The sequence below is a fragment of the Malus sylvestris genome, chromosome 4 (genome assembly GCF_916048215.2).
Source record: "Malus sylvestris chromosome 4, drMalSylv7.2, whole genome shotgun sequence".
Lineage (NCBI taxonomy): Eukaryota > Viridiplantae > Streptophyta > Magnoliopsida > Rosales > Rosaceae > Malus > Malus sylvestris.
Window position 1 is genome coordinate 18,789,029 of NC_062263.1, and position 143,456 is coordinate 18,932,484.

General features: G+C 39.5%; 8 protein-coding genes, 3 long non-coding RNA genes and 2 pseudogenes across 18 annotated transcripts; 5 read left to right on the plus strand and 8 right to left on the minus strand.

Annotated features, from left to right (window-relative positions):
• Nucleotides 1-5,850: 5,850 nt before the first annotated feature.
• LOC126617722 (uncharacterized) lies at nucleotides 5,851-7,836 on the minus strand. 3 transcript variants are annotated; one of them, XM_050285761.1, is made up of 4 exons: nucleotides 7,344-7,836; nucleotides 7,138-7,258; nucleotides 6,564-6,973; nucleotides 5,851-6,220 (listed from the first exon to the last, which is right to left on the minus strand). In XM_050285761.1, exons 1-4 carry the CDS (start codon nucleotides 7,379-7,381, stop codon nucleotides 6,031-6,033), a joined length of 759 nt encoding a protein of 252 aa, XP_050141718.1. In that variant the 5' UTR covers nucleotides 7,382-7,836; the 3' UTR covers nucleotides 5,851-6,030. The 3 variants fall into 3 exon arrangements, with proteins under 3 accessions (XP_050141718.1, XP_050141720.1, XP_050141719.1); XM_050285763.1 differs by lacking the exon at nucleotides 5,851-6,220 and adding an exon at nucleotides 6,227-6,311 and having other exon boundaries at nucleotides 7,344-7,812; XM_050285762.1 differs by lacking the exon at nucleotides 5,851-6,220 and having other exon boundaries at nucleotides 6,300-6,973; nucleotides 7,344-7,801.
• Nucleotides 7,837-12,310: 4,474 nt separating this feature from the next.
• On the plus strand, nucleotides 12,311-15,957 carry LOC126619819 (uncharacterized). Its single transcript, XR_007622163.1, has 3 exons — nucleotides 12,311-12,464; nucleotides 14,392-14,710; nucleotides 15,448-15,957. It is a non-coding gene; the product is annotated as an uncharacterized LOC126619819 (long non-coding RNA).
• A 1,590-nt stretch (nucleotides 15,958-17,547) lies between these two features.
• On the minus strand, nucleotides 17,548-18,753 carry LOC126619818 (E3 ubiquitin-protein ligase SGR9, amyloplastic-like). The gene has a single exon (XM_050288235.1). The coding sequence runs from the start codon at nucleotides 18,714-18,716 to the stop codon at nucleotides 17,892-17,894; it is 825 nt and encodes a 274-aa protein (XP_050144192.1). The 5' UTR covers nucleotides 18,717-18,753; the 3' UTR covers nucleotides 17,548-17,891.
• Nucleotides 18,754-20,080: 1,327 nt separating this feature from the next.
• On the minus strand, nucleotides 20,081-22,488 carry LOC126619817 (pentatricopeptide repeat-containing protein At2g37310-like; annotated as a pseudogene).
• A 27,579-nt stretch (nucleotides 22,489-50,067) lies between these two features.
• Nucleotides 50,068-52,793, minus strand: LOC126619468 (uncharacterized). The gene is made up of 2 exons (XR_007622059.1): nucleotides 50,355-52,793; nucleotides 50,068-50,244 (listed from the first exon to the last, which is right to left on the minus strand). It is a non-coding gene; the product is annotated as an uncharacterized LOC126619468 (long non-coding RNA).
• A 1,954-nt stretch (nucleotides 52,794-54,747) lies between these two features.
• On the plus strand, nucleotides 54,748-63,108 carry LOC126619465 (probable LRR receptor-like serine/threonine-protein kinase At3g47570). Of its 2 annotated transcripts, none has more exons than XM_050287863.1 (5): nucleotides 54,748-55,125; nucleotides 56,140-56,235; nucleotides 59,355-60,346; nucleotides 60,494-62,329; nucleotides 62,419-63,108. In XM_050287863.1, the coding sequence occupies exons 3-5, from the start codon at nucleotides 59,524-59,526 to the stop codon at nucleotides 62,934-62,936; spliced, it is 3,177 nt and encodes a 1,058-aa protein (XP_050143820.1). In that variant the 5' UTR covers nucleotides 54,748-55,125; nucleotides 56,140-56,235; nucleotides 59,355-59,523; the 3' UTR covers nucleotides 62,937-63,108. The 2 variants fall into 2 exon arrangements, with proteins under 2 accessions (XP_050143820.1, XP_050143819.1); XM_050287862.1 differs by adding an exon at nucleotides 55,341-55,410 and having other exon boundaries at nucleotides 54,748-54,984; nucleotides 59,355-62,329.
• A 534-nt stretch (nucleotides 63,109-63,642) lies between these two features.
• On the minus strand, nucleotides 63,643-65,829 carry LOC126619467 (uncharacterized). The gene is made up of 6 exons (XM_050287864.1): nucleotides 65,475-65,829; nucleotides 65,198-65,333; nucleotides 64,981-65,065; nucleotides 64,844-64,891; nucleotides 64,146-64,246; nucleotides 63,643-64,044 (listed from the first exon to the last, which is right to left on the minus strand). Exons 1-6 carry the CDS (start codon nucleotides 65,683-65,685, stop codon nucleotides 63,915-63,917), a joined length of 711 nt encoding a protein of 236 aa, XP_050143821.1. The 5' UTR covers nucleotides 65,686-65,829; the 3' UTR covers nucleotides 63,643-63,914.
• A 1,988-nt stretch (nucleotides 65,830-67,817) lies between these two features.
• On the minus strand, nucleotides 67,818-70,610 carry LOC126620273 (uncharacterized). Its single transcript, XR_007622321.1, has 2 exons — nucleotides 70,564-70,610; nucleotides 67,818-69,652 (listed from the first exon to the last, which is right to left on the minus strand). It is a non-coding gene; the product is annotated as an uncharacterized LOC126620273 (long non-coding RNA).
• A 788-nt stretch (nucleotides 70,611-71,398) lies between these two features.
• On the minus strand, nucleotides 71,399-72,863 carry LOC126620272 (uncharacterized). Its single transcript, XM_050288785.1, has one exon. The coding sequence runs from the start codon at nucleotides 72,818-72,820 to the stop codon at nucleotides 72,164-72,166; it is 657 nt and encodes a 218-aa protein (XP_050144742.1). The 5' UTR covers nucleotides 72,821-72,863; the 3' UTR covers nucleotides 71,399-72,163.
• Nucleotides 72,864-80,221: 7,358 nt separating this feature from the next.
• Nucleotides 80,222-82,329, plus strand: LOC126617727 (protein ALUMINUM SENSITIVE 3-like). Its single transcript, XM_050285769.1, has 3 exons — nucleotides 80,222-80,721; nucleotides 81,198-81,443; nucleotides 81,892-82,329. Exons 1-3 carry the CDS (start codon nucleotides 80,371-80,373, stop codon nucleotides 82,204-82,206), a joined length of 912 nt encoding a protein of 303 aa, XP_050141726.1. The 5' UTR covers nucleotides 80,222-80,370; the 3' UTR covers nucleotides 82,207-82,329.
• A 40-nt stretch (nucleotides 82,330-82,369) lies between these two features.
• On the minus strand, nucleotides 82,370-85,423 carry LOC126617726 (uncharacterized; annotated as a pseudogene).
• A 22,327-nt stretch (nucleotides 85,424-107,750) lies between these two features.
• Nucleotides 107,751-109,629, plus strand: LOC126620081 (uncharacterized). Its single transcript, XM_050288553.1, has 4 exons — nucleotides 107,751-108,218; nucleotides 108,314-108,492; nucleotides 108,728-108,926; nucleotides 109,287-109,629. Exons 1-4 carry the CDS (start codon nucleotides 108,140-108,142, stop codon nucleotides 109,514-109,516), a joined length of 687 nt encoding a protein of 228 aa, XP_050144510.1. The 5' UTR covers nucleotides 107,751-108,139; the 3' UTR covers nucleotides 109,517-109,629.
• Nucleotides 109,630-123,688: 14,059 nt separating this feature from the next.
• LOC126620164 (uncharacterized) lies at nucleotides 123,689-133,294 on the plus strand. Of its 5 annotated transcripts, XM_050288655.1 has the most exons (8): nucleotides 123,689-123,763; nucleotides 123,948-124,089; nucleotides 124,173-124,294; nucleotides 124,836-124,902; nucleotides 125,733-125,801; nucleotides 126,123-127,561; nucleotides 132,152-132,218; nucleotides 133,049-133,294. In XM_050288655.1, exons 6-8 carry the CDS (start codon nucleotides 126,127-126,129, stop codon nucleotides 133,053-133,055), a joined length of 1,509 nt encoding a protein of 502 aa, XP_050144612.1. In that variant the 5' UTR covers nucleotides 123,689-123,763; nucleotides 123,948-124,089; nucleotides 124,173-124,294; nucleotides 124,836-124,902; nucleotides 125,733-125,801; nucleotides 126,123-126,126; the 3' UTR covers nucleotides 133,056-133,294. The 5 variants fall into 5 exon arrangements, 3 of the variants coding, with proteins under 3 accessions (XP_050144612.1, XP_050144611.1, XP_050144613.1); XM_050288654.1 differs by lacking the exon at nucleotides 123,689-123,763 and having other exon boundaries at nucleotides 123,787-124,089; XR_007622255.1 differs by lacking the exons at nucleotides 123,689-123,763; nucleotides 125,733-125,801; nucleotides 126,123-127,561; nucleotides 132,152-132,218 and having other exon boundaries at nucleotides 123,787-124,089.
• The last annotated feature ends 10,162 nt before the right edge of the window (nucleotides 133,295-143,456 follow it).

Here is a 143,456-nt window from a genome sequence, read left to right on the forward strand (position 1 = left end):
CTTCATTCACAAGAGCTCTAGCTTCAAAAGCTTCATTCACAAGAGCTCTAGCTTCAAAAGCTTCATTCACAAGAGCTCTAGCTTCAAAAAGCTTCATTTACAAAAGCTCTAGCTTTAAAAGCTTCATTTACAGAGCTCTAGCTTCAAAGCTTCACTTGCAAAGCTTCACCTACAAAGCTTCACATACAGAGCTTCAGTGCAAGGTATACAAAGACCGCCTCCGAACAACCGCCACTTCGGCCCATACATGGATTCAATTTGAAGTCTCCAGCCAACAGACTCTATTGACCGAAGACTTGGGGGACTACATTATGTACCATATATTGGGCCTCAACTGGGCCTCATGAAAAATACTTGGGGGACTCTAGCCCATGATTTATGTATTAAGGAGCGAACCCTTATTCTATAAAAGGGACTCCCTCACTTTCATTGAAAGATCACCCATGATTTATGTATTGAGGAGCGAGCCCTTATTCTATAAAATGGACTCCCTCACCACCATTAGAGAGCATCGCCGCCTACTGAGCAACTGTCTCACTGCGAGCATCAACTCTAACTCATCACTTATGTATTGAGGAGAGAGCCCTTATTCTATAAAAGGGACTCCATCACCTTCAAACGCCACAAGCCGAGCCAACCAAGGCAACACAAGCTACAAGCAGAGCGGCCTCGCAACATGTGCTACTTCTAGTTAAGCATCATTTCAGATTGGGCACCGCCTCATATCAAGCATTAGTTCTAGACGACATCTAGTTACTTCGGCCCACACATGGACTGAATTTCAAGTCTCCAGCCAAAAGACTCTCTTGACTGAAGACTTAGGGGACTACTGTTTATACCATATTTAGGGCCTCGTATTTAGATCTCGTACAAATACTCAGGGGACTTAAATGTAATTATGGGATAAAGGAATGGGCAAATATGTAATAAGTGAGGAGTCCTTATTCTATAAAAGGACCCCTCACCCTCACAATTAGGAGGAGGCCGGACTCTCACTCTCAGAGGCCATTTCAGAAGCCTCTCACCCCCTCTCAAAGCTTCCTCACACCCCCTAAGCTCTAAGCTCTCTCTCTCCCTCTTCAACAGAGAAATACAACATAATCAGTGTGGACGTAGCCCAAACCTTGGGGTGAACCACGATAAAATCCTTGTGTTCTTTGTGTTCTTTGTGTTCTTCGTGTTCTTGAGCGTTTGTGCAGATTCACGGTCGGATTTACGTTGTTCCAAGACCACCCCGGTTTTGTGCATCAACACATGAAAAAGCTTCAGGTTTTCATGGGTGGTGTTTTTAAGGAAAACTTTAGGTTTTCAAATAAGGCATGTTTCTAGAAATTTCAGGTTTCAAAATAATTATGAACTTCATGTTCATATGCTCTTCCAGACAAACACAAATATATATATATACATAAATGTGCAACAAAAAAATATGCAAATAGAACTTCAGGTCCATAATTATAATGAATTTAATTATTTAGATTTTAGGCCAAATTTAAAGCGTGGGTGAAAAATTATAAAACCCAAAAGTACCTAAAACATAGGCGATTAACACTCGGGGCCCAAAAATTTTGACCAAAGCCCACAGGTGGGTAGGTGAATTGGTGCCATGAGTTTCAGGCCTAAAACTGGGCTGGGGTAGGCACAGGCCTAGCATGTAGGTAGGCCCAACATCATAGAAAACGGATTGCAGGTGCAAGCCCAAAAACAAAGGCCAAAAAGGGCCAGTGTTGGGTCAAGAAAAACTCCAAAGCCCAAAAGGCTGGTGCTTACCGAGAACAGGCTAAGCCCAAGTGGGCTTGGGGTTTGAACCAGACACCCTAGCGCTAGCTGGGTGAACTCGTTGGAGAATAGGTTAAGCCCAAGTGGGCTTGGGGTTTGAACCATACACCCTAGCGCTAACTGGGTGAACTCGCTGGAGAATGAGACTGGTACCACCGTTTCAGGCGGTTGTGTCGTGGTGCAACAATCAAAACAAAAAACCATGGGTTCGACGGCGACCCATAGAGGTAGATGAAGAGTAGAGACTCTCAACGTGTTTAAAAAACCTAGAAAATTTAACTTAGAATTTCGAAGAAAAACCGGTGAGATTTAAACGAATCTCGGTCAAAACCCATCGGAGGATGATCTTCAGGTCATTATGATGAGGACCGAAGGTCAAGATTAGGCTGCAGGCTTACCTGTGATGGAGCAGACGCCATAGAAGGCATCATGGGTTTTTTTTTTTTCTGGGTTTCAAACTAGGAGCCCATAGCTCCGGCTTTGTGGTCTTGTAGCTCGGCTCAACCACACAAGCTGCAGGCTTGGGCCTAGTGGCTCGATCGCTTGGCGGCTCACTAGCCACGACTCACACGGTGAAGGGGTTTAGAACGAAACCCTAATCCATATTTTAATAAAAAATTTCAATTTCAGATTAATTCAAATAATTTAATGCATGGACATATATTTGATGCAATTCATGGCAATATCAAATTCACATAATTCAACAATTAGGGATATGATGCATACACAATTTATGTAGAATCTAAAATTTGAAAAACGTAAAGTTGGATCATGTATTATGGTGAATGTTCTGCTATTATGGATGCAAAAATATCGAGATAAAAACCGTTGTTTTGAAAGAACCTGATTGCGTGATGGTATTGGTGAATTGGTTTGATGCAGAAAGCTTCCACGTTAGATTCCTAAGCGCAGTGGTAGGGGCGTGCTGATAACGTGTTGTGGCCTATATTTAACTGGCAGGGGAAGGGGGTCGGCTGCACAGAGAGAGAATAGAGAGAGATGTGTTTGTAGGGTTGTGTAGAGAATGTTATTCCCCTTACCCAGTCTTTTATTTATAGTAATAAGAGGGAGAAGAAATCTTTCTCCTCCAAGGAATACAAGTCCTAATAGGGAAGAATAACTAGAATCAAATCTAATATAGGATTTACACAATCACACTTAAACAACAAGTTTATAACAACGTGAGCATTTTCGGCTATGAAATTTTGAAGAATATCGGATGAGAGATTAATGGATAAATGATAACAAGATTATTTTTATAAAGAGAGATATTTGATGGTATTAGTAATGAAGTTTTCATGCAACGTTGTCAAAACATGAAAATGTGTCGACGGATATTGTTATATGTTGTATGAAAAATTTTATGGATAAATATATAAGTATTTTGTTTACTAAATTCTTGAACTCTTTAATTTGTAACTTTATTGTTTGAGAATGCCCCAATCCATATAGAACTCTGACTTTGTTTTTGGTGAACCCCACACATTCTTGATTCCTCCATGTGTTAATAATCACAAAAATAATCTTAATCGAATCAAACTCCTTATTTTTATTTTAATTACTGGTGCGAAAACACGCTTGGTGGCAATACAAAACAAAAACTAGAAAAGAAAACTTGCTGCAATTTGTTTTCAGTTTTTAAGTGTCCCTTTTTCAACTCTTCCATGTACATTGGTCCACTTTCCAGTTTCCACCACCCTCAACCTTTGCCATCCCTTTTTTTCTCCTTTGTATTTCCTTTTTTATTTTTAACAAAAAGAAAAAATTATAAATTTGTTGATGCACAAAATCAGTGAGGACTTTGGTACAACATAAAATGTTAAATTTGTGACCTTCACTAGATTGCTCCGATCACTAGTATGGATGAGTATGTAAATGGATAGGGACATGAAAGCAAACACAAGATGTACGTGGTTCACCCAGATTGGCTACGTCCACGGAGTAGAGGAGTTCTCATTAATTGTGAAGGGTTTACACAAGTACATAGGTTCAAGCTCTCCTTTAGTGAGTACTAGTGAACGATTTAGTACAAATGACATTAGGAAATATTGTGAGAGAATGATCTCTATTTATAGAAGAGAGTTTCTAGTTTCATTCTGATATTGACACGTGTCGTGTTGTGATTGGCTTCTGATGTTGACACGTGTCGCGCTATGATTGGCTTCTGATGTCGACACGTGTCGCGTTGTGATTGGCCTTCTGGTTGGAGGGAAACTCTTCTGGGTCCTTGACGGTATAACGTTGACCGGTGTTTAGTAGTTTCGGAATTGATCAAGTATAGTACAAACAAAATTAAACATGAAAAATAAGTGGTGAATTGTTTTGATATATAGGGTATTTCTCTTCAATCAGTTGCGTCTTGGATACAAATATTTCCTCCCTCTTTAATCTAACTTTAAATAATATATCGCTTATAAATTAAACACAAAATAAGCTCTAATATTTTTATTACCAGGTCTCTGTCAGAAGTTCAAATTAGGACTAGGACTAGCTTTGAGCACGTTTGTGCGTTTTTTATTTTTATTTTTTTTATTGTGCAATAGTCCCAATTGTTGGACTGAATATATTATTTTCTGAAAAAATAAAAAAACTTGTACATCTATAATATAAAATTTCAATCACTTAATATTACGGTCTAGTGATATTCTTCTTCACTTGTAAGTGGGAGATTTCAGGTTTAATTCTCATCAAAGATGAATTTGAACCATATTATTGCTAGCCTATTATGAGATTTAACACACTGCCCCACTCCTTTAGTATAAATAATACCGTTTGTTAAAAAAAAAAAAATTCCAATGTATTGCATTGCATGTGTGCATTCTTTGATCATGTGATGGGCTGCATGTCAATCCAAAGCACTGACTCAACGGCAAGCCACACTGAAGAGAGGATCCATGTCTGGGGTTTAACAACCCTTTGTTCTTTTATCGCCATTTTTCACATCCATGGACAAATCTTAGCACAGGGCCCAAGCTTAATTGCCAATAAAACACTTTTGCTCTCCTAGATATTAAAAGACAAATAAAGAACGGTAGAGATTTAATTTATTCGTGAAAAATAATGTGCGAGAAAGAATCATGTTGTAGCGTAGAAGGAAAGAAAATGATTTCGCACCCTCTTTCTTTTTAACTGTCTTTTATTTTTTGTGGCTATTGAATTGAATAAAAAGAACACACACAGATAGAAGCGTAGAAGGAAAGAATGGGAGTGGAAATCATTTTTCATTATCTATTAAGTTTCGTTGAATGGCTTAGAAAAGTGAAAGTTTAAGATCAATGATAAGTTTTGAGTACGAATATCGCATTTACAAATAATTCATTAGTTAATAAGTAGATATACGTGATATGAGATGAGTAAATAAGAAACACCACGAAACAGACATTCACTCCAAAAAATTACTCTTTACTCAAACTTTGAGAACTTTTTGTTTTAACTTTTGACCCCAAAAAAAAAAAAAAAAAAAGATTTTTGCTCTTTCTTGTGCAACTATATCCAAATACATGCTCTTGTGAGACCAAGCCAACAAATGTAAAGATAGTTTGGCCAGATCTCAACAAGAAAATATTTAATATACAGGTCACAAGAATCAAGCTGCCATGGCCAACCACCTCCTAAAATTCAGTTCCACTCAAGAGATTGCCACAAAATAAAGTAGAGAAAACCAAAAGAAGGATGTGGCCAAGAAGTTGGGGTCCAAGTCAGAGCATCAATATTGCAACAAACCCCACAATTCACATGCCCTCTATGAGTGAATGTACCACATGAAACAACTTTATTACCCACATCCACAGATATTAATCCATCCAAATACACTACACAATGCATGAAACTAGTAGATTTTCTTCAATACACTTAAATACTTTGTGCTCCGATATTTAGAGCTGTTAGATCCAATTCAAACGATAACTATAACTAGTACTAATTATTTCATCTACATAGTATGCCCACAAGTATTAATGATTACTATTTGCATGTTTGAGATTGGTGATCAAATGGACCATATCTAATCATAATTCTTTAATCCATTGATTTTTGAAGATTTTCTATGATATCCCTTCATAATTGTTCTGGTAATTAGGTAATAGGCAATTATTGCCTTAGTAAATAGTAATTTTCCATTTCATATATCGATGATGATAATTTTGCGATGTGCAGGCAAGCAAGAAGACGATGGTATCAAATGTGAGTAAGAATAAAGTGGCGCAGAAGGATTGCCTACATCTCCATAGTTGAACATTCTACGTCAGCATGACATCAGATCCAACTCGAGCACAGGGTCGGACAAGGATTGCTCTGGTTACCTAGTCCGGCACACTTGGGTACATCCAATTGCCTGACTTTTGGACATGGACTGGAGATGTTTTGGACATCTTTTGGGCAATAATTGCCCATTGCCGGCCTTTGGGCCTGGAGTGGACTTGCTCTTAGAGTATCAAGAACTTGCCTAAAATTTTCACCAACTGGCTTCAATTCAGTGCTGGTGTCACAGGTGGCAGGCATATTCACAGGTACTAATGCAAATGTATTCAGAACAACTGAAAAGTTTTTGCAAATTTTATTCTAATTAGCTTAATTAAGCAGATCCCAACATGGAATGTCAAAGATTATTTCTAAACACCAGTGATTTTAACGCTCCTATTTTAGCTGTATGCACTTCTTCTGAGCACATAAAGATTATTAATATTTAACTTGGAGTACGTATGGTTAAAAGCCGAGTGCCAAAATATCTACCCTAAGTACGGACACTAAACCTGATAGAACCGGTCAGGTTAATCGGACTTACATACCTATTACTATCTTCAATCCCTGGATCTTCAGATTTATGAGTTGGGTTGTGGCAGAACCCTTTTGGTGAAGAACATTCTAAGCTGGAACTAGAACTGGAACCAGAAGTGCTTTGAGAAGAAGTGTTTTCTTCAGTGAAAGTACTTTCATGGCTTTGCTCAGATGTGGTGGAGTCTGCTGCATTTTGTCTTGATTCTTCTGGGATTTCTGACTCTGCAACTTTGGATTTGGCTTCATGGGTTTCTGGATGATTGGATCCTGATGAAGTAGTAGTGGATTGTGTACAAGATTTTTCACTATTTTTGGAGGAAATATTAAAAGATTCAAGCTTTTTCTTCAAATATTTGAGCTTCTTTTCTGCTTTTTCCTTCAGTTTGATCTCTTCTTTGAGCTGCTTCTGTAGTTCTACTAACTGTTGACAATTGAAACATTATAATGTGAATGACAGACAACATATAGATATATATAACTGGTTACCTCTTTTGCGTTCCTAATATAGATATACTGGAGATTTAACTAACCAATTAGTGTAATTGAATGTTTACTAATCCGTAATCGAAAATTCAAAAAATTTACCTTCTTGCCAATGAGTTCTGCATCCTCTTTTGCAACCCTAGAAGCTTGCCTCTCTGCCAGCAGTCTCCCTCTGAGGCACTCCAAAGTCCTCAAACCACCATCTCCTTCCATCTTCCCGTCACTGAGAGAAAACCCACATCCCACATTGTCAATTTTGATGAGAGAGAGAGAGAGAGAGAGAGAGAGAGAGAGAGAGAGAAACCCACCTCCATGTTCCATCTTCCATGCCAGTAGTAGCTGTCATTGTTATTTTTATGTGGGGAATATACACTTGGGCAAGAACACAGATGCTTGATTGTCAGCGTTTAGAAAACCAAGGACTGAGAGCTTTGGAGTCTCTTTTGCTCATACCAGGTGGACGATGATACATTTGAAGGAGAGACAATGGCTCTTGTACTTAAAAAGTATGTTGGTAACTGTGATCATCTTCCCAAAGTGTCTACATCTGTTATTTATTTCTCTCACCACCCAAGGTTTTATGTTGTAGTGTTATCTCTTGATTTTCATTATTTTGTTGTCTTGGTATTAAGCAATTGACCACTTTTGTAATGAAAGTTTCTTGGTCCTCACTCCATACATTTCAGTAGGCCATGTTTTCCCCTTATGAATGAAGGCTCTTTCATCACTGATAAAATACCACTTTCCCTATAGTTCTAAACACAAAAAAAACTTATAGACTGATGACATGTTTACTTAACTATAACGAGAGAAGTTGAGAAGAATTGGGCACGAGATTTCGTTAGTCGTTGGTTGTTCAGGTATTGGATTACAGGAAGTAATGTGAAATTCACATGCTTTTTATCTAGTATGTTTTAAAAAACGCAAAAGAAGTCAAAAAATCGAAATAAGTTTAAGAGTGGAGTGGAGCAATGGTCCTTGAGCTTTCGTCTAATTCGAGCATTGGTCCCTAAACTAAAAATCGTGATATTGGTCCCTACACTTATTACAATGTATAACAATGGTCCTTCATGGTGTTATTCAAAATGACCAATGTTCCACATTGTGATAAGTCCAAGAATAAATACTCATCGACTTTTACTTCAAGGACCATAGCTCCAATTAAGCCAAAGTCCAAGACCAATGCTTCATTTTTTCTAGTTCTAATATCCATGTAATGATAAGGAGACTAAATTTGTAAACTAAATGATGTGTCATCAATTGGAATAAGCACGTTTATCAATGTTTAAGTAATAAACCAACTATTAACTTATATGTCTTTTAGTTTCCAAGACTTTGTCTATAAATTTAGTCTCCCTAGCATTACTCTATCCATGTGTTAGTAACGCACGAAAAAGTCAGAAATCAAAATAATTCGAATTCTTTATATAATTAAATCATAACCAAAAGTGGTTGGAATCTTCTTTATATAGTTTTGGTTCCAGCAATATTACGATACATGAATATAGGCAGTGCATTTGAAATACATGAAATAGGAATCATAGATCTAAAATTTGAAATTTGAAATTTGAAATACATCGCTATCATAGATTTAATTTTTCAACAGAGATCTGGCTGTTATGTCACGTGATCTTATCTCACTGTATTGTCTTCCTCCTCCTCCTCCACCTTGCTCATGACTTTGTTCTCATCATCTGTCATATATAGTTTGGAATTGGACTCTAGTTAAACATATCAAAGAATACAATCGCAGATCAATCTTGTTAATTTCTCTTGTTTGTTGTTTCTCTCACTCCTCCCCAGTGAGCTTCGGAGAGTGATTTAAATAGAACGAGTTTATTATTGTCAAACGTTTCATTTTGAAGTGTGTTATCCTACACCCCTTGTTAAATTCTATCACCCCTTGTTAAATTCTATCATTTGATCTTCTTTAATTCATCTAATCTGATAGTCAAAAATTAAAAAAATATAAGAGAAGTAAAAAAATATATGTGGATATCACATCCCTTCATTTTAATACAACTTCATGACGTGTAGTCACATGCTAAGATGGACCAGCATCTTTGATAAATATTAAATACACCCACCTCTTTTTTTAATTTTTCTTCTGTCAAATTCCTAGTTTGATTTTCTAAACGTAGAAATCCTTATAAAGTTGACAACACCTTCTGCTAATTAGTATTCATAATTATCTAGATTTTTGGCAAAATGATTTTTTTTTTGTTTTTTCATTACCAACTATGTGCTATTTGGTAGAGTTAAATTCAAAACCTATTCGAACGAAATAGAGGCGTAGATGTAAGTTAAAACTAAACGAAGTAAAGATTTACAGTGTATGTTACCGAAACAATTTCGAAAACATAAAGTGGCCAAGTCACCACTATAATCATCATTAATTGTGTTTGCCTTCGTGTGATTTTTTTATACAAAAATATATTACACTAAGAAGTGAATGAATAAATTGGTTTCGATTTTTGCGATTTAGGAGATTCAAACTTAGGACCGTGTAGTACTAAATTATGCTTTAGTGTGAAAATTAAAATCATTGCGTTTCATATACATTCATAGCAAAGGACATTGGTACTAATTAGCTTGGTTTGCACTCAAAGAAATGACTAAGCAATTCTGCAAGTATTTGATCATATTAGGAATGCAAGAGCTTTAAGCACACTCATTATCATTAGCTGGACCGGTCAAATTATTTTGAGTAGGACCTGGGTTTAGCAGGGTGGATGAAAATATTCCCATAGCTAAACATCCTTTATGTCCCTTAAACTTGTTTATATTTTCAATTTTAGAGTAAGAGATAAGTCATATTTGTCGATTTACCCCTTGTATGGAGTTGCTAATTTCCCTCTAAACTTTAATTTTAGCCAATTACCCACTTGAACTTTTATAATTAGTCAATTTTCCCCTTAAACTTTAATTTTAGCTGATTACCCCCTGAACTTTTATAAATAGCCAATTTCCCCCTGACGTTAGATTTTAAAAATTTTCATCCAATTTTCCATCCATCTTGATAATGGAAACAACACATGACAGCTGTATGAGGGAAAAAAATATGAAAATTTGAATGAAAGTTTTTAAAATCTAACGCTAAGGGAGAAATTGGCTATTTATAAAAGTTTAGAGTGGTAATTGGTTAAAATTCAAGTTCAAGGGGGAAATTGGCTAATTTAAAAAGTTTAAGGGGATAATCGGCAAAAATTAAAGTTTAGGGGAAATTGATAGCTGAACACAAGTTCAGGAAGCAAATCAACAAACACCTTAAGAGATAATGATTTAGAGAAGGATAACAGTTCATCTCAAATTAAAATGACAACTATATACTCAGGCAAAAGCGATGTAGCTAGGATTAGATGAGGTGGCCTACACATAAGAGCTCAGTTGTCTAACTACTATTATAGCATATTGGAGGGAATTGAGAGTTTGAGACCCCCTGATAGGAAACAAAGCACCAACAATGAAAATCTAGAGGTTCTCTAAACTATGCGCAATAACTGTTAATATGTAACCAAAAGCGCACAAGGCAATGAGCAACTTTGTTAACTCTTGGTGACAAACATGAATAGAATTATCTCCAATGATTCGAAGCAACTGTAATTTCATGTTCTCATTGATGCATTTATCGAAAATGAATATAAACTCTAATGATGTAAAAGATTAAACAATATAAGCAAGAAAACGAGTAACACAAACTTCCACAAATTTTGACATGTCAATTGTTTTGAGTAATTGATGGACTGAAATTCATAATTAATTTATCTAAAGAATTAGACAAAACTAAGCTTTTGTTCCTAAATTGTAAACTAAGAGGAATTGAGTTGCAACCATGGTCTAAAATATCCATAATATCCCGATATTTCCATCGAAATTTCCGTGTTTTTGGACTACCGATATTTCCGATATCATCGATATTTTAGACCTTACTAAGACACTCATGTATCTTACCATGCAATGTATAAAGTGTAAAGGAAAAATTAGTATCCGGTCCCTAGTTTTTACTGTTCATTGACTAAAACCTTATTAGTTCTCAAATTTTGATTTAAGTCCCTAGCATTAATGTGATAATGAATTTACTTGTTTATATAATTTTTTAATATAAAAATTAGTAATTAATTTAGGGTTTAATACTCACACCTCTATTAAACTTCTAATTAATTTTCAATTCAAACATTTCCAAAATAATAAAAAATTAAATTAAATTAAGTTTGTACCTATTAGTTTTTTTTTATATATAAAAAGATTCTCAATTTTTTAATCTTAAATGTACCCATTCATATAATTTTTCAATTTTTTTAATCTTAAATGTACCCATTCTCAAATATATCAATTTGTTATATGTAAAATGTATCCTTTTTTTAATATAAAATCCATTCAAATTTTTTAATCCATGTTTAAACTTATATGGGTACATTTTTTTTTCGTTGATTTGAGAATGTATCCATGTTTTGGTACAATAACTTTTTTTGTTAATTTTGGTTAATGTACCCATACATATATGTATATATATATATACACACACACACAATATAATAGAGAGTATAATTTATATTTTATTATTTTTAATCCCATAAATTATGGGTTTTATTTAAAATCTCATTAATATAAACAATTACAAATTTCAATTTTTAATTTTTAATTAAAAAAATATAGTAACTTACATTATTACATTAATATCAGGGACCTCAATCAAAAACTAAAAATTAACAAGGTTTCAATCAAAAAATATTGATAGCTAGGGACCGCATCCCAAGTGTCCCAAGTGTAAAATATTGTATTAATTCATTATATATAAATGATTATGGTATGTTTAAACTTCTTTCATTAATTACTACATATTTTCTACACTCACAATGTTTGCCAGGTCGTTATATAATCAATTTAAATCAGTTATATCTATCATGCAATACATTTCCTTCCAATTTTTTATGATAAACTAATAGATAATTGACTAAATAAATATCATGCAAAGTTTCAATAAAAATTTCCAAGTTTTTCTTACAATTTCCATAGTTTTTATTCAATTTTTATCGATATCGATAATATCCCGATATTTCCATCAAAATTTTTGTGTTTTTGGACTACCGATATTTCTGATATCATCTATATTTTATACCTTGGTCTCAACATTTGAAACTATAAACACCAAAGTAGAACTTCACGTAATCTACAGGCACTAAAATAATTATTTGGTCTCATTTAATGATTTAAATGCGCAGGCACGTGATACAAACCGGCTTTATTTAGAATTCAGCAAACGACAGGCACGTGACTTATAGGAACCGACTTTATTTTGAATTCGTACCGCGCGGGTGGCGTAAACTCGGCGCGCAGAGCAACGACAAAGTGGAGCGTCGTGGTTTTCCTGTCGCGTAAATTGTCGCCGAAATCATATGCTTCTCCTTCTCACTATTCTACCTCGTGAGGTAAACAAATCGGTTCATTCTTCTAGGGCTTTGATTTTTTGGAAAATTTAGGGTTTTCTAGTGTTGTGCATTTCAATTGTTTCCATATGGAAGAAACGCCCTTCGTATTTAACTTTGACCTAATTTTCACAGGCTGAGTAGCGAGTTGTGTATTCCCAGTTTCTTTTATTTTTCGTATCCAATTTACAGGTGTGGAATTTGGATTGATACATGCTTGCTTTGATTTTGGTTGGCCCAGTTCATGGTTGACTCAATTATTTTCATGCCTTCGTTCATGGTTTGCCTTAATTCATGATAGCTCAGTGCTATTTTGTTGCTCAGTTATCCTGATAACTGGATTTAGTGTTGTCTCAGTATATTATTTCCACAATTCATGGTTTGCTTAGGTTTAATTTGATACCTTGATTCATAGTTGCCGCGGTCTATTTTTGTCCAAGTTCTAGTTGCCTGAGTTATCTTGATGCCTCGATCTATGGTTGCCTTGGTTATATAAATACCTTGATTACTGGTTGCCTGGGTTTATTGTTGGCTGAATACATTAATTGTTGCCTCATGATGGTTACCTTGGTTGTATCGGTGCCTCATCATGATTGCTTCGGTTATTGGTTACCTCAGTTTATTCTTGAAAAACGTTGTTTTCTTGATTTATGGTAGCCATAGTTGACTCCTCGATTAATGGATGCCTCAGTTTAATGTGGGCTTAATACATTGTTTCCTTGGTTTATTGCTGCCTCAGTTTTTTCAGCGTGTTGTTTCCTTAGTTCATGATCGCGTTGCAGTTATCTTTATGACCTAAGTCTGCTTGGGTTGTTTGGATGACCTGAATCTATTGTCATAACTATTTTTACTCATCGTTGCCCATAGTTGACTCGATATATTTTTCCCTCAGTTGGTGGCTGTCTATGATATTTGATGCCTATTCACGGTTGTCTTGAACTCTTGGTTGTATTGATGTATGGATGTATCGATTAATGGTTGCCTCAGTATATTCTTATTGTCACCACTCATACTTCCTTCAATTATCTATCTCTCTATTCATGGTTTTTATTGATGCCTTGAATAATAGTTTCCCTCAATTTATTCCGGTCTACATTTTTCCTTCACGTTTTTTTCTCGTATATTGTTGCTTTGATCACACGGTTGCCTCGGTTATCTCTACGCCTTAGTTCATGAATGGCTAGTTAACTTGATTTCTTCGTTCTTGGATGCTTCAATTATTTTGATGCCCAATTCATGGTTGCCTCTTGTTTTTTGCTGCCTCAATTCATGGTTGCCTTACTTCATGGTTTTCTTGGTGTATTGTTGTCAAATTCTTAGTTGTGTTGGCATTTTGATTCCTTGATTAACTGATTTCTCAGTTTTCGATTCTTGGTTGTCTTGTATGTTATAACAACTCATAATTGCCTCGGTTCTGAAGCCTTGATAATCGATTAGTGGTTGCCTTGGCAATGTTGGGAAATTTTTGTGGTACAGGGAAGAAATTGTTTCAACGTATCCCCTGCTATTGGTATCAGTGTCTTGATAAAAAAGATGTATCGGCATCGGTTCAATTTAATGAGCTATGAGATGACTAAATCCTGGGATGTTTATTGTGACATTTGTTTTGCCTTCTGTGAGATTTCTTATTTTATTGGACTGCCTTTTATGTTTTCTTAGCCCTTAGTTAATCAGACAATATCTTGTTTAAAAGTATTCTCATTCAAGTGTGGGTGTGCATAATGTAACTTAGTATCCTGTACGTCGAAATTAAGATAAACTTCCCCTAAGTTCATGATATTGCAGAAACTATTTTATACAAACTATGACAAATGAGGATGGCCATTTTTCCTTGTCTTGCAGTCGGAATTTTATGATTTATCTGAGGGAATATCGATAGTAGAGTAGTGATTTGGCCATCTAATTTATTTTCATGATGATGCATGTGTAGGATTTTCTAAAGATATATAGAAACCAAAAATGTGATGCTATCTTTTAAAGAAGTACGAAAGGCAAGCAAAAGATCCCACATACTAGTCTATGTTTACATGCCCATGTTTCGTGGGCTGGCTCAGACTGATTAAATTGGATTGGAACATTGGAGTCATAGCCGTTGTTTGATGAGCCTAATTGCACTTCGAACTGAGTCGGACTGGGGTAGGACACAAGTCCCAGAAAGGAGGGAATCAGGACCCATGTGGAGACAGGTTTTGAGTGAGCCTCTTCTCTTCTCCGCATCTTGTTTTTCCTCTTCTCTCCACGGTTTCAAGGTACCACCCCTTTCCTTATTTTCTCAATCCTTCAAACACTGCGCACCCATTGTTTGAGTTATACTTTATCTTAGTTCAAATTTAACTTTAGTTTTAGTCGGTTCCCCTCTGAATCTGACTCTCTGGTCACTGCCGATCTCATAAATTGTGAGCTAGGTTTCTGATTGATCGTAAGCTACTAGTCTCATCTGTTATCTGCTGGCTTAGACAGGACTCCTTTTGCCTCTGTCTCCTTTGTTTTCATAAGTTCATTGTCCCTTTCCTTTGGAAACTTGTGGATTGGGCAAATAAATGCAGTGGCAAAACAGTTTGTTACAGGACTTAAAACCAAATGATGTTACCCCGATGCTCTTATGAGAGGAATACTTTTCCATCTGCCCATCTGTGCGAACTGTTTAGTATTAATAGAAAAGGGCACTTTAAGAAAGCAACAAAGTTAGGATAAAACTATATAATTTCAACAAAGTCCGTTTCTGGAGAAACATATCCACATCTGATATCTATGTGATATGTATAGCATCAGTAGCAAAAACACTTTCAGAAGAAACATTTTGTGGAAACTATCATAGCAAAAGAACTCAGTATACGCTGCAGATCCAATCCAAATGACTTGGCTACACCCGATATTGTAGCATTGTAATACACAATGTGACTAATGTAGCACAGTTTGTGACTTGTGTAATTGAATATTAGGGAATTGACTGGTCTGACTAGTTTTCATGATTATGAATGTGTAGGATTTGCTTAAGGTATATAAAGAGACCAGAAATGGAGTTCTACCCTTCACAGAGGTTCAAAAGAAAGGCAAGCTAATGATCCCACGTTACTGGTCCGAGATTACAAGCTCTTAGGGTAATGGAATGTTTTACGTATACCTGTTTATATTCTGCTGCAACATTTCTCACACCCGCTCTCATGGCATTATCGATACCAATTTGTACCCGATGAGTCTTGGAATGCTATTTTTATAAAGGTACGAAAAGAAAGGCGAGCAAATGATCCCACATTACCGGTCTGAGTTTACAATCTCTTAAGGTAATGGGACGTTTTACTTATACCTGTTTATATTTACTGCTGCGATGTTTTTACACCTGCTCTCATGGCATTTTAAGTACTAATTTGCACTTGATGACGCTTAAATCTCTTATGATCTTTGTAACAGTGTTAACAAGCTATAATTCTTAGAATTCTGCGACAATCTCAGCTGCTAGAATAAGATAGCCACCCTTTTTTGTGGGCTCGTTTAATTGTCCTTGTCGAGTGAGAATTTGGACTAGCTAACGCCTAGAGTTTTCTAGTAATTGCCAACCTGAAAATCCGAACCCCTTCACATTTACTGAGTTTAGGGTGATTGGGTTTTTTTACTTGATACGGTTGTTTCAGTGTGTCCAAAATGTCCATGTTTCTTATTGCTATGTTAAAAATGCATTACTCAAGCACTAAAAAGTTACTATTAAAGCACTACATATGCACTACACAGACACTAAACGAGGGACGTTTCATATAGGACCTAGAAAGGTATGGCATTTAGGCACTTTCGACTTTATAATCGAAACACACCATTAGTCTAGTGACTTTCACTTTGAGTCTGATCTTTAGTCGAACTGTTTCGTGCCAACCCTTAAAGCCCTATTTACTAATTCTGATAATATTATAGTTTAATTTGTTGGAAAATGATAATATTTAGGTTTATTTTATTCTTTGGGTATTGTGCCTAATCTATTAAAATTAGGGTTTCATTTCCTTGCCTATTAGGGATTATAGTTAGTTCTCTATATATAGGATGTTATGTTACAGAGTTAAAATAGTCTATCTCAATGTAGTATTCTGATATGTAGCTATTATGGTTATTTTACATTTCAGTTAATAAATCGATCTTCGTATTTTGTAATGTTGTTTGTTCGTTCTATGCACTTTGATCTTCAACTTGGTTTATTAACTAAAAAGTAAATAGGTTTTATCGGAGTGTAACATTATGATTTATTAACTGAAAAATAAATTAGCTATGACAGCTACGTATGAGAAAATTACATGGTGACAGACTATTCTTAAATAAATTACATAACATCCTAGGACGGGCACCCTGACTAAGGCACATGACGCCTCTAGGCTGCCACTTAGGTAGTCTAAGGCGGTTCATGTATTTTATTTTATTTTTTTAGGTTAAAGGGTTTAAAGATATTTTTTTTGTAAAATAACTTAAGGCTTTCTTTCTTGTAAAATAACTCGGAATACATATTTCGTTTTATGCATTCAATCAATTGTAGTACTTTATAATTTATATATTCTTCTATTTTGCATTTATTTTTCCAAATACAAGTATAAATATATAATTTATTATAAATATATATATATATATATATATATTTAAATATAGATGTATAAGTATTCACTTATTTATATAGATATATATATATATATATATATTTTTAATTTTTATACGATAAATTTAATTAAAATAATAAAAAAAATCTGGCTAGGCCCCTAAGCGCTAGGCTTCTGTCCGTTGTCCACTAGCGCCTAGTGCTGCCTATAATCAATGTCTAAGGAGATAAATATACGAGTAATGATATAGTTACCACTTTTTTAATACTTGCACATTTGTATCATCTCTTTAATAGAGATTGGGCTTATCAACACATGTGGATTCCATATCTATTAGATAGCTTGTACAAATATGTGATAAAAAAGTGTGGTAAAGTAGTATTTTTGTAAGTATATTAATTGACGTGGCACATACACATCGTTTGCCACATCAAATGTTACACCAACGTGATACAAAAATATCAACTCTAGTACTTTTAAAAAAATAAAATAAAAAAAATAGTGGAATGATGTTAATCAATTGGATCTCAGGTTGGGTCAGTTTATTGAAGTGTAAAATTACCAATCCATAAAAATGGACTCGATTTCATGAAATGTGAAATCAATTACAGAAGATTGCAGATCAATACCCCAAGTGAATTAATCGCATAAACTCTCTCTCTCTCTCTCTCGGTGTCTTATTTATTTAGCTACATGCTAATCCACAAATGCCTATAACCTAAACCACATGCGTCCATATCAAGTATTATGTGCGATCCTCTGCAATTTCATCCATCACACACAATCCCTTCACAGCCAAGAAATTTCCCATCCACTCTGATGGTGACACGTGTGCACATTGTTGATCACCATCACTCTAAGCTAATTCCTTCTCGCCTATCTTAACTAAAATCTCCCACAGCCGTTGGATCTCCCCGAACACATCGTCCGTGGGAAGCGTAAACCGGCAGCATGGACAAGTGTTCCTCTTCCTCAGCCACCGCAAAATACACATCCAATGAAACAAATGCCGGCACGGCAGCTCACACACATCTCTGTGTTCTCTCATCTCCTCTTTACATATCACGCACTCGCTCCCGCCACCGCTTACCACCACTGACGGCAGCGACACCACGACTGCTGGCGATGCCGCCACTTCTCTCCCTGCCTTCCCGCCACAGCAAAAACCCATCACGCTGACGAATCTCAAGCACCTTGTCAGCACCTCAATATAAGACACCAAAGCCGACCCGTTGTAGACCCCAATGCCGGAAACTGTTAACATGTTGTCGGAGTACAAATCGCTTAGAATTTCGCGCCATTTTACATTTGGTGCTTCGAGGGCTTGAGGGTTGTGCTGGTGTACTTCGCAGAGTAAGAGGAGGAGCAGGACGGCGTCGAGGTCTCTTTGTCTGGCCTGCCGCGGCGGTAGATTGGTGTAGGGTTGGAAGTGGAGTGTAAGGTGGTGGAGGGAGGAGAGGAGGTGGTTGGCGATGAGGAGAGTCTTGTGGGCGAGAGGGAGGCAGTTGAGGCGGTGGAGGGTGAGAGAGAAGAGGATGGGGGAGGATAGGAGGGAGGAGAGACGGCGGTGGTGGTGATGGGTGTGGGAGAGGATGGTGCGGGTGAGATCTGAGAGTTGGGGTGGGGTGAGGGTGGCCAGAGCAGCCATGATGGTTGCGGTTGCTGCTGTTGTTTCTTCCATAATGGGATCGTGTGCTCTGTGGACTTTCGCTTTTAACACTTTTATGGAGCGTGGAAAAAGGTTTTGAGGAATGTTGTGGCTTTTTATGTGAATTTTTGTTTGGACTAATTTGGCCATGCTGGTCTCTTGTAATGACCATTGTAACCCCTTTGATTTTTGTTCCACTCTCGTAAATTCCATAGGGAAATGATTTTGGCACACATTTACCTCCTCTCTCTCCCTAGGTTGAGATAAGTAAATCAAAGAAAAAAAAAAAATAAGGGAACCAAAAAAAGGTAAAGGTGTACAAAAGAAGAAAAAGAAATAGAAAATTATTGTTCATAGTATATTGTTGTGGCCATGAGATTTGTAATGAGTCAAAATCTTACATTAATCATGTCTTTACGTCCACAAAATCACATTTATGTGAAATATATGGTAATTACATTTTCGGTTATCCGAAATCTTAAATCATCATTAATTTTGTTAGTGTCAAGTCATAATGTGTTATATTTCTTTACATGTAAGAAAAAAACGAGAGTCGAACTCTTAATCTAGTCAAATGACAACAAAAACAATGCATAAAGCTAAGTTGGTATAAGAGGGGTTGGTTAGCACTTTAGCAATGGAGATGTGCATGTGGGGTATTAGATTAGATGAATTGAATCAAGTGGTTGGTTATGTAGGTTGGTTTGTCTACAAGTTGTGTGTCGAGTTCAAACCTCATTTGTCCTTCCTATATAATTATGTAAAGAAAAACAAGTAGAAGAGTAGAAAAACCGATTGGCCCATCCCATCCATGGCTCGCTCTCCTTGTCCCCTTCACTCTTAATAATGCAAATGCAAATGGTAAGATGATCCAACTTGACCGCCATGCTAATATATATCATTTCGCTTCTCAAGGAATCGTGTCACCTTTCACACTTGCATTTACCACCAACAGCTCCGGTTCATCTTCATTGGAAGTTGAGTAAAATGTTTGCTAGATCTGGTAAATTAGCCTAATGACCATTTTGTCCCCTGTTTTCACAAGAACTTTTGGTATTATTTGGGTTTGCTTGACAACCAAAAGCGCATTCTGAGTTTGTGTAGAAAAAACTTAAAAGCACTTTCGGACTCAGAGAAGAGCTTTAGGTGCTTTTTCGGAAAGCACCTTGAAATGGCCTAAACTACATCCCAACCAATGGGTTGGGTATGTATCTGATTCCACAAGGGGCATCCTCGTCACTACAATCAAGGCCTAGTAAGAGTGAAAATCCCTTGTAGAGGAGACACAATGATAACCTTTGTAGGCAACCAAACCATGATCACGATTCAGGGCCGAGGAAATGCCGGAAAAAAATCATGCACATTGGATTCTTTAACAGCAAGAAAAGATTTGCAGCTAGCTTTGTTAGAAGTATGGAATAAAGTATGGGCAGGTCCCCTTAAAAAGTAGGGGCAGGTCCCTTAAAAAGTATGGGCAGGTCCAAAAGCTATTAACAACTTCACTACTTGTAAATAGAAAAGTAAAAGATGAGTGTCAATACTAAACACCCAATCAGCAAACTGAATTGGAAGTTCTTTCATGCTTTTAAGCACTTAAAAACACTTGAATTCTATGCCACTTTGGAAAAAGACGGCGTTTCTTGGATCCTAAGCATACCCATATGAACCGGAGCAGTGATCTTGGCTCAACAATTAACACTCTCCTCATCTAATTCATCCTGCAAAACGTATCCTTTTGCTTTCATCGACCCCAGCAATCCATCCAGTGTTTCCTAAATCTCTTCGGTTTTTTCATTCGATACATCCTTTGCTGTAAAGCTTTGTACCCATCACGTGTTTCAATCCAGCCACTGCCAGGAGTCTTTCTCGGCCCAACTTCTTTCATTTTCTCCCTGACCTGATCAGCTTCTTCCCATCTCAACTGGCATTTTGTGGATAAAGTCTGCAGCTTCGCTGAGTTTCCCAGCTCGGCTAAGAACACTTACCATGCAAGCATAATGCTCAACCGACGGAAAAATGGCATATTTCGGAAACATGGCATCAAAGATCTTCCAAGCCTCATCAACCACTCCAGAATGAGAACAAGCTGTTAATACCGTTGTAAATGTCACTTGGTCTGGTTGAATCCCGTTATTCAACATCTTATACAAGATGCTAAGAGGCGTATCAGCATCTCCATGGGATGTGTAAGCTGAGATTATTGACTTCCAAATGATTAAGCTCATACATTTTGCTTGATCAAAAGCCCGTTGTGCCCCGTTCAGAAACCCCGACTTCGCATAAGTATCAATAATAGCAGTTGCAACATAAATATTCCCATCAAAATTGTTTTTAACAGCATAAGCATGTACTTCCTTCCCAACTTTCAGATTTGAGAAATACAATATTGTAGGAAAAATACTTGACAATGTCACGGTATTTGGTTTGCAACCACATGACTGCATTTCACGAGTTAAATCCAAGGCATCTTCATGCCGGTTATTCTGAACCAGACTTGAAATCACAGCATTCCCAGTACTTAACTTTGGCTTCTTACTATCTTGAAATACATCCAATGGCTTTGTCAACAAACCTGTGAAACATGTACCCCGAAGCTAATGAGCCATAAGTGACCTCATCCTTTTCACTCATCTCATCGAATAATTCTTGAGCATAATCCAAGCTACCACATCTTGCGTATAGCCCTATAAGAGCATTACAATGCAAAACATCCATCTTGATCTGATTCTCATTCACAAACTGATGAACTTCCATACCGAGCATAAGATCATTCGACTGTAAACATGCCTGCAAGACACTAACCGCTGTCAACCCAACAGGCCTAAACTTTCCTAAGCTTATCATCTCCCTGTACAACTCTTTACACTCCTGATAATATCATAATACCCAGCCTGAGAATACCCCGCAATCACTGAATTCCACGACACAATATCTCTTTCTGGCATCCTATCAAACAAAGCTCTCGCCAAACCAACCTCATTACATCTCGAGTAGTAAGTAATCAAAGAATTAACAACAAAAACATCCGAATCAAACCCACAACGCAGAACAAACAATGTACCTCCTTAGCCAATTTTGAACCTGAAAGCAAAGCGCCCAGAGCCTTCAACACACAAGTCACGGTAAAATTGTCGGGCTCCGAACACGAAGACACTATAGCCGAAAACAGCTTCAGGGTGTCGACGTGCACGTTGTTAAGGGAATACCCAACGAGCATGGCGTTCCAAGAGAAGGCGTTTGGATGGGGAATTTGATCGAACAGCTTGCGGGCATAGTTGAGGTTATTGGTTTTAGAGTAAAAATTGATGAGCTTTGAAGCCGGAAGTTGGCGGGGGTGACGGAGAAGAGGACGAGGCGGGCGTGGAGCTGCTTCGCCGGACCGACCAGGCGGCGCACCGTGCAGTGCTGGATGAGGTGGCCGTAAGCTCCGCAGTCGAGGGCGTCGAGTCCATGGAGGTTTTGAAGGGCTCGTTGGACGTAGCCGTTGTTGGTGGCCGAGATTTGAATGTGGAAGGGCTTTGTTAACAACATACATTTGTTGTTCTCGCAACAGCTTTCGCGTGTTACATTTGATTTTCTTAAGCCTTTCTTCTCCTTTACAAGAAAAAGAAAAGGACAACAAAAATAATGCTTCGAATTCGCTGCTGGGCTGAATTACGGTGGCTTAAAGCTCAATAAGTGTTTTTATTTGGATTAAGACTATAAAATTTCCCAACCTTTTAATGTTATTTCAATTTGATCTCAACCTTTTTAAACATTCAAACAGGTAGCCAATTTATTGAAATCTGTTAAATTAACTAACACTTACTTTGTCTCCAAAATCAATAGAAAGTTATGAAAGCATAGCCTCCAAACTAACAGTTACCAACACTCCCATCAGGCCATTACCTCCAAATCCAACGCAAAAGCACCAACTCCACCCTACAACTCAAGTTGCCAATGCCAAGAAGAAGGTCATTGAGGTTATCACTGCCTACAAAGAAGAATTGAAAGCTTTACGAGCCAATAATTGGGGAACGAGGAAATCACATGAGCATAAATAAGCTCATTGAATCCCTATCTGAATCATAACCCTCTTCTTTGTTCCGAGATTGCCCTCAAAATGTAATTTCAATTTTGGTCTATTTTGATTCAATATCCGTTTGATCATGAGGTTCAATATTATGTAATTTATATATGTTTGAAATTTAGATTTACCATGATATACCCAATTGGTAGGTTTTGAATATAATCTATGTTCGAAAAATTAATTGGGACTTAATGTATGTGAAATTTGGAAAATGTTGGCTACTTGTTTGGAATGTTTAAAAAAGTTAAGAGTAATTTGGAATGATACTAAAAGGGTGATGGGTTTTTGATACTTAATTATTTTTATTTTGCCCTTACCTTTCTTTTTAATTTATTAATAAAACAAAAATAATTTTTACCCAACAAGGGCAAATGACAAGGAAAAAAGTCTTAAGGTATAATCGGGAAAATAATGTCCTTTCAACAGTGTGAGTGCACTGCATTAGACAAGTTAGCTAAACTTGCATCTGTGTTAAACGTATAATATTTCAAACAACAAAAAGAAGAAGAAAATTTTGTATTTTCTCTAGCCCTTTTTTTAATAAAAAATAAAATAAAATAAATTAAAACAATAAAAAAATTGAATTGCTCTGGTGGTAAGCAAACTTAGTAATTGGATATCAACTTAAATAAAGCAGATTCACCTCTATAATGACATTCTATTTAACAATTCAATGTCATGTATTGTGTATATTGTGAGTAGAGAATTGTTATATGAAAGTCATTCTTTAGTAGTAACTAGTCAGTGAGAGTAGCTAGGGGGAAAATACGAATTAACTTTGCACACCATTTTTTTGATACCTCACCAATTTTTTTTATCCTGCATGTCTCAATCAGTCCATCATTTTTCTTTCATTTTATGCAATCTACATGTCATAAGCAAAAACGTGTGCAGGAGAGACAAATAGTGTGTCAAAAGTATTGTGTGATGTTAAATTCACTCCATTGTCAAAAAGATAAAAATGTTAATGACATATTTATTTATTTTAAAAGGTTTTTTTAGTCAAAATGGTTTCTGAGATTTGCATAACACATAACTTTGGTTCCTGAGATTTAAAATCAATAGAAGTGGTCATTGAGATTGTTCACCATCCATTAGTTTGGTCATTCTGTTAAAAAACTCCGTTAAGTTGAGGGTATAAGACATAACTTTGGTCCCTGAGATTTGCATAACACATAACTTTGGTTCCTGAGATTGTCCACCATCCATCATTTTGGTTATTCCGTTAAAAAGCTCAGTGACGATTTAATGGAATTTTTTAAAGGAAAACTAATGAAAAGGGCTTGAAAACTTTGAGTTTTAATGATAAGAACAAAATAAATGGTAAAGTGAATAGTATCAAGATTGACTTTTTAGTGTAAAAATATGTTTTTTCGTTAAAGTGAATAGTAGCGGGAGCTTTTGGTTAAAGCTCCCATTTTTTAATGGAATGACCAAAATAATGGATGGTGGACAATTTCAGGAACCATTTCTATTGATTTTAAATCTCAATGACCAAAGTTATGTGTTATGAAAATCTCAGGAACCATTTTGGCTAAAAAGCCTTTTTAAAAAGATTTTCATGTTGTAGACCTAATTTAATTAACTGTATTTAGGATTAGAGAGGGAGAGGGCCGGCGGCAAGAGAGGGAGAAGAGAAAGATGTAATTTTGAGGTGTGTGTTGTATTACCCCATTGTGCATTTATTTATAGTAGTAGGGAAGATTAAATCCTTACCCTAATAGGATTACAACTCTAATAGGATATTAATTACTAAAGTGAATATTCAAAGATATCCTTAGATACACTAGGATTTACACAATTACATTCCCAATCTAATAGGACTGCAACATACCCCCTTGAGTGTGTAAATACTCAAACAAAACATCGCATCAGATCTTCAGCAGATGAGGTAGAACAGTTGATGAAGTCGTCAACATAACGGGTGAATGCGAGCCTCAAATTTAAAAGAAAGTATGCATAGGTAGTAAAACTCACAAAACCTCATTATGGTAAAACCTAAGGTAGGTAAAAATCAATAGACTAAGGAGAAAAGTGAGAAATGCATAATGTCTAAAAATAAACATCAAACATGACGAAAATAATGAAATCAATGGAGTATGATCATTCCAGGATGGGTACCTCATTAAAACCTTGTTAGATAGCAAAAACCCAGTGAAAAAATGCTCCTAATTGTAGGAAAAAGAGTACATTAAGATTAAGTGAGTATGCTTCTGGATATCCCTTCTAAGTTGGACATAACTTCCAAATAAGAGAACTACAAGCAATTCAACTAGGATAATTTACGCATACCGATTCCTTGGACGAACTTCTGAAAAGTAGACTTGGGCAATGACTTGGTGAAAAGATCGGCCAGGTTGTCCTAGGAAGGGATTTGGTTGACTTCAATGTTATGATGCCGTTGTTGCTGGTGATAATAAAAGAACTTCAGCGCTATGTGCTTGGTGTTGTCTCCCTTGATGTATCCCTTCTTTAATTGCTAGATACATGCTACATTGTCTTCAAAGATCGTCGTAGGAAGGCCAACGATAGAAGTAAGACCACTAATGCTTCAAATATGTTCCATGACTGCTCCTAACCAAAAGCACTCACGAGATGCTTCATGCAGGGTGAGAATCTCAGCATTGTTCGAAGAAGTTGCAACGAGCGTTTGCTTGGTAGACCTCCAAGATATAGTAGTGTCTTCAACGGTAAAGACATAACCCGTTTGAGAACGTGCCCTATGTGGGTAAGACAAATAACCAGCATCTACTTAACCAACAAGACGAGAATCAACCCGAAGACCGAAGGGGGCGGCGACTCCTCTCGAGGATTAATGTGTATAAAACAAGCCCAAATCCGTCGTACACTTAAGATAGGGGAAAATGTCTTTAACACCATTCTAGTGTCTATGTGTAGGCGCGTTGTTGTATCTATCTAAAGATTAACAACGAAGGAGATGTCGGGTTTAGTGCATTAAGCCAAGTACAATAAAGCACCAATTGCACTTAGGTATGGAACTTTAGGTTCCAAAATCTCTTCCTCATCCTCAGTTGGACATAAGGGATCTCGTTTAGCATCTAGAGTTCGAACGACCATAGGAGTACTCGAAGGCTTTGCTTTACCTTCATTAAAACGTCACAACATCTTTTGGGTGTAGTTCGATTGATGTACTAGGATTCCATTCAAACAATGCTAGATCTCCAGGCCAAGACAATATCGAGTTTTTCCAAGATCCTTCATCTCAAATTCCGATTTCAAGTGAAGGAAAATTTTCTCAAGCTCTGTGGGAGTTCCGATGAGGTTCATGTCATCGACATAAATTGCAACGATCGCAAATCCAGAATATGACTTCTTGATGAACACGCATAAGCATAGTTCGTTGTTAACATAACCTTGACTTGTCAATATTCACTCAGGCAGTTATACCACATCTGCTCGGATTGTTTCAAACCGTAGAGCGATCTCCTCAATCTAATTGAGAGAGTGTTCCGTGGTCTAGAACTATTTGAATCAATCAATGGAAGTCATATGGAACTTTCATGTAGATTTCTATATCTAGATCCCCATAGAGATACGCGATTACCACGTCCATAAGCTGCATATTCAGTTTTTCGAAAACTACCAAACTGATAAGGTAACAGAACGTTATAACGTCCATTTCTTGGGATTATGTCTCTTTGTAATTAATCCCAGGGTGTTGAGAGAAGCCTTGAGCTATGAGGTGTGCTTTGTATCACACTATTTCATTCTTCTCATTACATTTCCTCATGAAAACCCACTTGTAACCCACGGGCTTCATATATGGTGGAGTTGGAGCTACATGCCCAAACACTTTACATTTCGCAAGCGAGTCGAGTTCAACCTGGATTGCTTGTTTCTAGTTTAACTAATCCGTTATACGTCGACATTCATCAACAGAACGTGATTCAATGTCATCACTAAGCATGATGTCGGAAGCAATTGTATACGTGAATGCATCATCGACAATCATCTCATTCTGATTCCAAACCTCATCCAATACTACATAATGGACTGAAATCTCACGATTCTCGGGAGGTCGATATGTCTCATATAAGACATCAACGTAATTTAGAATAACTTCATGCGTTGGAACAGATAAGTAAGCAATGGTTAAATTCAGACTAGGGTTATTAGTTTATGCCGTTTTCCTCTTCTGGGGTTATGAATCCTTTGAACTAGAGGGTCTGCCATGCTTCAGGGTAAGAGCAGATGATTGGCTAGCCATAAGTGTACCGAGCTGCGTAGGAGGTGCGGTTGCCTCACCCTAGGGTATGGTCCGGCCTTCTAAGGCAGTGATATGGCATACGTTGAGTACATCCATCATTGCAGGTGCGTTTATAGCGGGCATATGTGATCTTATCACCTTTGCTAGATTAGTAAAAGCATCTAGCATGCTTTGAGTGATGCTCTAACGATCCAGAATACGTCGCACTTCAGTTTTAGATTGAGGGGTGCGAGGTTCTAAATGAGACATAAAAGGAGTAATGTATGACAATTTGCAGCGTTGTACAGGAACGTTAGTGATCTTATCTCCCTTTAACGACATGAAGACTATCTCATCGAAGTGACAATCCGTAAAACATGAGGGTAAAAAGATCTCCTGTTAAGGGCTCTAAGTAGCGAATAATTGATGGCTAATCATAACTGACATATATTCCCATTTTTCTCTGAGTACCCATTTTGGTACATAGTTGCGGTGCTATTGGCATAGACCATGCACGCAAACACACGTAAATGCGAGACGTCAGGCTCGTATCCAATAACCAACTGTAACGGTGAAAGAGGTTGGGTAGCGGTGGGTTTCAGGTGGACCAACATAGTTGCGTGCAATATTCCATGGCCCCAAGCAGATACCGACAAGTTGGTTCACATAACCAACGTCCGAGCTATCGTTTAAAGGCACTTTATGAAAGCTTCTGCCAGGCTGTTTTGGGTGTGAACATGGGGTACATGATGTTCAACTTCAATCCCAACAGATATGCAATAATTGTAAAAAGTCCCAGTCGAATCGACTTGATCGGATAATCAGGGTGGTGAGAGTTAAGCTTAATAATTTGTGTTAGGAGTTTCACAAATGCAGCATTGATTGTGGACAATAAACAGACATGTGACCATTGCGTCGATGCATTAACCAACACCATGAAGTATCTAAATGGTCTGCATGTTGGTTGGATAAGTCCATAAATATCCCCTTGAATCCTCTGAAGAAACTTAGGGGGTCATGAATAATCTTTGTAAGTAAGGGTTGAATGTTTAACTTCCATAGGGAGCATGCTTTGCAGAGCGGATGTCCGGGATAAGATTTTAAGTGGTGCCAATGTGATACTTTGAGGATACGGCGCATCATATCTCGTCTAAGGTGTCCCATTTGATCATACTAAAGTAGGAGAGTACTCTGGAACCCAGCCATAGGGCTGGCCACGTGATGGGTCTCCACGGATCAAATGGTTGTTATGTACAACCCACTCGGGAGATGTTAATACGCTTCTGGCCATATTCGTAAGAAGTGATATAAAGAAATTAAGAACCATTTTCTTTAGTAGTTTCAACATGATACTGATTATCTCGAATATCTCTAAAACTCAGCAACGTTCTACTAGAACGTGGAGAATATAGTGCCTCTTTAATGGTTAATTCAGTACCATTGGACAACATAATATGGGTCTTTCTGTATCCTTCTATCAGACTGGATAGGCTTGAGAGGGTTGTAAGAGGTGCATTTCTAGGTACAAAGTTAGTAAAATAGTGTTTCTCACGCAATATGGTATGCGTGGTGGCACTATCAGCTAGACAACTAACTTTCCCACTAGTCATACCTAGAAATAAATTAATTGAATCGGTCACATGCATAAATATAATTCCATTCATTCAATTAATCAATTCAAGAAATAATATCCATAAAATAATTAATAATTCAAAACAAACCAATCCAAACAAATAAATCCAAAGACTTAGAAAAGTTGTCCAAAAATTAAACCATAAATCTAAAATTTAGGGGAGGGGTTCGGCCACTCCTAGTGGGTTCGACCACTAGGGGTGTAAAAATGCCATAACATGTCTTAGAAAAATAAAACTTTATTCTTCCATGGGAGCAGATGCCTCCTAAAAATATGAAACCTCCAGAGTTGTAGTAGTATTTTTGGGATATTCTACATGCACAAAGTCAGTCTCACGACGGGAATGATACTTGGCAATAGCCTCGGGAGTAGCTCGACATACGCGTGATGAATGATCCTTTGATCCACAGCGATAACACATGTCTAATTTAGTGGAAGTTGATTGAACCCGCTTCTGGGTCAAATTTTCTCCCTTAGGTGGGCCTCTGTTTTGTTGACCTTGGGCCCATGGTAGGGCATGCCTCCCATTTCCATGGCCATGATGGGGTTTCCGTCGGTTGTGGCTGCTAGAATTAGTCGCATGTGCTTTAGGCGGAGCGTTTGAGCCAGTGGGTCGAGTCTGATTGTTCTTCATCGAAAACTGGTTTTGCTTTTCAGTGAAAAGTAAAACAGATATCAAATTCGAAAATTTGGTGAACTTCTGTGGCCTAGTTGTTGCTGCAGAACAATACTGGTGGCATTGAAGGTCTAATAGGTCTTCTCCAAGAGATCTTGTTCGGTTAAGTCTTCTTTACAGAACTTAAGCAGTGATCGGATTCTACAAACTTCAGAGTTATATTCATTCACAGACTTAAAGTCTTGGAAGCGTAAATACTGCCAGTCGTGTCTTACTTCAGGCAAGTAAATGTCTTTTTGGTGATCGAAACGATCTGCCAGAGTGAGGCAGAGGGTACGTGGATCCTCTTCTGCGAGGTATTAGGTCTGCAGTGCATTATGGATGTGTCTATGGATGAAGATCATAGTATTAGCTTTCTGAGCTTCGTCGACGGGTTCATCGTTGGTAGGTTTCTTGATAGTAGCTCTAAGACTCTTTGCAGTAAGATGAAGTTTCATGTCTTGAACCCATTTTAGGTAGTTTCTTCTACAGACTTCCAAAGTGATGAAATCAAGCTTTTTCAAGTTCGACATGTTCCTAAAACAGAGGGTACAACAAAACATAGCTAGTCGTATGGAAAAACATAGACATATATCATAGAACATGCAGGTTTTATAGACATGTATTGGTTTAATTTAAACATGAAAGCTACGGGTTTCATGTAGTAAGTTTTGAATGAAAACTGTGGGTTTCAAAGGCACTAAATTCGAAACTACATGTTTGATTTAGTTATGAACGTTCGGTTTATATATAAGGGTACCTACAAGAACACAGAAGACAATATACAATAAAGTATAGTGAATTTGTGGATTGATTCAGGAACCCAAGTGTGAGTGTATCGGGACTACGAAAGAGAGTCAACGATTCAAAGAAATGAAATAATTTATTGAATCATTAATTGCCAAAAAATGAACTTCAGGTCAATAATTTTGGATTAATTATCAGATTAATGGATTATAGTCACTTTAATTAATTCAATAGATCGTAACCCATTCAGGTTTAATTGTAGAAGCAAAAATAATAATAACATTCGAGTTAAAACTATAGCCCAATCTCGGTAGGCTTGGGTGCTGTGTGTGGGGTAAGGCCCCAAAAATGGTTTAATGGGCCACGACTTGGCTGCAAAACAGCCTAATCATGGCTGCAGACCATGGGCCGTGTGTCTGGGACATGCCCAGCAGCAAAGTTGCTGGTTTGTGGGCCACAAAAGGCACTGGTGCACAGGCCTAGCACAAAACTGGCCTGAGATGGGTGCGCGCGAAGCCAAGCGAATGCTAGCTTCATTGTGGGCCAATTCTAGGCAAGCCCAACCACATGGGCTGGCTTTGCTGATCACAGGTCGAGAGCGATGGCGAGGCCAGCAAGCAAAGCTTGCTGTAGGCGGGCCAGGTAGCATGCAGACAAAGCCTAGCAAACAAAGCTTGCTGGCTTAATGGGCCGAGACAAGGACAAAGCCCAGCAAAGGCTTGCTGGCTTGCTAGAGTGGACTCAGGGCTTCGGGCCAATGCATAAACCAACCCAGGCCCCAGGCCTGGTTGCAGTATAGTGGCGCAAGCCCACAAAACTGCTACGATAGGTCCATGGTGTTGAAACGATGCCGTCCTAGCTGTGGCGTGGCTCGACAGTGTAGCATAGAGTTGCGACTCAACAATAAAAAATCCTTTTTTTTTTTTCAAATTCTGGGGTTAAAAATCCTAATTGCTTCTAAATTAATTTTGATGCTTTGACTCACAAATTCCACATAGCATAATTATGTATTGCATGAACAAATATATATATTGACAAAATATATTAACACATATGCAATATATATAATTGAAAGGAAAATATAAATATAGGGGGTTCATGCATCATGTGGAATGTTTTCATGCTTCAAGGTCGTTTTAAATACCTTAATTTATTTTAAACAAACATGATTGGCAGAACATAATTGAAAGCCTTTGATATTGTAGAAGAAAGCCTCTTCCACGATCATTCAGTTCCTTAGCTTCTGGCAAGAGCATGTTGATAACGTGTTGTAGGCCTAATTTACTAAACTGTATTTCGGACTAGAGAGGGAGAAGGCCGACGACAAGAGAGATAAGAAAGAGATGTAATTCTGAGGTGTGTGTTGTATCACCCCATTGTGCCTTTATTTATAGTAGTAGGGAAGGTTAAATCCTTACCCTAATAGGATTACAACTCTAATAAGATATTAACTACTAAAGGAAATACTCAAAGATATCCCTAAATACAGTAGGATTTACACAATCACATTCCTAATTTAATAGGACTGCAACACTTTACACCGCTATTTATAATTTCATTACAATGTTCTTATAACTCAAAAAAAAAAAAAAAAACCTAGTTCTCTTGTCCCTACCCACGTCGTTTCTCTCTTCCCATCGTCTCTCTCTTCCTCACTCTGAAAGTTGAAGGAAGCAAAAAAAACTAAAAAATGCCCAGCTCTCCTCGTCCCTGATCGGATCATATTTATATATATTTTTACTTCGAATTCACTCGTATTTTCTTAGTTAGTTCCTTATATTTTTGAGCTATTTACGTTATTTTTGTGTTTATAGGATCTGTTATGCAAAGAAAATAAAAATAGCACAAATGAGTTTTAAATAATAAACAGAAAGAAGGAATAAAAAATTAAAAGGAGCTGCCTTTGCAGCTGGAGGAAAGCAGGTCAGCAAGGGACAAACAAAAGGGGGAATAATAGCATAGACGAGGAAAGAAGACAGTGGGAAGGTAGTGCAACAAAAAGAATGGCAGAAAATAAGATGAAGTGGACAGAGTTAGGTGAGATAGAAGAAGAATAATAAGGGGGAGAAAGCGTGCAGGAAGTAGGGGAGCTGCCTGTGGGCAGCGTGAGCTGGAAGACAGAGGGGAGAGAGAGCAGAAAGCTGCCTTAGGCAGCACACGGAAAGAAGAATAAGGGGCGTGAGGAAGAACGGACCAGAAAGAAAAGAAAAAGAAAATAAAAAGGAGGACTGACAGAGGAGCACAGCGCCAGGCGCGGGACATGAGGTCAGACGGGAGTGAGAGAAGCAGCAAAACTGCAAGCTGCACAGAAAAATATAAGAGACGGACATCGCAGGGAGAGACTGGCGGGGAAGCACAGCAATACAAAAGAAAAGCTCCAGAGAGCAAGGCAGCAAGAAAATTAGAGGCTTCACTCCATTTCTCTCGGTTTAATCTTTCCAAACTTATGTTTTACTTTTGGTTTAATTTGATAATAATGTGTAACTAAATTTATTTTGGCTAGAGGTTAATTCGAAACCATGAATATATTTGTAATATGAATTGATTACCTTCAGTTGTGATTTATGAGTTGTGATTTAATTTGCTTAACTGCTTGATTGATAACTTATTTTTGTATGTCGATTAAGGATGCATACTTAATTTACATGCATGAATTTGATGCTAGAATATAAGGGAGTTTCACCTAATCGTTATGAACTTATATTCACAAGTAGTGAAGGTTGCTAGTCACAATCACGTTAAGTAAATTCTTGGCATAAGTTTCATGCAAATCATAGTAACGAGTGCCTCGTCAATGCTTATGTTTTTCATAGAACTTAATGATTCTTGCTTGTATCTCTATTATGCAATTCATGTAGGGAACTTGTAGGGAATGTTTTGGGTTGTCGTATGCAATCATCCAACCCAATAACTTGTGGAAAAACTGAGGGTTAATTAGTGCAATTCACAGTTAATTTGGGGCGTTGAGATTTACAATTTATTGAAAGAACAACTGAAAATCAATTTAGGTTGCATATGTGTCATGTGTGGAGAAGAACCCTCTAGCTAGTCAGTCACCTATCCTTTCACCTTAATTTCATGTTTTTGTCAATTCTGTAATTTATTTAAGTTTAATTTACGTCTCGTCAAAACCAAACCCCCCTCATTATTAAATTATATTATTTAGTTAGTTTTCATTGTTTTTAGTCTTTTAATTCAATTTCCGTCCATTTCAATTCCTAGTGTCTAATTTGATTGTTTTCATTATTTTGAGTCTTTCTAAGTGTGTTTCGAGGTATTAGAGTTTTTAGCCTAGTTTTGTGTCCTTGAGTCTTGTTTAATATTTTTAAATTAATTTAGAATAGATTAGCAATCCCTCTTAATCCCCGGCCTAGAACGATACCCTACTTACATCTATACTACAATTGTCAAAAAGAGGGTTTAATTTGTGTGTCAAGTAATTTTCGCATCAGTCCCCCGTTCCCCACCCCCACCTTGTCTAGTGCTTATCTCTTCCTCAATCACTACTCACCTTACAGGGAAAGAATAACTAGTAACTAAATCTATCTAAGATTTACAACAATCACAATTCAAGAATATCTATAACACTCCCCTTGAGTGTGTAAATACTCAAGTAGATTTGTTATCAGGTAAAGTTGCAAAAGTCGACTTGTCGGCACTAATTTAGGAAGATGCTAGTCTCAAAGAGAAGGAACTTGCATATGGAAATAAGTCTCACAAAACCCGACTATGGTGAACCCAATATGATACAAAAACCAGTAATCAAAGGAAAACGGTAAGCTAATGCAAAGCTAATTTAAACGTCTACAAGATGTACACAAGGTACGAGAAGCCCATGATGGGTGCCTCGTTACAACCTCATCAGGTAGCAAAAACCCAAAGGAAAAAATGCTCCTAATCATAGGAAAAAAGAGTACATTAAGATCAAGCGAGTATACTTCAGGATACTACTCCTGAGTTTGACATAATTCCAAAGAGAAGTAACAATGTTACAACTTAGCAAGTTTACGCATACCAATACCTTGAACAAGCTTATGAAATGTCGTCTTTGGTAAAAATTTGGTGAAAAGGTCGACCAGGTTGTCTTGGGAACAGATTTGCTTGACTTCAATCTTCTGATGCTCTTGTTGTTGATGAGAGAAAAAAAACTTTGGCACAATGTGCTTGGTGTTGTCTTTTTTGATGAATATCTTCTTAAGTTGTTCATACATGATTTGTTGTCTCAAAAGATCATTGTAAGGACATCAACAACATGAAGAAAGTCCACAGGTGTTTCGAATGTGTTCCACAACCGCTTTCAAGTAGGAGCATTCCCGAGTAACTTCATGTATAGTGAGAATCTTAGCATGATTCAAAGAAATGGCAACTAAAGTCTACTTGGTTGACCTCCAAGATATTGTGGTGCTTCTAATGGTAAAGACGTCACCCATTTGAGAACGCGTTTTTTGCGGGTCGGATAAGTACAATGCGTCAGCATAACAAACAAGGTAGGAATCAACTTGAGAACCGAGGGGGGCTGTGGCACCTCTTGAGCATTCATGGGGATAAAACAAACCCAAATTCGTCATACACTTGAGGTAGCAAAAAATGACTTTAATATCTATCCAGTGTCTGCATGTGGAAGTGTGGTTGTATCTTGCCAAAAGATTGATAGTGAAGAAAATGTAAAGTTTAGTACACTGAGCTAAGTACAATAAAGCGAAAATCGCACTGAGATATGGAATTTCGAGTTCCAAAATATCTTCATTCTTCTTAGTATGAAAGAGATCCCGTTAAGCATATAGCGATCAAACGACCATATGAGTACTCAAAGGCTTTGCTTCATCCTCCTTAGATGTAATGCCTAACTGAATCGTAAGAATATGAGAATCTCCTTCATAAATTATTGGAAAGCAACCTGTCAAATTCACATTTTACTTGATCTTCAGTTTCGTTCAGATCATGGGCTAGGACAAAAGAAAGAAAACAATTGATCCTGTATCAACGATCAATATAAGTGAATAAACTAGAATGGAAGAACTCTATTCAATATCTAAAAGTAAAAAAATATATCCTTCTATTGTGGTATCAAATGTATGGTTTCCATTGGCTTTATATGCTTTGGTGAGTCTCCGAGATTCTTTCGATGACCTATGTTGTGTTTAAGTGACATCTATATGATCTGATCGATTGCATAAAGCATACCCTTTTGTTGAAGGTCGTTCGAGCTTTTCCTGGGAGTATGACATGGGTTACTTCAGTGTCGTGGCACTTGGTACTCGAACATTGGCTCGAGGCAGTTTCTCTACCCCTTCTTACCCTGAAAAATCAAGGGCACCCCGCGTCTTTGAACTGATAACCATCTTTCAGCTAACCTGGCCTCCTCCGTTTCTCAGGACCAACAAGGGGTAGTCAGGAATATTCACTTGTTGTCCATTATTATCTAAAAATAATCAAGTTCTCAATGACTGGACGGAACCAAGAAATAACCCCTCACATGCGAAATTATAGAAGATCCCCTTTAAGATCAAACAATTCCATCAAATTGAGTATGATTGTATTTGTGATATCATCTACTATACCAGGAATATGAATGATCTTGATTATCGAAATTGCTTAGGGTACCCTTTTTTAGCTTCTAAAATCTATTTTTTAGTTCAAGATCCCTTTTCCTAACTGGAATCAAAGAATTATAAGATCTGTTCGGCCCAAAATGGGAATGGGCTAGGGTTATGAACGTGGTTATGAACCACAGTGTCGGGGGTTCGAATCCTTCCTCGCCCATAACCGGCCAAAAAGGGAAGGACCATTCCCTTTGGGGATAGGAAAATCATGATCCTTAGCCTAGCTCTCTCTCTCAAGCTCTATTTCCCTCTTCAACGCGCCAATCTGTCCTCAACTACCCGCCTCCCTTTCTCTCCGACAACAAGATACCTAGTCAAGAAAAAACAATTTAAAGGTATAAGGTGATTGGGTCACAGTCACAACGCAACTTTAATCCACCTTAAATCCAATCATCACCCCAGCTCACTCTTTTTGCTTCTCTATCCCTCTTGAACGTGAGAACTTTTAGCCTCTCTTTCTCTCTTGAAGGCATGAACTCTCAACTCCTCTTTCTCTCCAAATAAAAGATACCCAATGAATTAAAAAAATTAAAAATATTTTAATTCCATTGAGTCACACAAACTTGATTCTACCGTGAGCTCAGCAAATCAGGACCATCCGATTTTCGTTCGTATGCAAGGTTCGTTTCTAAGCTCTACACCTTAGAAATGCCCTTCCCTTTTAATCTAATGGGCTTCAAGTTCTCTTTTATTAAAAATCCTTCATATTTTATTAAAGTTCTCTTGGAAACTCAAAATTCTCTTTCCAGCTGATTTGTCCCTTCTCTTTTAACCTAATTGGCTTAAAGTCCCCTTTTATTAAAAAGCCTTCATATATTAATTTGTCAAGGTTGATACCCAGTGGTAGGAAGATTTTCAGAAGGAATTCAACGAATTGCGTTTGGAATCCTGAGCAACAACTGAGTTGATCATACAACAACTACAATCCTAATCAACAAAGGGGAGCGGGGCGATTGGGGAATCCTCTTCAGCCCTAATTTCACATCTAATTTCAATCGCACGGATACAAATTCGCAATTTTTTCCTTCATGCCCGCCATTCATTAAGATGGATTTTCCTCGTTTTGGTGATGATGATGAACCCTTATCTTGGATCTATAAGGCTGAACATTATTTCGATTTCTTCAATATTGACGATTATAAGAAAGTCAAGATGGCTTTTTTTTCATTTGGAGGGAGAACTCTTCAATGGTTTCAATGGGCGAATTGCGTAGTCAATTACCCCAAATGGGAGGATTTCACAGCAGCTTTATATCAGGAGTTCGGACCATCAGAATTTGAAGATTCGGCCGAGAGCTTGGTCAAATTGAGACAATCTGGGACATTGCGGGACTACATTTTTGAATTTAGGCATTTGGCAAATCGCACATTGGATATCAATCATTCCTTGTTGAAATCTTGCTTCATTGGCGGTCTCAAAGCAGAATTGCGCGATAATGTCAAAATCTTGAAGCCCAGAAATGTTCTTGAAGCCAATGCCTATGCATAATAGATTGATGCCAAGCTAGCAGATGTAGCCTTTTACTCGTTCTTTTGGTAATTCTTCCTTTCATGCACCTTTGCAGACTGTAGGTGATGTACCTACAGGAGATAGCAAGATTAAAACCGAGGTTGTTAGGAGATTAACCCTTGAGGAAGTTGAATATTATAGGAAAAATGGGTTGTGTTTTCATTGTAAGGAAAAATATTCCAAAGGGCATTCTTGTGAGAAGAAACATTTATGCCTCATTGATATTCAACCTGTGTGTGACACTGATAGTTCTGAGGATGAGAACTTAGAACCTGAAATGACATCTTGTGCTCTTTTTAGTACTCCTGCACCTAAATCCATCAAGACTATGAAAGTGTTGGGTTGCATAAAAAATTGTCCTGTAGTAATCCTCATTGATTATGGTAGCTCTCACAACTTCATTGACTCGTCCTTGGTGAAAAAAATTAAAGGGCATCTGGACACATCTCACGTTTTTAGTGTTAAGATTGCTGATGGTGGGAAAGTGAACACAATTGGATCATTATGAGCAGTTTCTCTGAAAAGTCAAGATTATCTCTGTGTAACTGACTTGTATGTTATGGCGATTGGTGGTTGTGACATTGTTTTGGGTGTTCAATGGTTACGAATGCTTGGACTAGTTCTTTGGGATTTTGATAAAATGTATATGAAGTTCAAGAAGGGTAACTCCACTTATTGTCTCTCTAGCCTTGAAACTCCTAATGAGCACATTCAAGATATCTCTGTTTTTCAAATGGAGAAACTTATGTAACACGAGTCTTCTATTGGAGCTTTTTTGTTTCAACTTCAAACTGAAGATATTGTGCAGCATCAACACTCACTTACTGATCAACAGTCTCAGGAATTGCACCAGCTATTGCAAGAATTTAAGGTGGTTTTCTTACCTCAAACCACTTTACCTCCTCATAGGTCCCATGATCATCGAATACCATTATTAAAAGGTAGTAGACCACCAAGTATGAGGCCTTATAGGTATGGGCCTTTACAGAAGACAGAAATAGAGAAATGTGTGCATGAATACAGAAGACAGAAATAGAGAAATGTGTGCATGAATTGTTAAACGCCGGGTTTATCTGAGTGAGCAATAGTCCATATTCGTCCCCATTTATCTTAGTCAAGAAGAATGAGGGAATATGGTGAATGTGTGTGGACTATAAGGGGCTTTACTTGATTACAATAAAAGATAAGTTTCCTATTCCTTTAATTGATGAGTTACTTGATGAATTTTTTGGGGCTTGGTTCTTGTCCAAATTAGACTTGCGATTTGGTTATCACCAAATCAGAATGCATCCAAATGACATCGAGAAAACGGCTTTCCGAACACAAGATGGGCATTATGAGTTTTTGGTTATGCATTTTGGCTTAACCAATGCTCTAGCAACATTTCAGTGTCTCATGAATGAGATTTTCAGGCCCTATCTTCGAAGGTTTATTATGGTTTTCTTCAATGATATTCTTGTTTATAGCAGTTCTTGGGAATCTCACTTGACTCATCTTCGAGTGGTTTTTCAGTTGTTAAAAGAACACACCTTGTTTGTGAAGAAATCCAAGTGTGCTTTTGGACAATCTACAATGGAATATCTTGGTCACATTGTCTCTAAGGATGGGGTTGCAGCTGATCCGTGTAAACTGGAAGCCATTGCAAATTGGGCCATACCTACATCAGTAAAGGCACTTCGAGGATTTTTAGGATTGACAGGGTATTATAGGAAGTTTATTCCTAGTTTTGGAAAGATCATCAGTCCCTTAACATTTTTAACTAAGAAAGATAATTTCCATTGGACTCTAGAGGTAACCATTGAATTTAATCAGTTGAAGATAGCTATGCTTTCTCCACATGTGTTGGCACTTCCTGATTTTACATAGCCATTTATTATTGAGAGTGATGCATCTGGATTTGGGATTAGCGCTGTGTTACAACAAAATGGGATACCTATTGCCTTTACCAGTAAAGCTCTTAGTCTACGAAATCAGTCACTATCTGCATATGAGAGAGATGATGGCCATTATTCATGCAGTGAAGAAATGGCAATCTTACTTGATGGGGAGACACTTTATAATCAGAATTGATCGTCACATCTTTAAATTTTTCTTGCAATATCGAGCTCACACTCCATTTCAACAAAAATGGGTCTCAAAGTTATTGGGTTTCGATTATAAGATTCAGTATAAACAAGGTTGTGATAATTAAGTGGCTGATGCTTTTTCAAGATTACCTATTGATATGAAAGCTCAGAATTGTAATATGGAATTGGTTGCTATTTCCTACCCTTATCTCAGTTGGATGGACGACTTGAGGAGGGATCTTGAGCAAGATACTTGGATTGTGACAAAAATCCAAGAAGTATTACAGATCACTGATTCAACTGTGCTCAGTAACTTGAAATATAAGGTAGATAATGGGTTTTTAAGATATAAAGGTAGAATAATATTAAGTTCTACTAGTTCTTGGAGACACAAGATCTTTGCATAACATTATTGTAGTGCTATTGCTGGCCATGCTGGGTTCCTTAAAACCTATAAAAGACTATCTCAGTCCTTTTATTGGGTTGGCATGAAAAAAGACATCAATGAGTTGGTAGCCAATTGTACAACTTGTCAGCAACAAAAATATGAGACATTGGCTCTTGCAGGATTACTCCAACTAATGCCTATCCTTTCTAGGGTATGGGCGGACATTTCTATGGATTTCATCATTGGGTTACCACCTTGCAAAGGTAAATCGGTGATTTGGGTGGTTGTAGACAACTATCAAAATATGCTCACTTCCTTGCTCTTTCCCATCCTTATATTGCGACTCAGTGGCCAATCTGTCTGTTAAGTATATTTTAAAACTTCATGGCATGCCTACTTCGATAGTATTAGATCGAGACCCAATCTTTATGAGTATATTTTGGAAGGAGTTCTTTGCCCTGCAAGGTTCATCTCTGTGTTTTAGCTCGGGTTTCCATCCTTAGACATATGGTCAAACCGAGGTGGTTAACAGGTGTTTGGAAATATATTTGAGGTGATTTTGTAGCCTACAACCCAAGAAGTGGTCTACTTGGTTACCTTGGGCAGAGTATAGTTATAGCACTGCTTTCCACATAACTAAGCTTTGTTCTTATGAAGTGGTTTATGGACAACCATAACCTGAGATTCCAATATATGAGGCAGTACTACAAAGCTTGATATGGTTGATAGATGCTTGCAAGAGTGAAACAAGATCTTATCTCTGTTAAAGGCAAACTTACTGGCTACTCAAAATCGGATGACTGTTCAGGCTAATAAGCACATAACTAAAAGGGTCTTTCAAATAGGTGATTTAGTGTATTTGAGGTTGGTTCCGTATCATCATTTATCTTTGGCTTCACATCCATTTCATAAGCTCCAGTCTAGATTCTATGGGCCATTTGAGGTGCTGGCTAAGATAGGACCGGTTACATATAGACTTAAATTGCTAGAGAATTCGAAATTACACCTAGTTTTTCGTGTTTCTTGTCTCAAGAAGCATCTAGGACCTAACATTCAGCAAACAGTCTAGTTACCAACCATCACGGATGCAGGAATACTACAAGACATTTCAGTAGCAATTTTGGAGATGAGGTTAATAAAAAAAAAAAGCTACTGTAGCAACTGAAGTCTTGGTCCAGTGGCAGAATCATGCTCCAAAAGCGGCAACTTGGGAGAACTACTCTAAATTGAAGTGTAGATTTCTTATGGTGTCCCAATTATGATGTGTCAATTCTCTGTTACTTTGTAATCCTTTTGTGTTTTTTAAGTCTTGTGTTACAAGCCTTATTTTGAGGGGGGTATTGATAGGATGCTATGTATGATGACAAATCAGCACGGTTGTATTGGTGAGCTGGCAGTGCTGATTAAGATAAACAAAAATTAGTTGCGATTGTTGGTTGTTATGGGGTTGTTAAAGAGTGACTTAGTGGGAAAGCTACCCAGTCACTATATAAGGAAAGACTGTAAGAAGAAGGTGGTTGTCGAAAATGTTATTACAGTAATAAGAAGTACATCATTCACTGTACATTGAGTAGAAGCAGAGCGTGGGGTTGTATCAGTTACAGCCTACAAAACATTAAAAGAACGTAAAACCTAAATAAAAGAGTAAAACAAAGGTGTAAACAAGGAGAATTAATATGGATACAAATGATGAATTTATGAGTACAACGGTTTGGTATGAGATTTGTTGATTAAGATATGAACAATATCTTAATTCCTAAGCATGTAGGCATTAAAAGGGTGATTTTAGTGCCGGACTCAGTATCTCATATTTTATCATCTCGAGATGTTTCATTGATTAAATCTATTCCCCCGTACAACCTAGAGGAACCTGACTCCCTTTTTATGCCCTAGAATACTAAGGGTGATTTTAGTGTAAAGAGTGGGTATCACTGGGTCTTTGGACAAAGAAAGAGGGCCCTAAACCCATCGCTTCCTCCTCTCATACTATTGATAGGGAGGTTTGGAAATTTTCATAGGGAATCAAAGCCATATCGAAGGTTCTAAATTTTATTGGTTGTTGGGAAATATGGAAAGAACGATGCTCGGCTATTTTCAACGAGAGGGCGCCGATTCCCACTATTGTCCTGTACTACATCACCAAGCTTGTATCAACGCCTCCTACCTCACTGGTTATGGCACTTTCTCATGACGGGCTGCCATGCTAACTCGTAGTTCTCTAATTGAGGTCTACTAGTCTCTCTAATCTATCAGCCTCACTTATCTGTTGGTCCCCAATATGATGCTAGTTGCAATTTGTCTGATTTCTAGGATGACTTTTCAGATGTTTAGAGTGTATTGACTTTCCTCTGTCTTCAACCTTTTCATTTGGACATGTTTTGGCCTTTCTTGTACTTGCTTCCCCTGTTGGGTTTTTCTAGTTTTTTAGATTAGATATTAATATTAGAAAGCTGAGGGTTTGAACTCATGCCGGGTGCAATGGTCACACTCTTCTCCATCACTGTGGTAGAGGGCCACAAAAAAGGCATAAAGGTATTACTAATTAAGCAATTAGTGTTCTAATCTTTGAAAGATGGTCAATGTATAGTTTGAACTAATAAATACATTTATTTAAGAGAATTATTATTGACAGTTCAAAAATTTCTTTGTGACATCCACACAAGTGTATTCTTCTTTCTAAATAAAGAAAGTTTGGGATGCACAATGAGAATTTAGAAAGCTAATAACAATTCTGTTATTTAATTGTTTTTCTAAAGTTTGCAGAAAATTGTGGATTTCTACGTGAAAAATCTTAAATTACACTCCAGCAATTTGGCAAAGGAAGAAAACTGTGACATGTTGTTAATGTATGAATTGAAATTATTAAATGGTAGGCCCTGCAAGAATAGAAAATAAATATGGTTCTAAATCAACAAAACAGCTTGAATGTGAGGACCAGGTGCGATCGAGAGTTGGACTGATGACATGTTTGGAACTATTTTTGAAAGGTCTAACAACGGTTTTGACTGCATTTGACATAAAAACTTTAAAATGCGATTGGATCACTAAAGCGTTTTTCGAAAATGCATTTGGTAGATGCTTCTTTAGGTTGTTGGGGGTTATTCGGTTCATGGGCCGCATAGCCAAGGCCGCATGTGTCCTATTAGAAGGTGGAATACTCCAGATAAAGAGGAAGTGGGTGAGTCTCATTACGAGATGAACAGATAGGGTAGTTGAATCCTGATACAAGAATGAGTCTCGGCAGGATGAGGATGCTGAAACTTAGGAATGAATGCGGCCTGATAAGGGGTGGAGTTCAAAGTCCTAATAGGAGTAGGACTGGCCTAGATAAGATTGGATCAGGGTAAGGAGTCCTAATCCAAATATATGAATAACTATGAGCAGTTTTGTCGATGACAAGTCTCAAACCAAAGAAGTGCTTCATTTGGAGGTAAGCGTGGCAGGTCACAATCACATGACTGCATTCTTTATCGTCGACTCCAAGACTAAGTACAATGCATTGATCGGTCGAGATTGGGTCCATCAAACAAATTGCATTCCCTCTTCATTATATCAGGTTCTCATTTTTTGGGATGGTAAATCCGTTGTGGTGCATCTGGCAGATAATCAACCTTTTGAAGCCAAATGATTCAAGCACGGTATTACGATAATCACGTCAGCTACATTACCCTACAAGGTTTGAACGAGAAAGAATGACCGACTTGAATTTCGGTACAGAAAGCAATTGAGGTAGGCGCCGAGACTGTCCATTAGGATTCGACGAGGCTTGGATTGGCCGATCTGATCGCAGATACTAATGTCTGAAGACCGCCAGGGTAAACGACAGGCCATAATTTCATCTACCATGGAACAACTGCTGGCCCACTGGTATGTTATCTCTAAACAACCAAATTCAGGTGTTAACTTAGTCGAATTTTTGGCCGAAAGAGACGACGGCCCAGTACTTTCACTCGATAAAGTTCAGGCTGCACCAACCGAGCTTGAGGATAGTCAACCTCAAGTCAAAGATCCTTTGGAGGAAATCAACGTTGGAATGGCCGAAGACCCACGACATTTGTTCATTAGTGCATTATTACCCTAACATGTAAAAATCAAGCTTTGTAACTTGCTCAAAGAATTTAAGGATTGCTTTGCTTGGAGTTACCATGAGATGCCTGGTTTAGATTGCACACTAGTCAAACATGAATTGCACATCAAACCTGGGTGTAAACCATTCCACCAACCACCTCGACGATTCTCAACCGAAGTACAACTTGGCATAAAAGACGAACTCGTTCGACTTTTAAAAGCTGGGTTTATTCGGACAACTTGATATGTTGAATGGCTGGCAAACATCATCCCTGTTTTAAAGAAAAGTGGTGCCCTACGCATCTGTATTGATTTTCGAAATTTAAACTTGGCAACTCCTAAAGACGAGTATCCAATGCCAATTTCAGATTTGTTAATCGACACAGTGACAAACCACGAGATCTTATCTTTTATAGATGGACATGCTGGTTATAACCAGATTTTCATCGTCGAGGCTGATGTTCATAAAACCGCGTTTCGTTGCTCGGGGGCACTGGACACATACGAATGGGTCGTCATGCCATTCGGCCTCAAGAATGAACGAGCCATCAATACTATTTTCCATGATTTGATTGGTACCATCATTGAAGTCTACATCGATGATGTTGTAATCAAATCAGAATATTGGTGGACACATCTAGATGACTTCCATCAAGCTTTCCTGCATATGCGCCAGCACAACCTTAAGATGAATCCCGCCAAATGTGCTTTCAGCGTATCAACCGATAAATTTTTAGGATTCCTTGTACATCATCGTGGTATTGAGGTAGATGAAAATAAGGCTCGAGCAATCATCAACGCTCCACCCCTGACGACTAAGAAACATTTACAGTCATTACTTGGCAAGATTAACTTTCTTCGACGATTGCCAATTCGGTAAGGAAAATGAAAACCTTCTCCATGTTCTTTAAACTTAAGGATTCTGACACCTTCGAATGGCATGCAGAACACCATGAGGCATTCACGCAGATCAAGGTCTCCCTTACAACTCCACCCGTCCTGATTCCGCCACGACGTGGTAGACCTCTTAAGCTGTACATCTTGGCGGTCGAAGAATCTATCGGATGCCTTCTCGTACAAGACAATGATGTTGGGCGAGAACAAGCCATTTTTTATCTTAGCCGAAATCTCAACCCACCAAAAATTAATTATTCCACCGTTGAGAAGCCTTGCCTCGCCTTATTTTTTGCTGCATCAAAACTCAGACATTACATGCTCCCATCGGTCACTCAGGTCATCACCCAGACCGATGTCATTCGTTACATGCTCACTCGTGGACAATGGCACGGTCTGAATTTATTTTGCAATATGTGCTTCCAAAAAGCTATCAAAGGCCAAACGTTGGCTGACTTTTGGCCCAACATCCCTCGTTGTACGAGTTTAGGGGTAATGACGTTGAAATCGACATGGTGGACACACGTGATAATTACTGGACAATGTATTTTGATGGCTCTAGTACTTTAGTCTCGACTAGCGCTGGGATCGTTATTCAATCCCCAAATCACAACCGCTGGTATTTTTCTCTCAAGCTCGATTTTGATTGTACGAATAATCAGGCTGAATATGAAGCCTTTGTCATCGGTCTCGGTGTCTTACACGATTTGCAGGCCACTCGTGTCCTTATTCTCAATGATTCCGAACTTGTGATTAATCAACTTAATGGGACTTTTTGTTGCATGAGTTGTACTTTAGCACCTTATCACATGGTTGCTAGCTATTTGGCCGAATCTTTCGACGACGTTATGTGATCTGTGGGGGGCAAACTAGGCCGAGAAATACTTGTGTCACGACGAGTATACTCGGCCTTGGTTAATCAGCAAGTTCTCCAACGCGATTGTGTGATCCGTACACGAGTCATGTCTTTACCATCGGTGTTAGAGCGGAATGATCCTATAGAGGTTTGCCCTGTTTTCTTTTTATTGACCGTGTTTCAATGGTTATGAACTTCGTAACTTTAACAATGGATCCCACCGGGCGTGCCAAAATGTTGACTCTAAAAACTACCAAGCCTACGTGGCGCGCAGGCTGAGTAACTAATGAGCTAACTACGTCTTTCAGTTGATGCGGGGGCGTGCCAACTCGTTGGTTGAGCTCGGTCGAGGAATAAAATGTGTTGTTGTTGCATTGAGCGCGCGGCTGACTTCTCGATCTTGCGATTGCGGCTGAGGAAGGCTTTTGGGTTCTAGAGCCTGAAGACAAGGCTGCTAATTTTATCTAGTTCACAAACTGTCGGCGCCTGATTCGGTCACAGTGATTATATTTGTGATAAGAGCATATTTATGCGACTTAGTTAGCTTTTTTCTTGCATTTTCATAGTTAGTTTGTGTTTATTATAGTGATTTAAGCTATTTTCGTGTGTTTGTAGGTCTAATTGGCAAAGTTGTCAAGAAAGTGTATTTTGGAGCATTTTAGAGCAATTTTGGGCTGGATTGGATTGCATGCATGTGGAGCACAAGGAATGGATGTTTTTGAAGATCAAATGAAGCTAAGAGTTTGCCAAAGAGATGGAGAAATTAATTCAAGACTTGGAAGATGAGCAATCAGCTAGAAGGAATGAGTATTATTCAAAACCTTGTTTGAGAGCATCCCTTCTAGAAGGCCTATACATATGCCACACCACCATTTCTAGAATCCTTAGAAATGTGGCGCCTCTCCCTCTTTTAGAAGCTTAGGAATCAGCCACAACACACTCTTTCTAGAAGCCCTAAAAGAGTGTCGCACCTCTTCCTTTCTAAAAGCCCTAAAATCTGAAAAACCCTAGTTTTTGTCCCTCTTGGATTGGGCCAAGCCCTATCCTTGTCCTCCAAGAAATTGGTGCCGCAAACCTTAAGCCTTTTCCTTTCAGAAATTGTGAAAACCCTAGCCTATAAGTACATATTCTCTACCACAATTTCGCACCACCCCCCCCATATATTTCTACACCACAATTCACACCAATAACACAGAAACTCACCAAGTGCCGTAACAAGGAAGGGAAGGAGAAGAGGAGACTTGTGCTATGCCACCATCCAAGGGTTGTGTTGCAAGCCACCTGCAACCATTGGAGATTTTCAGAGTTCTTTTTTCCCTCGTTTCGTTTCCATGTTTATTTTATTTTGCTTTTCAATTATTATGAACATGAGGAACTAATTCCTTTTTAGTTAAAGGTGAATTCGAATCCATGGACATATGTTTTATATGAATTGATTACCTTCAGTTATTGTTTCGTAAAACATGAAAGTGATTTACTTATCTGCGTTATTGAGAACTTATTCTTGTGTGTTTATTAAGGATGCATACTTAGTTTGCATGCAGGGATTTGATGCTAAATTATAAGGGAATTTCACCTAATCGTTATGAACTTATAATTAAAAGTAGTGGAGATTGCTAGTCACAATCATGTTAAGTAAATTCTTGGCAAGAGTATCATGCAGTTCATAGTTACGAATGCCTTGTCAATGCTTATGATTTGCATGGAACTTAATGATCTTTGATATGTATCTCTATCATGCTGTTCATATAGGGAACTTGAGAAGAATAATTTGGTTGCAATGCGCTGTCCATTCAATTCAATGAACTTAGGAAAATCTGAAAGTTAATTAGTGCATTCACAATTAATTTGGGTCATTGTCATTCATGGTTTAAAGAAACAATACTGGAAATCGATTTATGTTGCATATGGTTCATGTGTGGAGAAGGATCCTCTTGCTAAGTTTTCACCATTCAAATCACCTAATTTACTTTGTTTTGCAATCTGTTTAGTTTAGTTAAATTTCGTCCAAATCAATCCCCATTTTAATTAAGTGTGTTAGATTAGTTAGAAACGTGTTCAAATCTGTCCAATTTAGTGTTTTGAATCTTACTAGTCTTAAATTCGTCCAAATAGCTCCCTAGAGTCTGTTTTGAGTTAGTTAGTTTGTTTTGTGCTGTTTTGAGTAGTATGAGTAAGTTTTAAGTCATAAGAGTCTAGTTTTGTGTTTTTGAGTCTAGTTTAGTGTTTTACAGTTTTATTTGTGTAGATTAGCATCCCTTCTAATCCCCGGCCTAAAACGATCCCTACTTTCATATACTACAATCATAGGGTTTTAATTTGAGTGTTAGAATATTTTATATCAATTTGTAAGGGTATAAGCACGCTGAATCGACACCAAAGTATAGGGGCACAGATACTCAAAATAGATATATGTCTTGATGGTAAATGTGGTTCGGCCGTCAAAATGCCGAACTCTAATGCTTACTTGTGAGTATCCAATCATAAAACAACTCGGCATTCAATGTGTCGAGCCCTAGTAAACTGTAACACCTCACCTCGCCGAAAAGGCTAATGAGATGACATCTAACAATAAAGACCCGAAAGTCTTTCTCGATCGAGACTTGGATAAATAACCAGTCGGCCTTGACGCAGTGCTGTTTATCCAAACTGAAGGTGTTCCGCGACCGGCTGGTTCTACGGCGATAGTGTTGTTTATCCAAACTGAAGGTATCACCAGTTGCCTTCACAGTGTTGTTTATCCAAACTGAAGGTACCACCAGCTGCCTTCATAGTGCTGTTTATCAAAACTGAATATGTGTTGGTGGAAAAAGAAAATAAAAATCTCAAGGTTGTTGCGAGAGTTTGAGCAGGGCAATTTGTGTGTTGAATTGAAGAGAGCTTGAATGATGCACTCCTCCCTCTATTTATAGTAACAAACCTGCTTCTAATCGAATCAAAACTATATTTGGATTAGGACTCCTTACCCCGATCCAATCTTATCTCGGCCAGTCCTACTCCTATTAGAACTTTGAACTCCACCCCTTATCAGGCCGCATTCATTCCCAAGTTTTAGCATCCTCATCCTACCGAGACTCCTTCTTGTATCAGGATTCAACTACCCCATATGCCTGTCTTGCAATGAGACTTACCCACTTCCTCTTTATCTGGAGTATTCCACCTCCTGATAGGACACAGGAGGCCTTGGCTATGCAGCCCATGAACCGAATGACCCCCAACGACCCCTGAGTAAGGCTTCCGAGCCAAGAACAATTCTAAACTCGGCCCAAACCAATATTTTGGGCCCCAACATCTCCAAAGAACAAAACAAGGTCGCTCATATATACAGAAAATACTCGACAAAATGTTTCATTTAAAAAATAGAGAAAAATCTTGTACATGTTGCACACTATTTCCATCTACAAAATCCTTGAATATTTTATACTGGGACCACCCAAGGTTGAAATTCTGGATCTATCACTGGTTGGAGGAATGCTCAGTTTCGGTGATGCAAATTGGACTCTCATGCTCTGTGATATCAGCGTCAGAGCGGATGCTTATGGATGTTGTTGTCAACAAACTAAAGAAAATAAGAGATTCCTATCTCATTCTAAGAGGTAGAGCCTTGAAATATAAATGTGTGAGTTCCGTTCTCCCTGACCCTATGGTCTAAGAAAAGTATGGTAGTTCGATCTTTATCTAATGGTGGAGGACTTGATTGAATGGTGGGCAACCACAATTTTCTTGGACCAGGTACAAGATAACGGGACTGATAAATGTCAGGTTAAGTTTGTTACATATTTAGTCTCATCTCGTCTGTGTGCAAGAAATCATTTGAATAAAGATAGTATGCGTCAAATTTGTGTGACATAATGTAAGGTTGAAGTCAGCATTTTATATAGTAGAATAAGGAAAGAATGTGTAATCCTTTTTATTCCCGCACTAGTTTGTTTTGGCTGAATCAGATGTAACTTAATTTGCTTTCTAGCTTAATTGGTCTTATGAGTCTCAATCATATTGTTTATGGTTAATTTTCAATGGCAGTCTATGACTCCTTTATCTTTATTCCCAGTTCACTGATGCAATTCTCTCATCTATCATTTGAATGTCTCACAGGTAACACAAAAATCTGTACTATTACCCGTGAAACTTTCTCCAAGAACCGAAGATAGTGTTAGTGCCAAACACATAAGTTAAAACATGAATGAATTGATAACACCGTGAAACTTTCTCCATATTATGGCTTGTGATCGCAAATATTCTTCTGCACATCGTAACGTTAAGAAATTGAAATTCTGTATGCTTGTAATTATAAAACAAAGGTTAAAAGAGATTATTGGCAATAGGACTTGGGATTAAAAGAAAGAATGGGATACCCATAGACCTGGCATTTTGGACCCGACCCGTTAACCCGACCCGATCCGACCCGTTAATATTAGTATTTGGGTGGATGCTTAACGGGTCGGGTCGTTAACGGGTGAACCTGTTAACAACCCGTTAAATAACGGATCACTTTGGGTCAACCCGTTAGACCCGTTACAACCCGTTAGCACCCGTTATAAATTATATTGGAAATGCTCCCACGAGCCGCTTTGGGTCACTCTGGATTCTCCGCTCCCTCCACAGGTCAACCTCATCTGTGACAAAACACCATGTAACGGAACCTCAAGCCGCCTGCAATTGGCAGCGCCTAGCTGCAGCTTTCTCAAGTGCCTTCAATCTATTAGCTTCCATTCGCGCTTTCTGTTCATCTGTCATCTAATTTTCAGTGGATTCCCTAGCTTCATTGTTTTCGACTTGATTGGTTATTTCTTTCTGGAAACTATCTGCTGCAGATATACAAGCACTAGCAGCAACCATCTCACCATGGAACGTCTCATACGGTTCCTACAATTAGCAAAGCAAAGGACATCAAGCTCTAGTAATTAACAAATGGAGCTTTAATCCAAACACGAAGAAAACTTCAAATAAACTAGATTGAACAAAATTGCACATACTTGAGTAGCTTTCTCATAGATTTCATGAATCGTCTCTTCCTGCATATCATCCACATCATGGACCAGTTCCTCCTGTGCCGCACAGGTCAACCCTCATCTCCATCCTCTTCGAAGACATCATCTGCAGCTCCACCGCCGTCTTCTCCCACTCCGCCATCCTCTGCTTCCAGGAGCTCTGCATCATGCTCCAGAGGATCCAGACCCTTCTCGAAGACTCCTCCAACGGCAGCCGGATGTGGCTCCTCCTCCAGACCGAGTCTCTAGCGAACAGCTTCCACGCAATTAGGGATTCGCGACGCTTCAAATTGCAGAGAAGAGCTCGAGAGCCTCCGGGAATAGTTCCAGAAGAAATCCAAGTCGCAGCTCCTTGTATTGGAATGTAAAAAAGAATAAAAGAAAAAAAAGAAAGAAAAAAGGGTTAACGGGTGACCCGTTAGCTTAACGGGTTGGGTTCGGGTGATCCGTTAACTTAACGGGTTGGGTTCGGGTGACCCGTTAAATTAACGGGTCGGGTGAAACCCGACCCAAACCCAATAAATCCGACCCGTTTACAGGTCTAGATACCCATTCCTGCAAAAGGACATCGTATACCATGCAAATTCCTAAAGTTCCGCCCAACGGCATGATAATACATAATCCTATATTCTCATTTTATCATGTCTCAAAGCAATTCTACTGATAAATGTGAGGTTAGTTTGTTACATAATTAGCCTCCTCTTAATCACAGAGGAACACAGAGAAGATGGTCACCATGGCTCTGCTGTTCTTGGACGTTGATTCTAACGAAGAAGAAAGACTCTCCATTTTCCACGTGACCAACTTTCAATTTTTCCTTTTCTTTTTTCTTTTTAATTGTTGTATAATCAGGTGTCTCCTAGCATTTAATTAATAAAGGGATGGTGTATTAATTCAACTAATACTTTTTATACCATATGTTTGACACCGTTATTTTTTTTAAATTCACTATAAATTCATACGACCTCTAAAAGATATTTCATTAAGTATTCCGAATTTACTTACATCTACTTAGTCGACCTAGGCCCCATCTGGGCGCTAAACCCCCGTCCACTGCCCTACTGATGCCTAGTGTATCTTTGATTAAGACCACTGATGGTGATTTTTACCACTTGTAAAACAAGGGTTAAACCATAGAAAATTCTTGCAAGAGAACAAGTGTTTGTAGTATAGAATGGCTCAAGCAAGGTCGATCTCCTCAGGGACTGATATAAACAATTTACGAGTTTTTGTGTATTTAACTTATTTAACTCTAAGAACTACACTAATTTAACGAAACTAAATACTACTGGATGTGACTTAAACAAATATCTAAAATGGGAATTGGCTTATAGGAATAGTGATTCAACTAAACAAAACAAGTAAATGAGGAAATTCAAGATAAAATAAAGGATTGAAGAAAAATAAATTGACAATATGCTAGAGTTCAACCTTTACCAACAACACTCATACGTAGCTCTTCCAATTGCTTAAATAATTGAAAACACACATACTTTGAAGGTTGGATTTTCCTTGTGTATGTTTTACTTGTGACATTCAAGCTAAAACGCATACCACTACATGCAACTTATCCATGACATTTGGATTAAATATAAACATGAGTGATTCATTAATCTTGGTGAAAATCCTTTTGTTAAACCATGTAATCCCTAAGAGCATGATATTTACCTTAGGAGAGTACAATCCTCAATCATAAGAAGCACAACCAATTTTAACGTGACATTCGTTCAAAATTGCATCCGATAACTTTTCTAAGCATCCTAATGGTGATCAAGCATCAAGGTACATAGATAGTTTAATTCAGTGATTGAAAATATCAAAGCAAGCATGTAACAACACTTAAGCAATTGAAAAATAAATCTACGTATTCATGTTGCGGCTCATGGCCTCACTCTAGCAAAAGGAAATTAGTTACACATAATTATTTGAATATATAAGAAATTATCCATGAAGAATCAAAGAAAGAGACAACCCTTTTTTACAAGACTAGCTCTCCATTCCTTTGCTCTCCTCTGCTCCTGATTTCCTCTCTGCCGTGCTCTCATCTGCTTCTTTTTGCTCTCTGCCCTTTTCTCCTTCTATCTTCCGTGCTCCCCTTCTCCTCCTCTTTTTTTTTTATCCCTTTCTTTTCTGCCGTGCTACTCCCTCTGTGCTTCCCATCATTTTCTCTCTGCCCTCTACTCCCGTGCTACTCTTCTCCTCCTTTCTTTGTCTTTCCTCCCATGCCTTAAACAATAAGGCAATCATATGATCAAGCACCAGGGCTACAAGTGGAAGGCCAACTCATCCCACTTCCTAGTGCTCCACTTAATCCTCACTCTTTTCTACCATCTTTTCTTTCCCACATCCGTGTGTTTTTCTTGCCTTTAACCAAAAGCTTCTGTTTTTCCAATGCTACAAAGGCCAAATGAGTGGGATTGAAAACCCCATTGTCTGCCAAGTGATGATGACAAAGTAAAGCACAAAACAAGTGCTATTACTTTCTTATTTTTATTAGCTACATGGAGTGGGCAGATTTGGCCATAACGTTTAGTAGACCAAAAGTCCTTAGATTTCAATGAATGAGATGTCCTTAGAAAGCTTGAAAGGTCAGCTTCAAAAGCTAAGAAGGAAGTTTCCTCAATTTAGGCCTTAATTATGTACTTATGTCTTGTGCAACCTTCAGAGGTCCAAACTGCCTTGTCAGCACGGTGACCTGTCTTCATTCTTAAGCTGGGAACAATTGGCTTGGAATTTTGAGCTGAAAATTTGATATGATCATCTTTGATCTCTTGTGAATCAGCTCCAACTGGAATCACTAAAAAATTCCAACGTTTGCATACTTTTCCACCAAACTCAATCTTGCTGCTCCTAGAAACACAAAATGGCAAAACTCATAAATACTCAAAACTTCCAACAAAACTAGACAAGAAAAGAAATAGAAAAAGGGGAAAATATATAGTATAAATATTGGTTCATCAAAATACCCTCAAACTTACATTTTTGCTAGTCCTCTAGCAAAACAAAACACAAAACAAAACCACTCAACTAAAACTAGACTCAACAACTTAGTAGCTAACTTCTCAAATTTGATTTCAGAGATAAGTGCTAACCATGAAACAAACAGCCAAGAACTAAGCAACAAGAGCTCAAAACATCATCCAATAGTTAACCAAATTTCCTTCAAACAAAACGTTGAAATGTCATGTGTGAGCTAGCCATGTCAATGCAATTCCAAGCTCCTTTAAATTATCATATGCAAACATGTGAGTTTCTCACAAGACATACGCTCATTCACTCATAAGTTTTGGTTAATGTGTTTCACTCAAGTGATCTCATTGTACATGCCGCCATATGCTTGCTTGTCCACCTAACTCGCTATCAATATTTAAGTAATACCTTGGATCAATAGGACTTTATTACGGTTGTAATGGGGCTAAAGGTGATAGGCACATGAAATATGGAAATAAAAAATTTTGAGAAAGTACACTTTAGTAGTTTTCCAACACCTCAATATCACACTACCTCAAATTGAAAGCAAAATAATAAAACTTCGAGCACCTATTACTCCCCAAATTCAACTTCAAAAGGAAATTTATACTCTGCATACACATTTTCAACAAATCAACACTCTCCAATTTTCTTTTTCTTTTTTTTTTCTTTTTTTTTTTTAAGAAACAAATCTGCAAAGCTATGCATAAATATGCAAAAGCTACATCACCCATCAAATTCACATTTCATTGTAATGCACATGCTCCATCCATCTTTCTACATTAATCGCCACTGCCCAAGACCACCTGGCAGGGTCCATGAAATGGATCCAGCCTCTTTGAACAATACCTTAATTCCTAAGCATGCATGCATTACTAATTAAGTAATTAGTGATAATTTTTTTTGTCAGAAGTAATTAGTGTTCTAATCTCTGAAAATGTATAGTTTGAACTAATAAATGCATTGGTTTAATTGTTTTTCTAAAGTTAGCATAAAATTGTGGATTTCTACGGAAAGAGTCACACTCTAAACTGTGACATGTTGTAAATGTATGAATTGATAGGTAGGCCCTATAGGTGTAGAAAAATAAGTATGATTCTAAATCAACAAAACAGCCTGAACGAGGACAGGGTGCGATTGAGAGTTGGATACGACATGTTCGGAACCGTTTATGAAAGGTCTAACAACGTGTTTTGATAATTAATGGATCATACTTGGGCACAGACTATTAAGTACCACAAGTATACCGACTCTGACGTGGCCCACTAACAAACATACACGAATATGTTTGTAAAATTCAATCTATACAAAAGCTGAAAACAAACTGTTTTACTGTTCATAAGAACAGCGTAATTTCGAAAATGTCCCTGCCTTAATTGTGTAATTAATATATTACTCCGATGTAAATCTAATTGAATTTGGACCGTCCATTTATTTGTGGCACTGTGATAAGAAATTAGTCCGTCCATTTTTATCTTCTTTTTCCTCTTAAGTGAACGTCATTCTTTCTCTCGCTCTCTCTTAACATCACGATTCAAACCCCCACCCCAGCCAGCACCCACGAACCCAGAAATACCGAAAACCATCACCATTCTCATCCTTCAGTTCTCAATTGGATTCCACAGTGTAAACCCAGAAACTAAAGGTAAGAAAATTCAATTTTTTTTCCGATTTCTTATTTACTTTCAGTGTTAATTTCTTATTAGATTATTATTTTTGATAAACCCACTTAGAATCTGATCTGGTGTTTCCTTGGATTCTAAAGTAAAAACCTTGAAACTTAAAGGTAGGAAAATTTTAATTTTTTTTATATATTTACTGTGTTGATATCTGATTAGTACTATTTTCATAAACCCACTTAGAATCTAATATGGGTTTTGCTTAAATTCATCTTGGGGTTTTTTAATTTTGAGTTTTATAATTTTCTGGTGCACCTGTGATTAAATATTTAGATAAATTTAACGTGATGGGTTTTTATTTTTATTTTTTTAATTGTTGTAGTTTATGCAAAGAGCAACTTACAAAGAGGTGAAGAAAAAAAAGTATGTCAAATCATTGCTCATCACTTCAGGTACCTTTTGACCTTTTGCATGTCAAGATATGCTTCAATTTTGTTAGGTAGTAAATTTTCATGATTTTGTAGAATTACATTTAAAGGTCTGAGTTTTGGAGAATTCTTCATTAAATTGGTGGGCTCTTTTTTTATGTCATTTTATTTCCTTGATGCTTCTATATTTTGAGTATATTTGTCATGTGTTTGCCTCTTTTCATTGTGTTGCAAATGTAGTATTCTCTCCACTGAGTTTCTACATGCATGAAAACATGTGTTTTTCTTACTAATTTGATTAGATTATAAATTGATGCAATGATGGCAGTAGCATACACTCTCATAGAACGGTTAATAGTTGAAGTAACAGTTGCTTCACCGTGACAGTTAAGGGTGATAGAGATTTACATAATTCAGTAGGGTCTGCAACATGCTCAATTACCTCGAGTAAAATCATTAATTTACAACCAAATTAGAATAAACTAGAGCAGTTTGTAAACACTGAAGTGAGAGAATCATATAGGTAGTTTGTAAACTCTTAAGACCATACCTCCAAACTGAACACATCACCAAAATTCTTCTTTTCCTCAACTAGCTCCTCTTTTCTTCTTCTTCTTCTTTTCCTCATCGACATCCTCAACCGAATGCCTCCTCCTTTTTCTTCGTTTGTTAGGGTTGCAATAATCTTCCCATACATAGTGTTGCCATACCCCAATGAGCTTGCCAAAGGTACTGACTGGTTACTGATTTTAGGTTGAAGTACAAATGTTATTGGCGGGTCAAATTCCATAAGGAGGTGGAAGCAGAAGAAGAATTAGCGTCATGCTTCAGTTTTTCAACCAAAAGGAGGTAACCTTTATAAATGATGCATACAAGATTCTCTATTTTTTCTCTGAAATTTGAGTTCTTTGACCAAAACTATGAATAGTGAGTGGTAAGGGCCTGTTTGGTATTTGATTTGGATCAATGTTTTTAACTCAAAAACAAATTTTGAGTCATAAATTTAAAATCTTTGTTTGGTAGTGGATTTGAATACAATTCTCAAAACCATAACTCAAAAAATATCTAAAAACAAGGGCTATTGGTTGAAGACACAAAAAATGTGTTTTTAGACTTTTTATTTTATGGATTATCACTCCCGTGTCTCTCTCTCTCTCTCTCTCTCCCTTTCTCCTCTCTCCCATTCGATGTACTCCCTTCCCTCTTGCCTCTTCAACCCTCCTTTCTCTATTGCCTTTCCAATCCCTTCCCACTTGTATCCACCATAGCCACCACCTTTATCCTTCTTCCTCTGGCCAAGACAAATCAATCTCTCCCGCCTCTTCAATCCTCTCTTCTATGTTGCCTTTTCAATTTTATCTCTTCTCACTTGCATCCACCATAGCCACCACCATAGCACCATAGCCACCACATCTTCCCTATGGTCGTTGGATCTCAGGTTTGAGAACGCCAACATGATTAGCCTCTATCAGTGCGAGTTTGGAGTAAGGAGTTGGTAAATAACCAAAGGAGTTGCCGCTAGGGAAGTGAGGGATGCAGTGGTCGAGAAATTGGTCTCTCGCTACTGGGGATGGGAGGGATGTGATTGTCAGGTATTTGCCAAAGTAGTCACCGCTAGGGAAGTGAGGGACCCAGTGGTTGGGAAATTGGTCTCTCACCGCTGAGGATGGGAGGGAATTTAAAATTTTTAAATCAAACATGTGTTTTTAGAAAAAAATTAAAATTTTGAGTTTCGTTCTCAAGTTAGATACCAAACATGCCCTGAATATTTTGCATTTTTTTTTCTATGGTTCATTTTGTTCTATTGGGGTTGTATTTTGCTAGAACATTATTAAATAATTAAATTACATAAATGGACACAATAGATTATTAATCACATCCCCAATTTTTTACTAAACTTGAAGCTAAAAATTGAAGAAATACAACAGACTTTGAGTCATGTAATTTAAATTGCAAACAAAGGGCTAAAGAAGATAAATTCAGTATACAAGCTCTCACAAATTCACAATAGATTAAAATTTTCATCTTGAAACGTCACAATCCCAAAATGAAACCCTAAAAGTTGCCCCGCCGCATATGGTTCTCAAAACCCAGAACAAACCCAAATTGGCGGTGAATGGAGTAGCACTACCCGTAATCCCGAGGTCCCCATCTACTCGAATAATGAAGATTGAAGGTGGTTTAGTGGGGTAGGTCTGCAGTAGACCTGTAAACGGGTCGGGTTTATTGGGTTTGGATCAGGTTCAACCCGACCCGTTAAGTTAACGGGTCACCCGAACCCAACCCGTTAAGCTAACGGGTCAACCGAGCCCGACCCGTTAAGCTAACGGGTCACCTGTTTCACCCGTTAACAATTATTATTATTATTTTTTTTGCATAAAGTTTATTTTTTGTTATTAAGATTTTACTAAAATTACTAAAATATCCTCAACTAACGGGTGTTAACGGGTCCTAACAGGTCTAACGGGTTGACCCAAAGTGATCCGTTATTTAACGGGCTGTTAACGGGTTCATTCGTTAGCGACCCGACCCGTTAAGCATCCACCCAAATACAAATATTAACGGGTTAGGTCGGGTCGGGTTAACAGGTTAGGTCCAAAATGCCAGGCCTAGTCTGCGGTGAGCAATGGCTTTGGTGTGTATGAGAGATGTGGAGATCCTGGAATGAGGGGATGAAAGATGGGAGGGGGCAATCATGTTTTATTTTATTTTTTGTTTCTTTTGTAGAATATTTATAATAAAAATGTAACTTATATACCTAATTTTTTATTCCTTTCGGCACCCATTTAACATGATGTGGGTCCCATTGTACTGCCATACAAGCACATTAACAATAAACATAATGGAAGGACCATGCTTCATGATTTGACAAGTTGAAGAACTATATTTAATGAATTTTTAGTTGAAAGACCATTTACTAAAAAATAATCCTAAAATGAAGAGCTTACAAGGGATGTAGTAAAGGGGACATTGATGCCATCATCCCCGGCCACAATATGGAAAGATATATACTTACACGTAACACTATATCATAAACAACAAACGCCAAGGTGCATATGCAACTTGTGAGTCCTTCCCACCAAAAGGTCCCGAATTTGGTTCTCCTTAAGTCTTTTGCTTGATGGGAGCTCACTATTTGTCTCACATTGACTAGCTAGCTGTCTCGTACTGCTTGGAGTTCTACTTTTCCCTCTACTTTATTCTTTCGGGTCATTTGAACAAGGACAAAACTGAGGCTCAATGAACACGTAAACTTTACTTCAGTCTTCATCAATTAAAAAACCATTTGAACCCTTCAAACACGTAAATCTAAGTTAAGTCTATCAATCACTTTAACACACCGCTTTAGTAATTTTATTGTCTGTCACCGACATGTATGGTTGTTTACTTGTTTCATATTGAAGTAAGTTCAAAAGGTCAAAAGGTCAAATAACCATAATTATGTATTTGCAACTACAATTAAGAAAGAACATGGTAAATGGAAGCCTAGATATGTGGCTGTATCCGAGAAATGATGAGAACAGTAAGAGATTGAGCCTTGTTTAAAGACTCAATATTGCAATTGACCATGTATGGATCCGCCTCTGTGAACAATATCTTAATTCCTAAACGTGATGCACTACTGATTAATTAATCTTTGAAGTATGGCTAATGTATAGTTTGAACTAATAAATGCATTTGTTTAATTGTTTTTCGAAAATTAGCAGAAAATTGTGGATTTCGACGTAAAAATCACTCTAAACTGTGACATGTTAATGTCTGAATTGAAAGGTAGGCCCTACAGGTATAGTTATTTACTCGTTTCATATTGAAGGAAGATCAAAAGGTCAAATGACCTTAATTTTGTATTTGTAATTACAATTAAGAAAGAATAACAATAAAACCCATGTTAAACTTTGTTTTTTCTAACATTCTCTGTTTCCTCTTCCTTAATTTGTTCAATGAAGAATCATTGGTTGATTACACAGTGGTAGGGCCTGCAATCACGATGAACTTGACTGTGAGGACAAAGACCTATCGGGATCCGCAGACTAATATGGTCTTCCTATTCCTTGCTTGACACGGTAGGAGCTGTGGTCTACTTTCAATCAAGATTATGTTCCACTTGATAAGACATATCATGTCTTCGTGTTTCATATGCATTCCTGTAAGCGAAACTTGGTTACTAATTTCACAGCCAAAAGAGAGAGAAAAACAGAGAGTTTCTTATTTGCAGTCCGTATTTTGGTAAGGATGGAGCATTCACGTCGAATTCATGGCAGGCTGATTTTGTTTAAACTCTTTCATGGCTTCATTCTTTTATGCATGACCACACGTCTGGGATTTGCAGCACTGTCCAGCACTAGTCTTGGAAATGAAACTGATCGCCTGGCGCTGCTCGACTTCAAGAAACACATCACTCAAGATGCTCTCCATGTCATGAGCGCATGGAATGATTCCATCCATTTCTGCAGTTGGGCTGGCGTTACATGCAGCCATTCCACCAAAAGAGTCTTGATTTTGAACCTGCCAGATCAAAACTTGGCAGGCTCTTTACCTCCTTCTATAGGAAATCTTTCCTATCTTACTAGTATCAACCTAGGAAGCAACAGCTTTCGTGGTGAAATTCCTCAGGAAATTGGTCGTCTGCAAAGCCTACACGTTCTCAACTTGTCTCACAATTCCTTCAGCGGTAAAATTCCAACCAATTTATCCCAGTGTACCCAACTAAAGACGCTTGAGTTTCGTTACAATGAACTTATTGGCTCGATTCCAAAACAACTTAGTTCATTGTTGAAATTAAGGCGTCTGTTGCTTTCTACTAACAATCTGACTGGAACCATCCCAAGTTGGATGGGAAACTTTTCTTCTCTGCATGTGTTTGATCTTAGCGGAAACAATTTTCAAGGAAGCATACCCAATGATCTCGGGCGGCTAACAAGATTGCAATTTGTCGGACTTCAAGCAATCAATCTCTCTGGTATAATCCCTGCTTCAATCTATAATATTTCTTCCATACACACGTTTGGTGTTGGTTTCAACCAACTGCATGGAGAGCTACCACCAAATGTCGGCCTTACTCTTCCTAATCTCCAAGAATTTGCATGTGGCGGGAACAAATTCACAGGAAATATTCCTATATCATTGTCAAATGCTTCTGGACTACAACTTATTGACTTCGCTGAAAATGGTCTTACTGGAACAATCCCAGGTGAAAATCTTGGAACCTTGCGAAGCTTAGTTGTTCTAAACCTTTATCACAATAGACTGGGAAGTGGGAAAGCTGGCGACCTGAATTTTCTCAAATTCTTGGCTAATTGTACTAGTCTGGAGGTTTTGGATATTGTTGATAATCAATTTGGAGGAGAATTGCCCGTATCCATGTCCAATCTTTCTACCACACTAAGAAGTCTTTATCTGGGGACAAATTCCATACATGGAAGCGTCCCTTTAGGTATTGGAAATCTTCTAAACTTGGCCGCTATTGGAATGGAAAATAACTATTTCAGTGGTAGTCTCCCTGAAGAAATTGGGAGGCTTAAGAAGTTAGAGGGGTTGAGTTTGGGCGGCAACAATTTTTCGGGGCCGATCCCGTCGTCCCTAGGTAACATGACTTCGCTGACACAGCTCTACATGGATGACAATGGATTTGAGGGAAGAATACATCCGAGTCTAGGAAACTGCCAACGTCTACTATTCCTTGACCTTTCTAGTAACAATCTAACAGGCACCATACCTAAAGAGCTTTTCCGGATTTCTTCCATCTCAATTTACATGCCTAACAATCAGTTGACCGGTCCACTACCATCCGAAGTTGGAAATTTGGTAAATCTAGTGGAGCTATATGTATCAGGAAACAAGTTATCAGGTGAAATCCCCACAAGCCTTGGCAGTTGTATTATGTTGGTGCTCTTGCATTTGAAAGGTAATGAGTTTCAAGGAATAATTCCTATATCTCTCAAAAGTTTAAGAAGCCTGGAAGAAATTGATCTTTCGAGTAATAACTTATCTGGGCAGATTCCTGAATTTCTAGGCAAATTTAGATTTCTTAGTCATCTCAACCTTTCATATAACAATTTTGAGGGTAAAATGCCTGAAGAAGGAATCTTTTCAAATGCAACTAGTCTCTCAATTCTTGGAAATCCTAAGCTCTGTGGTGGCAGCTCGAAATTACATTTACCTGCATGCCCCAACACAAAGCCTCCCTCATCTCGAGGATTGCTTGCTCGAAAAGTAGTCATCTCTGTAGCTTGTGCGCTTGCCTTCATAATTGGTATGTCATGCTTTCATGTTGCTCGTTCAATGCTTAAGAGGCCAAGGAGTATACCAGTAAGCTCACGTTCTTATAAAGATTGGAAATCAGGTGTCTCTTACTCAGAACTTGTTCAATCTACTGACGGGTTCTCTAGAGAAAATCTGATTGGTTCTGGAAGTTTTGGTTCTGTTTACAAAGGAGTAGTCCCCGGTGATGGAACACTAGTTGCAGTTAAGGTATTAAACCTTCAACAACAAGGAGCATCCAAGAGTTTTATGGATGAATGCAAAGCTTTGAGAAGCATAAGGCACCGTAATCTTCTGAAGATCATAACTGCATGCTCAAGCATTGACAACCAGGGTCAAGATTTCAAAAGTCTAGTTTTTGAGTACATAGTAAATGGAAGCTTAGAAATGTGGCTGCATCTGAAAAATGATGAGCACACTCACAGTAAGAGATTGAGCCTTGTCCAAAGACTCAATATTGCAATTGATGTTGCTTCCGCATTGGATTATATCCACCACCATTGTGAAACTTCAATTGTTCATTGTGATATGAAGCCAAATAATGTTCTTCTTGACGAAGATATGGTAGCTCATGTTGGTGACTTTGGTTTAGCAAGGTTCCTCTTGGAGGCCTCTAATGATCTTGCTCAAAGTCAAACCATATCAACCGGGTTAAAGGGTTCAATAGGCTACATTCCTCCAGGTATGAGTTTCTATCACTTTCAATGCCTTCTCTTCCTAATAACTTATCACTAAGCTAAATTAAGTTCTAACGTATGTATTGAATGGCAGAGTATGGCATGGGAGGCCAAGTTTCCATCCTTGGAGATGTTTATAGTTTTGGAATACTATTGCTAGAAATGTTCACAGGAAGACGACCTACCGATGACATGTTTAAAGATGGTTTGAGCATTCACCAATTCACTGCCATGGCGATGCCTGACCATGCCATGGACATTGTTGACCCATTGCTGCTCGTCGAATGTGAAGATGCAAATGTTGATGGAAGCCCAATTCAAGCAAGAAGGTTGGTGGAATGCTCAGTTTCAGTGATGCAAATTGGACTCTCATGCTCTGCCACATCACCATCAAAGCGAATGCTTATGGATGCTGTTGTGAACAAATTAAAGACAATTAGAGATTCATATCTCAATTTAAGAGGTAAAGGTAAGAAATATAAATGTGAGAGTTCCATTCTCCTAGAACCTGTGGTCCAAGAAAATTATGGTCATTCACCGTTCAATCTTCATCCTACAGTGGAGGACATAAAATCGAATGGTGAGAGACCACACTTGAACCTTGTGGTCTAGGATAACGGGACTGATAAATGTGAGGTAAAGTATGTTAAATAATTAGCCTCGTCTCGTCTGTGTGCAAGAAATCATTTGAATAAGGATATTATATGTACGAAATTTGTGTGAGATTATGTAAGGTTGAACTTAGCCTTTTATATAATAGAATAAGGAAAGAATGTTTAAATCCTGTTTCTTCGCGCACATGTTTGTTAAGGAATAAATACTGTTTCTTCGCGCACATGTTTGTTAAGGAAAGAATGTACCTTAATTAATTGGTAGCTTTCTAGCTTAATTGGTCTTATTAGTCTCAAATCTCAATCATATTGTTAACGGTTAATTTTCAATGGCAGTCTATGACTCTCTTATCTTTATTCCAGTTCACCGCTGCAATTCTCCCACCATATCATTTGAATGTCTCACAGGTAACACACAAATCTGTACTGTTATTCGTTTCCATTTGACCCTCAATCAGTCACGTTACTAATCCGCATGCTAATATAGGTAGACAAACAAATGTTTTCACCTTCATGAACCGAAGATGGATAATGAAAAACGCAAAGTTTTCCTCCTATTATGGCCTGTGATCCCAAAATTGTGTGATACCGTTAAAAGGTTTCCCTTTTAAGATGCTTTGAATCAAAATCTTAAAGTAGCATATCATTTCAAAGATATATTTGTAATAAAGATCTGATTGCAAAATATTCTTCTACACATCGTAACGTTAAGAAATTAAAATTATGTATGCTTGTAATTATTAGCAATAAGACTTGGGATTAAAAGAAAGAAAGGAATACCCATTCCTGCATAAGGAATGAACACATTTCTACTCCTGAGTTGAATCCAGTAAATAAAAACACGGCCTCATAAAAAGATATATCGTATACCATGCAAATTCCTAAAGTGCCGCATAACGACATGATACTACATAATCCTATTCTCATTTTATCATGCCTCATAGCAATTCTTCTGACAAAGGGAACCAACAAACCAGGATTACTGGAGAACGCGCATCAAAATTTGACCATTCTGACAGTAGCCTTTGTTCTTCGCAAGGAATGCATTCATTGCCTCGGTTTGAGACGGAAAGCGAACAGTTGCAAATTTGGAGGGTTCTGGGAAAGACCTGCAACATAGTTTCAAAAAAATAAAATAAAAATCAAGTAGAGTAAAAGTATTTCAATATATATATATATATATGTTTCATTCGCAAGCCATTCAGCTTACCTGAAAATTATCTGGAGGGAAGATGAATCGTATTCACAACCAGATAAAAACCGTTCTACATCTTCTGGAGCCGCAGTTTGAGGAATTCCTTGCAATAAAACCTGATAATACCAAATGTCCATTTCCAATGCTTTCAGAAAGATTTTCATCATGTGATAGCAAATTAATTGTAAGATAAAGTGTATAGATTACATTCAAATAATTATGGCATATACTTGACATATGGGAAACAGTAACTCCAAATTATGAAGACTCAGTCTACATATGACCCGATGGAGCCTGTTTCTCTTCTGTCAATAAAATCAATACATATGGCAACCTTACCAACTTTCTTGTGAAGGTGCATGCAAACATACTAAACAAAAATTCACTAGGTTGCCACATGGTAGTTCCAGCGATTCCAAATTCAAGAAGAAGCAACTCTATCCAGGTAATATTTATGCGTTATCCAGATAAAAAAACCTACTTCAACTGTTTAGAGCATCAAACTGCCTATGGCATATATTGCCTTGCAGAAAAATTTGAATCCATTAGGTTCATCCTCGAAAGCCAAATATTCATCAATCCTGTCTTACTACTCAGTCCATTCTACATAGCAAGCGAATTTGTTGCATGAAGAGTAACTCAAAACACGACCAACTTGGTCAAACATTTCATTGAAAACAATAATAAGCATGCAATAGAAAACCTTGACTTACAGTTTTTGCATCATGGGGAGTAAGATTGTCCCACTGCGATCGGTTAGCCTGTCATTCACAAACCTACCATCAGCACACTACGACACAAAATACGTGGGCAACAATTATATCCTATCAAGCATCCATGACATCATTACCCTCTCCAATTTAAACAGGCGGCCCTTCCTGGAAATCACCCTAGCTGCATTATCAAAAGCTTTCCATGACCGGAATTGCACGACCCTAACAACCAAAATGCATACCCAAATCATCAACCAAACATTTTTGGGGCACCTAAACAAATTTATCTATTGCATGGCATAACAAATTATCAATCTACTGGCAAATAAACAAAATAGAGAATACGCAATTTACATTCCCATCGGCGTGAAGGCCCGATTGTAATCAACTTTGACATCCTCCAGGCTCAAATTACAGCCCTCCAGCATATTCACCACATCGGTCTTCAGCGTATACCTCGAGATTCCAAGCAGCTTCCCATACACCAAACCTTAAAAATATCATATGCAACACATTGCCATTGACACATATCATCATTGAATTTAAATCCCCAAAACCCTGAACCCTAAATTGAAAATGGAAATGAAATCACAGCCATGCCCACGGCAGCCGATAGGTCAGTTTATAATACCTGTGGTTGGGGTTTGGAGAAATGGTTCGATCGGTGAAGCATCCTGCGGCTGATCAGACGGCCGGGAGTTCTGAGGCGGGTTTTCGGCTTCTGTCGAGAACCGTCTCGCCGGTTCGCCGAGGAGCATAGGGAGGCCGCGGTTCTGCGGCACGGCCGTACGTACGGCGATGCTTGACGTGATTGCGGCGCGGAGAAGACCGAGCTTCGACATTTTTGCTCTCTCTTTTGCTTTTTCCGGAGCTTTTGGAGATTCACGGCGGCGGCGCGGCTTTAGTGTCTCTGCTCTACTGAGTACTAAGGGGTGAGGACGGTGATTGTCGTTTCGAGAAAGTAGAATTCGAGAAATGCCCCGGAGCTGTAGCGAAATTATAGATTCTGCCCCTGACCCATTTATGTAGTGCTGTTGCTTTTCTTTCATTAGATTGGGCTTGACGAAAGCCAGGTTCTAAATGTCTGAAGCTCAGCCCAAATTAATGAATAGTCTTCTGTGAGAATATGATGTTGGGATTTTTTTTTGAAGTGAAACGATTATATTGAAGCAAACTCAAAGAGAGTTACATATGTCTTGGAGGAGGACCTCCTAGATAAGAGAAGGAGGCTCCTTCGTCTAAACTAGTTCACTGCTAATAGACAAAGCAAATTTAGCTAAACAATGGGTAACCCCATTATACAAACGGGAACCAAAATTAAACTTAAAATACCAAATCCGACGAACTAGGAGTAATATGATGTTGGGATTGACTACAATACTTATATGTATTTAATACAATTATTATTTGACGATCTTATAAAAAAAATGTGAATATATGTGTGACGACCCGTTCCACTTTTCATTATAATTTTCTCCCCGAGTATGTAAGATAACGATTATTCCCTCGGTGGCTTAGTGACGTGGATGTGCATATGCAATTTTAAATTATCTTCCTCGCTATCGTAATTAAATCGTACTCGACGTCATGAGTGCGTTGACGCTAGTTAGACTCGAATCAGAGTCGTAACGAGAATGTTACGATTATTAAAGTGCATAAACAAGTAATTATGAACCAATTATATGAGCTCCTATTCCCTTGGGCCCAATCAAATTTTATTATTTTCTTCTTCTGCCAATCGCACACACATGCACACGTACACCCTCACCTTTTCTCTCCTTCTTTCTCGACTCTTCTCTCTGTCCATACACCCGAGACACCCCAGCTCGCAAGCTTAATCAAATCGACACGGATCGAGCTTATAAGGACCACCATCCTCCTCCTCTCGACTTCACGATCATCACCATACCCTTAGTTTTCAATTTTGGTGAACGTTGACCCGTCGACTCTCGAGCTCCGTCACTGTGGAACTTTGGACGACATGATCGTGGACGATTCATAAAGTTTTGAGGCTTGAGGAAGCTTCCAATCAACTTCCCTAGCATTTTGGAGTAGTTTTGGAGTGGAGTGGACGTCGGAATAGGGAAGTTCGAGAGAGTACACAGTTGACCAGAACTTTCAAAGGTTTTTCCAACCGTTTTTCGTTGGATTTTGGACCTTTAATAGGTACGAACTTGTTCTACTCTTCAAGACCTTCAAATCCATTTAAATTTCATGGATTTTGGTTGGGAGTTGAAGAAGATATACAACAACAACAACAACAACAAAGCCTTTTCCCACTAAGTGGGGTCGGCTATATGAATCCTAGAACGCCATTGCGCTCGGGTTTGTGTCATGTCCTCCGTTAGATCCAAGTACTCTAAGTCTTTTCTTAGAGTCTCTTCCAAAGTTTTCCTAGGTCTTCCTCTACCCCTTCGGCCCTGAACCTCTGTCCCGTAGTCACATCTTCGAACCGGAGCGTCAGTCGGCCTTCTTTGCACATGTCCAAATCACCGGAGCCGATTTTCTCTCATCTTTCCTACAATTTCGGCTACTCCTACTTTACCTCGGATATCCTCATTCCCAATCTTATCCTTTCTCGTGTGCCCACACATCCCACAAAGCATCCTCATCTCCGCTACACTCATTTTGTGTACGTGTTGATGCTTCACCGCCTAACATTCTGTGCCATACAACATCGCTGGCCTTATTGCCGTCCTATAAAATTTTCCCTTGAGCTTCAGTGGCCTACGACGGTCACACAACACGCCGGATGCACTCTTACACTTCATCCATCCAGCTCGTATTCTATGGTTGAGATCTCCATCTAATTCTTCGTTCTCTTGCAAGATAGATCCTAGGTAGCGAAAACGGTCGCTTTTTGTGATCTTCGCTAGATTGCTCCGGTCATTAGTGTGGATAAGTATATAAATGGATAGAGATAGGAAAGCAAACACAAGATGTACGTGGTTCACCCAGATTGGCTACGTCCACGGAATAGAAGAGTTCTCATTAATTGTGAAGGGTTTACACAAGTACATAGGTTCAAGCTCTCCTTTAGTGAGTACAAGTGAATGATTTAGTACAAATGACATTAGGAAATATTGTGGGAGAATGATCTCGTAATCACGAAACTTCTAAGTATCGGAGTGTGGTGTCGTCTTGACTTGCCTTATCTGTCTCATAGGTAGATGTGGCATCTTCTCTGGAAGTACTCTTCCTCCATCCAGGGGTGGTATCTTTAACTGGTGGAGATGCACAAGGTAATGTATCAATTTCACTTGAAGCTTACTTGTAGTTTCAAGCTTGGTCAAGCGCGATACAAATCATGTAGTAGGAGTCCCCCAAGTCGCCGAGCTAGGGGGTCTGCTGAAAGAGGTGACAGACAAGGTAAGCAATCAGAGCTCCGACTGATTGTTCACCTTCTCCCCATCTTGCAGCAGCATGAAGGATAAAGAGAAGAAAAATGAGAAGAGATGATATGAGATACTTTTGCTTTTGAAGAAGTAACTTTCCACAGGCTTATTCTTGAACTGAGCTTGAGGGTTTTCTGGTTTCCTCCAGAGTATAAGGCCGACTGAAGAATTTGAGGGTCAAAACAAGTCCATCAAATCTAGAGTACGTTCCACCCTGTTGATATGGGATACTTTTGCTTTTGACAGAGTAATGGATGTATCGGCACGTGTGCTGTTACGCTTGTCTCCACATGCTTCCTTGTATCCTTCGCACTTGCCCTATCTGTTCCTCAAGCAGATGCGGAATCTTCCCTGGAAACATAAGATGTTGAAGATGAGTACTCGAGAGCAATGCCAGGTAAGTAATCAGGTAAGGGGTTCCAAGCAGTCAGTTCCTGGCTGGGAGCTTGATTCCAAGTGCTGACTGATTGCTCTCTTTCTCCTTGTCTTGCAGGTAAAAACAAGGCCAAAGGAAAAGACAGGGAAAAAGCATGATATGGGATACTCTTGCTTTTAACCCTGATGATATGAGATATTCTTGCTCTAGTATAGCTTGTTTGCAGAGGTATTATCGGGGGGAAAGAAAGCTGAATATTTCGAAAGGCTTCGTTGGGAGTGCCCTCTCAGATATGATGAAGGGTTGAGCATTTTTGCAGGTCTGCCTGTCCGTTGGGGATGGAGGTCGACATATATAGGAGTCTCCCTAACAACAAGTAGTAATGCTATTCATTTACCCTGCTTGGTCATAGCACGGTAGTGGGAGCTGCCAGTTTCACATGTTTTAACTCTGTCAGAGCACTTTGAAAAAGTGGTCTGTGTTATCTGGCTCTCGAGATTCGGAGAACGATGCCTCTTCGATTTTTGAGAAAGCAATCATGCTGGGGGTCTGGCTCTCGAGATTCGGAGAGCAGTGTCTCTTCGATTTTTGAGGAAGTAATCATGTTGGGAGTCTGGCTCTCGAGATTCGGAGGGCGGTGCCTCTTCGATTTTGGAGCAAGCAATCCTGTTGGGAGTGTTGTCTCGAATGTGAGTAAAGGTTGGGCATGTTTGCTAGTCTACCTTGCCCCGAAGCACAAAGGTTGACACACAGGGACTTTCCAATTATCTAGCAATGGTACTGTTCCTTTACCCTCTCTTCGCTTTTGAGAAAGTAGTCATGTTGGGAGTCTGGCTCTCGAGATTCGGAGGACGGTGCCTCTTCGATTTTGGAGCAAGCAATCTTGTTGGCAGTGTTTTCTCGAATGTGAGTAAAGGTTGGGCATGTTTGCTAGTCTACCTTGCCACGAAGCACAGAGGTTGACACACAGCAACTTTCCAATTATTCAGCAGTGGTACTGTTCCTTTACCCTTGTGGGTAATAATATGGTAGCTAGACCTTCAAAATGTATGTGTCTAAACTTTGTTAGTGCTGTTTCTTTGCTATTCTTTTACCTTTCTTGGTCAGAGCGATGTAGTGGGAGCTGCAAGCTTCACGTGCTCAACTTTGGCAGAGAACTTTGGCAAAGTTATCTGTGGTACCCATGAGCTATTGTTGCGTGTGGGAAGTGGGTGATTGAACAGTAAGATTCATGTGCTTTCTACTTCACCAGAAGTCTTCGACAGAATGCCCATAATTTCTGCAAAGCTGAGTGTGCGTGTGACAGGTGCTGACAAGGCTAGAATAGTAGGTGCCTCTTCGATTTCTGAGATCGGCCCTCGTGGTCTCTGAGCAGCCCAGCTTTTGAGAAAGCGAGCGCCTCTTCGATTGATTCGGAGAACGATGCCTCATCGATTTTTGAGAAAGCAATCATGCTGGGGGTCTGGCTCTCGAAGATTCGGGGAGCAGTGTCTCTTCGATTTTTGAGAAAGAATGTTGGGAGTCTGGCTCTCGAGATTCGGAGGGCGGTGCCTCTTCGATTTTGGAGCAAGCAATCTTGTTGGGAGTGTTTTCTCGAATGTGAGTAAAGGTTGGGCATGTTTGCTAGTCTACCTTGCCACGAAGCACAGAGGTTGACACACAGGGACTTTCCAATTATCCAGCAATGGTACTGTTCCTTTACCCTCTCTTCGATTTTTAAGAAAGTAGTCATGTTGGGAGTCTGGCTCTCGAGATTTGGAGGACGGTGCCTCTTCGATTTTGGAGCAAGCAATCTTATTGGGAGTGTTTTCTCGAATGTGAGTAAAGGTTGGGCATGTTTGCTAGTCTACCTTGCCACGAAGCACAGAGGTTGACACACAGGGACTTTCCAATTATCTAGCAGTGGTACTGTTCCTTTACCCTTGTGGGTAATAATATGGTAGCTAGACCTTCAAAATTTATGGGTCTAAACTTTGTTAGTGCTGTTTCTTTGCTATTATTTTACCCTTCTTGGTCAGAGCGATGTAGTGGGAGCTGCAAGCTTCACGTGCTCAACTTTGGCAGAGAACTTTGGCAAAGTTATCTGTGGTACCCATGAGCTATTGTTGCGTGTGGGAAGTGGGTGATTGAACAGTAAGATTCATGTGTTTTCTACTTCCCCAGAAGTCTTCGACAGAATGCCCATAATTTCCGCAAAGCTAAGTGTGCGTGTGACAGGTGCTGACAAGGCTGGAAAAGTAGGTGCCTCTTCGATTTCTGAGATCGGCCCTCGTGATCTCTGGGGAGCCCAGCTTTTGAGAAAGCGAGCGCCTCTTCGATTTCTGAGATCGGCCTTCGTGGTCTTTGAGCAGCCCAACTTTTGAGAAAGCAAACGCCTCTTCGATTTCTGAGATCAACCCTCGTGATCTCTAAGCAGCCCAGCTTTTGAGAAAGCAAACGCCTCTTCGATTTCTGAGCAGGTGCCTCTTCGATTTCTGAAGCTCCGTCGAGTGCAGATTTTTATAGGGGCTGGCATTAAGTTCCAAAGCACACTTGAATCTTCACCAGTAGAAGCTTCATTCTTGCACTTCTAAGATCTTGATTTGTCCGACCTCTTCTCTCTTCAACACCTTTGAAAATGTCTGGCCCCTCCGACCGTCGTTTTGACTTGAACCTTGTTGAAGAGGCAGCCCCGCCTTCTCCAGACAACATATGGCGCCCATCCTTCGTCTCCCCTACTGGTCCTCTTACCGTTGGGGATTCCGTGATGAAGAATGATATGACCGCTGCGGTGGTGGCCAGGAACCTTCTCACTCCCAAAGATAACAGACTACTTTCCAAACGGTCTGATGAGTTAGCTGTTAAGGATTCGCTGGCTCTCAGTGTTCAGTGTGCAGGTTCTGTGTCTAATATGGCCCAACGCCTATTTGCTCGAACTCGCCAAGTTGAATCATTGGCGGCTGAAGTGATGAGTCTCAAACAGGAGATTAGAGGGCTCAAGCATGAGAATAAACAGTTGCACCGGCTCGCACATGACTATACTACAAACATGAAGAGGAAGCTTGACCAGATGAAGGAAACTGATGGTCAGGTTTTACTTGATCATCAGAGATTTGTGGGTTTGTTCCAAAGGCATTTATTGCCTTCGTCTTCTGGGGCTGTACCGCGTAATGAAGCTCCGAATGATCAACCTCTGATGCCTCCTTCTAGGGTTCTGTCCAGTACTGAGGCTCCAAATGATCCCCCTCCGGTGACTTCTCTTTCTGGGGCTCTACCGACTGCTGAGACTTCTCCTAAGCAACCTTTGTGAAGGCTCCCTCTTGTGTGTTTATTTTGACTCATGTATATGTACATATTTGTAGCTTATCGGGGATATCAATAAATAAGTTTTCCTTCATTTCAACGTATTGTGTTAAATACACCAAAGCCTTCTTCGCTAAGTTCTTTGAATTTTCTTTTGTTGAAGCTTGTATGTTGAAGCTTTCTGAGTGGAGCATGTAGGTTGGGGTAGTGTTCCCTTAATTTCCCGAGTGAGGAAAACTTCTCGGTTGGAGACTTGGAAAATCCAAGTCACTGAGTGGGATCGGCTATATGAATCTTAGAACGCCATTGTGCTCGATCCTGAGTCATGTCCTTCGTTAGATCCAAGTACTCTAAGTCTTTTCTTAGAGTCTCTTCCAAAGTTTTCCTAGGTCTTCCTCTACCCCATCGGCCCTGAACCTTTGTCCCATAGTCGCATCTTCTAATCGGAGCGTCAGTAGGCCTTCTTTGCACATGTCCAAACCACCGTAACCGATTTTCTCTCATCTTTCCTTCAATTTCGGCTACTCCTACTTTACCCCGGATATCCTCATTCCTAATCTTATCCTTTCTCGTGTGCCCACACATCCAACGAAGCATCCTCATCTCCGCTACACCCATTTTGTGTACGTGTTGATGTTTCACCGCCCAACATTCTGTGCCATACAGCATCGCCGGCCTTATTGCCGTCCTATAAAATTTTCCCTTGAGCTTCAGTGGCATACGGCGGTCACACAACACGCCGGATGCACTCTTCCACTTCATCCATCCAGCTTGTATTCTGTGGTTGAGATCTCCATCTAATTCTTCGTTCTTTTGCAAGATAGATCCTAGGTAACGAAAACGGTCGCTCTTTGGTATTTCTTGATCTCCGATCCTCACCCCTAACTCGTTTTGGCCTCCATTTGCACTGAACTTGCACTCCATATATTCTGTCTTTGATCGGCTTAGGCGAAGACCTTTAGATTCCAACACCGTTGAAGAAGATATAGAACTTTGAAAATTTTCTAGAAACCGACGAACCAGACGGCGGCCTCCAGCGAGTCACCAAAGAAGAAGGAGCATATTTCGTTAACTTTAACCGAATATTCCTAACGGCATCAAGTACCATTAGTTTTCTTTAACGGAATATCCCGTCCAGTTGATGGAATATTCCTAACGGTGTTAAGATTTCCGTTAGTGTGCCAAGCACGTGCCTGCGCATGGCCCGTGCATGTGGTCATGTCTTGGCTGATGCGTGGTGGTGCGTCGGACGTCCAAAAAAAAAATTCTTAAAATATGGGACAAGAAAGCCCTAAGGACAAGAAAGATCTAGCAAAATTTCATAATCAAGCAGGACGAGCTTCCGCAGTCAGCGAGCGATATCACACCATTGGATTAAAAGATGATTGCCCCATTGAAGTTGAAGCATCCGCAACAAAATTAACCTCATGGAACACATGAAAACGAAAAAAGTTACTCACCATGTTGCTGAACCACCGAAAATTTGAAATGAATTTTATTATTCAGCCTGTTGCTCTTAAAAAATGTATTTTATATTTACCAATTTTTTATTCTAAGCAATATTCTACACTAATCACACTAAGAGGAAAAAGAACGTTTAAACTTAAGACACGAAGACCTGAATAGAAAAGCTCTAAGCATCAGGACAATCTATCAGTTGCTACTAAAAACCAAGTAATATATCAATTTGAGTTCAAATTTGTAAGGCAAGAATAGAGGTTATCTGATTTGTTTTAAGTAATATTTTGTCTGTTTGTTTACTAATTTCCTGACAAATATAAAATGAGAATTGTGTAAGTGGCAAATAGAGTTTTCCTTTTCAACCTATTGTGTTCTGATTTTAAATCATCTCCCTAATATAGCTTAGTGGAATAATATCTCTTATAATAAAAATACAAAAAAATTAACACTACTAGCCTTCCTGCACTCGCAGAAGACCGTGCAAAAGGCTTTTTTTTTAATCACGGGCGCTACACGCCCCTATAGATCTTGTAGGTATACATTTTTTGTATTCAACAGGGTTTGATAATAGGCAAGGCGACGGGTTGAACCTTGTAGTCGCTGCGATTCATTTATCAATTGTTGCTTTTGTCTCTGACTGGCACTACACGCCAGTATAGATCTTGTACATATACATTTTTCGTGTTCAACTGGGTTTGATAATAGGCAAGGCCACGAGGTTGAACCTTATAGTCATTGTGATTCGTTTATTAATTGTCGCTTTTGTCTTTGTTGATTACTCGTACAACACTTTTTTTTTTCTTCTCAAGAATGCAAAATGTTTGTTTGTCCCAATGGAGATAAAGCAAAAGGAAACTAACATGAAATGGGTTTTCCTGCAAAAGAAAACTAAGGTGAAGAGGACTTTCCTTCTTTTTCCTTTGTTCCTGCATTTTGAATATCTGAAAAATCAATCATAATTGTGTGGATATTAATAGAAAGAGAGAATACTGCATAAACCAAAAATGTAAACGGCGCACATGAAAAATGGCTCCGATGTTGATTTCGGCGAAGATCATGAGGGAATCCAGAGGATCGAGGCCGGTTGACCTAAGGTTTGTACTACTCTGTCCCTTTCTATCTCTCTTCTGTGAATTTCTTGAAAACGGTGTACGTAAAATATGGATTCGAATTTCTGCAGGAGGAGACTAAACCGTAGGAAAATGATCAAACAAACTTACTCAGAAGAAAATTGATGAATCAAAACTTTCCCTCTTCCTTCTTGTTTATTCTGCATTTATATTAAGAAGCAACAACGAAATTTTTTTTTGTTGGGAATTGACTATCTGACAACGAAATGGCAATCAACCCATTTTCTTCAAATTTATTACAATGAACCAATTTCTTCAAACCTATATGCAATTTTTTCCTTTTGGAATATATTCCATGCATACAATTAAATAAGCACAACAGGTCAAATTCATTGGAGCAAACCATTAGGGAAAAATGTGACTCACATATTGTAGTAAAAAACAGCGGTCTCGCAAATCTTGGAGATTTCCTCTTCCTTTCTCTGAATGGAAGACATGATGCGCCAAGAAGGCCGTCGAGCACCTGTGGCATTTTTGTATCCCACAGAAAGAAGATTCCTCTCCTCTACAGTCAGCTCAAGGTCAAGTTTCGCAGCTTGCTTCATACACTCAACAATTTCTGCATCATCGAGTAAACATAACAACTCACACTCAGAGAGCAACTCAACTTGACATACAGCTAGTGACTCATTTTCACTCATTTCAGCATTATGCATTAAAGTGTATACATTTGATTCTCCCTATATTCTGAAAAAAATGGATAGTCGGAAAATCGAAAAGGGACGAAGATATGTAACCCAAAACAGAAAAGGATGACTCAGCAGTATTTGTGAAACCAACTTCTTTCGTATTTTCCCTGTGAAACCAACTTCAAAACTAACTATACAAATAAAGCTTCAAACTTTTAATTACCCAAAAACCAAAAATGAAAATTTGTACTAAATTAATTAAAATAAACTCATGGGTAGGAGGAACATAGACAACCTTTTGAATTAATCTAAAGATATAGAAACCAAAAATATTAGTATGACAGGAGGAAAAAGATTGAGATTGAGAATAAAAGATGTGGATTGAGGGTTAAGAAGTTGTACCGACGAAGTCTATCTGTCTTTCTGTTTTATCTGCCGCCCCGCCTTCGTTCTCTTCTCCTTGTTTTGCTCTTTGTAAACCCAAAACAGTGAGATTGAGAAATAAAAGATTAAGATGGATAGGAAGATGATAAAAGCTCATTAATGGAAGGCATTTTGATAGACGTCCGTCTTTTTTTCCCTTGATTTGCTCCTCATGACCTTTTCGTTTCCGGCTAGATTGCAGAAAGATTAGACCGAGGAAAAAGCTTTAGATTGAGAATTGAGAATAAAAGATTAAAATTGAAAGTTGAGAAGTTGTACGGTGGAAGACTCTTTGGCGATTTGTTTATCCCTCCGCCTCGCCCTCATTCTCCTTCTCATTGATTTTTGCACAACTACAAACAAACTGCCGGTGTGCAGTTAATGACTCTGAGAAACTGGCGTGTGGGCAGTTGACGGTGAAAAAAGGTCCTTGGTTTTTTCGGTTTTTTCGGTTTTTTCTTATTTTTTCCTATCTATTCCTGTTTTTTTACTGTTTTGTTTACAAATATAAATGGTGTTGGAGGTGAGATTTGTGACCTGCCAAAGCAGAACGTGGATGAAGGAGAAGGACGATCATGGTGAAGCACGATCTCGTTATGGTCGCAGGGCGTTGGGTGTTGGAGTGTTCTGTGTTAACTGCCAAAGCACGATGGGGAATGAATATCTCCTCAGTCCAGCACGCCTTTCTTTTTTCTGTTCTTTTTTAATCAAACGAATTTTAAATTTGACATTTTTACAAAATTGCCCTTGGATATCTAAAGGAGGACATGACACAGGACCGAGCACAATGGCGTTCTAAGATTCATATAGCCGACCCCACTCAGTGAAGAAGGCTTTGGTGTATTTAACACAATACGTTGAAATGAAGCAAAACTTATTTATTGATATCTCCGATAAGTTACAAATATGTACATATACATGCGTCAAAATAAACAAACAAGAGGGAATCTTCACAAAGGTTGCTTAGGAGAAGTCTCAGCAGTCGGTAGAGCCCCAGAAAGAGAAGGCACCGGAGAGGGATCATTCGGAGCCTCAGTACTGGACAGAACCCTAGAAGGAGGAGGCATCGAAGGTTGATCACTTGGAGCTTCAGTACGCGGTACAGCCCCAGAAGACGAAGGCAATAAATGCCTTTGGAACAAACCCACAAACCGCTGATGATCAAGTAAAACCTGACCATCATATTCCTTCATCTGGTCAAGCTTCCTCTTCATGTTTGTAGCATAGTCATGTGCGAGCCGATGCAACTGTTTATTCTCATGCTTGAGCCCTCTAATCTCTTGTTTGAGACTCATCACTTCAGCCGCTAATGATTCAACTTGGCGGGTTCGAACAAATAGGCGCTGGGCCATATTAGACACAGAACCTGCACACTGAACACTTAGAGCTAGAGAATCTTTAACAGCCAACTCATCAGACCGTTTGGAAAGTAGTCTGTTATCTTTGGGAGTGAGAAGGTTCCTGGCCACCACCGCAACAGTCATATCATTCTTCATCACGGAATCTCCAACAGTAAGCGGACCAGTAGGGGATAAGAAGGATGGGCGCCATATGTTGTCTGGAGAAGGCGTGGCTGCCTCTTCAACGAGGTTCAAGTCAAAACGACGGTCGGAGGGGCCAGACATTTTCAAAGGTGTTGAAGAGAGAAGAGGTCGGACAAATCAAGATCTTAGAAGTGCAAGAAGGGAGCTTCTACTGGTGAAGATTCAAGTGTGCTTTGGAACTTAATGCCAGCCTCTATAAAAATCTGCACTCGACGGAGCTTCAGAAATCGAAGAGGGGTTTGCTTTCTCAAAAGATGGGCTGCTCAGAGACCACGAGGGTCGATCTCAAAAATTGAAGAGGCGTTTGCTTTCTCAAAAGCTGGGCTGCTCAAAAACCACGAAGGTCGATCTCAGAAATCGAAGAGGCGCTTGCTTTCTCAAAAGTTGGGCTGCTCAGAGACCACGAAGGCCGATCTCAGAAATCGAAGAGGCACCTGCTTTTTTCAGCCTTGTCAGCACCTGTCACATGCACACTCAGCTTTGCTGAAATTACGGGCATTCTGTTGAAGATTTCTGGTGAAGTAGAAAGCACGTGAATCTTACTGTTCAATCATCCACTTTCCACACGCACCATCAGCTCATGGGTACCATAGATAACTTGGCCAAAGATCTCTGACAAAGTTTAGACACGTGAAGCTTGCAGCTCCCACTACATCGCTATGACCAAGAAGGGTAAAAGAATAGCAAAGAAACAGCACTAACAAAGTTTAGATACATAAATTTTGAAGGTCTAGCTACCATATTATTACCTACAAGGGTAAAGGAACAGCACCGCTGCTGGATAATTGGAAAGTCCTTGTGTTCAACCTCTGTGCTCTGTGGCAAGGTAGAATAGCAAACATGCCCAACCTTTACTTACATTCGAGAAAACACTCCCAACAAGATTGCTTGCTCCAAAATCGAAGAGGCACCGTCCTCCGAATCTCGAAAGCCAGACTCCCAACATGATTACTTTCTCAAAAATCGAAGAGACACCGCTCTCCGAATCTCGAGAGCTAAACTCCCAGCAGGATTGCTCTCTCAAAAATCGAAGAGGCACCGTTTTCTGAATCTCGAGAGTCAGATCTTCGACAGGATTGCTTGTACGAAAACCGAGGAGGCACCGCTTTCTCAACTTCGAGAGCCAGATCTCCTTGGATAAAGCTTGTCTGTAATCTTCACACGCAACATCAGCTTTCCAGATACCACATACCACTTTTTCAAAGTGCTCTGACACACGTGAAGCTGGCAGCTCCCACTACCGTGCTATGACCAAGCAGGGTAAAAGAATAGCATTACTACTTGTTGTTAGGGAAACTCCTATATATGTCGACCTCCATCCTCAACGGACAGGCAGACCTGCAAAAATGCTCAACCCTTCCTCATATCTGAGAGGGCACTCCCAACGAAGCCTCTCGAAATACTCAGCTTTCTTTCTCCCCGATAATACCTCTACAAACAAGCTACACCAGAGCAAGAATATCTCATATCATCAGGGTTAAAAGTAAGAGTATCCCATATCATGCTTTTTCCCTATCTTTTCCTTTGGCCTTGTTCTTACCTGCAAGACAAGGAGAAAGAGAGCAATCAGTCAGCACTTGGAATCAAGCTTCTAGTCAGGAACTGACTGCCTGGAACCCCTTACCTGATTACTTACCTGGCATTGCTCTCGAGTACCCATCTTCAACATCTTATGCTTCCAGATAAGATACCACATCTGCCTGAGGAACAGATAGGGAAAGTGAGAAGGATACAAGGAAGCATGTGGAGACAAGCGTAACAGAACACGTGCCGATACATCCACTACTTTGTCAACAGCAAAAGTATCCCATATCAGCAGGGTCGAACGTACTCTAGATTTGATAGACGTGTTTTGACCCTCAAATTCTTCAGTCGGCCTTATACTCTGGAGGAAACCAGAAAATCCTCCAGCCCAGTTCAAGAATAAGCCTGTGGAAAGTTACTTCTTCAAAAGCAAAAACATCTCATATCATCTATTCTCCTTTTCTTCTCTTTATCTTTCATGCTGCCTGCAAGATAGGGAGAATGAGAACAATCAGTCGGAACTCGAAATCAAACTTCTGATCTCGGACTGATTGCTTGGAGCTCTGATTGTTTACCTTGTCTGTCACCTCTTTCAGCAGATCCCCTAGCTCGGCGACTTGGGGGACTCTTACTACATGGTTTGTATCGCGCTTGACCAAGCCTGAAACTACAAGTAAGCTTCAAGTGAAATTGATACATTACCTTGGCATCTCCACCAGTTAAAGATACCACCCCTGGATGGAGGAAGCGTACTTCCAGAGAAGACGCCACATCTACCTATGAGACAGTTAAGGCAAGTGATACGAGAGCCTGCACCTATATCATTTGTACTAAATCATTCACTTGTACTCACTAAAGGAGAGCTTGAACCTATGTACTTGCGTAAACCCTTCACAATTAATGAGAACTCCTCTACTCCGTGGACGTAGCCAATCTGGGTGAACCACGTACATCTTGTGTTTGCTTTCCTGTCTCTATCCATTTACATACTTATCCACACTAATGATCAGAGCAATCTAGCGAAGATCACAAACTTAATACTCTCTGTTGTACCAAAGTCCTCACTGATTTTGTGCATCAACAATCCTTAAGTCCTTACCTTTTTGCGTTGGTAATGGATGAGTTAACAGGACATATTCAAGATGATATTCCTTGGTGTATGCTTTTCGTAGACGATATAGTGTTGATAGATGAAACTCAGGAGGGGTAAATGCGAAGCTTAACTTTTGGAGAGAAGTGTTGGAATCTAAAAGTCTTCGCCTAAGCCGATCAAAGACAGAATATATGGAGTGCAAGTTCATTGCAAATGGAGGCCAAAATGAGTTAGGGGTGAGGATCGGAGATCAAGAAATACCAAAGAGCGACCGTTTTCGCTACCTATGATCTATCTTGCAAAAGAACGGTTTTAAAAAAACTGACCGCAATGTTAATACACCGTCTAATACATATTTGCCCTACTCTTATATTTTATATTTTTAAACTGTGATTAGTTGTGTGTCAGAAAAAACTTTTGTAAACATGTGACAGATAACCGTCATACCAAAAGGTACGGGCAAAAGTACTTAAAAATCTTGGAGTTGTCAACTCCACCATATCATTCGAACTTCAGGGGAAGGTCGTTTCTCCTCTCTCATCCATATATTTCGAACTTCAGGGGAACGTCGTTCTCTCTCTCTCTCTCTCTCTCTCTCTCTCTCTCTTTCTCACCACATATTACTAATTTCTTTCGTCGCAGTCAGAATTTCGTTATCAGTTCCTAGCAAATGGCATCGCTCCTCTCCACCACCGCACAAAACCACACAGACATTGCACCGTCCAATTTCATACAAGGCCTATTTGCTGCCCAAGTTGTTCTTCCCTTACCTGAGTTTGTGGGCAACATGGACTTGTCATGGATGGTGGACTTTCTCAAGGGCATGGTGAAGCCGCTGGCGGCGACGGTGGTGGTGCTCATGGCGGTGGCCTTGTCGTACATGCAGAAACTGGGATTGGGTAGAGAAATGATTTACTCCATTGCTAGGGCCTTCATTCAGCTCTCGATTATCGGGTTTGTTCTTCAGTTCATCTTCACTCGGGACAATGCCGTTTGGATCGTTCTGGCTTACCTTTTCATGGTTTGTGATTCTCTCTATTGTGCTAACTTTCTTGCCATGTGTTTGGTTTCCGAGAAAAATTGAACTGTTTGGTCATTACCTTTTCTTGGATGAAGCTTTTGAAACGTGTTGATGGGTTGGTTTGATTTTTTAGAAGTAGAGACCTCTGATTTTACTCTGCTTACTTAAGGAGTTTCGTTATCTTAGTCACCTACTAACCAAGAATTTATTGCTTATTTTTTAATTTGATATCGTGGATAGAGAATAAAAGAAATGATCATGCATTCCTAAAAAAGATATCAAACACTAATCAGACCATAAACCGTATATAACACGGTTTAGTGTCCTTTTATTGTTTGTTTTGTGTCGCTCCAATTCAGTTTGTAATTAAAAGGTTATAACCGGTTCTATTTGTTTCATATCTCTTTTTATTCTTACTGCTTCAATAGTAAAAGTTCCAACATTATTTGAGGATCTTTGTGATTGTTGGCCTGCAGGTGACTGTTGCTGGTTATACAGCAGGGCAAAGGGCTAAGCATGTTCCTAGAGGGAAGTATGTTGCTGGGGCTTCTATATTGGCTGGAACTTCAGTCACAATGTTGCTACTTGTGCTGCTGAGCGTGTTCCCCTTCACTCCAAGATATATTATCCCTGTTGCGGGAATGATGGTCGGAAATTCAATGACGGTAACTGGGGTTACGATGAAAAGACTTCGAGATGATATTCGAAGTCAAATGAACCTGGTAGGTTAATTTCTTACCCGAAGAAAACCATATTGGTACCAAATCCCTCTGTTCTTTTACCTATAGTTTTCCACAGGAAGACTAACTGCCTGTTTCCAATAGCGATTTCATATATTCAAAAGCTCTTGTGACATTTTTTTTTTTGACAGAAATAACTAAAAGTGATTTTCAGAAAGTACTTCTAAGTATTTTTCTGACAAACATAAGTGCTGCCTACAAAAAAATTCACAAACGGACACTGGAGTCCACAACTTGTGTTCAAGATATAGTCTTGCATTGTTATATTGTTCAATATTCATGATTTGGCAATTGCAAATGGATCATGAATGTCACATTTAGTTCAATACGATCATAATTTAGCTAATTTGTGTCATTTTCCAGTTGGGATTTTGAAGATTGAGAACAATGTCAAAAACCTCATACGGATTACCAATATTTGCTTATGCAGGTAGAGACAGCGTTGGCTCTCGGTGCAACACCGCGCCAAGCAACAATGCAGCAGGTGAAGAGAGCTCTGGTGATTTCTCTGTCTCCAGTTCTGGACAATGCGAAAACCGTCGGCCTCATCTCACTTCCTGGCGCAATGACTGGTCTCATAATGGGAGGAGCTTCTCCTTTGGAGGCCATTCATCTGCAGATTGTTGTGATGAACTTTCTGATTGGTGCATCTACAGTTAGCAGCATTTTTTCAACATATCTGTGTTGGCCTGCTTTCTTTACCAATGCTTATCAGTTAGAGACCAAGGTTTTCCATTCAGAATAGGGATTTTGAATTGTTAGATTGTACAATGTGTATCAATCGGTCACTTTGCTTTTCTCTTAGGACTCGTTTGGTACACATACAAGATTGGATTGAAATGAATAAAAAAAATAAATTAAAAGTGAATAGGTAATTATAAAATTAGGATTACCTAAAAGATAGAAGATGAATTACTCATGAAAAATAAATTTATTCACTCTGATCCTCCACAAAATTGGAGGATTAAAAAGGATGAATATCCTTCATAGCTAATCGTCTTCCAATCCCCTCCAAATGAAAACTATTCATTTCAACTTCCAATATATCTTGAAATTTGAGATTTCTCCATTTCAACCCAATCATGTGACACAAACGAGCCCTGAGTGGAAAATATATATGCATCCATCATGCTATTTAATTATTTGGGCTACAAACACATGGAAAATGTTGTAATTCCCAAAAACACATTGGAAATTTTTTCATCCTTTACCTGTACATAAGTTGGTGTTGTTCTGATAATAAGCATGGTTGAAAAAAGAATAACACCATTGATGTAATAAAGTAGGAGAGGTGATTTCAACACTCTTCCTTTAGCCTACTGCACTCTACTCCTCCTACGAGTTCAGATACAATTGCAAAATGTTCAGCTTTGGGTCCAAGTGACCAAAGAGGAGTGCCAAAATCGCTCCATAAAATTAACGTCTCAGCTGCTCGTATGAAAAGGTATGCCACTACAACATCTAGAACGTGAAGCTTGAGACGATCAGAGTGGAGGTGGTGGCGGTCGTGTGTTTTGGCTAACCCTAGTGTTATATCCGGTCGGATTTTGCGACTAGTGGTGGGGTTTGCGGTTGAGGTTGATGGTGGTGACCACCACGACGAGGCACTTGACCTTGCCCGTGATTAATTGGGTCTTGATTACCTTGACGTGGCACGTGATGACCTTGTGGGGATTGCGTTTGAGGTTGAGGTTGACGACGGTGACCACGACGACGAGTCCCTTGACCTTGGCCGTGATGACGCGTCCGCCGATCACCGCGACGCGTCCCGTGATGACCTTGTGAGAAATGTGATTGAAGTTGACGATGGTGACCACCATGATGAGGCCCGTGACCCTGCCCGTGATTACCCTGAGGTGGCACGTGATGACCTTGACTTTGTCCATTTTGTCCACGTGGAACATGATGACCCGCACCTTTATTACCCTAGAGAGTAAAATAGCAACAAGTTATAAGAAGAATTATAATTCTGGTGTCTTAGATTCTTATATTTTCGGACAATTTAAATAAAATCATTTCCTTACTATTGAAGTTAGATTCTCATTCTCCTTTCAACGATGTTAGCATGCTTAAGTCTAAAACCAAGTAATTAAAATTATAGAAAATTGGATTTTAATTCCTAAATAAGATGAAGTTTATAAAAATATCATATACAAGATTAAAAATTGATTTTAGTTTCTAAACTCTATTTAATGCCTGCATATGTATTAATGTCTCTTTTTTATTTATAATTTTATGAATTTAAATTTTATGAAAATTTTATAAATTTTAATTTTCATTATGATAAGCATCTTATATAAGAAAATATTTTCGTAGAGATTTTTTGGTACACTTATGTTTTTGCATATTTTGTTATATGCCACTAATTCGTTACAATATATTTAAGTACGACCATTTCGGTACACTGAATTAGTATAATATGTTTATGTAGGGACATTTTGGTACACTAGTTTAGTATAATATATTTAGGTACCGATATTTTGGTACACTAGTTTAGTATTATATAGTTAGGTACGAAATTTTTGGTACGTTTATGTTTTTACATATTTTCTTATGTGTCACTAATTTACTACAATATATTTAGGTATGGGCATTTCGTTGCACTAATTTAGTAAAATATATTATGATATGGACTTTTAGGTACACTAATTAGAGAAAGTTAAATAAAATTAATGAATTAAAGTGTGTATAATAATAAATTTAAAATTTAATGTAATAATATAAAAACAAAAATATAATATGAATTTGAATTTGAATTAAGTACACATTAAGGGACTAAAATTAATATTCAATATAACACTAGATTTTTATTAAATTTTAATCTTCTTAAAGGATTAAAGTTCAAAAACACCTTAAAATTACCTTTCGTTTCAGAAAAGTGTTGCTACTTGAAGCCGAAACCTCACCAAAAGGAGGAGGCAATGGTGGCGGGGATGATGATGATGGCGACAACGGTGGAGAAGTATGTGAATCTGAAGATGGTGGTGATGGTGGCAACTTTGTCGACAGGTTATAATGAGCTAACTGGGATAAAGGGATTGGGTTATAGGGGTCCATACCAACCCAATTTCCGGGTGGGTAATATTCACAAACAACGAGCAAACTTCCACTGGAGCATTTTTATCGGGCGCATCCTACTTGTTCAGTGTCTTTCCATATGATCTGCGTGTAGTGGTCACATGCTTTGTCTGGCTCGCACTCGCGGTTTTCTTTGTTGTAGTACTGCTTCTCATGTGCCCAATCATACACTGCCTCCCTCGGCAGCCAATGCGCTTTGTAACCCCAGAACAAGTTCTCCCCCATACCTTGATACGACGAGTGCCGCATTCCGCAGTCGTGATCCTGCTTCTTGGCCCAGTCCTCCGCCAACTGGGCCATCGTGTCGTTCCACACCAACGGCTTCATGTTCTCTGCCCTTCGGATCTCGTTATGGGCCATGATGAACTCTTGGACCAGCGCCGCCCGAGTATACTCGGTGAAGTTGTCCTTGTTTGGTTTCAACGCGCTGGCGAGGTTATTGACAAGGCTGTTGGGGCTGTTGGCGTCGTTGGCAATGCCGCCGACGATCTTGCCAATGTGGTCGACGGCATTAGCTATGTCGTGTGATTCATAATTGGGATTAGCATCAGCGTTCGTCGTGTCAACATGATTGACATGAAGAATGTGATTTCTCAAGTTGGCTGAGACCGCGAGAATCAAGAGAGAGGTGGTGAGTATTACGGTGGAGAATGTTTGACCTCGCGGCATTGGGTGGTTGTATGTGGAGGTTCTGAAGGTGGTGGTTAGAATCTAGGCAGTTTATATCATCGATAGGGGTGACATGATGATGTAGGGTTTATTTCGGTGTAGTTCGGTTTTGATTTGTTAGCTCTCAGCCTTCGAGAGCAGCGGCAAGTGAGAGCGACCATGAGAGGATTCCATCAACATTACCATCATCCTGTGCCTATTCTTGCTAGCTCTCAGCCTCCAAAATAGTTATGCTATTGTAAGGAGGCTTCTGATGGAGAGCCGCAGTTTATGGGAATCTTCAGGTCAAATGGTCAAATTGTTGTTTTCCATGCAAATGATTGTTCCCTTGTCCTTCAATATCAGCACTTGAAAGAAAATGGTATTTTACATTAAGTAATGTTATACTTATATTATATTTGTGTCACTTCTCTAATAAGGTTATGACTCATCAACATATGTGGGTCCCAACTATATTAGAAAAATCGTACAAATGTGGTATGAAAAGTATGATAAGATTAGTAGCATTTTTATTTTACATTAATTGGAATTTTGTAAATTGGTTTAGTTTTTTAACTTTTTTTATACAACGATATTAAGAGAATGTGAATTTACATAGCTCTATATGAATAAGTTATAATTTGATATGGAACTTAACATCCACAAAGTTTGAATCTTTCTAAAACCTATTTACAAATAGGGGATATTTTTACTCACCAATCTCAAGTAATGATGATGTTCATCATCCTATTTATCAGTTAAATGAGTTTAAATTTTGAAATATGTGTAGTGTATAAAAACAAATCTCAAAATTTAAACACATCTAACTATTATAAACAGAGTAGTAAGCATTATTACCACTTGAAGGTGGTGAACAAAAGTGCACACTTACAAATAAAACAAGATACCACCATTTTATAAATTAAAATTAAAGTATGAAGTCTGTTATTTTAGATATTGGATAGCATTGAAAGTATTTCGTTCCCAAGATATGAGAAAAGTAAGTTATACTATAAAGGCAAATATCAGGAAGACCATCATTTTAGACCATATGAAGCATAACTGGGGATAAAATTGGCAAACTGGGGACCATGCGGTTGATGTGAAAATGAAAGGCTTCAAAACAGGTTGGCTACCAATGAAGCATAACTGGGGATAAAATTGGCAAACTGGAGAGATCTTCTAGGTCAAGGTTTGTGGTTCCAATTTTTAGCTACCGCCCTTAAAACTTGATTTTAATCCCACTTTATTCTGTGTAACTTAAAAATCACCATGTAACTCCTTGAAACTCAAAATTTGTTACACTTTGACTTGTGGACTCTCTCTTCTCCCTAAAACTCAACAGTCGCCATTGGAATATATGTAGGACCCATCACCCAATAAGATAATACCACATGTGCTAATGGATTTGATTATAAATCTCCACTATGTGTTCAACAATCAGAAAATATTAAGTTTAAAAGAAGAAATTAAGATTCGGTTCATTTTTTTTTGTTTTTTTTTTCAAAAAATGGAAAAAATTGAAATCTAAAATTTTAACATCTCCAACACAATCATAACATAAGTTAAACTTGACAAATGCATAAAGATGGAGCTACTCTCCTTAACATCACCAATTTTAACATTTGACTGTTGGATGTGCTTCAACCAGTAAAACAACGAATATTGTGGTGAACTGAGAAATGTAGGTGGTGTCCTAGGTTTTATAGCGTTCACGCTTGTGCTATGAGGATCCAAATTGTTATAAAATCTTGTGTGTTCCACTGGATATTCCATTGGAAGTAAAATAAGATCACACAGAACAATGAATACATTTAAGGGAAAGTTCAAAGCAACTGGTGCATGAGAATATAATTTCTTGAATATTGGCAAAATCATTTGAATCAACTAAGGTGAAAGAAAAGAAGGGGGATAAATAATAGGTTAAGGTTTAGAGTTTCTAAAGGTTTTTTTTTTTAATATTTTGGGCTTAAAGTTTGGCAACACATTGAGCTTAGCACAATTGGGCTTACAAATTGGGTTTAGAAAATAATACCCAAAACAGATAATTAAATAAAAATATTAATTTAATTAATTCAATTCGGTTCGGTTCAGTTCGGTTTTCGATTTTTTGAACCCACCCTTACTAACTAGAGCTCTTTCTCTTCTTCTTCTTCTTTTTTATTTTTTTTAAATTTTTTTTCCTAGTTTTCGGGCAAGAATGAATTGCCCATTTGTAGGACAAATTTGTGTGGGTTGGACTTGCTCTAATTGGACTACATACACTTTGTATATATGTATATGTATTTTACCATATGATGGTGTTGACCCTAAAAACTACCAAGCCTACGTTGCGCGTATGCTGAGTAACTAATGAGCTAACTACATCCTTCGGTTATATACGGGCGTGCCAACTCGTCGGCCAAGCTTGGCCGAGGAGTAAATATGTTTATGTAGCGCCGGATGTACTGCTGACTTCTTGATCTCGCGCCTGCAGCCAAGGAAGGAACACGTCTCGTCCTTTCGGTTTTAAAGCCTAAAGACAAGGCCGCTAGTTCTGCGAAGTTCACAAATCGTCGGCGCCGAATTCGGTCATGGTGATTATATTCGTAAAAGTATAAGCATGCAGAATTGACACTAGACTATATGTACACAAGTATTCAAGGAAAATGTATGTCTTAATCGTAAATGTGGTTCGGCCGTCAGAATGCCGAACTCTAAATCCAACTTGTGAGTATCTAATCATAAAATAACTCGGCATTCAATGCGTCAAATCTAGTGATTCGTAACACCTCACTTTGCCAGGAAGGCTCGTGAGATAACCCCTGCCAATAAGGATTTGAAAATCCTTCTCGACCAAGACTTGGATAGATAATCAGTTGGCTTCGTCGTAGTGTTGTTTATCTAAACTGAAAGTGCTTCGCGGTCGGCTGATTCTACGGTAACAATGCTATTTATCCAAACTAAAGATGTTCGTCGATTGCCTTCACAGTGCTGTTTATCCAAACTGAAGATGTGTTGGCGAAAAAGAAAATAAAAATCTCAAGGTTGTTGAGAGGTTTTGCGTAGAGCGAGAGTTTGCGCAGGGCAGTTTGTGTGTTGAATTGGGGAGGACTTGAATGATGCACCCCTCCCTCTATTTATAGTAGCCAACCTGCTTATGATCGAATCAAACCTATACTTGGATTAAGACTCTTTACTCCGATCCAATCTTATCTTGGTCAGTCCTACTCCTATTAGGAGTTTGAACTCAACCCCTTATCCGGCCGTATTCATTCCTAAATTTCAGCATCCTCATCCTGTTGAGACTCCTTATTGTATCAAGATTCAATTACCCTATCCTGATAGGACACGGCAGGCCCCTGAGCAACGCTTTTGGGCCGAGAACAATTCTAAACTCGACCCAAACCAATATTTTGGGCCCAAACATTGCCCCCTTGCTTCTAAGGTCGTCGACCTACACTCCTTGGTTCGAGCCTCGGCCTTGAAGAAGCGAAACTAACCTAAAACAATCATTGAACCTTCTAGAGAAATACCACCATGCGTATTTATAAGACATGATCCCATGATCTTGATTCTCCCAACCGTCCTGCCACGTGTTAGTTCTTTGGTTAACCTAGCAGCCCTTAATCATGACCCTCGAAAATGCGCAACTGTCAAAACGTCTCTTTTACACTAAACCTGTCGCAACACGCAATTGTGCATCTTCAAACCGTGAACCTTGGTCTTTTTTCCTGGATTCTCTAAATAACTACAATGATTAGCAACTTTCCCGCTCGATTCTATCCCCAATTTTGAAAATCGAACGTTTAACCTTCCTTCCAAAATGCCTATAAATACTTGAATCATTTCCCTTCGTACTTTATGCTTTTTAAAACCCTTGAAACCTTCTTGCCATTTCGCTTTCAAAAACCCAGAAAACCCCAAACTCTTAACCCATAAATACTCAAGTCTTCATCAATGGCCTCTGTTATCTCCAAGCTCTTTGACGAATGCAACAAGTGCAAGGACTTCATTGACCGGAGAGTCGTCAAGACTCTACGCTTCGAGAGCGATTTAAGCGCCACTCATCAAATCTTGGGACCGCTTTTCAAGGTTGCAGTGCCATCATCCATCATCAACCTTTTCAAAGACCATTGCCTGACACCCTTGTTGCAAGGGTTTGATTGGTTGAAGTGGTGCCTAACAAAGCCCCAATGAGCCTGGCCTTTGACTAACGCGACCTGGGTGGCTTGGGTCAAATGGATGGAAAAGTTATTTGGCAAAAAATGGGAGGCTTTCGGCATCCAAGACACCATTAAGCTTTTGACCATGGAGATTGCCATGGATAAAGAACTCTTTATGGCAGCTCTGAGCTTCTGGTGCTCGGCCACCAACACCATGATTCTTCCCTTCAGCCCATCACCCCCACCATTCTTGACATCTTAACCATCCTTGGGACCTCTCCCTCGAGCATCCCAGTAGATGCCGCCCTTTTTAGGTGCTAGTCGAATCTCGTCCTTAAAATATTATTCGACAAACGGGCCATCAAGACGCTAAGCCAAGAAGGTCAAGAGCCTTCAAAAAACAAAGTTCAGAAGTTGCACAAGAACTTCTTCAACTACAACACCCTCATCCTCCATTTTGCCGGTAGAGGGAAGCATGAAGCCTTCCTATTTTACTGGTACAACAAGTTTATCTGTTGTACCAAGTCAAACAAATGCTTGGTCAAAAATATGTTTGTGGCTGAAGCCCTGGCTAGTGGTCACTCCCTGGTGCTCAGTCCAGCTATTATCGCCAACCTCTTGCGTTGTTTGGCCGAAACGACCATTAACAAGATTGACCCGTACCAAAGCAAACATTTTTGGGTATTCCAACTTTGGTTGCAGGTATATTTTTCCACGCTTCAGCCAAAGATCCCTAATTTTCAATCCACTGCAGCGCTCAGCCTTTAGTTGACCTCTCAACCGGCACCTCATCACCGGGCTGAGGAAGTCTTTAAATACTTTTTCGGCCTAGATGTCCTTTCAGAAGATGAGTTTTTGATATGTCGTCATCAAGAATACCTTCTTTCCCTCAGGTTTCCATCATGAACATGGAGTGAAAATGAGGATGCTGATCTTCGTCAAAATTGGGGGTCGTTCGTGATAACACGCGACCTTTCCCTTGGCTACGACACTTGCCGAGCGAGCTGGGAGGTCTACCACCCCTACTTTGCTGCCCGACAGCTCGGCTACCTCCAAGGTTTCTTGGTACTTTTACTTACTTTCCGCTCCCTCCTAAGCTGATGACGCCTTTCTAGTTCTTCAAAGAGGGAGTGTAGAGATACTGGGAAAGAGTTCTAGGAACGGTGCAAAAAATTTCATCTCTGACCGGCTGTTTCTGAATCTTTCGGCACTGACACCTTCGGCGACTAGTGGGAAGGGTACACTGATGACTGTTTTGGCGCTTCAATCAAAGATGTGGTAAACAAAATTTTTGGCGACCGACACCAAAAAATTCTCGCACCTCAATCCAAAGAGACGACCCAAGGTATATGGCTATCTTTACCTTTATTCTTCAAACACTTAACTATATTTTACTAACTTGACTTCGCTTTCTTAGGCGATCGAGTATTGAAGCGAGTGGATGTGATCGTCGTGGCTGTGGCGAATAAAAAATTGCCCCTTCCTCCAAGATAACTAAAACTGTTGCGCAAACCCTGCCGAGCAAACGGCCTTGCTAGGAAACTGAGACGACAGACGAAGCTCTTCATCCCACAAAACTCGTCAAGAAATTGGCGAAGAAGGGAGAACGGGAAATTCATATTATCTTTAGCTAGACCACGGGAGCGACCACTTATAGTGCCTCTTCTCCTACTCTCGTTGTCCAAGCCTCGACGAAGAAGCGGCCAACTCTCACTAGCCCAGCACCCCGAATTCAACCCGTCCCTAATGTCCTTGAAGCCGTGGTTGAACGAGTTATTGCACCGCTGGTCGAAAAGCCTACAGTTTCGAAGCCGACCATTGCACCCGTCTTGGAGGAGGTATCCCCTTCGGTTGGGAAAAGTCTCCCCAAAAATCCAAAACAATCAGCGATCATCTTGGAAGAGGTATGATTATGTTGTTGATAAATCCATTTTCTCATTAAATTCTAATAGCTTTGTATTTCAGGATGACTTGAACGACGAGACTCCGCTGGCGAGTCGCCCTCGACTAACTAAACCTTATTCTGTTGAGCCTCCCCCTGTGGTTGAGGCGACTGACCAAGTTGATCCTCCTGCAACTGATCGTGGAAAAAGGCCTCAAGTTGAGCCTGAAGCGACGGCAAAAACACCAATTCGCCTGCAAGATCAAGACCTCGATATTCCCCCTCAAGAAGCGACTTCGGCTTTTGTAAGACTCGATCACTTTCTCTTGTTAACTTTAATATAACGAGTCTGAACTAAAAAAATATTACATTTCAGGTGCCTAATTATTAATTTCACTGAAAATTTTATGCGCTGAAGGGCGTTATCTATATTTCTTGGCCACCTTAGTGGCCGTCGAATGTAGATAACCTTCATCGGCCACGTGAATTGAGAAGCGGTCTAAAACACTGGGCTTAGCCATTAAGCTCTCTAGGTTCGAGCAATAAACTAGAACACATGGCCGAAGTCTTTTCTTGGCAGGTCTAAAAATAAATTATCTCTGCTATATTCTTTTATGTTTTCCTTTTGCCTAAATTCTTTTCATATACAGCCTTCATGGGAAGTCGAGTTCGATGCTCTTCTTTTGAATACTTCGGGAATGGCTGGCCCCTCGGCAGCTACAACTGGGTCCTTCGTACCGACAGCTGAATCAAATGTTTTTGTTACGCTGCAGGAGCTCTTGTCTCTATCGGCTTTATAGGTTTTCGAATGCCAGGGCCTCGACTCCTTGGGTGCGTGTCTGAACGATCTTGCAGCTGACGATCAATTGAACACTGAATCTATCACTCAAGTGTCTTCTACCCTGGAATGAACTCGAGAATACTTCGGTATTTTCAATAAAGCTCTTCGAGCCAAAGATGACTTGAAAGCTGCAATGGCCGTTCGAGAAGCTCTTTGTCCAGATGTTGAAGTTTTGAAGGTGAAGAAAGAAACGTTGGTCGACCTTGATCGTCAAATTACCGAACTCCAAACTCGACGGTCGGCAGTTGCTTCCGAGCTTGCAAATAACTTTGAGTTAAGTGGTAAATCTTGCTTAACTGAATACACGACTAGCGTGAAGCAGGTCGAACAACTGAAGATGGATAAGAGGAATCGGCAAGCTAAGGTCACCATGGGCGAGTTGAGGTGGTTGGAGTTGAAAGCCATTCTTGAATTTCTCATTCCTTCATCACCTTAGAATTACTTATTTGTAAACCGATCGACCAAGTTTATTTGTACATCATTTGAAAATTTAATGAAATGAACTTTTATTCTCTCATTTCCCATGTGACTGGGTAGTATTTCTTTAAAAATTTCCCATTGATTGGTAACTTGTGAATTACACTAGTTTTATCCTTAAGACGGTATGTCCTCTTACCGAGAACTTTATGAATAACGAATGGCCCTTCCTAATTCGGCGACCACTTGCCGAACATGGGGTCTTTAATTCATTCGGGTAGTACAGTTTGCCAAACCAATTCCCCTTCACCAAACATTTTTTGTTTGACCCGTTGATTATAAGCTCGTTCGGCGATCTTCTTTTGTGCCACTAATAAGTTATAAGTATTAAGCCGAGCTTCTTCTAAATCTTCTAACTTTTGTCTCATGGCCCGACTGTACTCGGCACTGAACAAACTACTTTGTTCAATTACTCGTAACGATTTTATACTTAAATCGACCGACAATATTGCGTCGTGTCCATAAGTCAATGCATATGGAGTCGTTCCAGTGGCTGACCGGAGAGAAGTTTGATAGGCCCATAACGCTTCATTTGGCTTTAGATTCCTCTCATCATTTTTTCAAGAATGCCAATCAAAACTTTATTACTTGCGCCGGCCTGCCCGTTTGCCTGCGAGTAATATGGTGTAGACTGCTCAAGTTGAATTTTCAAATTCGCCGTATACTCTTTAAACCTGTCGGATGTGAAGATCGTACTGTTATCTGTTATGATTGTTTCCGGTACACCGAATCTAGTCACGATGTTTTCTTCTACGAAATTACAAACCTTTTTAAACGTTAACTCGACATATGACTTTGCTTCGACCCATTTGGTGAAGTAGTCTATCGCAATAAGTATCCATGCATGCTTTGCAAACCCGGAAGACGACATGATTTTGCAGATTACATCCATGGTCCATCCTCTGAACGGCCATGGTTTAGTGACCGAATGTAGTGATTCGGTCGGGACCCTCTGTATAAAACCATGAATTTGGCACTGTACACAACCTCGTGCGAACTCAATGCAATCATTTAGTATACTTGGCCAGAAATAACCGTGTCGGCGAAACAACCATCGTATCTTTCTGCCGGATTGATGAGCCCTGCAAATCCCTTCATGAACTTCTGCGATCGCTTGGGCAGCCTCTTGCGGTTTGAGGCATAACAGTAATAAACCGTCATCACCTTTTCGGTATAATTTATTTTGGTATAATACGTAGTTTGTGGCATGAACCCTTGTCCGTCAGTCATGTTTTTCGTTGGGGTTATCAATGTATCGCATAATCGCCCTTCTTCAATCGTCTGGTAATGCCTCAATAGCACAAACCTCAATGATGTCATTCTGTTCCAACAACAAAGGTAAAGACATGACCCGTGTATGGATCATGCAATCGCATTGGAGAACTTGCTGATTAATCAAGGCCGAGTGTACTTGTAATGACATAGGTATTTCTCGACCTAATTTGCCCCCCATGAGTTGTGCTCCGAAGGCTACTTGAGCTAATTCGTCGGCATCAGTATTATGAACTCGTGAAATGTGTTTGAAAGTAACTCCGTCAAAAGACTTGGCCAAATAGCTGGCAACCATATGGTAAGGCGGTAGAGTACAACTCATGCAATGAAAAGTCCCATTGAGTTGATTAATGACAAGTTCAGAGTCACGAAGAACAAGGACACGAGTTGCTCGTAAATCGTGTAGTACATTGAGGCCGATGACAAGGGCTTCGTATTCGGCCTAATTATTCGAACAATCGAAATCGAGCTTGAGAGAAAAATAAAAACGATTATGAATGGGGGATTGAATACCAATCCCAATGCCAGCCGAGACTAAAATACTAGAACCATCAAAGTACATCGTCCAGTAATTATCACGTGTTTCTACCATGCCGATGTCAATGTCATTGCCCCTAAACTCATATATGGGGAAGGGTGTTGGGCCAAAAAATCGGCATACGCTTGACATTTGATAGCTTTCTAGGGTACATATTGAAAGCTGAACTCAGAGAGGGTCATCGTCCACTTGCCGATTTGGCCCTTTACGATCGGCCGAGTGAGCATGTAATGAATGACACCGGTCTGGGTGATAACCTGAGTGACTAACGAGATCATGTAATGTTTGAGTTTTGACGCATCGAAAAATAGGGCGAGACAAATCTTTTCAACAGCGGAATAATTAATCTCTGGTGGGTAAAGATTTCGGCTAAGGTAAAAAATGCCTGTTCTCGCCCAACGTCATTGTCTTGTGCAAGGTATCCGATGGATTCTTCAGCCGTCGAGATACATAGCTTAAGAGGTCTGCCACGTCGTGGTGGGACGAGGACAAGTGGAGTTGTTAAGGAGACATTGATCTGCATAAATGCCTCTTGGTGTTCTACACGCCATTTGAAGGTGTCGAAGTCTTTAAGTTTCAAAAGTGTGGAGAAGGCTTTAATTTTTCCAGCTGAATTAGCAATAAATTGACAGAGAAAGTTAATCTTCCCGAGCAACGATTGTAGTTGTTTCTTAGTCATTGGGGATGGAGTATTGATGATTGTGTGAGCCTTGTTGTTGTCCACTTCAATACCACGATGATGTACGAGGAATCCTAAAAAAAATTTGGCTGATATGCTGAAAGCACATTTGGTGGGATTCATCTTAAGATTATGTCGACGCATGCGCAGAAACGCCTGACGGAGGTAATCCAAATGTGTCTATCGACATGCTGATTTGATTACCATATCGTTGATGGTACCAATTAAATCATGGAAAAAAGTGTTCATAGCTCGTTGGTATGTGGCATCGACGTTCTTGAGGTCGAAAGGCATGACGACCAATTCGTATGTGCCGAGTGCCCCGGGGCAAAGAAAAATGGTTTTATGGACATCAGCTTCAGCGATGAAAATCTGGTTATAACCATCATGTCCATCCATAAAGGATAAGATCTCATGGTGTGCTGTGGCGTCAATTAACAAATCGAAGATCGGCATCGGATATTCATCTTTGGGAGTTGCCAGATTCAAATTACGAAAATCGATACAAATACATAGGGTGCCATTTGCCATTTTTCTTTAGCATCGGGACGATATTGGCCAGCCACTCGACGTATCGAGGGGTTCGAATAAACTCAGCTTTTAAAAGTCGAACTAGTTCGTCTTTTATACCGAGCTATACTTCGGTCGAGAATCGACAAGGGGGCTGGCGGAAAGGCTTACAACTAGCTTTGATGCGTAATTCATATTCAACAAGGGTCCGATCAAGGCTCGGCATTTCATGATAACTCCAAGCAAAACAATCTTTAAACTCGTTGAGTAATTTACAGAGTTCGATTTTCATGGAGTAGGGTAACAATGCACTAATAAATAATGGTCGAGGGTCATCGGTCGTTCCAACATTTATTTTTTCTAATGCGTCATTAACTTGGGGCCGACTGTCTTCGAGTTCGGCCGGTGCGGCCTGAACTTTATCGAACGATAATATTGGGCCGTTATCTTCCTCGGCCAAAAATTTGATTAAGTTTATGCCTGAATGTGGATACTTGGAAATAACATACCAATGAGCCAGTAGACATTCCATAGTGGGTGAAACCGCGGCTCGACGCTTTTCTCTTTTAGTGTCAGTCATCAATGTTGGTAATTAAGTCAGCTAAGCCGAGTCTTGCCGAATCCTGGTGTACAGTCTCAGCGCCTACCTCGATAGCTTTCTGGACTAAGATCCGAGTCGGCCATCCATCTTCATTAAAACCTTGTACGGTAATGTAGCCGAAGTGATAGTCATAATAGCGGGCCTGAATCATGTTGGTTTCGAATGGCTGATTATCAACTGGTGGACCACAACCGATTTGCTGTCCCATAAAATAAGAACTTGGTATAAAGAAGAGGGAATGTAATTCTTTTGATGAATCCAATCTCGACCGAGCAAAGCATTATATTCGATCTTGGAGTCGACGATAAAAAATACGATCATGTGATTGCGACTTGCAATGTTTACCTCTAAAGGGAGCACTCTTTTGGTTTGAGATTTGTCACCGACGAAGCTGCTCATGGTTATTCCTAATGGGATGAGTTTGTCGTTGGATCGTCGTAATGCTTTCATGACGGATATGGGCATGATATTGACTGTCGCCCCACAATCGACGAAAATTTTGGACATTGGATAACCTTCAATCTGGGCCGTGACATATGACGGCTTTAAATGTTGAAGATTAGCCGAATATGAGCAGGGAAACAATATGGCCACGACTATTTTAAGTTTGTTGTTATTTGCTTGCCCATCTTCAGCAGTGGCAACGAAATCAAATTGTGTTGCTTCCTCGGCCACCACATAACCATCTAAGAAATTTGGTTGGTGTGTAGTTGGCTGGAATTCAGCAAGTAAAACATGAACCATGCTGATTTCCATGTTCTTAAGGATTGAAGGGCCTATTGGATCCTGGTCGTCATCTTCTGGGTTATCGAGGACTACGGCATCATGCGTTAGAACATCCTCAGCCTGATTATCGTATGCCTTAACAAGTACTTGCTCTTATGCCATGTAACCCGACCTTGCTTCCTTCTGACTGTTGTCTTCGAGCCCGTTCGTTTCTGGTGTCTGACTTTTCCCCTGCAGTGCTTTATGAGCTCGTTCTTCATAGGCGATCCGGGCATCCCTTGTGTCTAGGTAGGCGTCCAGACGTGCCACCCAATCTTTTTCATCGGCCGTAAGATCGAAAAGAGATACGGTCGAAAAGACTTCAAAGTGGTGTCGTAAATATTGAAGGTCTTTAAGAGAAAAATGAAGCTCGGCCATATCAAGTCCATGTATGGGTCGACCTCGAAGCCAATGACCCTAGCTTCTCGTATGTGCTGGAACCTGGCTTTCATTATTGGATCGGTGGTTTTCTGGATAATCTGTTCAGCATCAGGGCAAGTTAGTGCCACGTCGAGGGCTTCTTGACATGCCTTAAGCAAGCCATACAAGTCGTTGGCAGAATGTTCCTTGTGAAATTCGCTCATGTACTCTAAGGATTCGTCCAGGAATAAAGGGTGTAGGTTCCGCCAGACCTTTATTAATGGCTTTTGCGGGGGCAATGTGGGAAGCTTGTTTTCAGCTTCTTTTTTGAAATGCTCGAAACGAGCTTTCATCTCTCCGTGCCGAAGAAGGAGTTTGATGCATTTCTCAGACTCTTCAATGGTGGTTTCAAAGTCATGATCAACTGCCTTTTTCTCTTGAAGTAATTTGGCCATGATGGTCGGGGTTCATCGATCATCTTCTCTTCTTGTTGCCTTTTTCGGCTGCCATTTAGTAGTTGATAAGAGCATATTTATGCGACTTAGTTAGCTTGTTCTTGTGCATTTATGTTGTTATTTCTTAGTTGATTTAGTATTTCAAGCCATTTTCGTGTGGTTGTAGGTACAAAGGGTTAAAGAGGCAAAGAAGTGCATTTTGGTGCCTTTTGGAGTAGTTTTGGGCATGGAATTGATATCACATGCATGGAGCAAAGTGGTTGGACGAAATTAAAGATCTAAAGAAGCTAGGAATGTGCCAATGAAAGGAAGAAAATAAATTGAGGACCAAGGAAGACAAGGAAACCATTAAGAACGAGGAAAGACTAGTCAAACTTGCCTTATCTTGTCGTTACCTTTCCTAATCCTAAATTACCAAAGATTTAGTCACACGAAGGGTTCCTAAATACTTAGGGACATTTCATTACATATTCTACAAGTCTTAAACCTGCCCTAATAGTCCAAGCCATACCATCCTTCACCATATCTCTTCCTTGCCGTGCAAGGGAGCCGTTCTTTTCCTATTTTCTGCCATAAATCACTCCATTTTACCACCCATGCCGTGCATATTCATCCATGTTCCCTCCTTGCACTAATTTGCTGCACCATTCCACTTCATTTCCTTTGTCTACCATGTGCACAATATCCTTTCACCTCCTTGCACTCATTGATTCACCACTTACTCACCTTTCCACCCATGCCATGCATAATCACCCTTGTCCCTTTAATGCACCAGATTTCTTGCACTCATTTCATGCACCATTACACTCAATATCCCTCCTTGCCATGCACCATCCTTGTCTCCTTCATTATTTCTGATTTCATGCACTAAAACATTGAATCATTAAACTCAATTGTTGCACATTCCTTGTCCCCTTCACCCATCAGATTTCATACAACTTTTACCTCCACTACATGCACTCATTGATGCACCATCCACCACCTTTGGAATCTCATGCCGTGCATCGTGACTCAACCTGCACCTTTGACTCATTTCTGCACCATTCCACCTCCCTTTCCTTTCTCTACCATGTGCACAATCATTCATGTTCCCCACTTGCATTCATAGCTGCAACACCACTCCATTTTACCCCCCATGCTTTGCATCATCACTTCACTTTCACCTTTGAATCATTTTAACACCACTTCATGCTCTCATTGCTGCAACACCACTCCATTTTACCCCCTATGCTTTGCATCATTACTTCATTTTCACCCTTGAATCATTACACACACCACCAATTTCCCTCCATTGTCGTGCACTTCCTTTATAAAAGGAAGTGTGTGTGGCAGCCATGGAGTTCAGTTTTTGCTTGATCATTCATCCCCATTTCAATACAACCTTCATTTAAACACATCCATTCATCTTTACATCCATTCCTCCATACAAACAAACCTTCAAACACTCACCAACACCTTATGCCATAGCAAAGGAAGGGAAGGAAAGTGCTTGGACGTGCTTGCTATCCAACTTGGATCGTTAGAGCGTTTAGGTGTTTTCTTTCTTTTGTTTCCAATGTTTAAATTCATTTTCTTTCATTTTGTTGTGAATATAAGTGGCTAAACCCCTCTTAGCTAGGGGTGATTTCAAAGCCATGATTATGTGTGTAATATGATTTGATAAGTTCCAGTTATGAACTCTTGAATCGTGAATGCAATTGGCTTAACTATTTGATTGATAACTTATTTGTATTTGTTGATTAAGGGTCGACACTTAATTGGCATGCATAAATCTGATGCTAGAATATAAGAAAGTTTCACATAATCGTTACAAACTTATATTCATAAGTAGTGGAGGTCGTTTATAAACAATCGCGTTAAGTTTAATTCTAGCATGAGTGACATGATGTCATAGTTGCAAGTGCTTTGTCAATGCTTATGATTTTCATTAAACGTAATGATCTTTGATTGTATCTCTATTATGATGTCATGTAGGGAACTTTTGAAGAATGTTTTGGGTTGTCGAATGATGTCATCCAATCCAATAAAACAAGGAAAATCTGAGGGTTAACTAGTGATGTCACAGTTAATTTGGGGCATTGTCGTTCATAATTCAATGAAGTAGTAACTGGAAATCGAATTATTTGCATACATGTCATGTGTGGAGAAAAAGCCTCTAGCTATCCCATCCATCATCTTATTTCTCACATTCGTTTTACAATCTGTCTAGTTTTTCATACTTGTTTGTTTGTTACAACTTCATCCAAATCAAAACCCCCATTTTAGTTTCTTGTTTCAAAGTGTTTCAAATCTGTTTTAGTTTGTGTTTTTAAGTGTTTTGATTCAAGTAAAAGTCAATTTTCGTCCAAAGTCATTCCTAGTGTCTAGTTTAAGTTTATTTAGTTGTTTTAAGCTGTTTGAGTATTTTAAGTTTGCTTTGAGTCTTGTGAGTCTTGTTAAGTGTTTTTAAGTTTAGTTTTATGTTTTTGAGTCAGTTTAGAGGTTATTAGCAAGCCCTCATAATCCCCCGTCCAGAACGATCCATACTTATACTTATACTACAATTGTCAAAATAGGGTTAAATTTGTGTGTTAAGTTAATTTTCGCATCAGTAGTCGAAATAGCTTGTGCTGCCTATCGTCGAGCCATGCAATCTATCCGTTAACGTCGACATTTTTGAGATTTGGATAGTGCAATATACATACCAGTGGTAAAGTTGTAACTGAACCAACATTGTCTAGCCGCTGGAATTACGTGAGTTATAATCCTCGTTATAAAACAGTCCGTCGAAATCAAGACGTTGTCTAGGCAAGGTAGGACCGTCTGTCCGTTTCTGAGGACCGAGCCTATCGAACATTTTCTGGTGTTGGCCTTCGCCAAGTTTCTTCGGAGGTATCGTTGCAAACTTGGATGATTACCGTGGTGTTGGTATCTCATTTGGTTCAGTTAATATAATGAGTGCCCTACAATTGCTGCATAAAACCATCGGCCCATCAATTTCTTCTACACTGGAATTTGACATAGATTCAACTACGCCCGGTCCTGAAAACTCGGTGGGTGGTTCATTGGAAAATAGGTCAATCTTGAGTCTCAGCCGAGAGTTTTTCTTTGGAACGTGTTGTATTGGGACAAACTCGGCCTTCCCTTTCCCTTTGTTCTTGGGCAAATAGGTGTTTACCATGCCAACTGTTGCCGAAGGGAATGGATCAACGTCAACTGCCATTCGTTTTTTGGGAAACTTTAGCTTGCCCTTGTCAATGCAGCTTTGAATATCATTACGGAATACGACACAGTTGTTCGTGGTATGCTTAGTCGAGTTATTGTACTTGCAATATGTCTTCCTTTTAAGCTCTTTGGCCTTGGGAATGTTATGTCATGGCTGAAGTTTTATAATCTTTGCTAACAACAATTGGTCGAAAATTGCATTGGCCTGTGTGATATCAAAAGTGTAAACTTTCGATGTTTTCACCATCTCTTCAGTGGCCGAGCAGGTTTTGGCATCCTTGGAATTAATTTGAGTCAATGCCTTGCAGACATATGGTTTATCTATTACTATCTCGGCCGCGTCCACACTGATGTATTAGGAATCTTCGCATTCGGCCGATGGGTAGCTGACCGTGGGATTTTTGTAAATCGTTCCTTGGGATGGAGACTTTGAGATCTTTTCCTCTCAAAGAAAATAATCATATTGCTTGACATGTTGGGCTAATTCATACATATCTCGGAAGTTTGCCCTCAAGAATTTCTTTTTGTACTCCACGTCTAGCCCATTCAGAGCAAGCTTAAGAAATTCGACTTCGGGAAGAGGTACTCGGCACCAATTCCTAGCCGATTTAAACTTGGTAAGATAGTCCATTGGTGATTCATCCGATGCTTGAGCCATCCTAGCCAATGAACAAAATGAGATTTCCATCCTCGGCCGATAAAATTATTCATGAAATTTCTTGACTAGCTCCTCCCAACTTTGGATTAAATTAGGTAGAAGGTTGATATACCATGCGAATGCTGAGCCCGTCAACGAAAAGTTGAACAGTCACAATTTATGAAAATCACTATTGACATCTCCGCATTGCGCAGTGAACAGGGCCACATGTTCTAACGAGGACAAGGACGATTCTCCAGCAAAAAGGTTGAAATCTGGGATCTTGAAGCCTTTAGGATATTCGATTTTTTCCACATAAGCTGGATATGGATGGATGAATTTTAGGAACTTCGGCCCCTTTTTCATGGCCGAATCGATCATCATTTGGACCTCGATCATATTGACGGATGCTACTTCCACTATCTGGTCGGATCCATCTGACCTACTACTTGATCCTCCTTTTTTTCCAAGTCAATTGTTTTAGGCCAATAGATCTTACTTCGGCCTGTAGCGGATTTTTTAGTGGAAATTATTGAGACTGATCAGCAGGTCCCCTTATGAAAACCCTGCTAACTAATAATTCGAGCAATTGGGTGTGTGTCTTACCATTACTTCATATTACCTCGAGCAAATTGTTCATTTTTTGGATAACTGTTTGTTCAACCTATCGAGATTGCTCGTCAAGTCGTCTTCAAAGAAATTACCTAGTTGGAAGGTTAGAGCCTTCTCCACCATCTTCATTGCAGTCATCCATTATTCCTTCAATGAAAACGCATGCAGTTTGCTTGGGTACTTCTGTGTTTCGGGGCTGGGTACCGAGATAAACTTCATTTTCTCGATGTGTCACACTTGCAGTTAGGGGTGGGTGTGGTTTGGTTTGGTGCGGTTTCGAGGCTAAAACCGGAATGAAACCAAACCATTTGGTTCGGTTCGGTTTGGTTTTAAACGGTTTTGGTTTGGTTTCATTGTTTGAAAAAGCTATTATGGTTACCTAATTGTATCTTATTTCATTTTCCTTTGATATACACTTCTATTACTGCATTGTGCAAGCATGCATACAATATTAAAATTCAATCAAGCATGGCTTCAATATAGCATTCATCCAATTCAATAAAAAAGTTTTGGTGTTTCAACTTATTTTGCATCATTCAAGTTTCAAACATTTGTCTTTCCCTTTCCTTTTACACACTTACTAGCCGAATGTTTAGAAAGTCTTTGAACTTGTGAACGGACTTGAGAAGCTGATACTTGAGGAAGACCTTGCATGTTGTAAATTTAAAACCAATGGATGAGAAATCATTGATCCTTGTAAACTAGAACCTTTTGTATAATTGTTTCTCAAGCTATCATTTTATCGTTTTGTATAGTTGCTCCTCATGCTACCATTTTCCAAAGCACATAAACAAAAAGCATGCACATGAAGCCCAAAGCTGTCAGCCAATTTGAACACAACAAGAGCAAAAACATTAACATCATCACTGACCCAAAATAAAAGAGAGAGTTTGGGGAGAGAGCCTTGGGAGACCGAGAGCAGCAAATGAGAAGGAAAGAGTACAGAGTCTACAGATTACGACTAGAAGAAAGAAAAGAAAGAGATTATATGGTCATGTTATGATGTGGTTGAGTCCATACTAAATGTATGGACTCAATGAAATAACCAATTAGAATTTAACATTTAATAAAGCTATGCGGTTTCGGTTTCGGTTCGGTTTTAGATGGCCAGAACTGCAACCAAACCGTTTTTCCTTCATTCGGTTCGGTTTCAAACCGAAACCATTTTGAAACCGCAAAACCAAACCATTCGGTGCGGTTCGATTTGGTTCGTGTTTTGGTTTTGGTTTTCGGATTCAAGTGCCCACCCCTACTTGCAGTTTCAAGGGTCACAGCAACGAGTGGATTTTGCGCATGTGACACTTCTTGTCCAGGACTTTGAACTGGCAAATCGGTTATTGACTTTCCCATGATTGTTTTCAACAGATCGTGTCTCGATGGTCATGAACTTCATAGTTTTAGCACTTGGTCCCACTGAGCGTGCCAAAATGTTGACCCTAAAAACTACCAAGCCTACATGACGCGCAGGCTGAGTAACTAATGAACTAACTACGTCATTCGGCAGTATACGGGCATGCCAACTCATTGGCCGAGGAGTAAAATATGTTGATAGCGTCAGATGTGCTGCTGAATTCTCGATCTCGTGATTATGGTCGAGGAAGGAACATGTCTCGACCTTCAGGTTCTAGAGCCCGAAGACAAGGCCACTAGTTCTGCAAAGTTCACAAATCGTCGACGTCGGATTCGGTTATGGTGATTATATTCGTAAGAGTATAAGCACGTCGAATCGACACCAGACTATATGGACACAAGTATTCAAAGAAAATGTACGTCTTAATCATAAATGTGGTTTGGCCGTTAGAATGCCGAACTCTAAATCTTATCTTGGTCAGTCTTACACCTATTACAACTTTGAACTCAACCCCTGATCAGGTCGTATTCATTCCCAAATTTCAGCATCCTCATCCTGCCGAGACTCATTATTGTATTAGGATTCAATTACCCCATCTTGATAAGACACGGCCGGCCCTTGAGCAATGCTTTCGGGTCGAGAACAATTCTAAACTCGGCCCAAACCAATATTTTGGGCCCAAACAGATAGGCGTATATAATTTACAAATAATGCTTCTAGGCTTGGGAACATCTTTTTGAAGAATGGAGAATTGGCGAGAATATTGAGTGATTCTAAAGGGAATGAAACTCAACCATTTTCTTGCAACTCGCTGCCTCGAGAGATACCACAACATGTTGATACATGGCTCATGGCATATAGTATATACTATATGATGGAGAGTAGAGGCACTACTACTAAACGACACGTAGTTTTGCTAATCTTGAGACATATTTACTTAATTCATAATCTGCATTTAGTATTGGGAGTAGAGTACTATATCAGTATCGTATTTCATTGTTCCCAGAAATAGTTCAAGCTTTGTTGTGCACACGAGATTGGCTATTTGGAAAATGAGGTAATATATTTTTGGGTAAATATCAGTTTACTACCCTCATGTTTCGTGGTTTTCAACATTTAGTACATCAAGTTTTTTTCGTCTCAGAGTCATACCTAAAGTGTAAATTTTGGGACAGTCTTATACATCCGTTAGTCAAACTATTAAGTCTTCCGTTAACTAATGACGTGGCGCCCACATGGACAATGACTGGGCACCATGTGTATTTACAAAATTACAAAAAAAAAAAAGTTGTTCTTCCTCAACCAAGACCATCCATCTCTTCTCCCTCCCTTTTCGGCCTGCAAATCCAACCCTCTCCTCCCTCAGCTCTCGAGCAACCCAACCATCCTAAAAATGTTCTTCATCCCATAAGCCTTGCTCTCTTATGCAACCCAACCATCCCAAAAATGTTCTTCATTCCATAAGCCTCGCTCTCTTACTCTCCGCCTCTCTGCACCACGCTCTCCTTCTCCCTGTAATCTTTGTCCATTCTACTCGAATCTTTACTTGTTTTTCATTTCCCTGAATCTAGTTTCAATTATTTTTTCGGATTTTCTCAGGCGCCTAATATCTTCTCTCTCTGTGTGGCTTCAATTCCCAGAAAATCCATTCCTTAAAAATCAAAGGGAAATGAAATCGAAAGCCGAGAAAATGCAAGAAAACTAGCAGAACTTCGAGAGGTAAAATTGAATTTCTCCTTAATCAAAATCGAAAATCTTCAAATCCGAAATGATTGATAAGTTTTTGGGAAAAAAATTGGGTTTTTAAAGTTAAGTCATCATCATCCGGGCGAAATCTCCATCACGGCCTCAGATTTCCCTTCAGAAATGGCCTTCGCAACCTCCTTGAGCAACTGCTTGGAATCGTGGAGGTAGCAGGATATTCTACGGAGGACGATGATAACGATGACGATGAAAGGGACTTCTGGCTCTTACTCGGAGCCGCTGGAGAAACAAATTTGGAAGGTTGGAGAGAGAAGAAGATGAGAGAGAGAGAGAGGGGGAAGAAGAAGGAGGAGGAACTTACACGGGGAGATGAAGATGGATCGGCTAGAAGAGGTCAGGTGGTCAAATGAGAATCATACGGTGTGGACGGAAAAGGCTACGGTGGCGACGTTAAGGCGCTAGGGGGAGGGGGGGAAGTGGCACAGTTGAAGAAGGTGGATGAGCGGGAGTAGAAGTTGGAAGTGGAGGAGGTGAGGGCGCGTGGGATCTGGGTTGGGTGGTTTTGCTTTGATTTTAGATGTTGGGTCAGTTGGGATTTAGTAAAGATTCAAACTTTACGATTTTTGTGATGGATGATTTTGTAATTTGTTGAAGTTGATTTCAGGGTTGTTTCAATAGAGGATGCACAAGAAGGTGTGCAGAAAAGGTGATTTTTGAAGGAGAAGAAGAGGGTTCGAGAAGGGAGAGAGAAGAAGAAGATGTTCGAAGGAGAAGAATAACTTTGGTTTTTTTTTTTTTTTTTGTGTGTAATTTTTAATTTTTTAAATATCCCCGTGGGATCCATATTGACACATGGCGCTTAGTCATTATCCACGTGGGCACCACATCATCAGTTAACGGAAGACTTAACAGTTTGACTAACGGATGTATGAGACTGTCCCAAAATTTACACTTTAGGTATGACATTGGGATAAAAAAACTTGATGTACTAAATGTTGAAAACCACAAAACATGAGAGTAGTAAACTGATATTTACCCTATATTTTTATATGGTATAATACTACTGTTTTATTTCTTTTTATAATTATTTTGGTAAACTTCTCATAATTTGAATGGTTTTTAATATTTGGTTTTTCTATACTTAGTTTATGTTGAAGAGAGTTCTGACGTGGAAAACCTTACCGAAAACATCATCAACATAACTTTTGAAGGCAATAGATCAAGGCAAAGTTCCATTACAATTTACTCATGATGATCGATGAAAATTGAGGATTTTGTAAAAGGAATAACATGCAAGCTTTGAGTTCCATTAGCATGGTTTAAACTGTTGAGAAAGGCTTCACAACCTTGAAAACAAAAGCTCTTTCATTTTAAATATCCTTGCACTTTTAATATTTTGTAATAAACTAGTGGTGTATGAATGTTTTTTTAAGGAGGCTCATATTTCGAGTGTAGATGTAGTACTTAAACAACAAGGCTGTGTTTGTTTGACTTCATTAGCTCTCATTGGACTAGACTAGATTAAGGATTAGAGAAGTCTGGTGTTTGTTTCTGACAGGGACTAGTTTTAGTGGGATTAAGGTTCACTCGCCTCGACTAAGGGGTTCACTAAAGGGGCTTAGCGAGACCCACCAAATACCATGGAACTGCTAAGACCATCTCCCTCGCATCCTCCATCTCCAACTCCTCGTCATCTCCGACTGCATCGTCTCTGGATTTTCTGAAACAGAGAGTTCTGGGTTTTTTGGACTGGATCGGTGTAATTGAGGAAGAGGGAAGAGAGAGAGAGAGTTCGATGAAGAAGGGTCTTTTTCATCTGGGGTCGGTGAAATTGACAAACAAACGAGGTTTGTTTTGCAAATGGAAATTCCATGAAAGAGGATTGAGTTTTCCGAATTGAGGTTGGGTTTTTTTCTGGGTTGGATTTGAAGAGGAAAGAAAACAAATGAAAAGAAAGATTATGGGTTAGATTAGAAGAGAAAGGAAAGGAAAAGAAGAGAAAATACAGGTTTGATTTTTACTGGGCTTGAACTGGGAGGAATTCTGGGGTGCGAAGAACAGAAAGCAAGAACAAAAGTGAGAAATGGAAGAGAGAGAGTAAAAAAAAAAGGGGGTAATATTAATAACAGTAAAATATTAGTCCGGTGTAATATTAATAATAGTAAAATGTTGATTATTTTTAAGATCTGAGTTATCTGAAACAAGTGTGATGTGGATTTTCTGAAATAAGTATGATTGTTAGCTTGGAAGTTCATGAGTTCAATTAGAAGTTATCATAACTAGTAATTAAAAATAAAAATTTAGTCTTAGCTAGTCCGATAGTGCATCAAACGTTTCCAATTCTAGTATTGCTTAGTCCATGCCAAGCCAATCCAACTTAGTCCCCAAAGCTAATACAGTTCGAGATAGTCTGATGCAACAAACGCACCCTAAATGTGTTTTAATATTTTGAAGTAATATGAATGTGTTAAAAGATCGATTAAGATAACATGTAGAACGCGATATGACCCGTTAAAATATTAGATGTTACACGAAAACAAGAACACGATAAACACGATCTGTTTGCCAGGGAGCCTAGCTCCAAGCCTCCCAGAATTAAACGCCGTGTAATATCCGAAACGGTATCCATAGCGCGAAGCGCGAACAGGTCACCGTCAAACCCTGGTTTTTCGTTTCTCTCTTCCCTCTTCAACTTCGAGCTCACGAAAACAAAAGATTCGAACAAACACGCCGTTAAACCACCGCCACAACCACCACCACCGCACTTTTAATTTGACGAAATTGCCCCTCGCGGCGGTGGTCTCAGGGAGGAAAGGAGAGAGGAGCTGCGTCGCGCGCACTCCCCCGCCGTTTCTTCCGATCATCGTTTCGTCCAAAATTTTGAATTTTAAAAATAAATTAATCGCGATTAAACTCGCTATGTCGATAAGGGAGCTGCGGAGCTCTAGTGTTTCCGTCAATTTGTTCACCTTCTGCGTTTTCCTCAGCTGCTTTCCAGGTAAATTTTCGTTATTTTCTCGGGAAACAAACAGGAGTCGAGGATTCGAATGCGACGCCGTTTCGTGCGAAATTGATTTGCTTTAGTGTATGCAGGATTTATATTATCGGCGATCGTGACGCTGGATTCGATCGTGATATACAACACGCATGAATTGATAAAGGCGGTGAAACCGAAGGTGTATTTCGAATGCAAGGAGGAGAACAAGACGAATCTTCCAGATGTGAAGGAGAAGAACGTCAGGTATAATTTCAACGGCCAAGAGTCTTGGCAGGTGAGAAAGATTTTCGCAATTTCGATTTCATTTCAGTAATTCCATTTGCTCTGTGATCATTGAATATGTAAAATAAAGCGCTGATTGACAGTTTGACAACTTAACATAGACGATATCTTTCAAGAGAATATTTGGATGTTTGTATGCGGAAGCTTTTTTCTTAGCTGAGTAGCTGTTGTTGAGCTAAATTTGGCTAGATGTCTAATGGGATTACAATTGGTTTTCGTGCTTTCAGCCTCTGACAGAGTTTTCGGGTAAGAAGTGCAAGCGATGTGGATTGTATGAGGCGGATACCCTTAAATCGGATGACAAATTCGATGAGTGGGAATTGTGTCCTTCTGACTTCAATGCTTCTGATGGGAAATATGTGCGGTTCAAGAACAAGGAATTCAACGTTACGTTTTGGTGCCCAAAGTGTGTACCTGATACACCTGGTGAGTGAGAGTCTATGCAATGAACTCTTTTGAGCCCATTTGCTTCGTGCCTAGTTTCGTGGTTTTGGATGACAAGGGCTTTTGAGCTTAAACTGGTTTGAATTAAATTCATACCATTTCTGGCCACAACGAGATCAGTTAAATGTATGGCTAGCAACTTTCGGTTGATATTGTAGTTGAATGCATTTGGTAATGTTGGAATTTTCACAACTGGGCTAGTAGTTGGATGAATTAGTAATAACATGTACAAGGTTTTCATTTGGAATCTTTTTGGCGTGCATGCATTTGTATTTGAATTCAAGCCGCTTTGTACTTAGTGTTCAACCTGTAATTTGAATTCTTTTTACTATGTGTTTGCAGCTTCCATTTCCACCACTGCGCTGGGCAAAGAAGAAAAAGAGAAGGGAATGCATGTTGTTCTAATACTTTTAATCATTGTAGCCGTTTTAGCAGTGTGTATTGTCGTTGGCTTTGCTGCATACAAGTACTGGCAAAAGAAGAAGAGAGAGCAAGATCAGGCTCGGTTCCTAAAACTGTTTGAAGACGGGGATGGTATTGAAGATGAAATGGGGCTTGACCATATAATCTGATTATAAACAGGTTTATCTTACATAAATTTTGTTGTTGTAAAAAGAAAAGGAGAACAAAGTTAAACTTAGAAATATACTGTGCAGCGCTTTACTTTAGTCGAAATTACGAGTTATATGCTTGTGTTGGTCAGATGCACAAATGAGACATACAAAAGTTCCATAATCTCAAAGTTCATAATAAAGTTGCAAATCATTGTTCACTACATGTCTTTCGATCTTATCGATACAAGCAAGGCCAGTAGCCGAAAAGACTCTCACAAACTCCAGTCTCTGGCACGTCGTATGCATATCTAACCCTAGTAGTTTCTTGCTCAGTGTAGTCCTGAGACTCTGTTTTCCCTCCACATGCACACCAAAGATCATACCAAGGATTAGAAAGATCAGAAGCAGAATGACCTTGTGTGAACTCTTCATGCTCCGGTGAATTTTCATGGTGTTGTTCGCTTTGCCTGGAGTCTTGGATCTCCTTCAGCTCGGCTCCATCTTCATTGCTGCGATTTCCATTGGCAATGCTGTAGCCATCTCCCCAACAGTCACCAAACGAGAGTAGGTATTCTCTTAGCCAGTTTCCACAGCCGTAATATGACAGCTCTGCGTCCTCATAAGCCTCCTCAGCAAGCTCATTCCCATTCCAGGGACTGCTTGGGAAATATTTCTCCTGTGCAGAAACGGGGTTGACGAAAGGCCAGGGATACCATGTTGCATCTGATGACAGATTTTCGCCGTTGCTGGCAACAACGTAAGTAGTATCATATGGCCGGAAGTGGTTGTCCATTAGCTTGACCCTCACTCGAATTCAAAGCTCCAACGAAGCTTGAACTTTAAGCATTCTGGAGTTGTGACGATGCAGGAAAGGCTACAGCATATTATACTATGTAGGAAAGGTTATCTTTTGATAAAAGAAAAAAGCAAAGGGAATACAAGCATATCGGATTTTGATGAAGATTCCGTTTTGTTCTTCGAATTCTATCGACTAATGGCCATAACTTCCTGGAATCGAATCTCTTCTTTTCGTGTGAAAAGAAGCAGAAAAGATGGCCTCAGGCATTGGCCGGCAGAGCATCTTTATCCAATTTCTTGTGCGCCGAGGAAAAAAAGTTCACAGCTTCCACTTGCTTAGAAAGAATTTTCTCTGGGTCCAAACAGTCCCATTTGCTTTCAAAGTGGTTGGCAACTTGGCATAGGATCTTTTAAAATTTCCATACGGCAAAAATTCCTGCTGAATCCATCAAACGAAGAAAAGAAAGAAATCGGAATGGTGGAAATCCGAAATGAAGCATTTCATTTATGGTTTTTAGTCACACAGAACATCTAAATTCCACCAGAGATGGAATCTGTAACACGAAATTGAGTTACATTCTAATTTTCTGAATCCTAAATCACAATGATTAACAACCGAGATCGAAATTATGACAAAGAAACATGGTCAAGGCTTCACAAGCTCTCAAGGGAGGCTGGTGGTGTTTTTATCCCCATCAACAAAAATCGGGAGGTGCACACGGCGAATGAACCGGACAATCTGCGCAAAACGCCGGCCTCGGTGCTTTGGCAATGCTGGAGACGCCACATTCTTGGTTCTCGGCCTCGGAACATCATCTGTCAATGGCGGCATTGGCACCAGCGGCCCTTCAACGCCATGAACAACACAAGAATCGTCAACGTGGAGATTCGGGGCAGTGACAAGAACGTCGTTGAACGAGACCCTTCTGCCATCGGTACCGAAAGCAAGCTGTGTGTTGTGAGCAGTGAGGGTGGTGTTGAGTGGGAGCTTGAGGAGGGCTTTGTAATCCAGGGCCCCGGAGGTGTAGACGTGAGCGCGAAGCGTGGTGGGGCTGAGGACCTGGCCTAAGAAGCAGTCGTCAGGTGGCACAAAGCAAGTGACTCTGGCGGCGGCGGTGGCTGTGAGGTTTTGGGAATGGAGAGCATGGGCGAAGAGTGTGAAGCCGGAAGACGAGAGGGAAGTGAGCATGGCCTCTGAGCAGACGGCTTCGGTGGCGGGAGTGATTGCTGCCAAGAAGGCTAGGAGGAGTAGAATCAACATGGCTGGAAATTTGAGAGGGCGAGAGAGTGGGGAAGGTTTCTTGAACTTGTTGGAAGAGTGGAGGTGGTGGTGGTTATGAATGTGGTTGAAATAACGGTTTTAACAGACTGGAGGACTTGGACAAAGACTGAGAGCTTTTACTGGTGCCAAAATCATACGTCCACGCAATTCTCTCACGCCCCTCTCTCTTTGAGAGCTTATCACAAAATCCCCACGTGTCTAATTGTGAATAAGGAGGGTGTTTTGGGGCAAATACGGTCTGAGTATGGTAAAAGTCTAAACGCATTTGACAACGTCGTTTAGGCCAATTGGTCAAGACAGTGAAACTATAGAAAATCAAGAACACAAGATTTCTTAATATTCCTTTCTCATTAATTGAATGGATAATTACATCAAATGTAATATATATAGCCAAAGCTATTTACAATATTCTTTCTAACAGTCTAAACAAACTTTGTAAACATGGCATATTATGATTTGCTATCTAAGAAACAGAACTTATGTCATGACTTGGCATCCTCATCTTTACACTCCCTCAAGCTGAGCTAGGAAGAAGTTGAAGTTCCAAGTGATCGCTTGGACTGGAGGAAAAGAAACCTGTTCTTAGACAATGATTTGGTATGAATATCAGCTATTTGATCTTCAGTGCAGACATACTAAACTTGAACAAGACTATAAAGTACTAACTCTCTAATGTAATGATAATCAATTTCTACATGCCTGGTTCGAGCATGAAAAACCGGACTAAAAGCAAGAGATATAGCAGAGATGCTGTTACACTCACCCCTAATTTAGATTGTATTTTCACTAAGTTTGAGTTTATCTTGCTCTTAAAATTGTTTTTGGATCTTAATAAGTGTGCCAAGGGCCCACCTTTGTTTGTTGTCGCCTGGGTCCAAGCCCTTCATTTCTCTCTCTCGGTCTCACTCTTTCCTTCCCTCACTCCTCTTCCTTTTTCCTCTTTTTTTTCCCCCCGAGTCTCTCTCTATTCTCTCCTCTTCCCGTCGAACACGCACACACACCCAGTCACCAACCACAACCCGTACCATCTGAACGTGGAGACGTTGAAATCAGGACCTGAAGGCGTGATACTCCAACAGTGGCACTGCCACTGTGCATCTTCGTCCCTAAACAAACTCCGGCGAGTTTGTATCACGTCCGACGTGGGTAAGCTCCAATAACACTCTAAACCTCCCTCTTTTATCCTCATAATTTATTTCTGACTGTATCTATGTGTTTTGGTCGTCGAAACTACGAAGAAAAACGTCGGGGAGACTTCCTCAGATTCAGGTGATTAACCGTGGTCGTTTAGCCATCTTTCAGGTCGTTTTTCGGCCAAATCCGGCCATCCCTCAGTCCCCACTTGGTATAAATCTTTTCTCCACATTTTAAGCTACATTTTGGCTTTTGAATCACTCAATTTGGTTAACTAACGAAGAAGTTACGAAGCTTTGAAAATTCCCTAAACCTTCGGCCAAAACCCAGTTTTCCCGACGAGCACCGCCCTTTTCGAGACGTTTTCCGGCCAAACCACGGCCAGTTGGCCAGATTGCAGGGTATCAATCTCTTCATCGCGTCGAGTACTACAACTTTCATGTTTGGATCACTTGATTTGGATGAGTAACGAAGACGTTATGAGCCGTGGAAAATCAACCATCAAACCGGCCAAAGGGTGGCCTGAAAACCACCCTCAACCCATGCCTTTGGGCCGGGTTACCCAACCATTTTACCCAAGATCTTTGGGCCGTGCCAAACCCAGGGCTTAGGCCCGTTTAAACCCAAACCCCTTTATTTTTAATTGTTTTTATTGTATTTATTTAAACCAAGGCCTTTGGGCCTTATCTAAAACCCCTAAGTCCAACCCTAAATCCTAAAGCTCTAAGCCTAAACCCTTTAACCTTTCCAACCCTAAACCCTAGCCGGCTCAAATCCTTTTGTGGAATATTTCGTTAGAGAATATTCCATCAGAGAATATTCCGTCAGGGAATATTCTCTGGAATATTCTATTGACTTCTACGAAATTTGACCGGGACGTTTCTTAGGGTAATTCGACGTTCTGAATCTGTTTCCGACGTCCGTTTTCCCAAATTCAATTGTTATAAGAGTTTTATTAATTGGACCCTTTATGTGCTTAGGGGCAATTATTGGTGACGTTTTCTTGTTCACTAGTTTGCGTGGCTCTTCGGCGGCTAAGTACTGTGAGTGGATCCCTTCTACAAATGCATGTTTTAATAGTAGAAATGCATACATGAAAGGCATGATTTAATGATTACGTTTTATGAAACGCTTTGAGATAACATGCTTACTAAGGCTAGTTTGAATTATTACTATTTTTCCTATAACCCATGTTCTTATAGAATATCCGATGGATGACGATATGATATTTAGAACATGTTTCGAACACTTCTTTATAGTATAGATGATGGATGACTTTATACTATGAAGTTGCTTTTCAATATATATATGTTTAATGATTTTGTACTTACCTAGTGGTCCTTTCCGCTACGGGATGTAGGGATAGATTCTAGTCTGTCCCGGGCGACGGTTTGGTGTTGGCATAGGGCCTGAAGTGTGTTTCCTCTAGCTTTTTAGCACAGGGATGGGGAGCCGGCATGGGGCCTGAAGTGTTTTTTCCTCTGACTGTCTGCTCAGAGATGGGGAGCCGGCATGGGGCCTGGGGATTATCAGACAATTCACTAGTGATTATTATATATGAGTTATGATTTGAGACATTATACGGCATGCTAGGTTTCAGAAAACCTATGTTTAACATTATATATGTGTTTTCATAAAACCTGGGGGTTAGTACGTTGATAACTATTTTACTATATATATATATCAACTTCGTCCACTTATGTTTGTTTTGCACCCCCTTCAGGACTTAGAATCAAGGTATACAATCCCGGCATCAAGGCACTTCCGCATCGGCATCTTTGAGTCCTCTTGGTGTGGGACCCATTCTTTTATTCATTCAATTTTATATTATTTCTTTTAGTATTCTAGTTAGTCGTATGTTCTGAACACGTTCCTTAAATGCTTATTCTTTATTCTCTTATATTTATAAGTCTTAGTTATCCTTTATTTTCAGCAATTGCACTCAATAAATGGCTTTCGTCACCCTCAGGTGTCGGTCAGCACGTGCCTATCTTGGTATTCGGGGAAATATCGGGATCGGGGCGTGTCAGATGCTATCACACTAGATTGTAGGTTTGAGAGATAAAGGAAAGCCGAAATCACGAAAAACCTTGCAGATCCAGGTAACCTCAACTACAGCGTGAGCCAGAGACGAATATCCAGCCTTAGTGGAAGATCGAGCCACTATAGGCTGCTTCTTAGCACTCCAGCTTATTAAATTTGATCCAAGAAACACACAAAAGCCACTGGTCGATCTACGATCAAATGTACAACCCGTCCAATCTGCATCAGAAAAGGCTGAGAGATTGAGATTACCTTATTTGAACCAAAGACCATGTGAAACATGCTACCAATGTTTTGGATCGTGAGAGAGGTATACGAATTAGGGTTTGAAGAGGAATTGGGAATCGAAATTTGTATCGACTCAAGAGGAGAAGACGATGCAGACGGAGATGCCATTGAAGATCAAGAGGTATGAGGCGAGATTGAAGATCGAAATACAAGATCAATGAAGAAATTGATCAACTTTCACAGAAAATAGACGATCAGAGAAGAAGAGCGGCAGAGGATTGAAGAAGGCCGTGAGGTGGTTGGCAATGAAACCATATAGAAAACCAAGAACATAGGATTTCTGAATATTCCTCTCTCATTAATTGAATGGATAATTACATCAAATGTAATATATAGCCAAAGCTATTTACAATATTCTTTCTAACAGTCTAAACAAACTTTGTACACATGGCATATTATGATTTGCTATCTATGAAAGAGAACATATGTCATGACTTGGCATTCTCATCTTTAAAAACGAACAATTGGGCAGGACAGTGTTTTACTCGAGTTCGAACTAGTATACTCTACTTGTTCACCTGTGTCTGATTGGGGTGTGATTAGTTCTCCAAGAGGATCGGCCTAAAGCCCATTGTCCGTAATTATAGTAGTTTAGAATAATGTATTGTCAGTATGGTTTACTCCACTAAAATAGATACCAAATGCAACAACAAATAATATAAATGAACAAATTTCAAAAGGCAACGTTAATCAAGTTGAGTTCTTTCTGCAGAATCAATTCATTTCAGGATGATTTGGTACCAAAAAAAATCACACAAATAAACACATTCGAATCAGAACTCATCATCGAAAGCGACGATCCTATATTGTTCCTCTCAAAATCTGCAGGTGCTGAAAAGCTGGCAACCAATTGAGGGACAGTGGAGAAAAAAAAAATCAAAGATTGTAGTTTACTTGTAACATAACTTTCAATGGTCTTTACACAAACAGGGAAACTGTGTTAACACGTTCACATTAAATTCTACAAGTATCCCTCTGATATATGGAAATGATGCTTCAATGAAGAATTGCTCTGGGTGAATTCTTTTCCCCATTTCTTTTTGCTCAATATAAATATTATTAAGGATAATGAAGGACCACCAGACTATCATGAGCATAAGGCACTAGATTAGCACTTAACTTAGTTGTTAAAATGGGTAGAACATTGCTATCTCAAAGTGGCTTACCTTCTCAGTACTGGATTGAAGCATTTCAGACTGCTGTTTATTTGATCAATAGGCTGCCCCCTCAGACTTCTTCTGTTAGTCCTTAGGAATTGTTATTCAAAGCTACTCCAAAGTATCACACCTTGAAGACATTTGGCTGTGCATGTTATCCATGGTTACAACCCTATTCTTCCAGTAAATTGGCCCCAAAGAGTAAGCCTTGTGTTTTCTTGGGATATAGCTTAAACCACAGTGGGTATAGGTGTCTAGATCCTATCATCAATAAGCTTTATATTTCGAGGCATGTGGTGTTTGATGAAACTTCATTTCCTTTCAAACAATCACAGTTTTCACCCTTGCTTCATTCTTCTCCTCCTATTCTTACTACATTTCCTAACCCTATTTCACTCACTATACCTATTCCTAATCCTATCTCTATTTCTCCCTCTTCACCCATCTCTGACACTTCACATATTTCTTCCCCTATCTCAGTACTAGCAACTGCAACCCCAACTAATTCCTTTACTTCACCAATAGCCCAACCTACTGCTTTTATTCCAGTTAACCAACATCCCATGATTACAACAGCCAAATTTGGCATAACAAAGCCCAAAGTTTTTATAGCCACTAAGCACCCTCTTCCATCATCTGTTGACCAACTCACCATCATTCCTTCTACACCTACCACTTATCAACAAGCTTCTAAGAATCCCAATTAGGTGAAAGCAATGGCAGATGCATTTCAAGCTCTCCAAACCACTGGTACTTGGGAATTAGTACTTCTCATCCAAGTTACAATCTAGTTGGCTGCAAATGGGTATTCAAAGTCAAACACAAAGTTGATGGCTCCTTGATTTTTCAGAGACATTTAGCCTAGTAGCTAAACCAACTACCATCAGAATTCTGTTGTCTATTGCTGTGACTTATGATTGGTTTGTGCATCAGTTGGATGTGAGTAATGCTTTTCTGCATGGTTATCTTAAAGAGGATGTATATACGATTCAACCTCCTGGTTTTGGGGATTAGTCTAAACCTCAACACGTTTGTAAACTCAAAAGGTCTCTCTATGGCCTTAAACAAGCTCTAAGAGCTTGGTATGAAGCCTTATACAGTGCCATTATTTCCTTGGGTTTCTCATCCTCATCCTCATCCTCTGATACTAGTCTTTTCATTAAGAAAGATTCTCACATTAGTTTCATATTAGTCTATGTTGATGACATTATCATCAATGGAAGTTCCACTCCAGTATGTCAATCCATTATTTCAAAACTACAATCTCTATTTCCAGTCAAAGACTTGGGTGATATCCACTATTTTCTAGGCATTGAAGTTCACAGGTCTGCCAAAGGATTGTTTCTCAATCAATCCAAATATGCTCTAGATTTACTTAAGAAAACTGAAGCTAAGATTGTTACAGTTATATGTATTGATGCTAACTCAGCATTGGATTAGATATTTTATGGATATATATATATATATATATATATATCCCTTGTAATCTGCAGATAAAGTTAATGAGAATCATTTGTCAACAACCACAATCTTTGCCAATCTCTCTCTCTCTCTCTTAATTCTGTAAACTTATACGAATATTACTATAACCTATGAAGTACTGATTTATTTCTGCATTTCAGAGATTGTCAACAAGGTTGCCTGGACAATGATTATGTTAAGGGAAAAATAGTGGTATGCGATGACGAAACTGGAGATATTGAGGCTCGCAGAGCAGGTGCACTTGGTTCAGTTTTACTTAATTCCCATGGAAAATATTATGATCTTTTTCGAGCTCCCATATTACCGGCAACAATATTGATGAACGAAGATTATGAAGTGGTCAGGTCCTACACGAGTTCCACCAGGTGAAAATTATTTTGGGTACTCATAAGGGAATTGTCCCATGATCATGTCTTAACTGCTCTCGTTCCTTTTTTTTTATAGAGATCCTCAAGCAAATATATTCAAAAGTGAATTCGTAAAAGATCCCGCTGCACCTACTTTTGCTTACTTCTCTGGGCGTGGACCTAATGATATTTTGAACAATATTATTAAGGTACTTATTTCGTCTCACTTTCTGCTATCTGTCTTATTTTGTACATACAGTAATAACAATTGCATTTTGCATTCCTAATGTAATTCAGCCTGATATAACTGCCCCGGGGGTAGAAATTGTTGCTGTATATTCTGCTGTTTCTTCTCCCACACCAAGTTCTGAAGACAAGAGGCGTGTAAAGTACAATATGTTGTTTGGAACCTCTCTATCGTGCCCCCACGCTGCTGCAGCAGCTGCATACGTAAAATCATTCTGATATAACTGGTCTCCTGAAGCTGTCAAGTCATCTCTGATGACTTCTGATATTGTCTTAATAATAGCTACTGAAATTGTATGTTATATAGTTTGGATATTCTAAGATTCGATTCTTTTATTTACTACTTTTTTTTAGCTTCTTTTTCTCTTGTAGCTTGGCCCATGAATAACACCTACAACTTCTAGTGGTGAAATTGCATCTGGACATATCAGTGCCGTATCGGAACCCGATTATACTGGTGAATTTGCTTATGGATCCGGACATATCAATCCAGTACAAGCTGTAAACCCCGGGCTTGTATATGTAGGAGGAAGAGCGATAGAGAAACGTAGGAGAGGGGAGAGGTTTTTAAAACTTGAAAAGACTCCTGATTTCTTATTTCTTTTTTCACACATCAAACTCATAACACTACATGGCTTTTATAGTCACTACAATACATCATCATTTATTTACAATACGTCATCATTTATTTAGCTAATTATGAACTTCTTAATAATTGAAACATCTAGAGAAATCATGATTAACTCTAAAATTCCAAACATCACAACTCTAGAACTTCTATCTTCCTGATTTATGACTCTTTCTTTGTAACTTAAATTTGGTTTAATCTTCCAACATTGCCTCCCTTAAACCAAATTTGCTTTTGATTCCTAGTCCTGCAACATCTCGCTTGAACACTTGTCCACTAAGTGGTTTTGTGAACACGCCTGCCATCTGGTCATCTGTTTTGCAATACTTTAGCTATATAACTCCCTCACTAACAAGCTCCCTTAGGAAATGAAAGTGGATGAAGATGTGCTTTGCTCTCCCATGTAGAACAGGATCTTTTTTAGACTGAAATTGTTGAGCTAGTGTCACAAAGCGAAGTGGTTAGACCCATTTGTTTTATGCATAAGACTATCCAAAAAGCCAAGTAGCCAAATTGTGTGACGTCTTGCAAGAGAGGTAGCTATGTACTCCACTTCCGTTGTAGAGAGGGCAACAATCAATTGCTTCCTCGAACTCCATGAAATCACCCCACTTCCCAGACCAAAGACATAACCTGAAGTGTTTTTGCAATCATCAATACTTCCAGCTAAATCACTGTCCGTATAGCCAATAAGTTTCATTGGAACATTTGCTTCATAAAAAATGCCATAATCGACAGTTCCTTTGATGTATCACAAAATTCTTTTTGTAGCTTCCCAATGATTTGAACGTGGCTTTTCCATAAACCTGCTCACCAGACTTACTACATACATGATGTCTGGTCTTGTGGCCATTAAGTACATCAAATTACCCACCAAACTACGAAACTTGGTGGAGTCGATAAGTCTCATTTCACCATCTTGGCTGAGCATTAGGCCTATAATGCATGGTGCCACTACTGGGTTTGCATTCTCTATCCCAAATTTCTTCAAAACTTCTTTTGCATAACTATCTTGAGAAATGAAAATGCCTTTCTTAGATTGAGAAACTTCAATACCAAGAAAGTGATGCAGCTTGCCTAAATCTGTCATCTCAAATTCTTTCATCATAGAGAGCTTAAAACCATTCAATAACTCCAAATCATTTCCGGTAAAGATAAGATCATCCACATAAAGACTTACGACCATGAAACTTCCTTGTGAAGTGCTTTTGACATAGAGGGTATGTTCATACAGGCACTTCTGAAAACCATGCTTCTCGAAGTATGAATTAATACGGCTGTACCATGCACATGGTGATTGCTTGAGCCCATATAATGCCTTCTTAAGCTTGTAAACTTTATTTACCTCTCCTTTCTTCACGTATCTAGGTGGCTGCTCCAAATAAACTTCTTCTTAAAGGACACCATTCAAGTACGTAGATTTTACATCCATTTGAAAAATTTCCCTATTGTTTTATGTAGCAAGAGAGACGATCAGTCGAATAATGTCAAGTTTGGAAACAAGAGCAAAAACTTTAGTATAGTTTTCACCTTCCTTTTGCTTATAACCCTTTGCAATGAGTCTCGCCTTGTACTTGTTAATGGACCCATCTGCATTTTTCTTTGTCTTATATACCCATTTAACACCAATAGGATTCTTGTGTGCTGGCAGATTTGTGAGCTCCCAAGTCTCATTCTTCTCAATAGCCTTTATTTCTTCATCCATGGCTTGCTTCCATTTTTCCTCTTCACATGCTTCATTTAATGAAATTGGATCCTTTCCAGCAAATAAGGCAAAGAATATAGTATTATCCTCCAAATCTACTTGCTTTGAGGAATCATAAAGATCTCGTATACTTCTGAACTTTCATCGGGGGGAGTCGTCATCACTTGATGTAGCTTTTGGAGATTGAGGAGCAATTTCTGATTGATAAGTATCATCTTCTTCTTGCATAATAGGCAATTTTGTTGGACCATTTTCTTCTTCAAAGAAAGCATTTTCATCAAAGTGGACATCACGGCTGATCAAGAACTTTTTGGTCTTCGGATTGTATAGCTTGTAGGCCTTGCTCCTTTCACTATATGCAATGAAAATGCGTGGTTGAGCTTGTTTCCCAACTCCTTTGGAACATGGGAATAGGCAACACAACAGAAAATCTTCAAATGTTGCACTCTCGGCTTCACTCCATACCATTATTCATGAGGTGTGCAATCCTTCAAACTTTTTGTTGGTGATCTGTTGATTAAATATGCAGCACAAGAAACAGCTTCTGCCCAAAATTCTTGTTGCAATCTTTTCTTCTTGAGGATGCATCTCACCATCTCCATGATTGTCCGATTTTTTCCTTCGCTACTCCATTTTGTTGCGGCGTATATCGGGCAGTCAATTGGTGCTTTATTTCATGATCTCTGCAATATTTTTGAAACTCATTGGAGAGATACTCTCCACCACGATCTATCCTCAAACTCTTGATTGGAAGACTAACAAACTTTTCAACTTCAGCCTTGAAATCTTTAAAGGCTTGAAATGCTTCAGATTTTTCTTTGAGGAAGTAAACCCAAACTTTTCTTGAGAAATCATCAATAAATGTAATGAGATATAGATTACCTCCAAAAGATGCTACTGGCATTGGACCACACAAGTCAGGATGAATAAGTTCCAATGGCTTCTTTGCTTGCCAAGAGAACTCTGAAGGAAATGAACTTCTATGTTGCTTACCAAATTGACAATCTTCACAAACACCATCTACCGGATCAATTTGAGGCTGCCCATGTACCATTCTTTTGTTTGACAACATCTTCAAACTTCCATAATTTAAATGGTCATATCTATCATGCCATAACTTAGAGACTTCTTTTTCAACACTCATAAAGCACGATAGTTTTGTTGTCTGGAGCTTCAAAGGAAACAAGTTATTTGCAGCAAGTCCAAACTTGGCAACAAATTTATCCTTCCTTTTGAGAACACAAAAATCACCACGGAGGCGAATATCAAAACTCTTCCTCAACAGATGACCCATACTTAATAAATTACTCTTCAAACCAGGAACATAATACACTTCAAAAACCTTCTCAATTGTTCCAGATTTTGAAATGAAAGACACCTCACCAATTCCCTCAATTTTATGGGCTCTATCATGACCAATTCTTACTTGACCACAATCGAACTGACAAAAAAAAGGTTTTTGTTACCGCTTGCTAGCTCCGCTATCCAAATACCACACATCATTCATTTGATCTCCATGACATGCAAGCAATAAAGTTTCTTTATAATCACCATCTCCAGAATTGGTTTGATGCATATAACCTGCTCCATATTGTTTTTCATCATCAGCCTTTTTGAATCGACATTCTCTGATCTTGTGCCTAGGTTTGTTGCAGTAGTAGCATTCCAGAGTGCCACGTCTTCTTCCTCTTTGAAAAACACGTCATTTTCCTCGATACGAATTGAAATTTCTTTCACCTTCATTATTAGAATTGCTTGATGAGCCTCGGTCATTGCCATAAGAATTAGTGCCTTTGCCATTCAAATTTCCTCCTTCACCTCGTCCGCCTCTTCCACGTCCGAAGCTTTGTTTAGGGCTAGAAGTTTGATTGCCATTGCCTCCCGTAGTTGTAACTTGAGACTTGAGTGCTTGATTAGGTTGAGTATTAGGAGGATTCCTCAAATTAATTTTGATCTCATGTGCCTCAAATTTTCCTTGCACCTCTTCCATAGAAAAAGTTGAAATATCATTTGACTCTTTGATGGTAGCCACAACATAATCGAATTTTGCGGGTAAGCTACGAAGAATTTTCTCAACAATTCTTGCATCTCAAGAATCTTCCCATTTGAAGCCATTTGATTAACGATAAAGGTAACTCTGATAAAGTAGTCTTTGATTGTCTCATCTTCTTTCATCTCCAACTTTTCAAATTCTTTCCTTAAAGATTGCAGACGAACCTTCTTTACCTTCTCCTTACCTCTGTAGGCATTCTCAATCATATCCCATGTTTGCTTTGCATTTTCAGCTTTCACAACTCTTTCATATACTTGCATCTCAATGGTTTGATAGATGTGGAAAAGTGCCATGCTGTACTTCTTTCGGTTCTCCCTCAAAGTATTCATTTGCGCTTGAGTTAATGCAACTTCGTTATGCGTCTCTTCATAACCTGCTTCAACAATATTCCATAGCTTCAAAGCCTTCAACAACACCTTTATATTATTGCTCCAGTAGTCGTAATTATCACCACCAAATTGAGGAATTAGTGAAGCCAAGTTGTGACCATTTGCATTTGCATTCGCCATATTGACAATACTTCAACATGGCTCTGATACCAATTTGTAGGAGGAAGAGCGATAGAGAAACGTAGGAGAGGGGAGAGGTTTTTAAAACTTGAAAAGACTCTTCTGATTTTTTATTTCTTTTTCACACATCAAACTCATAACACTACATGGCTTTTTAGCCACTACAATACATCATCATTTTTTTACAATACATCATCATTTATTTAGCTAATTATAAGCTTCTTAATAATTGAAACACCTAGAGAAATTGATAGGGGTTTGACCACCTACAAAAGTAGGGATAAAAACACTTAAAATACTTGCAAGAGAACAAGGTTGTTGTAGTAAAAACGGCTCAAGTAAGGTCGTTTTCCGTTGAGATTATTTAAAACAATTTATGAGAAACCCTAATCCTAGTTAACTATTTAAAAACAAAGATTGGAAAATGGTGATTTAATGACCTAAATTAAGAAAAATGAAATTAATTAAAAAGGCTAATTAAAATTTGCAATTTTTAGAGAAAGAAAATGGAAACAATTATTGTCACAGCCCGTCCCAGAGTTACTAAATACCGAGGACGTGAAATTACTAAAACGCCCTTAAACGGGATTAAGGTGCGTAAATTTGGTATTTGTTTTACACTAAGATCCTAAACTAGGGTTAGAATTATATTAGTATGTGTTAATTTAATTTGTGTTTGGACTTAGGGTGGGGTCCTACCCCCTAAATCCCTCCCCAAAACCCGTGGGATGTCTCTCTCTCATCTCCCTTCACTCTCTCTCTCTTTCTTCATTTCAGTATCACTCTCTCTCTCTTACTCTCGAACTCTCTCAAGCTCTCGGACAAACACCAAGAACAATCACAATCCTACACCAACGTCCGATCTAAGATCACCACGACACTCCTTAGGACCTCACGAGCACGGGAATACCAGTTTTAGGTAAGTTCTATTTCGAGAACCCTAGTTTTAAAACACCCCGTGTAATGGCACTGTTCACGAACTTAATTTTGGTTGTGTTTTAGGTTAAACAAAGATCACCACGAGTCTTAGGAAGTTCCAAGGAGGCTCGGAGTGCCTCGTTTGAACAAAATGGACGTCGGGATCGTCGGGTTCGAGTTTGGCCGAAATTGAAGAATTTTGAAAGGTTTGATCTTGTTGTTTTTAGACCTTAAAACCCTTCCAACGTGATAGTACATGTGAAATGCTTCATTTTGGTATAAAATGCGAAGAAATTGGTTGAAAAACGAAGGAGAATAGTGGATTTGAAAATTTTCCAGAAACCGGCGAACAGCCGCCGGCGACCGGCGACTCGCCGGAGAAGACAGGGAATCTTCCGTCAAGTTTGACGGAATATTCCGACGCCGTTAGTTAACTTTAACGGAAACCGTTAGTTTTTAACGGAATATTCCGGGAATATTCCTAACGCCGTTCACTGTAGCCGTCAGTGTGCCTGGCACGTGGCTGCGCGTGGGCCGCGCGTAGGTCCGTGCCACGTCAGGCGCGTGGGGGCGCGTGAGGACTCCAAAAATTATTTTAAAAATTTGGGGATGATCCTGAGGTTGTGTAGGTCACTGTGGTATATTCATATACCCAATTTGAGCATCGTATGAAGAATTTATTACCTAGTTTGGTTTAGGTGCGTTAATTGTGCGTTAAATGATTGTTTTAAGTTATTTCACTTCTAGGTGGAACTTATAACGAGGACGAGCACATCCAGGGGCGTCAAGGGGGTTACGACCCGGCGACATACCAGTGAGTGGGCATTGCTTTCTATATATATATATACCTATATACTCGATTTCCCCAGAAATCAAATTTAAATGAAAAATATATTGAAATGAAATGAAATATGATGTGATTGCCATGCATAGAATGTTATGGATATTATGAACTGTCGTATGATGCATATATGTATGATGGTGCTGTGGACGCACAGGTAAGTATTTAATTACTGTTATGTTGAGGATGATGATATATTGAGCTCATATCCTGCACCATGGTTTAGTGCTTATAGTATTCACCGCATCGCACGCTCGCCTTGGATCCAAGTAGATGCTGGTCGTACAGTCCACGCGGAGTGGGTACGACGGGCCAGTCGTAGAGTGTTAGTGAGATTATGACTGGTGGGTGACCTTAGGTTATTGTATACAGATGATTGATGAGAGAAGCACTAGAGCGAATATTACCATGAGTCGTTCAGACTACATTAGGTGGTTCCGACTTATGTGCAGAAGGCCGGACAGGTCACGCGGAGTGACTCCGGCAGAGAGTGAGATTGATAGATGTTGAGCTCTAGGTTCAATCGTTCAGGGCTATTAGAGGGCCTCCGATTGATTATTTCTTTTACCTGATTATATTATGTTAATGCATTCATACTACACTGTTGAAATTGGCATGGTACATTCTTTATTGAATCTGTTATAAGATTGATGATTGAGACAGTTGAGATATATATGCTATATACTATTTTTCTGGGAAAGTATACAGGTTTTCCAAAAAGGGGTTATAAATGTGGATTTATGAAATGTTTTGGAAAAGCTTTATTTTCGCCCACTCACGTTTTCTGTTTTTCGCCCCTCCAGGTTCTAGTTGATAGTTGAGGCGTTGGTGGCCTACGAGACTGCTTCGGCGTTCTGACAGACTAAATAAATGTAGGATTCACCCGAGGGTGTTGTAAATTAGTTATGTTCCTACTTGACTGCACCTAGATGCTTATGCTCTGTTTATGTGTGTTTAGTACACTCTTATGCACATAGAATGCTCGGTTGTAAATAACTGCAATTAGTGGTTTTCGTTGACTCGTATTTTATTATTAAATCGTTTCCGCTTGCGTTATGGTTACGTCACACTCACGTGACGGCCAGCACGTCCTAGTCTTCGGGTTAGGGTGTGTCAGTTTGGTATCAGAGCATAGGTTGCAGTCCTGTATAACTAATGAGTTCTTCTATTGATTTTGTTATGTTTTCTGTCAGAATTATGCCGCCTCGTAGAGATCCTCGCCGTGCTGCTGAGCCTAATTTCCCCGATATAACTCAGTTAGGGGCAGCAATGGCTCAAGCTTTTCAGGCTAATATCCGTCCTCCTCAGAGAACGCCCGTAGAGACGATGTATAATCTGAAACTGGAAACTTTTGAGGGAAATGAAGGTTATGAAGGGGCAGAAAAGTGGTTGGATCGAATTGAGCAGACCTTTCAAGTGATGCAAAGTCAGGGAAACCTGCCAGCTAATAGATGGGTGGAGACCACCACCTGGTTTTTGGGCCGTGAGCCAGCTGCGTGGTGGATAAATCAGTCGAGGCACATGGCACCTGAAAGGGCAGCCGAATGGGAGGTATTTAAGGAAAATTTTATGAAGAGATTTGTTCCTCCGGAATATATAGATCGCAAGAAACAGGAATTCACCAGTCTGAAGCAGAGGAATATGTCTGCACATGAGTACTACAGGAAGTTTACTGATTTATCCCGTTATGATTCTGATTTAGCGGGTAATCAAGCAGAAATGCTTCGTCGTTTCAAGCTAGGATCTAAGAAGAAGTACAGAACGTTTGCCAATGCACTTCCCTGTGCCGATTATCATGAGTATTTTGAGATTCTGGTCAGGATGGAAGACTCTGATAATCTTCCGGACAGTGAGGATGAAGAGGATAAGGGTAATGGTCAGAAGAAAAATGAGAAAGGTAAAGGTGTTTCCATTCCAGGACCTCGTCAGACGCAGAATTTCAAGAAAAGTGGAATGAGTTCGAGTTCTTCCAGTGGTGGATTTAGTGCCACAGGTCCGAGGAGAGGAGGTGGTAGGTTTGGTAATGGACCTAGATTTTCTGGTCAGAGAGGCTTTGGTGGTACTGGTAGTTCGGGTCCTCCGTTATGTCGCCGTTGTAATTTCCGACATCATGGGGAATGTAGGAGAAGCAGTGGTGCATGCTTTACATGTGGTCAGACAGGACATAGAGCTATGTATTGTCCCCAGAATCAGCAGAGGCCCCAGCAGCCTGTTATGCCAACATCAGCACCGACTCAACAGAACTTTAATTCAGGCAGTTATGGCCAAGGTGGTCGTGGTGGTGCTTATCACTATCAGGGTGATGCTGCTCCTTATGCTCCGGGACAGTATCACTATTCCCAGGATCCTTATTTTCAGAGTGGATATTCTCAGGATCAGGGAGGTTATACTTCATATCCGTCTATGCCAGCTAGCGGATCTCAGTGGTATCAGGGGGGCCAGCCCCAACAGAGCGGAGTTGCTGCTAGTAGTACAGGGTCGTTTAGGCCGCCTGCCCAGACAGGTCAAGGACGTACTCATCAGGGACGAGGTAACCAGAGTGGCAGAGGTCGTGGAGGACGACAGTCAGCTCAGGGACGTGTTAACCACATATCGCTACAAGATGCTCAGAACCATCCAGACTTGATTATGGGTACGTTGAATGTTCTTGGTCATTTTGCTAAAGTCTTGATTGATTGTGGTGCTACACACTCTGTGATTTCTCATACATTTGCTCAAATAACGCAACCTCATCCTTCACCTCTAGGGTTTGATTTAGAGTTTGCTATGCCTAGAGGGGATAAATGTTATGTTGATAGTTTTTACTCTGGGTGTCCAGTGATGGTAGATAATGTCATTATGCCTGCTAATCTTATCCCATTAGACATCGTGGATTTTGATGTGATTTTAGGGGCGGATTGGTTGCATTATAATCGCGCCCATATAGATTGTTACGGGAAATCAGTTACTTTTCTTCGTCCTGGACTACCTGAGGTTACTTTTGTGGGTGAAAGAAGTGGGGTGAGGCATGGTGTTATTTCCGCCATAAGGGCGAAGAAATTGTTATCCAAGGGTTGTCAGGGATACTTGGCACATGTGGTTTTGAATGATGTTGATTCCGGTAGTGTGGAGGAAGTCGGAGTAGTCAGACACTATCCTGATGTATTTCCAGATGATTTACCTGGGTTGCCTCCAGATAGAGATGTGGAATTTTCGATTGATTTGCTTCCAAGTACGAACCCTATCTCTTTGGCTCCTTATAGAATGGCACCAGCGGAATTAAGAGAGTTGAAAATTCAATTGCAAGAGTTAATTGATAAAGGTTTCATTCAGCCTAGTTCTTCACCTTGGGGAGCTCCAGTGTTGTTTGTAAGAAAAAAAGATGGAACTTTGAGATTGTGCATTGATTACAGGCAATTGAATCGGGTGACGATTAAAAACCGTTATCCCTTGCCTCGTATAGATGATTTGTTTGATCAGCTCAAAGGTGCCTGTGTGTTTTCTAAGATCGATTTGAGGTCTGGGTATTATCAATTAAAGATTAAAGATGAGGATGTTCATAAAACAGCTTTCAGGACTCGTTATGGGCATTATGAGTTTTTGGTGATGCCATTTGGATTAACGAACGCTCCTGCAGCTTTCATGAGATTGATGAATGAAGTATTCCAGGAATATCTTGACAAGTTTGTTATTGTTTTTATTGATGACATCCTGGTATATTCTAAGTCGAAATCAGACCATATTCGACATCTTAACTTGGTGTTAAGGAAATTGAGGGAACACCGATTATATGCCAAATTTAGTAAATGTGAATTTTGGCTGGATCAAGTGGCATTTTGGGACATGTGGTATCAGCTCAGGGAATTCAAGTGGATCCTCAAAAGATAGCAGCAGTGGAAAATTGGGAACAACCTCGAACGGTCACTGAGGTGCGGAGTTTTCTTGGTTTGGCAGGTTATTATAGACGGTTTGTTCAAGACTTTTCTATGATTGCCTTGCCATTAACGAAGTTAACCAGGAAGGATGTTAAGTTTGAGTGGGATGAAAGTTGTGAGCAAAGTTTCCAACAGTTGAAGTATTGCCTTACTCATGCACCTGTGTTAGTACTTCCTGATGATAATGGTAACTTCGAGATCTATAGTGATGCTTCTTTGAATGGTTTGGGTTGTGTTTTGATGCAGCATAGTAGAGTGATTGCCTATGCTTCTAGGCAGTTGAAGACTCATGAAAGAAACTATCCGACTCACGATCTTGAGTTGGCAGCTATTGTGTTTGCTTTGAAGATTTGGAGACACTATCTCTATGGCGAGAAATGTAAGATCTTTACCGATCATAAAAGCCTTCAGTACCTTTTCACTCAGCATGATCTTAATCTTCGTCAGAGAAGATGGTTGGAATTGTTAAGTGATTATGATTGCACGATTGAGTACCATCCGGGTCGTGCAAATGTGGTAGCTGATGCTCTGAGTAGGAAGCCTCAAGGGCGACTTAATGCTTTGTATACCAGTCGTGTTCCTCTTCTGGCAGAGTTGAGATCTACTGGAGTAGAATTAGAATGGGAAGAGCAAAGTGAAGCTTTTCTTGCCAATTTTCAAGTCAAGCCAATTTTAATTGATCGGGTGCTTGCAGCTCAATCGTTGGATGAAGAAATTCAAGAATTGATCAATTTAAGAAACGAAGGGAAGAAGAAAGATCTCAAGATCCGAGGATCAGATGGTATGCTTATGCAAGAGAACAGGATGTATGTGCCTAATAATGAGGAACTGAAGAAAGAAATCTTGGATGAAGCACATTGTTCGGCTTATGCTATGCACCCAGGAGGAACTAAAATGTATCATACCATTCGACCATTCTACTATTGGCCGGGTATGAAGAGAGAGATTGCGGAGTATGTGAGTAGGTGTATTGTCTGCCAGCAGGTTAAGGCTGAAAGAAAGAAGCCGTTTGGGAGATTGCAACCACTTCCCGTTCCCCAGTGGAAATGGGAGAATATAACGATGGATTTTGTGTATAAGTTGCCACGTACACAAAATGGTTTTGATGGCATTTGGGTGGTTGTAGATCGACTTACCAAATCAGCACATTTTATTCCAGTAAGGGAGAAGTACTCTTTAAATAAGTTGGCTCAGTTATTCATATCGAAGGTTGTAAAGTATCATGGTGTCCCAGTGAATATTATTTCTGATCGAGATCCAAGATTTACTTCTAAGTTTTGGATAGCTTTTCAAGAAGCTTTGGGTACTAGATTGCTTTACAGTACAGCTTATCATCCACAGACAGATGGTCAGTCAGAGAGAACTATTCAGACACTCGAGGATATGTTGAGATCCTCTGTGATGCAATTTGGTGATTCTTGGCATGATCGTTTGGATTTGATGGAGTTTGCCTATAATAATAGTTTTCATTCGAGTATTGGAATGTCTCCATTTGAAGCACTTTATGGTAAAGCTTGCCGTACGCCATTATGTTGGTCAGAGGTTGGTGAAAGAATACTTGAAGGGCCAGAGATTGTGGATGAGACTACTCAGAATATTCAGGTAATTAAATCTAACCTGAAAGTGGCCCAGGATAGACAAAAGAGCCTAGCGGATCGACATACCACGGACAGAATGTATAATGTGGGCGACTATGTTTTTCTGAAATTATCGCCTTGGAGAGGTGTGGTTCGCTTTGGAAAGAAAGGAAAGCTAAGCCCCAGGTACATTGGACCTTATGAGATCACTGAGAGGATTGGTGAAGTTGCTTACAGGTTGGAGCTACCTCCAGAGTTGTCTAAGGTACATAATGTGTTCCATGTCTCGATGCTTCGGCATTATGTGTCAAATCCTTCACATGTGATTCCTCCTCAACCATTGGAAATTAATCCGGACTTGACGTACGATGAGGAACCAGTGACTATACTGGATTGGAAAGATAAGACCTTGAGGAATAAGACCGTGAGCTTGGTGAAAGTATTGTGGAGAAACCATTCAGCTGAAGAAGCTACTTGGGAGACAGAAGATCGGATGAGAGATATGTATCCGAGGTTATTCTATGACTTTTGATGTTCTGGTTAGTGATTGGAATTTCGGGGACGAAATTCTATAAGGAGGGGAGATTGTCACAGCCCGTCCCAGAGTTACTAAATACCGAGGACGTGAAATTACTAAAACGCCCTTAAACGGGATTAAGGTGCGTAAATTTGGTATTTGTTTTACACTAAGATCCTAAACTAGGGTTAGAATTATATTAGTATGTGTTAATTTAATTTGTGTTTGGACTTAGGGTGGGGTCCTACCCCCTAAATCCCTCCCCAAAACCCGTGGGATGTCTCTCTCTCATCTCCCTTCACTCTCTCTCTCTTTCTTCATTTCAGTATCACTCTCTCTCTCTTACTCTCGAACTCTCTCAAGCTCTCGGACAAACACCAAGAACAATCACAATCCTACACCAACGTCCGATCTAAGATCACCACGACACTCCTTAGGACCTCACGAGCACGGGAATACCAGTTTTAGGTAAGTTCTATTTCGAGAACCCTAGTTTTAAAACACCCCGTGTAATGGCACTGTTCACGAACTTAATTTTGGTTGTGTTTTAGGTTAAACAAAGATCACCACGAGTCTTAGGAAGTTCCAAGGAGGCTCGGAGTGCCTCGTTTGAACAAAATGGACGTCGGGATCGTCGGGTTCGAGTTTGGCCGAAATTGAAGAATTTTGAAAGGTTTGATCTTGTTGTTTTTAGACCTTAAAACCCTTCCAACGTGATAGTACATGTGAAATGCTTCATTTTGGTATAAAATGCGAAGAAATTGGTTGAAAAACGAAGGAGAATAGTGGATTTGAAAATTTTCCAGAAACCGGCGAACAGCCGCCGGCGACCGGCGACTCGCCGGAGAAGACAGGGAATCTTCCGTCAAGTTTGACGGAATATTCCGACGCCGTTAGTTAACTTTAACGGAAACCGTTAGTTTTTAACGGAATATTCCGGGAATATTCCTAACGCCGTTCACTGTAGCCGTCAGTGTGCCTGGCACGTGGCTGCGCGTGGGCCGCGCGTAGGTCCGTGCCACGTCAGGCGCGTGGGGGCGCGTGAGGACTCCAAAAATTATTTTAAAAATTTGGGGATGATCCTGAGGTTGTGTAGGTCACTGTGGTATATTCATATACCCAATTTGAGCATCGTATGAAGAATTTATTACCTAGTTTGGTTTAGGTGCGTTAATTGTGCGTTAAATGATTGTTTTAAGTTATTTCACTTCTAGGTGGAACTTATAACGAGGACGAGCACATCCAGGGGCGTCAAGGGGGTTACGACCCGGCGACATACCAGTGAGTGGGCATTGCTTTCTATATATATATATACCTATATACTCGATTTCCCCAGAAATCAAATTTAAATGAAAAATATATTGAAATGAAATGAAATATGATGTGATTGCCATGCATAGAATGTTATGGATATTATGAACTGTCGTATGATGCATATATGTATGATGGTGCTGTGGACGCACAGGTAAGTATTTAATTACTGTTATGTTGAGGATGATGATATATTGAGCTCATATCCTGCACCATGGTTTAGTGCTTATAGTATTCACCGCATCGCACGCTCGCCTTGGATCCAAGTAGATGCTGGTCGTACAGTCCACGCGGAGTGGGTACGACGGGCCAGTCGTAGAGTGTTAGTGAGATTATGACTGGTGGGTGACCTTAGGTTATTGTATACAGATGATTGATGAGAGAAGCACTAGAGCGAATATTACCATGAGTCGTTCAGACTACATTAGGTGGTTCCGACTTATGTGCAGAAGGCCGGACAGGTCACGCGGAGTGACTCCGGCAGAGAGTGAGATTGATAGATGTTGAGCTCTAGGTTCAATCGTTCAGGGCTATTAGAGGGCCTCCGATTGATTATTTCTTTTACCTGATTATATTATGTTAATGCATTCATACTACACTGTTGAAATTGGCATGGTACATTCTTTATTGAATCTGTTATAAGATTGATGATTGAGACAGTTGAGATATATATGCTATATACTATTTTTCTGGGAAAGTATACAGGTTTTCCAAAAAGGGGTTATAAATGTGGATTTATGAAATGTTTTGGAAAAGCTTTATTTTCGCCCACTCACGTTTTCTGTTTTTCGCCCCTCCAGGTTCTAGTTGATAGTTGAGGCGTTGGTGGCCTACGAGACTGCTTCGGCGTTCTGACAGACTAAATAAATGTAGGATTCACCCGAGGGTGTTGTAAATTAGTTATGTTCCTACTTGACTGCACCTAGATGCTTATGCTCTGTTTATGTGTGTTTAGTACACTCTTATGCACATAGAATGCTCGGTTGTAAATAACTGCAATTAGTGGTTTTCGTTGACTCGTATTTTATTATTAAATCGTTTCCGCTTGCGTTATGGTTACGTCACACTCACGTGACGGCCAGCACGTCCTAGTCTTCGGGTTAGGGTGTGTCAATTATTTTAAGATTTCAAAATGAGAAAATACTAGGGTTCCGCCGTCACCATAACAATCCTACGTAGTTCTTCTAATTTCTTATGAATTACACATGCATTTTTTGAAGGTTAGGTTTTCTAAAGTATGCCTTACTTGGAACCCCCAACATAGAACATATATCTAACCATGCAACCCGTCCGTGGCGTCCAGATCGAATGTGAATATGCAAGACTCATTAAGTTTTATGAAAACCTTTTGAATAACCATATAACTCCTAAGATGTGTCGTCCATCCTAAGTAGCTACACATGTTAACCACAAGAAGCCTTAGTCAATTTCAAGGACAGCCCTCTGTCAAAATTGCATCAAATTACTTTTCTAATTATCCTAATGGTCGCGAATGACTAAGACAAATAGATAGTTTAAAGCACAATGATTAACAATCCAAAATTTGCATGCATAAATTCATAAGAAAATTAAAAAGAGACTACATATTCTTGCTAAGGATCATGGCCTCACCCTACCAAAAGAAAATTAGCTACGGATATTCATAATTAAAATCAACATAGTTGTATTAAACTAGAAAAAGAATGAAAACACCTTGAAGAATAAAGTCTTGAAATCTCTAAGCTTTGCACAAAAGCTTTTCCTAATCTTGCATATGTTCTCCCTCCAAACCCTAAGTTTTTTATTTTGATTTTTAAAAGGCTTATTTCTACTACTCTAAATAAAATCCTCCTAGTAAAAGGTCTTAGAATCAAACTAGGAAATCAAATAAATTGAAATAAAATAGGAAACATAATCCTAAATTAACTTGGTAAATTCGCCCAGAAATCTGCACAACCACGTTTTGGACCCAAATCAGCTCCAAAACTGGCCCAAAATAGGTTGATTTATAGCTTGGACTATTTGAACACTTCTCCAGAAGGCGACGAACCCATCTGAGGTCATCTTGGGCTCCAAAAATACAATTTAAGCCCATAAACGTCACTTTCCAACAACGCGCACTGCTCCTTCATTTAATCGCCAGAAAATAACCGCTTGGTAGAAACTGCTGAGATTTTGACACGAACAACCAAGAGACACACGAACGTCCTCCAATTTGAATCACTCCAAAATTTGTCTGTTTGGTCATGTTTTGCTCCAGAGGAAGTCGAATGTCCTACATTGAAAATATAAAGCAAAGTATCAAAATTCTACCAAAATAATTACCAAATTATACTAAGAATAGGGTAAAATATATAATATAATATTGACTCATCAAAATACCTCCAAACTTAGCTTTGTGCTTGTCCTCAAACAAAACAAAACTAGAAAACAAAAATAAAAGCTAACAAACTAGAAACTTAACTAAAACTTGACTAAGACAAAAAATTTCATCTTCAAGTTGCAATTCATAGAAAACGTTAAAAATTAAAACATGTTCCAACGAATCCCACCACAGAGTTTAAGCCATTTAGAATCAATTAGAAAAGAATTCATGAACTTCCTTTGGTGTAAAGTGAACCAAAATAGTTAAAGAGACTTGACTAAAACCTTTACTTCTTGTCCTTTTTATTCCACACGTACTAACTTTACATAATTTTTTTTCTCGTTTTCGATTTTTTTTACACATTTTTGTTTTCTAGTAACAGTAGTGGTCGTGCAATGTCAGTTCACTTAAGCTTTCTCTCCAACCCATGTAACGAGCTTTAGGTCAATGACTCCCAAACCACAAGGGCTTTAGGGCACTAGGTGTAGAACACCCCTAAGGACTTATTTACTCAAGTTGAAAAGGCTACGAAACCAACTAACCATCATGCCCCATGCCAAGACTCTACCGTTTGACGCGAGAATCACTGCTGATTAGGTAGGATTGGCCCGGTTACTAAGCAAAGCCTCGGGTGAGACAATTATTACTTTATTCATACCAATAACTAACTTTACTTAGAACAAAAATTAAAAAATAAACTTAGACTAAAAGTAATTGTTTCAATCTCACTCCCCACAAACCATGTTAATGTGCATGTGCAAATTTTCAAAGTATAGCTCATGAATTAGTGTTTAAGCAACGATAAATAGAAAATACTTTACTGTGGGATTAACCTTTACTATGTCCATGTGTTCTAACGTTTAAAATAATCTATGGATATTAATTTAAAAAGAATGAAAATTTTATTTTATTGACTCAAAATTTAAGAACCGCAAATTTTATTTCCCACCCCCAAACTTAAATTACACATTGTCCTCAAGGTGTGGAAAATAAATATAAGAAAAGAAACAAAAATATGAAATCCTAAAATAAAACGTAAAACTACTATCAAAGAAAATGACCTAAGAAAAAGATAATATAAAATGACAAAGACATACAGAAAATAAGAGGAAAGAAAAGGGAATGGACACACCTCGGGGATCGAAGTGGCGACCTGAGGCAAGGAAGGTATGCGCTGGCCAACACGTAGAAGTCCACATGTGTGTTAACCTTTAGCAACGGCTATAATATGAACTGGTGCAGCCTCTGTATTTGACAGTTCAAAAACCCTCGCAGCTACACCCATTCTCAGTGCAACTTCTGATGAACTCGAGCCCAAAGCCCAAACGGCTCTCTCCCCTTGTGAATTCAAATCGTGTCCTAGGGAAGCATAAAAGCTGAGGATGCGCACACGTGTCGTGCATCAGGAAAGAGAGCTCCCTAAGATTCCAATTGAAAGGCCACAACTCTCTCTCATTTCTGATTACAATTAGAAACCCTTGATCTCTCTCTCATTGTTGTAAAAGAGGAGATATGTCTCTCATGAATAGCAGAAGCTTCCCTCTCTCGAGAAACCGAAAAGAAACCTCATTCCTCTCCACCCTCTCTCACATCAACACAAACCATTCGCCTATTAAACTAAACATGGTAAATACCAAAAATATACATGACAATATTTGGGAATTTCTTCTATATTCATTAATCTCCAAAGTGGAGCATATATAAGAGTTACAATTGGTATTACATATGTACTTCACCAATGTGGGACAATAAACTACTATTTACACTTTAACTAATATATAACTCGCAAACTCCCCCTCAAGCTGGTGCAAAGATGTCACGCATGCCCAACTTGTCAAGCGAGTTGGAAAACACACTATTAGACACAGCCTTAGTAAGAACATCAACAAGTTGATCTTCATATCTCATAAACAGAAACATAATAATTCCAGCATCCAATTTTTCCTTGATGAAATGTCGATCAATCTCCACATGTTTTGTTCGATCATATTGCACTGGATTATAAGCAATCTCAATAGTAGCCTTATTATCACAATGAAGTTTCATAACACCCTTGGGTTTAAACCCAAGATCTCTTAACAATTTTTCAACCACAACAACTCATATACACCATGAGACATACCACAAAACTTAGCTTCTGCACTTGACCTAGCCACCACTTTTTGTTTCTTGCTTCTCCAAGTAACTAAATTACCACCCACAAACATAAAGTATCTAGATGTAGATCGCCGATCAGTGATAGAACCTGCCCAATCTGCATCTATATACCCTTCAACATTCAAATGACCATTCTTGGAGAAAACCAAGCCTCTGCCAGGAGCCATCTTCAAGTACCTCAAAATACGGGTTACTGCATCTGTTTGTACCATACTTGACCAATCCCGAAACTACTGAGCACTGGTCAACGTTATACCGTCAAGGACCCAGAAGAGTTTCCCTTCAACCAGGAGGTCAATCACAGCACGACACGTGTCAATATCAGAAGCCAATCATAGTGCGACACGTGTCAACATCAGAAGCCAATCACAACACGACACGTGTCAATGTCAGAACAAAACTAGAAACTCTCTTCTATAAAAGGAGATCATTCTCCCACAATATTTCCTAATGTCATTTGTACTAAATCATTCACTTGTACTCACTAAATGAGAGCTTGAACCTATATACTTGTGTAAACCCTTCACAATTCGTGGACATAGCCAATCTGGGTGAACCACGTACATCTTGTGTTTGCTTCCCTATCTCTATCCATTTACATACTTATCCATACTAGTGACTGGAGCAATCTAGCGAAGGTCACAAACTTAACACTTTCTGTTGTACCAAAGTCTTCGTTGATTTTATGCATCAACATTTGGTGCCGTCTGTGGAACCACATTTATTCCCACTCTCTTCAGCTTTGTTAAGCTGGTTTCCACCATTCGTACACTCTCTTTTGACCAGGCATCCTTTTCCAACATGGGGAGCGAAGGAAGCCACAACACACAGAATGATACCCCTCTTGCACCTGGTGCGAAGCAACGAAAGAATGAACAAAAGAAGTTTGCTCTTCAGGCTAAAGTCGATGAGTTGGAGGCTTAGAATAACAAGATAGCGATGAAGAATGAGATCCTCCAAGAGCAGTATAAGAAGGTCTTCGAGATGCTCCACGAGGCTAGATATACTAAAACACACGAGCTCATCACCCATGTGGAAGTCAACCATCAACTAGGTGCCCCCCAACGCCGAGGGTCATTTGCTCTCGACATGGGTATTCCTGTTGAGGAACGAGCTACTCATCGAAATGGCAACCAACATGAGATTTCTCTCAACCTAGCTGCTTCGACCCGAAGCAGGAGGAGTGGAGGAAGACACTTCCTTACAGAAAGAGTGGAAAGATCGAAAGCTATCTTTTGTGACTGTTGAGACTTCCTAAAGCAACGTCCAGACAATCTTATCCATGTAAACTCGAAGATCAATGACCCAAGGGTCTCTGAAAGACTCGGTCTCTTCCCATGTCCCAGGCCGGCTACCAATTTGGGGAAGGGGCAACAAGTCCTAGAGAAACACGAAGGTATAAGGGACTCAGAGATGTTCCGACAGACATACCTTCGAAGTCAGTACGGCGAGTCTAGGAAAAATCACATGCTCTTGATCAAACCTTCCTACTTCCAAGAGGAGATGGAGATTTACAAAAGAAAGCTCCAGTGGTATATGACTCCACTCCGGACCCTCTTGTCCTACAACTCCTTAAGGAAGTAAACAAGTTGAAGGTCGAACGACAAGCTGAGATACTTGATTGGAACCAACCTAGGCCTGGTCCTCTTACAAGGAGGATCCTCGACACCCCATCTAAGCAAAGACAAAGCAGAAGCTTGGCTTACAACTCTGTACTGGAAATGAGGACCCGATTGAACATCTTAACCTCTTTGAGTCCACCATGGCATACCGGATGCACACCAACAAAGAGTGATGTCTTTTCTTCCCCTCCACCCTCTCTGGCGGAGCTCTAAACTGGTATTGCTGCCTTCCACTTGAGACGGTAGACTTATTTGAGGAATTGAGGAAACTGTTTGTTTCTCAACACATTTTCCAGACCGATCGCTTGCACTCTGCGGATGACTTGTACACTATTTGCCAGAAGCCAGACGAGTCATTATGTATGTATGTTGGCCGCTTCAGTCATGAGTATTCTTGTTGTGCCGAGGCAGACGACAAGACTGCCCTCAAAGCCTTTACGGCAGGCCTACGTGACTGTTTCTTTAAGTACATGGTCAATGCCAACACTTGGAAGACTTACTCTGAGGTGATGGCGTATGCTTATAACCATGCCTCCGCCGAGGCAAGGACATACCAAGAGAAACCCCCAACAACCATTCCCTATCATTAAGTGGGAAGTGGAAGCCAAATCCAACCAAATGAAAAGACCTTGACCTTCCAAACGGCAGCGCCTGCCTTACTTGATGCTTCGCCAAGTCAACAGACAAATCAATCTCAGGGCAAAAGGAAAGATTTCCATCCTCACCAGTCTCATTTTAGTAAAAAGAGTAAGGGACACTATCGCAATAACCAAGGGTATCGCCATGATAATGCCCACCCCCAGGCAGTCAACACAGTGGGCCAAGCACGTGTCAGGATAGGCCCTACCCCGAGGTATGAGACATACGCGCCTTTGAACGCCACATGCGTGGCCATTTACCCCAGCATAGCACACCTGATACCGAAGCCAATGCTGAGGCAGTCGAGTTACAAGCCCACGAAGAACACGGGCATGTTTTGATACTACCACGAGCATAACGGCCATGACGGCGAGAAGTGTATCACCCTTCGTGATCATATTGAAGCTTTGGCGCGTGAAGGAAAAATTGATCGATTCCTCATTCACCCTTCAAAGGATAACCGTAACCAACGCCAAATGAATGTGATATATTTCATAAGCGGTGGCACACCCATATCTGAATCTTCCAATAGGGCCATGAAAAACAGGGAACGAGCTTTAAGGCCTGGCCACTAAGTGTTTCACGTGGAAGACATCAGGGGAGGCAAGTATCAAAAGCCTAACTGGGATCCAATATGTTTCTACCCTGAGGAAGAAAGAGGTATCATCTACCCTCACAACGACCCACCGATCGTGGAAGCTCACATAGCCAACTTTGAAGTATGATGAATCCTGGTAGACATGGGGGCTTTGGTCAATATCATGTTTGCTGAAGCTTTCAGGGCACTTAATGTAGCTGAACATTTGCTCGATCGCTCGATTTCTCCTCTAATAAGCTTATCCGATGATATCGTGTAACCTTTAGGGAGCATACACTTACCTTTCACTATTGGTATAGACCCTTACACAGCTACTATTACCACTAACTTCCTGGTGGTTGATTGTCAAACGGCATACAATGTCATCTTTGGACGCACACACATCAATGATCTCAAGGCCATGGTATTCACACATATGTTGTTGATGAAATTTCCAACCCCCTATGGCAATGGTTACATCAGAGGAAATCAACTTAGTGCACGATCATGATACAACACTTCGGTCAAGCAACAGCACATGCCTATGCCTAAGGAAACCCTTTCTATATATGACCAAGTCATAAAGACCACCTCAGACAAAGCCAACTTGGATCTTCACAGTGGCAACAGTCAACCCGACGATCCTCGAGAAGACTCTTTCACCCAGCAAGCACAACCCGCTGAAGAGCTGAAGAAGGTTTCTATCTCAAAAGATTATCCAGATTGTATGGTGAAGATTGGCACCACCTTGTCACCACCCATTAGGTTGGTATTGATCTCTTTTTTGTAAGAGAACACTGAGGTCTTCGCCTGGTCAAACGAAGACATGCCAGGCATCTCTCTTGATATCATATGTCATCGCTTGAGTGTTGACCCCAAGACCAAGCCGGTGAGACAGAAGCGAAGATCTTATGATGTTGAACGATACGAAGCAATGAAGGCAGAAGTTGAAAAACTCAAAGGCATAGGCTTCGTCCGTGAAGTCAATTACCCAACATGGGTAGCAAATGTGGTCCTTGTTAAGAAAAATCTAACCAAAGAAAGTCTCATGCTCCAAAAGGTCTTGTGGAGAATATGTGTCGACTACATTGACCTAAACAAAAGATGCCTGAAGGATATCTTTCTTTTTCCTCTCATTGACAGACTTATAGACTCTACGACAGGGTGTGAACTCCTGAGCTTCATGGATGCTTACTCAGGATACAACCAAATCCTTATGAACCCTCCAGACCAAGAACACACAGCCTTCACTACTGACAGGGGACTATATTGCTATACAGTCATGTCATTTGGCCTAAAGAATGCAGGGGCGACTTATCAGAGACTAGTCAATTCGATGTTTGCCGAACAGATTGGGAAGAGCATGGAAGTTTACGTTGATGATATGCTAGTCAAGAGCAAACATGCTGACCAACACATCACCAACCTATCTGAAACTTTTACCATTCTGAAGAGGTATCGAATGAGGTTGAACCCCAACAAATGTGCCTTCGGCGTAAGTTCTGGCAAATTCTTAGGCTTTATGATAAGCCAACGAGGTATTGAGGCTAATCCCGAGAAGATCAAAGGAATCCTAGACATAAAGGAACCGGTAACTTCAAAAGACATTCAGAGCCTTACTGGCAAGGTGGTAGCCTTAACTAAGTTCATCTTTAAGGCCACAAACCAATGGAATCCATTAGAAGTAACTTTCGCGGGACCCCACACATTAGAATGTATCAAATCAAATGGCAAAGTAGCTTTAGAATCACTTACAGGAAAGGAAGCACAATGACTCTTAGCCATGACACATGTTTCACACTTGAACTCTGAATCACTACAAGTGTGAAACAAAGAAGGAAATAGATGCTTCATATAACTGAATAATGGATGTCCCAATCATTGATGCCATAACCAAATTTGATGTCTGTCATCCACTTTAGCACTTAAAAACTTGATGATTATTTGAACAGGAAACAATAGTGTCCTCCATAGTCAAGATGTACAAACCCCCTATTCTTTTACCACGACCAATTATCTTTTGAGTTTGAATGTCTTGAAAATAACAATACGTAGGGTAGAAGTGAGCAGAACAATATAAGGTATCAAGAAGTTTTCCTACCGACAAAACTTAACATCAAGAACAAGTAAAGCACGGACCAGTAATAAGGTCGGAGTCAGAAAGATAGTGCCTTCACCCTTCACAGGGGAAGGTGCTCCATTTCCACTAGTAATATACGGATCACGAACATAGTCACATAACTCATCAAACACTTTAGGGTCACTAGTCACATGATTAGTGGCCCCAGTATCAATTATCCATTTATTTGTTCCACCAAGATGCATAACAACACTATGATTATATTGAGCCATTAAACTAAATCACGAACAATAAAGGCACAAAAGATACACAGCGGAATGAAAACAATTTACCAGAACACTGTAGCAATTAGTGTTCATGGCACTGTAGCAATCACTGTTTACGACGCTATAGAGGATCATTGTTCACAAGGTTCACACACTGTAGCAAAGCATTGTACTGTAGCGCGAGACTATTCACTTTTTTTTTTCAACGAAGGAAATCACGAAAAAGGTGGGCACAAAATCAAAGCACACAGGTCACCCAGAGCGAACTGCTCTGATGCCATATTAAACTAAACATGGTAAATACCAAAAATATACATGATAATATGTGGGAATTTCTTTTATATTTATTAATCTCCAAAGCGGAGTACATATAGGAGTTACAATTGGTATTACATATGTACTTCACCAATGTGGGACAATAAACTACTATTTACACTTTAACTAATATATAACTCGCAACATCGCCTCTACTCCATTTCTGATCAACTCAAAATCTTCGCCATTTCTCCCTTGCCTCGAGGACAGCCAAAGTGAAATGCCTATCCATACCTCCATTGCTCTCGGGTCCCTTCATGGAGCTCACCTCACTAGATCTCGGCTACAAAACCCCAAATCCCAAAGGTAAAAATTTTGCCTTGCTGCCATTTCGTTCCACTGGGTTAATTGTCATGGAAAAATCAAATAATTAACACATGCATGCATTGTTTGGTTGCGAGATCCACGGGTCCACAACAAGAGAAACACACCAACGCCCACAATGTACAGATCCAAGGCCAATCGACCAAGAGTCCTCCATTTGTCAGGTAAAAATGCTTCACCCCCAAACTGTGGTTCTGATGGTAATTTCTAAGTGCCTTTGATTGTGATTTTCACACCCATTTGTGTTCTGATTTCAGCATAAGAACTGACTATAAGGATCTGGAGATGGCAGAACATAAGAAAGACATAAAAGACATGGATAGAAAATTAAAGGTAAAGAATCATGCTTGCAATTTAGTGTGCTAGTTGTGCATGTGTAAGATCTGTGAGTTGCATGAAAAATAACAATCGGATTTAAAATGTGTGTAGAATGCGCATGGGACGGGTTTCCGAACGATAGAACACAAAGGAATCAGTCGCAACCCGCACGGATCTGAGCATGAGAAAGGTATAAACCCATGTATTAAAATGTTGGATCCCGAACGGCAATGATATGGTGCAATGTCAGTTTAAATCTCAACTTATGGCTCTCTGTGTGTAGGAAGCTGATGAACCAATATTTATACTATATATTTTCTCCTTTTTATATTTCTTTTCTTGTCTAGTTTAGTTGGAAGTTTTGAGTATTTATGAGTTTTTCCATTTTGTGTTTCTAGGAGCAGCAAGATTGAGTTTGGTGGAAAAGTATGCAAACGTTGGAATTTTTTAGTGATTCCAGTTGGAGCTGATTCACAAGAGATCAAAGATGATCATATCAATTTTTCAGCTCAAAATTCCCAGCCAATTGTTCCCAGCTTAAGAATGAAGACAGGTCAGCGTGCTGA

What these genes read in the sequence shown, in the direction of transcription:
- LOC126617727 (XM_050285769.1), top strand. Translation starts at nt 80,371, where the DNA reads ATGGCATCGCTCCTCTCCACCACCGCACAAAACCACACAGACATTGCA. An exon ending in TTCTGGCTTACCTTTTCATG is followed by an intron (nt 80,722 to 81,197) that starts GTTTGTGATTCT and finishes GTTGGCCTGCAG; the next exon opens with GTGACTGTTGCTGGTTATAC. An exon ending in TTCGAAGTCAAATGAACCTG is followed by an intron (nt 81,444 to 81,891) that starts GTAGGTTAATTT and finishes TTGCTTATGCAG; the next exon opens with GTAGAGACAGCGTTGGCTCT.
- LOC126619467 (XM_050287864.1), bottom strand. Translation starts at nt 65,685, where the DNA reads ATGTCGAAGCTCGGTCTTCTCCGCGCCGCAATCACGTCAAGCATCGCC. An exon ending in CTCCCCATGATGCAAAAACT is followed by an intron (nt 64,247 to 64,843) that starts GTAAGTCAAGGT and finishes TGGTATTATCAG; the next exon opens with GTTTTATTGCAAGGAATTCC. An exon ending in TCCCTCCAGATAATTTTCAG is followed by an intron (nt 64,045 to 64,145) that starts GTAAGCTGAATG and finishes ACTATGTTGCAG; the next exon opens with GTCTTTCCCAGAACCCTCCA.
- LOC126619465 (XM_050287862.1), top strand. Translation starts at nt 59,524, where the DNA reads ATGCATTCCTGTAAGCGAAACTTGGTTACTAATTTCACAGCCAAAAGA. An exon ending in AATAGGCTACATTCCTCCAG is followed by an intron (nt 62,330 to 62,418) that starts GTATGAGTTTCT and finishes ATTGAATGGCAG; the next exon opens with AGTATGGCATGGGAGGCCAA.
- LOC126620272 (XM_050288785.1), bottom strand. Translation starts at nt 72,820, where the DNA reads ATGGAGTGCAAGTTCAGTGCAAATGGAGGCCAAAACGAGTTAGGGGTG.
- LOC126617722 (XM_050285761.1), bottom strand. Translation starts at nt 7,381, where the DNA reads ATGACAGCTACTACTGGCATGGAAGATGGAACATGGAG. An exon ending in ATGGAAGATGGAACATGGAG is followed by an intron (nt 7,259 to 7,343) that starts GTGGGTTTCTCT and finishes GTTTTCTCTCAG; the next exon opens with TGACGGGAAGATGGAAGGAG. An exon ending in GGGATTGAAGATAGTAATAG is followed by an intron (nt 6,221 to 6,563) that starts GTATGTAAGTCC and finishes TGAAAATTTTAG; the next exon opens with GCAAGTTCTTGATACTCTAA.
- LOC126620164 (XM_050288655.1), top strand. Translation starts at nt 126,127, where the DNA reads ATGCCGCCTCGTAGAGATCCTCGCCGTGCTGCTGAGCCTAATTTCCCC. An exon ending in CCATCCAGACTTGATTATGG is followed by an intron (nt 127,562 to 132,151) that starts GTACGTTGAATG and finishes TTTCACTTCTAG; the next exon opens with GTGGAACTTATAACGAGGAC.
- LOC126619818 (XM_050288235.1), bottom strand. Translation starts at nt 18,716, where the DNA reads ATGGAAGAAACAACAGCAGCAACCGCAACCATCATGGCTGCTCTGGCC.
- LOC126620081 (XM_050288553.1), top strand. Translation starts at nt 108,140, where the DNA reads ATGTCGATAAGGGAGCTGCGGAGCTCTAGTGTTTCCGTCAATTTGTTC. An exon ending in TTTCCTCAGCTGCTTTCCAG is followed by an intron (nt 108,219 to 108,313) that starts GTAAATTTTCGT and finishes TAGTGTATGCAG; the next exon opens with GATTTATATTATCGGCGATC. An exon ending in GTGTGTACCTGATACACCTG is followed by an intron (nt 108,927 to 109,286) that starts GTGAGTGAGAGT and finishes ATGTGTTTGCAG; the next exon opens with CTTCCATTTCCACCACTGCG.